This window comes from Lithobates pipiens, unplaced genomic scaffold (assembly GCF_037356315.1).
Source record: "Lithobates pipiens isolate NorthernLeopardFrog02 unplaced genomic scaffold, aLitPip1_a1.2 Scaffold_16, whole genome shotgun sequence".
Lineage (NCBI taxonomy): Eukaryota > Metazoa > Chordata > Amphibia > Anura > Ranidae > Lithobates > Lithobates pipiens.
The window spans coordinates 142,196,292-142,340,470 of NW_027507748.1; the positions used below are offsets into that span (position 1 = coordinate 142,196,292).

A 144,179-nucleotide genomic window follows, 5' to 3' on the forward strand; every position below is an offset into this window, starting at 1 on the left:
GCTACAATTCTCACAAGCTCACCAAAATTGGATAATAGAAGATTGGAAAAAAACTTTGCCTGGTCTGACGAGTCCTGATTTCACCTGTGACATTCAGATGGTAGGGTCAGAATTTGGCGTAAACAACATGAAAGCATGGATACAGCCTGCCTTGTATCAATGATTTAGGCTGGTGGTGGTGGTGTAATGGTGTGGGGGATATTTTCTTGGCACACTTTGGGCCCCTTAGTACCATTTGAACATCGCTTAAACGCCACGGCCTACCTGAGTATTGTTGCTGACCATGTCCATCCCTTTATGACTACAGTGTACCCATCTTCTGATGACTCCTTCCAGCAGGATAATGTCTCAAAGCTCAAATCATCTTAAACATGTTTCTTGAACATGACAGTGAGGTCCCTGCACTCCAATGGCCTCACCAGATCTCAATCCAATAGATCACCTTTGGGATGTGGTGGAACAAGACATTTGCATCATGGATGAGCAGCCAACAAATCTGCAGCAACTGCGTGATGCTAACATGTCACTATGGACCACAATCTCTGAGAAATGTTTCCAACACCTTGTTGAATCTATGCCACAAAGAATGAAGGCAGTTTTGAATGCAAACAGGGGTCCAACGCCGTACTAGCAAGGTGTACCTAATAAAGTGGCCGGTGAGTGTACATTACTGGCACACATTTTGTAATATAATATTATTCAGCTTCAATTAATTTTTGCAACACCCAATAGAGCAGAAACAATGACGCTTGTTGTATAATGATGTTTGCTTTATGTTTCGGAAGAATTCCAGGTTATGCCCCCTGCTGGCACTGTGAATGAGGCAATGCTGGTGCAGTAAGCAGAACAATTGACTCCATATAAGGGAACAGGGACTTTGGCTTTTGCTTGCATAAGATGTCCTATATTAAAGGGTGTGTGGTACTTCCTTCAGTGTTTATACATGTTTGTGTGATAGCTTCCTGGCTCCTGCTTATTCAGGATATTAATTAAATGGAAGATTCATGAAATGCTGTAACTAAAGTAAACATGATTCTAGGTTCGTGTGAGCAGTAGATTCCAAGCCAGTTAGGCAAGTTAACAGCCTTAACCACTTCAGCCCCGGATGAATTTACCCCCTTCCTGACCAGAGCACTTTTTGTGATTCGGCACTGCGTCGCTTTAACTGACAATTGCGCGGTCGTGTGACGTTGCTCCCAAACAAAATTGACGTCCTTTTGGCTTTCTTTTGGTGGCATTTGATCACCTCTCTGGTTTTAATTTTTTTCGCTATAAACAAAAAAATAGCGACAATTTTGAAAATACATTGGCATAGTATCCTATCCTCTTTGTGTGAAATCCCTGGTACTCCTGCCAGTCCCTCTGCTTTAATATTAAAACTGATCATACTAGGCATAAGAACAGACCATGGGCAGTTTTCTAGTTTTGTTGCTCTTCTCCAATGATACTGCCTGCACAGCCATTCATTGGGAAGATCAGTGTATTGCTGTTTTTCCTCTCTTAGCTCTTATGCAGCTGAGAACAGAGGATATGTAAAAAGGTGTAAAAAAATGTATATATATATATATATATATATATATATATATATATATATATATATATATATTTGGTGGCATTTGATTACCTCTCTGGTTTTTATTTTATTTTTATTTTTTTTCGCTATAAACAAAAAAATAGCGACAATTTTGAAAAAAACGCATTATTTTTTACTTTTTACTATAATAAATATCCCCACTAATATATAAAAAAACGTTTTTTTTCCTCAGTTTAGGCTGATGCGTATTCTTCAACATATTTTTGGTAAAAAAAAACAAAAAACGCAATAAGCATTTATTGATTGATTTGCGCTAAATTTATAGCATCTACAAAATAGGGGATAGTTTTATGGCATTTTTATTGATAATTGTTTTGTTACTAGTGGCGGCGATTAGCGATTTCTTCCGTGACCGCGACATTATGGCGGACACATCGGACAATTTTGACACATTTTTGGGTCCATTGGCATAGTATCCTATCCTCTTTGTGTGAAATCCCTGGTACTCCTGCCAGACCCTCTGCTTTAATATTAAAACTGATCATACTAGGCATAAGAACACACCATGGGCAGTTTTCTAGTTTTGTTCCTCTTCTCCAATGATACTGCCTGCACAGCCATTCATTGGGAAGATCAGTGTATTGCTGTTTTTCCTCTCTTAGCTCTTATGCAGCTGAGAACAGAGGATATGTGAAAAGGTGTAAAAAAATGTATATGTATATATATATATATATATATATATATATATATATATATTATATCTATATACAAATGTTTTGCCTTTCATTTCTAATTTAAACTGAATGGGTTGTTTTACAAGGTGATCGTTTACAATCACATTTAAACAGTGCTGACAAGAAATATGCTGATAGGAACAGTGACAGAGAGATGAGCTCATTGCTGTGCTGCTTATCTTTTGACTATCCATTCACAGGCTGCCCACTCACTCATAGCTTCCAACTGTCCCCGATTTCCAGGGACTGTCCCTGATTTGGAGCAATGTCCCTTTGTTTCTCTTTCCCCTCATTTGTCCCTCACTTTGGTCTGATCCATAAAATTGTATATAAAATGCACGTTTTATCTTTCAAAAAGTATTTCCCAGGGCTAAACCTTTCATTCAAATTATAAATAAAGGAATAGTATAGTAGTGGTAAAAAAGTCCCTTGTGGACTTAATTAACCTTTTATTTGTTAATTCTCCTTTAAGGGGGTGTGGCAGGGGGCGTGTCCTATGCCTACATACATAAGCTAGTAGGTGTCCCTCATTCTCATCTCAAAATGTTGGGAGGTATGCTCACTACCTGGGAAAGTGGATGTGGGTTGAATGATGGTGGGCACCATACTGGGGATATCTAGAAACAAAAATAAAAAAGGTACTGCAAGGGCATCTCTGGATTGAAGCTGATTATTGCAGCAAAAGCTAATTTTATTTTCTCTTTAACCACTTCAATACGATGCAATTTCACCCCCTTCCTGCCCAGGCCAATTTTCAGCTTTCAGCGCTACAGCACTTTGATTGACAATTGTGCAGTCATGCTACACTGTACCCACATGAAATTTCTATTATTTTTTTCACACAAATAGAGCTTTCTTTTGGTGGTATATATTCACCCCTGGGGTTTTTATTTTTTTGCTAAAAAAACAAAAAATCTATTTTTTTTAAATGCGTTTTTCTTCATTTCTGTTTTGCAAATAAATAATCTTTCTTCATAAATTTAGGCCAAAATGTATACTGCTACATTTCTTTGGTGAAAATAACCCAAATCAGTGTATATTATTTAGTCAGTAGGACAGTTATAGAGTCTACAGACTATGGTATATACTGTATATCTGAAAACCGATCAATCCTGATGTGCTGATGGCCTCATCTCATTGCTTAACCACTTCAGACCCAGAAGGTTTTACCCCCTTCGTAACCAGAGCACTTTTTACAATTTGGCATTGCATCAATTTAACTGGTAATTGCGCGGTCATACAATGCTGTACCCAAACAAAATTTGCATCCTTTTTTTCCCCCCAAATCGAGCTTTCTTTTGGTGCTATTTGATCACCTCTGCAGTTTTTATTTTTTTTGTTATACACAATAAAAGAGCTACAATTTTGACAAAAAACAATATATTTTACTTTTTGCTATACCCCAAAAATGTTTTTAAAAACAAATTTCTTCATTTGTTTAGGCCAATATATATTCTTCTACATATTTTTGGTTAGAAAAAAAAAAAAAAATCACAATAAGCATATATGGGGACTGAGTAGGAGAGGAGACATATCGCTGTTCCTACGTAGTTGGAACAAACGACATGTCTCTTCTCCTCTGACAGTACGGGGATTTGTGCGTTTACACACACAAATCCCTGTGCTGGCACTCATGCACGCGCATCGGGTCCCCCAATGTGCAGTGGGCACGCTCTCTGGTGGCGCTTAAAGGAACCCTGTACATGTACGGGGTTTCGTGCAGGGGAGCCATTCTGCCCCCGTAAATTGACGTGAGCCTGTCGGGAACTGGTTAAGGCCTGAAAATGCCAGGAAAGTACAAATATCCCCCAAATGACCCATTTTTAGAAAGTGGACATTCCAAGGTATTTAGTAAGTAGCAAGGCAAGTTTGTAGAAGTTGTAAGTTTTGAAAAATGTAAAAAAAATTTAAAAAATAGTTTTTTCACATTTAGAAAAACATTTTTTACATACTTTCACCAGTGCAGTACAGTACAGTGCAGTACAGCATCATCGTATAACTGGTGTGGCAGTGATTAGGGATACTTACTGGTGACAGTATGTAAAAAAAAAAAAAAAAATGAAATTTTTTTTTTTTTATTCAATTATATTTTTCTTTTTACAATTCTTTTTACATGCTGTGACCAGAGCAGTACTGTGTTGTAGTAATACTGTACTACTCTGGGGAGGTGATCAGGATTTTTTTTAACACTATTTTTGCGCATAACAGTGAATTTTACTGTGATAAGCAACCATTTTTTCTGAATGAAAACGTTTCATTCAGTGTTTACGGTTGTGATTAGCTGTGATTGGCCACAGCTAATCACATGGCACAGATGGGCTGTGATTTACCCTGTCTTTACCACGTGATCACTGTGACCAATCACAGAGATCAACACAATGAATGGCATGATTACATTTATTGTGTACAATTGTACACAGCGGGTGACAGATCATCCGTGGGGCGCGCGTGAGGCACGAACCTGGGAGGACGTCATATGACATCCACCCTGGAGATAGGGCTCCCTCACGGCCGTCATTTTACAATAGGCTGGGCGAGAAGCAGTTAAATGGACTATTTATTTTTATCTTGTTATTTTTGGCTGGAGTTCTGCTCTAATGATCACAAAGTAATAATCACACAAAAACATCTTGCCATATATACCAAAAACAGTTGTCTATAAAAAGGGTTTATTTTATTTTTTTTGAATACGCTTTTAATAGTAACAACAAGCACTGTTTATAGAATGTACAGGCACAATAAATACCTACTCGTGAGAGCTTACAATCTTTTTGCACCTGAGGCACTGAGAATTACAGTGATTTGCTCAAGGTTGCGCAGTTTTGGCTCTGGGAATGCACAAAAACTGTGTCCCAGTCTTTCTTCCCGGAGGCCAGCTCAAAGACAAACACACGGGGAAAGAATTGCTGTATTGCTTTTGTGCTCTGTTTTCCCCTTGTTGTCACATGAGAACACTGCTTGTAGTCCAGAAACAAATACTAGTGTTTCCCTGTAATACCATACTATCAAGCTGAAAAGAAGACACTTCTCTTTGTTACTCTTGTACAAGCAAAATTTTGATATCCCAACAGAATAATATTAAAAATGTGCCCAGTGCCTATCAACAGAGGATGCAGTGCTCTTCCTGTCCTGTTACTGCAGCTGTCTATACTCAGAGGGTTATGTACTAAAGGCAAATCTACTTTGTACTACAAGTGCAAACTACAAGTGCAAAGTACACTTGGAAGTGCAGTCGTCGTAGATCCGAGGGGGACATGCAAGGAAAAAACAAACAAAAAAAACAGCATTTTAGCTTGCACATGATTGGATAATAAAATCAGCAGAGCTTCCCCTCTTTGCACTTGTAGTGCAAAGTGGATTTGCCTTTCATAAATAACCCCCCTAGCTTATCACCTTCCTTACAGCTAGAGACATGGCTGAGGCACTCACTGATTCAGGTTCATACTGCATCCACTCTTAGCAGCGATATGGGCTTTTTTAATAATAAAGCAGCACAAAGAGCAATGGTAATGTAAAAAGTACTGTAACTCATAGCAACACAAGTTCAGTTTATAGTGTAGAAAGATGTTGAGTAGTCACTATGGGGGTTATTTACTAAAAGGAAAATCCACTTTGCACTGCAAGTGCACTTGGAAGTAAAGTGCTGTAGATCCGAGAGGGACATGCAAGGAAAATAAAAAACAGCATTTTAGCTTGCACATGATTAGATGATAAAATCAGCAGAGCTTCCATACATTTCAGATCTAATCCTTAGATTTAGAACGACTGCACTTCTAAGTGAACTTTCAGTGCAAAGTGGATTTGCCTTTCGTAAATAACCCCCAATGGGTTTACACATTGCTCTTTCCTTATTAAAAGGACTAGGAGAACGTCTAAATGGTTCTTTCTTATTTATGATAACCCGGAGTGTAAAAATACTGCATAATAATTCCAATCACCCTAGGAAGAAAACAAGTTTAAAAAAAATAGTTGAATCTCTGCTTTGCCATTTGAATAATACATCTACTTCCTAGAGAGACTGGAATACTTAAAGCGGGAGTCCGCTGGGAGTTACGCCGTTTTTTTTTTTTAAAAGCCAGCAGCTACAAATACTGCAGCTGCTGACTTTTAAAATAGTGACACTTACCCGCCCAGCGTGCCCGCAATGTCGGCACCCGAAGCCGATCTCTCGATCGTCTCTCAGGTGCTGCCGCCGCCATCTTGGGTATGGGAATCAGGAAGTGGAGCCTTTCGGCTTCATTCCCCGGTTCCCTACTGCACATGCACGAGTCGTGCTGCGCAATAAGGATGGTCCCCGCTGTCTCTGGGATCCGTGTGTTTCCCAGCAGGCAGCGGGGGACTTTCGGAAAGGGGCGTAGATTCTGCGGAAAGGGGCGTACCTTCTGCAGAATCTACGCCGGAAGTGGGTGCAGATACCTGTACTGTACAGGTACCTGCACCCCCCTCCCCCCTGAAAGGTGCCAATTGTGGCGCCGGAGGGGGGGGGGATTCAAATGAGCAGAAGGTCCACTTTAGGGTGGACCTCCACTTTAAGAAACTTATGAAAGGACATTTTAGCAGCTCATGGTTTTAGGTTCATCTGAGGACTGATGTAGATGAATCTGTTTTTTTATTTTATTTATTTTTTTATCCACAGAGGGAATACCATTATAATCTATTTTCTCTTAACTGAGCAATCAACGGTAATATTTAACGGTCTACCCGATGTACCCAGTAATATTAAAACTGGAATAATAGAACGAACGGACAGATAAATGAATGATATCACACTGGGGAGCAATGGAGTGAGGTAAAGGTTAATATCGAACATATACTAAATTCTTATTTATTGGATTATTTGCTGCGAAAAGCAGAATAATAATAATAAAAAAACCTAACTAATATACTAAAATGTAATGAGACAAAGAACAAAATGATCAAAAGAACACAGAAGATAAGAAATGTTGATAAAACCACAATCTAGGAAAAGGAAGAATGTAGAACATGATAAATGAAGATTGGGTAAAAAAAAAAAAACCACACTGGATTCTTGCTTCATTGCACTCGATTGATCGCCAAGACATTCAGCAGATTTTCGACAAAGATTCTCTCTAGCTCCACCAAACAGAAAGCAAATCACAAACAATTTATGTCCGAATACAAAAATACTTAATCATATCATGCAAGGAACATAGAACAGCATATTCATATTAGTCAGTTATCAAACAAAAAAGAAAAAGAAAAAGAGGAGAAAACAAAAGTTGAAATGGACACACAGGTATTGCTTGGAACAAACACTAGGAATCCCTGGTACTCTCATGGGTCCTGCACTGCAGCTCAATGACTAAGAGGCAGAACATCATGCGAGATGGAGTGCAGCATCCTTTTCAGTGCCACAGATGGCCAATTCCTGGTGTATAAATGTAAGAATCAACCAGATCTAAGGATAGTATGGCACAACATATATTCATCACAAGAGTGGTTGATTCTCACCACCCATATTAATATAGAGGATGGATGTGTAATCCCTTTAAAACGCATATATTTGCCTTTCTCTACTGATACTAAATGTGGAAAGCAGCAAGGTTCATTAGTGCAGAAAGAGTTCAATAAATGAGCACACATCCTCCTATGCTGTTATCATCTTGTTTCACCAAAGAACTGGATGCTTCTCCTTGTGGTAAAACTTCTTGTTTAGGAAAAGCTGTGGCGATATGTTTTCAAGGTGGTCATGTGCTATTTTTGGCGATTGCAAGATTCAGTTCTGGCTAAATAATCTCCAGAAGACCTCTCTGTTTCTGAGAGGCAACAATGATGACACTAACTGGCATCGCCGCTGGCATAAGAGTCATTGTCAGAACAAGTGGTCATGCTAATCAGAAGTAATCACAACAAGAATCCAATTCCTGCTACTTCTGGGCTGAGCACCTAAGAATACGAATCCACATAACAGGTTACAGGCTTCAGCTTTATGGTAAGGTAGTCCAGTACGTCTCATGTCACCAAGAGTTACTGCTGACTAGATAAGACCCTTCTTTAAAATCCAGTCAACAAAATGGGCAGAAGTTTGTCTTGTACTTCACAGGATATGGTAAAGTATAGACTTTTGTTTGAACGAAGAATGAGTAGATTTTTCGGGCCCAGAGACTGTGCCTCCTTCCATTTATTCTTGAAGAGAAAACTGGTTTACTGATGACATGCTGAAGGTTGAAATATCTTCTAAAATGGTGACTTGTTATGCTGGAGTGAAATGTTCCTAGAGATTTATGAATAGGAACATTGTATGGGTACAGGGCAGGCCATATTTCTGGCATTGCTTACACAAACGCTTCATGATCAGGAGTGCCATTAATTTTCTGGTACAGTTTGGAGTCTTCAATTTTTTGCTTCCTTTGCCGTTTCAGGCTCCGCTTAAAGAAGATGAGGTAGAGTGGTAGGCAGAACCCAAGCATGCTCGTTGCCAACAATCCGACATTGACCTGTCATTGCAGAAAGATAGAGATAAGTATAAGGAATGCATACACAGTAGGTTACAATACAACATACACAACTCACTACATTACTGTATATGTTTCTTATTTTATTAGGATCACAATAATATAATACACAGCAGTGAAGTACACACGGTGACATCGGCCAACAGAATCCCACTCTCTAAGGCCCCGTTCGCACCTGAGCGTTTTGTAGATTGAAGCCTGAGGCTACAAAACGCTTGACGGGGAAAAAAAACATTATTCTCTAAGGAGATGGTTCACATCTCCACTCCGAAGTCACCTGAAGCCCAATGCCTGAACCCTTTTTTGTCGCTTGAATCGGGCAGATTTGGGTGTTTTTGGAGCATATTCACCCAGGAAACAGATGACAACATAGCAACAAATGATAATTTTTCCTATTGGCTAATAAAAAAATGTCAAAGCTCAAAAACACCAGAAAACACTGCATGGAAACACGCAAATACACGCAACAAAACGACTGAAAAACGCTCAAAAACAGGGCCTTATGCACACTGGGCATTTATAATGCTGCTGTTAGGGGCATGTGGCGTTTTTTATTTCTGCTTCTAAAGTACCCTGTAGGTTAGCTTATGTGTCAAGCATATTTTTTGCCAAAACGCTGCTGCCAAGAGGAAAGGCATCTAGGAGAGTTGGCCAAATGCCCTTTGAGCAGGGCTTAAATCCTCAACAAAGTACCTTGCATAAACAATGGCAAATACAAATACCTTTGTATCAATGAATATAAAATCTAAATATTGTACAAGCAATGATGTATCAATTGTTTTAGGATTAAAGAGGAAGTAAACCCTGATGGGTTTACTTCCTCTTTGTTTCCCTGCAAAGTTAAAGCATAATGGACTACTATGCATCGCATAGTAGTCCATTATGTGTCACTTACCTGACACAGGAGCCTGCAATGTCACCGCTGTCCCCTCTTCCACAGAGCGTCCATCTTCTTTCCGGGGTATTGTGGCTCCGGCGCTGTGATTGGCCGGAGCAGTGATGACGTCACTCCCACGCATGCGCACGGGAGCCGCCGCTAACGGCATATTGCCTTTAGCAACGGCATGCTCAGTGCACCTGCGTGCCTGTCTTTTTGCAAATGTGATATTTCTTGGTCAAAGTGGTCTGTAAGGGTTTACAACCACTTTAATAAGATATTATTTGAGAATGTTAAAGCCCAATTTACCTCCAATTTTTATAGGCTAGACAAAGTTTTGACACATGATAAGTTAACATTTCAAAAGCCTTAATTTTTATGGTAATTATTAGAGCTTCAGCACCATCGCAAGTTCCCGTTTCTTGCCAGCACAGTGTAGATAAGGACCGCTATACTCTTTGTGAGAGTGGTGGTCTGTCTACAGCTACTACTACTACTGTTGCTGCTAATATTGACTGTGTGGGGGGGATGCTGGCCTACTGGTCTAACACAGGGGGCAACAGCTCTCATCTTCAGCATGCTGCCCTGTAGGGGGCGTTTAGGATGGCACTAGAGTGCTACTGCAGAACATTTACTTTTTATGCATCTTCATTCTAACTGTTCTATAAAAGCTGAAGGTACAGTTGGCAAGCTGGAAACCAAAAATTGTTGCTCTGTACCTTTAAATATAATATTAGTTTTAACTGAATAAATATAAATCATGTGCAATCACCAAAAAAGCAAAATAAATCAAAAGTCCACTATAATTCATGAAAAATAACCAAGTGGCACTTGTAATCTTCTTTGAATCCCCTTGTGAGTTCCACCACCATTAATAACATCAGCCTCCTACAGGAAGAAAAGATGTCTTCAACTCTCAACTGACTCCTTTAAAACATCCCCTACAACAAAACGCGTCAGTTGGAACCGGTGCTGAAGTCATCGCGTCTGCAAGACATAGCGTTGTTTGAATTTTTTGCTGTGTCTCTGTTCATGCATTTAAATGTGAGTACCTTTCTATAATTAGATAAAATAATCTATCAGTTTTTACACTATGGAGCATTTTGTGTCTGTTTTATATCTGAACAATGTTATATGCTGTTCAGATTGATGGTCATATCTGGACCCTATTGACTACCCTGGTGGCTCCTGGTCGCTATACACAATTATTGGGGAGGCTCTATCCCTGAGTGGTGCAGACCTCTTATAATGTGGGGTCTTTTCTTCTGGTAAGTGGCTGATGTTATTAGTGGTGGTGTAACTCACAAGGGGATTCAATGAATATTACAAGTGTCACTTGATTTATAGTAAACTTTATGTGAAATCATTTTTTGCACATGATTTATATTTATTCGCTTGAATAGAATTTTATAGTATAACAACTTTTGGTTTGCATTTATTATATTTGTATATACCATTATCATTGAACGCAAAAGTAGAAATCCCAGATTATGTGTTGTCACCATAACAGGAAGAGTGGAAACCTTCTGGTTCTGGTGACAACTAAGGCTTCATGTACACTGCTGCTGGTAAACGGAGATTTAGGAGCAGTTGGGCATTTTTTTTCAGTTGCCCCTGAACTCTCCTCCTGGTATCTTATCAGTACATGAGCATATAATCGTTTATAATCATTTCTAGACAGTTTAGTTTATAAGCATTTTTTGGAAAGCAAAAAAGTGCGTCCAGGACAGATGTTCAGAGGCATTTGAAATGCCAAATGCCTGTAACAACTTGTAAACATGTGTAAACGCAGTAACTCACGTTTAGCCGCATTTCGTTTACAGGCGTTTTTAATGTTTGACTATTTGAAATAAAACAAAGCTTCTAAACAAAAACGCGGCTTAATGCGGTAAAACTGACGTTTTTAAACGTCAGTTACTATCTGTCAAGTTAAATCGTTCAGGAGAGGTTGTAAAACGTCCCATGTACAATAAGCCTAAAGATTCCCTCATTTTGGAAGGACTTCCGCTAACTTACTATTTGGCTATGGGACAAGATGTGAACGGAAATTCCCTTAAAAGGACACAGATGGCAAAAAATTTAAAATAACAGTGGGGGTTATAACCCTCTCTTACTCTATCCAAAATAAAAAGTAAAAAAATAATTTTGCCTTTAGTTCTACTTAAGATTAAATATTACAATATTCTAAATGCCATTCCATCAAAAGTAATTCAAATTACTCTAGGAATACAAAAAAAGAGACCTCTTAACTGATGAACCTTTTCACTTAACATCAGTTAGTCTTTTTTTTCATTATATCCACACAACAGCACTTGTAATATAAAATGTTTCATACACTAGTGTAATTAATCAATCACATGTACAAATCTAAAAAATGTATACACTATATTAGAATTCTTACTAACTAGTCCTTACCCAGAGTGGATCTCCATTCAAAGGTCCCATCATAGCCAAGAACAGAGGTTGTTGAAGGAGTGCAAACAGAGCGCTAATCAGAGATTGCAAGCCAGTCAAACTACCGAAATGTGATGATGGGTATCTGAAAAAAAGAAAAGATTGTTAAACTTCTGGTAAAAAGAATATTTATTCTATTGCCAAAGATTATTGTCAACTGACTGGATATAACTGGTTCAGGCCCACATCCCTAATACATAGTGTGCAAAAATGTTCCTCAAAAGTTGGACTTTAATGGACCATGAACAAAAATTATTCTTATAAAATTGAAAATGTATTATTGCATAAATATAGATATTAAACAATACGTGATATATGATAATAAACGCATGGTGAAAATGAACAACATGGGACAAAATACTGGAATAACCCAATTCCACTGTCAGAGAGACAGAGGAAATCCAGCACGTTTCAAAATATGGGGTCAGTATTTTCAGCTTTGTTTATGCATTTCCTTTTAATCTCTATCTGAACGTTTTCAATATGATATATGTATGTACTTTGCGGCATTTTTGATGTTGTTTTTAATTATGCTTATATTACTATTGTAGATTTACCACTTGCCAACCGCTGCACGCTGATATACGTCAGCACATTGGCAGCGGTGGGTAAATGGACATACCTGTACGTCCCCTTTAACTGGCGGGGCTAGCTAGCGTGAGGACATCCACCATGTACAGCGTTACCGTGCCTGTGGGCTTAATGTAAACGAGCCATTTCCCCATTCTGCCTAGTGACATGACAGGGATCTACTGCTCCCTGTCATCGGGAGCAGTGATCCCTGTCATGTCAGTGGTAGCTTATCCCCCCTACAGTTAGAATCACTCCCTAGGACACACCGAACCCCTTGATCGCCCCCTAGTGTTTAACCCCTTCCCTGCCAGTGTCATTTACACAGTAATCAGTGCATTTTTATAGCACAAGTGGCTGCATTTGATGGGGCACAAGTGGCAGCATTTGATGGGGCACAAGTGGCGGCCTTTGATGGACACAAATGGTGGCATTTGATGGGCACAAGTGGCTGCATATGATAGGGCACAAGTGGCGGCATTTGATGGGCACAAGTGGCGGCATTTGATGGGCACAGTGAAGATGCAATTGATGATTTTTTTTTTTTGCAATATTATTTTTGTTTGCTCCCCCCCAAAAATTTTGAGCACCAGCCACCACTGCATGTAACCTGTCAGTGGTCATAAAGTTATGGTAGATCATGGAGATTGAATTGCTGCTAAAAAATAGCAGTGCATAGTTGTGAGGGTGCCTAGGCACCTCTGTAGATACCGCCTCATAGCTGTATATCTGCAGCACGAGACTCTAAGGCCGCGTACACACGCGGGGACTGTTCGCCCAACTTTGTCCGCTGAACAGTGTTTCAGCGGACAGTCCGCTCGTGTGTGGGCTTTCAGCGGACAGTTTCAGCGAACAGTCCGCTGAACAAGGTTTTTCGGAAATTCCGAAAAACTGTCCGCTGAAACCTTGTTTCAGCGAACAGTTCCCTCGTGTGTAGGCTTGTTCGACAAAAAAAGGTTCCGCGCATGCTCAGAAAGGCTTTACACGCCGAAAGTTATAATGCAGTGTATAGGACGTCGTATTTTTCGTCCCGTCGTACGTGCCATTCACGTCATCGCGCACGGTTTCAGCAAACTGTTCGTACGTCGTGTGTGGCCATGTCCGTCCATGCTAATTTTGAGCGGACTGTTTGCCGAAACTGTTTGACGGACAAAGTTGGGCGAACAGTCCCCGCGTGTGTACGCGGCCTTAGACACTCCTGGCTGTGACTGTTGAGCTGGCTATTCACTATTTGGATTGCTCTCATTCAGGCTTGTTTGGCTGAATGAAAAGAATCCATCCATTCCCCATCCACACTATGCAGCATGGATAGATGAATGTCAGCTGACAGCTATTGTATTCAGAAGCTGTTGAAGAATTCCAGAACAGTGTTTGCATCTGATTGGATGCAAATGCCATTTGGCTGAGAATTTTTGGAACAGCTCCATAGAAAAAAGTAAATTCATAAATGTTTGTTTTTTGAGCAGTCAGTGCCAACAGGGCCCCCTAAAGCTCAAATTTTGGACCAAAATTCAAACTGTGTATGACCATGACTATGACTTATGCGGTTTAGTGATGTGACTACAGTGCTGCTTGTTGAAGAGGAATCGGTGGATCAGTGCTTTGTGAACCCCTCCTCTTGGTTCTTGAATATTACACCTCCAGGCATCAAGGAGGCACTTCTGACATGAGTTATTAAACCCTGCTCCTCTTCTAAGATGGCCACCTTCACACAATAACACAGTGAAAAAAACAAAGCAAGTTGGGTTCTTCTGTTACTCCGGGAAGCCCAGAACCACAGTAAAATGCCCAAATATTTTGTAGGGGAGATCAAGGAATATCTGTCCCTGATCTCCTCTGCAATGAATGGACCTTGAAGTGATAAGTATTATGTGAATTTCAGGTTGAGAGCTGTCATTCCACGACTACTGTAGGGTCTTCATTGTGTTAGCATTTAAGATAAATGAAAAAATATATATAATTTTTTTTATTAAATTGCAATAAAATATACACATGTGTAAATGTGCACATGTATGTAAACAGCAATTGGGCCACACGTGAGATATCGCTATGAATGTCAGATTGATAGCAAAGAACTCATAGCTAACTCTAAACGCACAACCTGCAAAAAGGCTTCTAAAGTATCGCCTATAGACAATTTTTGGTACTGTTTGCCATTTTTATAGGTGCACACAATTTTAAAGCTTGACATGTTTGGTATCTATTTACCTGAGGTAACCTCATCTTTTCTATTCTTCCAAAAAATTAGTATTAAAATGTGTATGTGTGTACAATAATTAATTTTAGTGTATTTTTTTCCTAAAAACATGTTTGATCAACAGAAGTGCTAATGTCGTGTGATGCAAAAACTGACACCTTTTTTTTGTACAGGGCCTTTGCTGATGAAAAATATATATAATGTTTGAGGAGGGGGGGTTTAGATAATTTTCTATGAAAAAAATGCAGATTTTAACATGTGATACCTATCAATAATCTACGCCAATATGCAGTACCTGTTTGTTCTCTGTGAATGGTCTCGAGTAAGGAGACCGATTAGGAGAGTGGACTGAGTGAACCCATTATTGGATTTAGCAGATTGTAATACATGATACAAAACTAAGGTTTGCTGCTAACCAATGTTCGGTGAGTATCTAGTGTTTGTGCTGGTGGAAATTACAATGTGGACACACAGCTTGGAGGAGAGATTTCTTTTGGAACACAAGCACTTTTTCCTGGATAAACTTTGTTTACCCATGGATTTTGTTGCACCTAAGCTTGTTTAACTATATGGGACACTTTACTCATTGGAATGCACTGGACACTTTATTGAATATACAAAATAGATTGCACAGGACACTTTAATAAATTAAATTATTGCACTGGATACTTTATGAATTATTTTTTTTGGTTGAAACTACAGCCTGGGTTCACACTATTGCGATGCGGGAACCAGCTTGATTCCTGTGCGGGTTCCCACATCGCATCTCCCTCGCAGGCAGTTCACACTGCCCTCTGCGAACCGCTGCGGGTGTCAGTACAAAGTTAATGACACCCCCAGATTTGTTCGCAGATCAAAGTGCGAACTATGCATTCGGACAAGAATTGGATTTGATTCTAGTGCAGGAAAAAAAAGATTGCTTCAGCATTTTCGTTTGAATGCAATGCAAGTTCAGCCATACAAACTGTATGGCTGAATTCGCATCGCAAAGACACCGCATGTGATCTGCACAGCAATGCGGTGCGAATCACATGCGGCGGCGGTGTTCGCCATAGTGGGAACCCAGGCTAACTGAACAAGCTGAAGTTAGAAGTGGATCGCCTATCATGCACAGCTGTTCCAGATTTAGCACTCTCTAGTAAATCAACACCTGTTTATTATATTGTTGGGTATTGTTAAAATGGGACAGTGCAGTCACCATCTATAGGTTAGATTTTAACATTTGTGTGAAAAAAAAAATGCTCCAGTAGAAAATTATTTCCAAAAACAAAAATGGAAAATGAATGCATATACTTACACAGCAGCATATAGTCCTCCCACAGCAGAATGGATGAATCCTCTCACTATTGTGTGCAATATAAAAGACAGGATCTGTAAAAGAACAAACCAAATTTAGACATGTTCCACTGCTGTGTCTGAAATTTGTTTGGATGAATGAGCAGCATAATCAGCACACAGAAAAGAAATTCCCTAGCGACTTCCCTTACCTGTAAAGGCAGGTTTGGAATAAGACATGTGACTCCAAAACCCACTAGCAGCAAGTTGGTAAATGCAAAGGCCCTGGTGGCATTTGTGATTTTCTGAATTTGGCGATCACGCTTTTTCTTTTTCTTTCCATCCCTGTGAATAAAATCAAATAAAAACATAAGAAAAAAAATGGTGGATATAACTTTAATTAATAACTATTTTATGTGTACCTGTACCTTATAGTGCAGTGCATATTTTAAACGTAGCATAAAGACTAAAATGGATCTTCTGCAGCAGCACATTACTGTAACGCAAGTGTGAAATGAGTCTTTAGTTGCAGAGTACCCTAAGCTTATCTACTAAAAAAAATGCTCAAGGCCCCCCTTTACTTACTCCTACACCTCCCTGTTTACTCAATGCGATAGGCATCAATGACGCAGGAGATAGTGGGTAGAGCTCCAGTTTTTGCAGATTGAACTTCCTCATATGTGTATTGGGCTTCCCATATGTTCTGGAAGATTACTCATGGTATGTGCAGGTGCCTCTGGATGTTTACATTCACCTCCTGCTATCAGTTTTACTATACGTTTTGTTTACTGATTTCCTATAACATTATAAAGTGTGCGCGGCCTAATGTCACTTAGAGGAGCAAACGTACGGATTAGCATCCTTCTCTTCTGCATCATCATTTCCATCATCACATTCCTTGAGCTTCCAATCCATGATATAGCCAATCACAGGGGCTGTCATCAGGCAGAGCAGCTGTAGAACTCCAAAGATAGATGTATATAGACTGACTGTGGAGAATAAAAAAATATTCAATTCACTATAAGGCCTCTCAAAACAAGTGAACATTTTAACAGCTAGTTGGTTGAGCAACATGCATGGTGATGGAAATGCCATCTTTTTAGAATGAAACAGAAAACTAGAAAAAAAAAGCTTGCACAGTTGACATGTATTTTGTGTGTGGGTGGAAACATACAAGTATACAGTATGAAATGGGTCATATTTATAAGAAAAGTTTAATAAAAAATAGTAAATTGACACAAAACATATTTACGCTTTTAAGCAATAACTATAGCTGTGCTATAAGTAGATCCAATTAGCCAAATCAGAAAAATGATGAATCCCAACATCATCTGAATCATTTGCACCACAAGAATGGGCACATATATTTTTCACTTTATATCATGATAAGGATCAGTAAACCCGCACCGCCCCCCCCCCCCCCCCCGCTGTATTCTCTGTAATAAAAACTAAGTTAAAAATCTGACAGGAAGAGAGGAACTCTCTCAATATGGCCACAGCAGGTGTACAGACATAGGAACTCAAGCGTAAAGATCTCATCAGTTGAGTTCCCAAGAATATAAGAAAATTGTCATATGGTTTAACTCTCCATCATCTGTCAAGAACTAAAATATCAATTTTGGGCAGGCTGATCATTAAGGCAGGCTGGGTTCACACCTCTGATGAATGCAGCTCGCAGCAGGGGTCCGGGGAGTCCCTGTTCTCCATTTCAAGGATGAATCAGGGCTGAAATTTTGCCTGAATTTGGCCCTGAAACGGAGCCAAAAGACGCACAGCACTCCTGTGCAAGCTGTTCCGCAGCCGCAACGGAGATATGTGAACTGGCTCCATAGAGAGCCGGTCACAATCTCCTGTTATGCAAATTATTTGTGGGGAAACCCACAACCAATTCGCAATAGTGTGAACCCAGCCTTTGGGTCATTGTCCTGCTGGAAGGTGAACCTCCACACCAGTCTCAAGTCTTTGCAGACTCTAATGCCGCGTACACGAGACTGTTTTTTCCGTCAGATTAAACTCTAACGGTTTTTTTTCCGACCGAGGTGCCGACAGAGTTCCGCTGAGATGGACTTGCCTACACACGATCACACCACCAAAGTCTGATCGTTTAGAACGCGGTGATGTAAAACACATACGACGGGACTAGAAAAGGGAAGTTAAATAGCCAGTAGCCAATAGCTGCCCTTACGTCGTTTTTGGTCCATCAGAACAGCATACAGACAAACTGTTTTCCCGATTAAAGAGTTAAAACATGTTCTATTTCTAGGTCCACCAGAATTTTTGATAAAAAAAAAGTTCGCTGAAGCCCACACACAATCGGAAATCCGATGAAATGATTTTTCTACCGGAAAGTCCGACTATGTGTACACAGCATAACAGGTTTTCTTATAAGATTGCCCTGTATTTGGCTCCATCCATTTTCTCATTAACTCTGACCAGCTTCGCTGTCCCTGCTGAAGCAAAGCACCCCACAACATGATGCTGCCACCACCATGTTTCACGGTGGGGATGGTGTATTCAGGGTGATGTGCAGTGTTAGTTTTCCTCCACACATAGCATTTTGCTTTTAGGCCAAAAAGTTAATTGTTGGTTTCATTTGACCAGAGCCCCTTCTTCCATGTGTTTGCTGTGTCCCTCACATGGCTTCTTGCAAACTTCAAACAGAACTGCTTATGGCTTTCGTTCAACAATGTCTTTTTTCTTGCCACTCTTCCATAAAAGCATGACAAAATGTAGAAAATGTCAAGGGGTATATTAAAGAAGCTAGTAAGCCTGACTGCAAAACAACTAAGGCAATACCATTTTACTGGGTCTGCAGAAAGGAAGTTTAAGATTCTTTTACATTGGTGTTTGTACAATTAGTCTGTTAGAAGCTCATTGTTTCAAGCAACTAACTACTATATATGTATTATTCCTTTAAATATGTGAACACTAATTGTCTGATAGCACAGATCTTGCAGCTGTTTTTCACTTCTTCCCAAAGCTTACCCGTGTGCATCACTTTGTGACGAAAGCAAGGCAGCATGTGACAGCAAAGAGAACAATACAAGAAAGAGATGTGTTAGCACAGACTTCAGCAACAAACTTTAGCGTACTTACACTGTAAACTATGTTACACAAAGGATGACTAAACTACAGAAATAAAAACTGGATCCAGCCTGAACTAGCGGAACCCACTACTGTACAGACACAGGTCTTGTGCTTGAGGATTACATCTGTGCTGAATCAGCGGCTAGGGCAGAGGAAGGGAAGTGAAAACTACAGAAATGCCCAATATCAGCAATAATGACATCTGGGAATGAGAAAATTCATATTGCACAAACAGAGCAAAATTCCCATTATGTAGACATGTATCCATGTATGCAAATATTATCTGTTCCTATTGTACCCCTAGGTGAATCTTCTCTAGTTACCTGCTGTGTAACATATACACCCACATACAGTAGGTGCTCTTACATGATGCTTGACATGACTGTTGACATTGACAAACTTGACATTGCCAAAAAAAAGTTCAGGAGCTACTTTTGGGTGACATGCTTCCCGTGATGCAGGTTGCCAGTGCGACAATCGCGGCAGACCTGCACCGCAATTTTAGGTGTTATTCAAATGAATAACATCTCAAGTCCCACGATATTTCATTCACACATCAGCGCTTTCAAATCGCGGGCAGAATCGCGACCGATCTGCTTTTTTCAGAAATGTTATTAGGTCATAAGTTCTGAAATAGATCTTATGTAGTGTTACAAAGACTTGGGGGAGCAGTAGCCATAAAGCCCCCTGTCCTACTGTAGAGGATTGCATTGTCTTCTTAAAATATATTTAAGTACTCTAAATATAAGTATTGAATAAAAAACGGATTGTATTGTTTTAAAATTAAAAGCAGCACAGGTAAACTTTTGGCAGAATTTTGTGGACAAGGACAAGGAAATGAATTCAAAATAAGGAATTGTGCAATCCAAGCATAGCAAGTCAATAACAAAGAACAAAGGGCCTTTTTTAATATTAACCACATGGTGAATTTTTTCAAGTAATTTTTTGGCACTATTTTTTGGAAAATTAAGCAATTAAAAAAAAAAAAAAGTTTATTTTTCACAAATGTTTTATATACTGTCACGAGTGCAGGGGTAAAAAAAAATAAAGAAAAAAAAAAAAAGAGGACGGGGGGTGGGTGCAGATCCACTTTAAGGGAACAACAAATAGAACACAGAGCAAAGGGTCAGAAATAGTCCCCGAAAAACCGAACATAAAGCAGACATGGTCATCAACAAGTGATGACACTGCACTGGTGACAGTATATAAAAACATTTGTGAAAAATAAACAATTTTTTTTTTAATTGCCTCATTTTCCAAAAAATAGTGAAAAAAAAATTTCTTAAAAAAAACTCACCATGCCTTTTACTAAATACATTGAACTGTCCACTTTCCAAAAAGGGAAGGCATTTAAGGGATTTTTGTACTTTCCTGGCATTTTCAGGCCTCAAGAAATGAGACCCTGATAGATTTTCATATATATATATATATATATATATATATATATATATATATATATATATATATATATATATATCATAGTTTGTGGACATTCCTACAGACTAAATAAATAATAATATAAAATAATAATAATAAATTCCAATTTTTTTTCACCAAACTTTTAGGCAACACACATCCCGCAATTTTGTTTGCATGTTTTTGCTGCGATTTGTGGTGAGACATACGCGGCAAAAATCACACTACAATTAGGGCGCCGTGGCAATATAATGGCATCGCAAATACATCCCTCGCTTGCCACGATTCAGCATTGGTGACGATTCCACCTGTAATTCAAATCCCCTATGTGTGACTAGAGCCTTACTATAATGGACAGCAATGGCCCTTCCTTATAGATGTAAATCTCACTACCAGTATGACATATGCTCAGCTGGCAAGCATGCATATTTATGTACTGTAAAGACACTCCTGGGTCCTGGTTATCGCGGTTAAAGCGGACCTTAAGTCATTTTTCAACTTTCCATCTATTAAATCTTCTGCCCTTGTTGATTTAACTTTGGATAGTAAAACTTATTTTCTGCTAGTAAATACCTTGTACAGCCCTCTTCCTGTTTCTTGCCTGGCAAAAAGACTAGGCTTATGACATCATGCACAGCTCTGTCTCACTCTCGAGGAAGGGAGCTGGAGGTGTGTCTCTGTGTGTCTGTGTAAATCCAGTAAGTGAACAGGCAGCAGCTTCAGCTGCCCACAGTTAAAGTGGCTGCAGTCTGACTCAGTGGAGGGAGATTTCTGAAGCATATTTGGCAAGTACAGAATCACAGTATATATAAAATAATATGCAAAGTGGTTGGAGGGAAGCTTCAGAATGGCAAAGATGTTTTTATTACAAATTATGTAAGCAGTCCCTCTTTAACTAGTTGCCGCCCACCCACCGTCAAATGACGGCAGGGCGGTGCGGCTCTTGTTCTGGGATGGCGTCCCAGAATGTCCGCTCTTTTGCACCCGCGGGGGCTCGCAGCCCCGCAGTGTTGCTAGGACAACGGCGCGACCCCGATCTCTGTAAAGAGCCACATCCGCGGCTCTTTAACCATGTGATCGGCTGTGTCCAATCACAGCCAGTCACATGTAAACGCGGAGATGCCGGTAATCAGCGCTCCTCGCCACACGCTCTTTCACAGGAGATATCTATACATGTAATCAGGGCACTGATCATCAGTGCCCTGAATACAATAGCGACACCAGTGCCACAAATCAGTGCCAGCGATGAGTGCCCACCAGTGGCAGCGGTCAGTGCCTACCACTGCCAGCAATCAGTGCCTACCACTGCCCATAAGTGCCACCAATCAGTGCCCATTAGTGATGCCAGTCTGTGCTGGCTATCAGTTCTGCCTATCAGTGCTGCCCATCAATGCCCATCACTGCTGTCCATCAATGCCCATCAGTGCCACCCACCAATGCCTATCAGTACTGCCTATCTGTGCTGCCTATCTGTGCCCACCAGTTCTACCTAACAGTGCCCATCAGTGCCACCTATCAGTGCTCATCAGTGCCACATATCAGTCCCACCTATCAGTGCCCATAAGTGTGCCTCATCAGTGCCACCTAATCAGTGCTAAGTGCCACCTCATCAGTGCCCACCAGGTCAGCCTATCAGTGCCACCTCATCAGCGCACATCAGTGAAGGAGAAAAATTACTTAACCACTTCAATACCAGGCACTTATACACCTTCCTGCACAGACGAATTTTGAGCTTTCAGCGCTGTCACACTTTGAATGACGCGGTCATGCTACTACATTGTACTCAAACTGAATTTTTGTCATTTTGTTCCCACAAATAGAGCTTTCTTTTGGTGGTATTTGATCACCTCTGGGATTTTTATTTTCTGCTAAACAAATAAAAAATGGCAGAAAATTTTGAAAAAAACATGTTTTTTTTGTTTCAGTTACAAAACTTTGGAAATAAGTAAGTTTTCTCCTTCACTGATGGGCACTGATGGGGCTGCAGTGACGGGCACTGATAGGCAGCATGGATGGGCACTGATAGGCAGCATGGATGGGCATTGATAGGCGGCATGAATAGGCACTGATAGGCGGCACGGATGGGCACTGATAGGCACTGATAGGCGGCACGGATGGGCATTGTAGTATAGAGTATTGTAAGGAAGGATGCCAATCAGTGCCAAACAATAATGCATGGCAATCAGTGATGCCCATTGTGGGCACTGATTGGCATCCATTATGGGCATTGATTGGCATCCATTGTGGGCACTGACTGGGATCCCTGGTGGTCTAGGGGGGCATCCTCGGGGGGGCTGTGCTGATAATCGATCAGCACAGACCCCCCTGTCAGAGGAGCAGCCGATTGGCTCTCCTCTACTCGCGTCTGACAGACGTGAGCGAGGAAAAGCCGATCACTGGCTCTTCCTATTTACACTGTGATCAGCCGTAATTGGACACGGCTGATCACATGGTAAAGAGTCTCCGTCAGAGACTCTTTACCGAGAACATAGTTGCGGGGTGTCAGAATGACACCCCGCAACAACGATCACCCCGCGATGCACGCCCCCGGGGGCGCGCAGCGGCTTAATATCCTGATCATGTCATATGACGTCCAGTCAGGATATTAAAGCGGGAGTCCGCTGGGAGTCCGTGTTTTTTTTTTTTTTTTAAAGCCAGCAGCTACAAATACTGCAGCTGCTGACTTTTAAAATAGTGACACTTACCTGTCCAGCGCGCCCGCGATGTCGGCACCCAAAGCCGATCTCTCGATCGTCTCTCGGGTGCTGCCGCCGCCATCTTGGGTATGGGAATCAGGAAGTGGAGTCTTTCGGCTTCATTTCCCGGTTCCCTACTGCGCATGCGCGAGTCGCGCTGCGCAATAAGGATGGACCCGCTGCCTCTGGGATCTTTGTGTTTCCCAACAGGCAGCGGGGGACTTTCGGAAAGGGGCGTAATCTACGCCCCTTTCCGCAGAGAGCCATCCCGGAAGTGGGTGCAGATACCTGTACTGTACAGGTACCTGCACCCCCCTCCCCCCTGAAAGGTGCCAATTGTGGCGCCGGAGGGGGGGGGGGGATTCCAATGAGCGGAAGGTCCACTTTAGGGTGGACCTCCGCTTTAAAACCACTTTGCCACCGTCATTTTGCTATATGGCGGGCGGCAAGTGGTTAATTACAAAATGTACTGATAGAAACTAAGTAAAAAAAAAAATTTTTTTTACATTTTTTTTTCTTTTAGTAAAAATTAAAAAACCCAACAGTGATTAAATACCACCAACAGAAATCTCCATTTGTGTGAAGAAAATGATAAAAAATGTCATGTGGGTACAGTGTAGCAGGACCGCATGATTGTCATTCAAAGTGCGACCTGTAGGCAAGTGGTTAAAAACAACAGTGATTATCCATAAAAAAAATCTATTTTGGGTGATCAATGCCCTCTGTGTATCATCGGCCAGGCATTTCTGCTAATTCATATGCAACATTTTTCCAATCTGACTGTAAACAATCAGATCAGGTGACAATTATTTGCTGCTTTTTGGTCCCCTAAGATGCACTAATCAATATGTATATAAACAGTCATCTATTTAAGTATCATACTGTAATAAACATCCAGTGGTAATCGGAGTATCTGCTCTTTTAAATGTCTGTTTTCCTCTCTGGCTTGACGTGTTCCTTCCCGCGAATGTATTTTTGCCTGCCTGGAAGCCTGTCTCATAACATGACTTTCAACTCATTGCTTCATCGTTCTCGATAGAGCAGGTTCAAACTGGATCGCCTTCATTGAACTTGTGCCACAAACAATTTTGCAGCTTGGGGTGAATGCGGTAAACAGCACATGAATCTGTCAGCTCCTATAAATAGTTTCCACATTGGGGGGCGCTGCAGATTTACATGTCCAATGCGGACTGGGTTTGCTCTGTCCTGCAGGCCATTGAATGACAAGTAAAGGGAAGATTACATACAATACATGAGGGATAGGCTGCTGCTGAAAAGCTTGCCTCACCTTTATCGGCTGTACAAAATGTAACTGAATCTGTCAAGAATATTCCGTCCTGTTCTAAACTGCTGTCACTTTTACCTAATTATAATGCTGCAAATTCTGATTTGAATAAAATGCCAAGATAAGGACACAGAGATGCAGGATGCAGATGTTTTTTTATTTTTGATGAAACATTTCATTGATTCTTGCAAAATAAGACAAAGAAAAACAACCTGATCGAGTGAGTTGCTCTTCATAGCTAGGTGTGTTTTGTCTATAGTCACTAAAGGGCACCTTGTCATAGAATACTTGTGTCAAAACAAGTCAGCTGACATGGGAGGAAAGACCTAGCTACTTAGAACATACGGGTGACCAAACAAGACCTTCTGAAAAAAAAAACACTATATGGGAATTGTGCTGTAACAGCAAAGATTCAAGCTGTTTACAGTCAACTTATGTACCATTTTACTATGAAACTTAAAGGATAAGTTCACCTTTTGTAACATGTTACACCCACACTTAAGGTGTAACATGTAACATATTACTTTGCAGCAGCCAACCCCCCCCCCCCTTCTCCCGTGACAGCGGATGGGGGATCCTTTCCCTGCCTCCAGTGTCACATTTTAAAAACAGTGTGTGGCTCCACCCACACAGCCACATGTGTATTCACAAGGCTCAGTGAATTAAAGTGATACTAAACACACAGGGGTTTATTTACAAATGGAAAATCCACTTTGCACTGATAGTGCACTGGAAGTGCAGTCGCTCTAAATCTAAGGGGTAGATCTGAAATTAGTGGAAGCTCTGCTGAATTTATCATCCAATCATGTGCAAGGGGCTCCCCCCACACAGCCGCATCGTGTATTCACAGGGCTCAGTGAATTAAAGTGATACTAAACACACAGGGGTTTATTTACAAAAGGAAAATACACTTTGCACTGCAAGTGCACTTGGAAGTGCAGTCACTCTAAATCTAAGGGGTAGATCTGAAATGAGTGGAAGCTCTGCTGATTTTATCATCCAATCATGTGCAAGCTAAAATGCTGTTTTTTTTATTTTCCTTGCATGTCCCCCTCGGATCTACAGCGACTTTACTTCCAAGTGCACTTGCAGTGCAAAGTGGATTTTCCTTTAGTAAATAACCCCCATACTGTTTAATTTACATTGTACCTTCTCTTTCTGTATGTGGATGATGGCACTGTAATTATTTTAATAAACATCTAAGCAAATTTTTCCTAATCGATATACAACTGAAACAGCTCTTTCCCAGCCAGTCTGCAGGGAAACATAAGCAGGAGGAGCTTCTAGTCCTCTGCTACTGGCCACATGTTAAAAGAAAAAAGAACAGGCTTTGGAATACAGTAAAAATAAATAACATTAATAAACCGTTTTAAATTGGCATACAAATATATATTAGAAAACAAATCTTTATGATTTTTGGGCAATAACACGGTGTGGGTGGATTTCTGACAATCACAAGCTGTGTCACTCCACCTCCAGCCTGTGTTAGAATAACAGAGAGGTGAAGCCATCATTAATCTACATGTAATATCCCACCCTCCTTGTGGTTAGCTGGTTAGTGGCCATGGAGGAGGACGGAGGGAATGGGCTGTCATTTACCACTCTGTGTAAGCCCACATGTATGATATAGTCACATGGGCTGCTCAGATGTGATAGGGAGAAAATGCTCAGCATAAAAACTGAGCATGTGCAGAGTTGCCACCACACCTGCAAAATCCCTAGCAGAATTGGGGAGATGAAGAGAACAAGGTGGAGATAGAGAGCAGAAGGATTAACCTGGTTTTTAGCAAAACACAGAAAACACAGAAAACGAATCTCATAGTGACTGAGTGAGTATGAACTCCATGTAATACACCATTTATTAAGAGTTTTATATGATGTGGGTTTAGTGACACTTTAATGAACTATAAGTCCCATCTCCCATTGCGGCAGACAACTTGTAGTTCTTAACCACTTCAACCCCGGAAGAATTTACCCCCTTCCTGACCAGGCCATTTTTTGCGATACGGCACTGTGCCGTTTTAACTGACAATTGCGTGGTCGTGCGACATTGTACCCAAACAAAATTTATGTCTTGTTTTCCCCACAAATAGAGCTTTTGTTTGGTGGTATTTGATCACCTCTGAGGTTTTTATTTTGTGCGCCATAAATAAAAAAATAGTTACAATTTTGAAAAAAAAACACAATATTTTGCTATAATAAATATCCCCAAAATTAAAAAAAAAAACACATTTCTTCATCAGTTTAGGCCGATATGTATTCTTCTACATATTTTTGGTAAAAAAAATATCAATAAGCGTATATTGATTGTTATAGCGCAAAATAGGGGATATATTTATGGCTTTTTTATTTTTTATTTATTTTTTCCTAGTAATGGCAGTGATCTGCAACTTTATTTATTTATTTTTAAATCAGATAATTTTTATTGAGAACAAACAAAAAACATACAAAAAACCAAGGACAAAAACCAAAGCAAAAATAAAAGTAACAATTCCTTTTTTCCCCATATTACAATACAAAACAAGTTCTCTATTTATGAGGACACATATGGGTCGGTGTTACATGACTTTCCGCTCTGGTATGTCATTTATTCCTATAACCTTACATGTACTTACACAATCATAAATAAAAATATAATCGTGTGCTATGGCTGCTGTATGTGTAGTTCTTTATTTTCAGTTTGTCATGTTTGTCCTCTGTCCTCTTTCCCTCTCCCTCTTTCCGCTCCCTGCCATATCATGGTTGTTGAGCAGAACGGGTCGTCACCATCCCCTAATCCACGGGGATTGGTGTGTGATCTGCGATTTTTATTGGGACTGCAACATTACGATGGACACATTGGACACTTTTTGGGACCAGTGACATTTATACATCGATCAGAGCTAAAAATAGCCACTGATCACTGTATAATTGTCACTGGCAGGGAAGGGGTTAACACTATGGCCAATCAAGTGGTTAAATGTGTTCCCTAGATGTGTTCTAACTGTGGGGGGAATGTGACTGACTAGAGGAGGAGAGAGATCGTTGTTCCTACTTATTAGGAACACACAATCTCTCTCCTCTCCCATGACAACCGGATTTGTGTGTTCACACTCACAGATCCTGGTTCTCACTCTGGCAAAAGCGATTGCGGGTGCCCAGCAGTCATCACGCCCACCGAGCACGTGGGCAGGCTTCGGGGACATGCTGCGGGCGCGTGCGCGCCTGCTACAGCGTCTCAAAGACCTGACGTACAGCTACGACGGCTCGTGCAGGGGAGCCATCCTGCAACAGTATAACTGTCCAATTGAAGGGGAAAAAAATGTAGAAACGTGTTGGACCTCTGCAGAGAGACTACTACTTCCCCAAGAAAAGCAAGGATCAGCTACTGGCAAAGGAAAGGCTTTTCTACTCAAACTGTGTCTTCTTTAGAAAGAAAATTAACTGTAGTACACTAAACACTTTTTTTTTGTACCCAGACAATTTATACTGAAGTTTCATTATGTGAAACATTAATACTTTATGTGACAGATACACCTAAAGCCAGCAGCATCTATCCTGAACTGAAATATCCATTCTGGGTGAAGTTTCCAGGTGAGTTATCACCACTATTATGCCTTTTGTCATGCAAAAGCCTTTGTAGATAGCAAATATAAGGCACTCACCAGACTCCAAGTTTCCATCCACCAGGAATTCCAGAATGTTGTTCATGGCTCCCATGTAAAAAATTAGACGTAGCTGGGTAACACACATGGTAATAAGGCTAAGGAGCAAGATAGGACTGAACACACTCTTCATGAAGGATGGAGTTGCTAAAAGAATACGAGAAATACAATAAGAAAATGCACTAACAAAACTTTCATGCTTATGCTATTAAACAATTCGATGGCAACATCCTAAATGTAGCAACCCAGAATAATTTACCCGATTTCAGTTGACTTTTTTAAAAATCAGACCTGACAGGTTGATGTACTGTATTCTGGCGCTGTATTGCTTTAGGGATTGTATAATCCCGGGAGTGTTAGAGGCCTTATTTTTTTGGTTGTTACACAGAAAATATATCAAATATGATATACTATTACATATGAGAAGATGCTGCAACTTTCTGCTTACATTTTATCAGTAGTGTAGCTTTGTACTATATTTGAATATTATTGATTGAATCTTAGTAGGAAGGGAAGCTCAAATAACCCACAGATAACACTGGCATTGACAGAACACATACTATTCGCCATATATTTTACTGTTTGCTACATTTCCCATGACAAGTAATCTGACCTTTAGACCTTGGTTGTATTTTGCTAAAACTCAAGGTGATCACCAGTTAGTACATAAGGAAGCTTGGCGAAGGGACTAGAGAAAAAGCTTGACTCTAATTAAAAAGCCAGATCTCATTTTAAAATGACAAGTAGGAATTGATTAAACCTTCTATCAGTTTTTGTGTCAGCTGTGTCCCATTTGGGAGATTTCCCTTCACTTCCTGTTTTGTAGTACAGATCTTTTCAGAGAGGGAAATTCCCACTAAGGCTGGGTTCACATATATGTGAATTGGATGCGTTTTTGCCTGTATCCGATTCACATAACATGTGAATGTGGCCACCTCTCAATTAGGGATGAGCTCCGGCGTGTTTGCACACTGCACGTGCAGAGCCCGCCAGGAAGTCGACGCAGTGCTGCGCTAATCACAAGCAGTGAGACATTGCCCCGATGCGTGGCTGCAGAGATCGGGAAATGTCTCACTGCCTGTGATTAGCACAGCGCTGCACCGACTTCCTGGCAGGCTCTGCATGTGCAGTGTGCAAACACGCCGGAGCTCATCCCTACTCTCAATGGAGCCGGTTCACACATGTCTGGAGTGGCTGCCGTGAAAAGGGTCCTGCGTGTTTTTGGGTACGGTTTAGGGGCGAATTCAGGTAAAAATTTGCACCTGAACAGGTGAACAAAAAACGCACCGTACTCTGGACTGCAAAAAAAATCTCATTTCTTTACCTGACAGCTGGAAACAGGACACATTAAAAAGCACTAGCTATTTTTTTTAATAACGGTAATGTTCAGGGGTCATATTAGAAGTAAATGTTACATAGCAGAATTCTGTGTAAATACAAAAACGATTCCACCAGTGGAGCGGATTCCTTTTCAGCACAACCTTTTAATACCAGACAGAGGACATACCTGCATTGTCTGCTTGGCATTTAACTTCCAGATCCACCGTGGACAGACACAGCTTATTGCCCTCCTGCAGTGCTGACAGCTCTTTGGGGTTTTTCATGGAGCCTCCTACACTTAGTCGTCTCCCCACAGTGGTAACTTGCTTGTAAAACTGCTTTCCTGTAATCTTGTGGTCAAAGCCCAGCCAGCTGAACTTTATCTTCACACTGCAAACAATGGTTGCCATATAAATATGCTATGGAGCTTTACTATAATAGCAGTATACTGTTATAAATGCAATGCTCTTACGTATAATCCATGTCTTCTGGTCCAGGAAAAGGCTCCAGAGGCCAATTAAAGAAGCAGTTGAAAAAGACCAGCCCAGCACAGGCAGCCCAGACAATAAGAATAGTGCTAAAACTCACATTAAGATCATAGATAACCTGCAAAGTAAGCAGATAAAGAAGATTGTTTTAAAAACAGAATAGGTACACCAGAAGTCAGACTTGCTGAATGTCTTATATATTTAACATTTACAGCGGGAACTTCACCCAAAAAGGGAAGTTCCGCTTTAAGGCCTCCTCCCTTGCTCCTCTTTCACTTCTGGCAATTTTTTCTGGGGGGGGGGTTGAGTAGCGGGTACCTGGCAGGTGACAGGTACCCACTCACATTTCCACTCGGATCACCTAGGTGATCTGAGCGGAAGATCTCCTTCCCCTCTCCCTTCCCCTAGTCTTCTGGGGCAACTCAGTGGGCACCCGGCTGTGCAGTGGCAAGCTGTCACAGCCAGGTGCCCACACTTAAGATGCCAGCGCCGGGAACTGAAGACAGTCCCTTGCGCCTCCTCAAGTGAGCACAGCGTTGGATCCCGAGACAGGTAACTTTCTGTTTATTAAATGTCAGCAGCTACAGTTTTTGTGATGTCACACCCAGAGAGCCTGCCCCTTGTGACGTCACATGACATCACATGGGGTGGGCTCTCCGGGCAACATCATTGGATGGCCCCATGCCTATATAAGAGGTGGCGGACATCGGGAACATCAACACAGAGAAAGACAGTTTCATGACAAGACCAGATTTTTTTAGTTTTTTGGTAACTGGCAGCTATGAGGAAGACGGTGGCAGTGAGGAAGAAGACGACCACGGGAGATGATGGCTCAGGAGAAGATAGCAAAGGGGAGAAGATGGCAGTGGAAGAAAATGGCACAGAGAGAAGACAGCTCAGCTATTTTACAAAAAAGGGCTTGTCAAAAAACTATTTGTTGTCTTTTTTACATTTCTCTGTTTTTCCAGGTGAATGGGTAGGGGTACATTGTACCCTTACCCATTCACATATAGGGGTATCAGGATCTGGGGGCCCCCCTTCTTGAAGAGTGGCTTTCAGATTCCAATAAGCCCACAGACCCTGACAACCAACGGCCAGGGTTGTCAGGAAGAGGTCCTTGTCCTCATCAACATGGGGCAAGGTGCTTTGCAGAGCCCCCTCGCCTCAAAGCACCCACACCCCCATGTTGAGGGCATGCAGCCTGGCACAGTTTGGGCAGGGGGAGTGCTCGCTTTCCCCTCCCTTTTTTTGACCTGCCGGGCGGCATGCTCGGATAAGGGTCTGGTATGGATTATGGGGGGAGACCCCACACCATTTTCTTTTTATTTTGGGGAGGGGGGTATGGGGCTGAGGTCCCCTCCGAATCTATACTAGACCCGAAGAGTCTGTTTTTATGCATAGGTGTGAACCTAGGGTTAAACTCAAGAACCCTCAGCGCTGCAAGACTTCAGTGCTAACTATAGCACCCAAAATATAAAAATATCGATCTTGCTGATTCTTTTTCACAGTCAAGGTTACAGTGATCCACCGAAGGCAGCTGGGAAACACACTTTATTGTATTGTGACTTGTAGTTTTAAAAACCTCTTCACTGAAGGGCCTCACTGGCTTCCTGTTTTCACTAAGGCTGAGCGAGAGAAATTGCTGTACACTGAAATTACACCTTGATTGAGTGTACATATTTTACAACATAGAGCAACACGAGAATGGGATTTTTATTGATCTGTATACATTAATGACTCTTCTAAAAATATAAATGGCTGCCATGCCAAGCTGTTGTGTACAATGGAGAGGAAGGAAGCACTGATCTATCGCAATCTGACCTTAGCGGTAGCTAGAGGGGCAGATCTTCAAAGTAAACACAATTTGCCTTGTTTTCCAGCACAAATATATATATATATATATATATATATATATATATATATATATATATATATATAACTGAAGGGTTCCGCACAGCTCACTGGTAACCCCTAAGACCCTGTCAACATGGCGGATTTTGTTGCAGCAACACAAAGGAACAAAACATGATGTCCGTAAACTGTATGTCAAGTGTATTTAAAGGAACACTAAAGATTTTTTATTTTTTTTAAATAACAAACATGTTATACTTACCTCCACTGTGCAGCTCATTTTGCACAGAGTAGCCTCGAACCTGGTCTTCTGGGGTCCCTCGGCGGCTGTCTCGGCTCCCCCCCCCCCCCCGCAAGGACTCCACACCTTCATGCAAGCTCCCTCGCATGGTGAGGAGTGCTAGCGGGCACGTTCCCGTGATACAGCCGGCTGCCATAGCCGTTCACTGTATCACTCGGCCCCGCCCCCTGGCTCGCCAATGCCTGCGCTGCTTTCAATCAATCCACTGTAACCAATCAAAGGCCAGGCTGAGCGGCGAAGAGGACTTTAGAGGCGTCGGGTAAGTAAAACGGGCGGGCCGGTGGGGGCGGTATTGTTGGATGTTTTTTCAGAATGCATTAAGGTGAAAAAAAATTTCCCTTTACAACCCCTTTTTTTGTTTGTTTTTGAACAAGTGGCTGTAAAGGCTGAAGGTTTTTTACCTACATGCATTCAACCAGGAGCGTGGGGGTAGTGACAGATGTTTGCATACAGACTCTTGTACAAAACAATGACAGGCTGCAGCTGAACTGCATATCTGAGCATTTACTTGCCTATAGGGATGGTTGAGCACCCCTGGGTGCAAACTGTCTGCATCAAGAGGCACACATCTATAAATTCTCAGATACACAATCCCCACTGTGCCGCTGTAGCCTGTCATTGATTTGTACAGCTCTCTATACCTATAAGAAAGAATGTATGAACTTAAATTGGATGTAAACCCTCACATATACCCAATGAAGTGACCAGCCTCAGATGATACACAGCAGTAAAAAAATCTCCCCACTTTTTTACATTTCACTTCCCACATAAGTTTTACATTTATATCTGCTGTCTTCATCTTTATATATTCTTTAGAATTCTTACATCATGTTAGAATTTTTACTTTCTTCATTCTGCACTGGTAGTTTAGTCTTGACTTACACTGGGAGACAGCTGATTGGAGGAAAGTCACACACCCCTAACTCCACATAGGCAGAAACATTCAGAGCTGTGCTGTGACAAGAAAAACTCTCTTCTAATCTATTTATAGCAACCTCCCTGGATACAAGCCTCAGGATGCTTTTAGTTCCTTTCTCAGAGAACTTTTCAAACAGCAGAAAGACACTTGAATCAGTGCTTTGGAGAGAGATAAGAAAACACTACAGATATATGTGCTCAGGTCAGATTTCATAAATCGGATTTACATCCACTTTAAGACCTCTCAATTCCCCATCAGGTTCTGGCCAACCAGTTACTCAAGTTATTTCCCAAAAATAATCGTTGTCATATTTGGGTAATGACATCACTGTTAGTGCCGGTTCACACAGGGGTGACTTAGCTGCCTGACAAGTCGCACTCCATGCATTGAAATGGAATCGCTCTAATAGGAGCGATCCAAGTCTTTCCGACTTAGAAAAAAGTTCCTATACTACTTTAGGGCAACTTTGGAGTGGCTTGCATTGATTTCCATACAGAAGTCATTTTGCAAGCCATGCCAGATGACTCTGAAGCCGCTCCAGTGTGAACCGGCACTTATCCCTGGCATTTTTGTTTACATTCAGCGGATATCTTAATTACTGCCAGTTTGCTAATCTGCAAACTAGCAGAAGTTCTTTAAGAATCTATTGCTGCCATTGCGACAAGGTCTTATGCAGCATACACACGAGCGGATTTTCCGTCTGAAAAATCTTGGATGGTTTTTCCAACGGAATTCCGCTCAAGTTTGGCTCACACAAAAGTTCGCTGAACTTTCAACCGTCAAGAACGTGGTGACGTACAACACTACGACCAGCCGAGAAAATGAAGTTCAATGCTTCCGAGCATGCGTCGAATTGTTTCTGAGCGTGTGTAGGAATTTTGCACGTCGGAATTGCTACAGACAATCCTAATTTCCGATCTGAACTTTTTCCGACCAAAAAAATTGAGAACCTGCTCTCAATCTTTTGCTGGCGGGAATTCGGCCAGCAAAAATCCGATGGAGCATACACACGGTTGCATTTTCAGACCAAAAGCTCTCATCGGTCTTTTGCTGGCTGAATTACCGATCATGTGTAAGCGGCATTAAAGTGGAACTACCTAAATTTGTTGCCCATGAAAGGAATGTTACCAAAACTGGTGCAAATGCTTGCCTATTATATTAGGCGCAGGTCGCTGTAAAGGGAACTACTGCTAGAAACTTTTAATTAAGGCTTTACTGAAATCAATAGATAATCTTCTAATGGAAAGAAATATACCCACCTTGATAAAGGGGAAGGTGACAGCGGAGGAAGCATAGGACCCAATCATTAGTGCAATAAAAGTTGAACGTAGGTCACCAAACATGTTGGGCAGCTATAAAAAGAAAAAAAAAACACAGGAGTGTTAAAGTTTACTGTGGACAGGCTACTTTTTTCATATTAACAAGTGACAATGGCTGCACATAGCTGTGATCTAATATTATCAGAATTCCATCTACACATAGCACAAGGTTTGTGGCTTAAAGGAAATTAAAGATGTTATCAGTTTTTATTTGACAGAAGAGTGATTATACAGTACAGTCTGTATGACAGTAGTTTATTGTGTGGGCATTGTTCGCTAGTCAGCAGCACAGCATGAACCCACTAAGTTATTGTGTCATACTCCACTGGCATTTCCTTTCAAAGCAGCAAGACTAATATGAGAAATTTTTAAACAGCTTCTATTTCCAACATGAAATGTAAACAATCCATGAATGACACATATTATCAATTATTTCAGGAATAGAAATCATAAGGAATCTCTAGGAGAAGCAATACAAGTTTGCCAGAGAAAGCTAAATTGTATTCAGGTCCTTTTGTGTGTGGTATATGTGTTACCATCATTAGTACCACCATTTATATGACACATCCATAACTTGAAATCGATAAACAGTGATGTAATGCTAGAGACCAAGCATTACTTGCAACAATAGGGCACTATGTGGGTTTATTTCATATCAGAAATGCTTCATATCATTTACATAAATAATATATCCAACATGGCAGAAAACAAGCAACTGATGCATAGGAGCAGGGTTGTCTTTAAGGTAGGGCAAAAGGGGCAGCTGCCCTGGGCCCTGTCATGGCTGTGGGGCCCAAAGATGCTGCCTCATACTTGCCAACTATCCCAGTTTAAAATTCCCAAAGTCGCTTGAAGTTTTAGTCCCTTGCTGTGTCCTGAAATCTCAGTGTGAAGTTCTTGTACTAATGCTGCCAGCTCTGCCGTATTGTTGTGTACAGATGACTCACCTGCCCACCCTGTGTCTGCAGGTGAGTCATCAGCAGCAGCATTCATATGTAAAGAGCTGAATCCTGCGGCAGAGATATGTAAATAAAGGTGGCATTCATATGTATATTGGGCCCTCTGTATTGAGGAGATGATGTGCCGTAACCTCTAGCAACCAATCAGTGAGCAGTATTACTGTACAGTAATCTCTAGCAACCAATCAACAAGCAGAAATCATGTGCTATAATATCTAGCAACTAATCAGTGAGTCGTAATGTGTGCTGTAACCTCTAGCAACCAGTCAGTAAGCAGTAACGATACACTGTAACCTCTGGAAACCAATCGCAATTGCTGCCTGATTTGATTCAGTAAACTGATTTTAAGTCTAGCTGCTATGTATTATATGTCTTAGAGCAGGTGGAGAGTGAAATTGTATGGGGGGGGGGGGGGGGGGCAAGAAAACGTTTGCCCAGGGTCCAATCAATATTAAAGACGGCCCTACATAGGAGCATTTATACACACACAGTGGCGTGGTGGGGAATTCCTCGGTTGCTTATGACTGGCGGTCTGCAGTGACAGCTTCCTGGTGGGACGGCTCAGGGAGATTCAGATTTGTTTTGTCTTAACTCATCCCTGCTGATGCATCATTTTTTTTCTTGCTCATGAAAAAAAATCAAAAAAAATCTATGATTTTGCTGCAACCAATGTACCAAGTCAAATGTAAAAGCCACTATGCACCCTAGAAGAACTTAGCCTTTGTACTGAGGGATCTCTCCCATCATGCTATTCACTGGGACAGACAAAGTCTATAAACCACCATTCACAGAGCAAACTTCGTCAGGTTCCTGGTGAAAAATGCTACATTTTCTTCATGAATGGCCCTGTCAAGACCCTCCTTGAAATTTCCAATTGAAACATTGAAGGAGCTGAGAGAAATATCAAATGAACATCAGCTACATCCAATTAATAGCCTCAGTGGGAGAATAAGTTCATCCACACTGTATAGGGATGCTGTAGTTTGCAGGCAGAACATATCTATCAGCCTAAAACTGGCCATAGATTGATGAAATTTGGCCGGTTCATCAGGGACCCGGTATTGGTTTGGTGCGAATGCAGTGCGATTTGAGCCATACAAATTCATGGCTCAAATTGCACCCCAGAGACATTGCATGTAATTCGCATAGGAATGTACTAAGATTCCTGTGCGAAATACATGTGGTGTCTCACACCGCAGCAGTGTGAACCCGGGCAAAAAGTAGTTTAAAGCGGAGGTCCACCCTAAAGTGGACCTTCTGCTCATTGGAATCCTCCCCCCCTCCGGCGCCACAATTGCCACCTTTCGGGGGGGGGGGGGGAGTGCAGTTACCTGGATAATCCAGGTAACTGCACCCACTTCCGGGATAGCTCTCTGCGGAAAGGGGCGTAGATCTACGCCCCTTTCCGAAAGTCCCCCGCTGCCTGCTGGGAAACACACAGATCCCAGAGGCAGCGGGTCCATCCATATTGCGCAGCGCGACTCGCGCATGCGCAATAGGGAACCGGGAAATTAAGCCGAAAGGCTTCACTTCCTGATTCCCATACCCAAGATGGCGGCGGCAGCACCCGAGAGACGATCGAGAGATCGGCTTCGGGTGCCGACATCGCGGGCGCGCTGGGCGGGTAAGTGTCCTTATTTTAAAAGTCAGCAGCTGCTGTATTTGTAGCTGCTGGCTTTTAAAAAAAGAAAAACGGCGGACTCCCGCTTTAAAACATTTACATATACCCAGTGAAGTGACTGGCCTCCGGTACAGAGATACACATGGAGGAAAAAAATCCTCCTACATAGGTGGTGCCTGTTTATCTAGAATCACCTTCCCCTACATCCATTCACAGTGCAGAATTTACACAGGATTTCTCAGCTCTGAAAAGCAGGGGGCGGAGAGCTAAAGTTACACTCAGTGAGACCTGATTGGAGGGGAGGGAAGGGACACCCCTCTCCCCTTTACACAGCATACAGGAACAGAGCTAAGGCTGTCAATCATCTGGAGATCCCTCCCCGTCACAATGCTTCTCATAGTGTCAGAAAAACTTGTCAGAAGTGGCTCATGCTGATAGCAGAGGAATGAGGCAGAAGACAGAAATTACACTCATGCCGCGTACACATGACTGGACTTTCTGGCAGACTAGGTCCGATGGTCTTCCTGGCGGACTTTCGGCAGAGTTCCCGACAGACTTCTGAACGAACGGACCTGGCCACACACGAACGGACTAAGTCCGTTCAAAAGTCTGTTCATTTTGAATGTGATGACGTAAACGGGACTAAACAAGGAAGTTCAATAGCCAGTAGCAAATAGATTCCCTTGTGTCGTATTTGGTCCGTCGGACCAGCACACAGACGAACGGTTTTCCCGATTTTAGTCCGTTGGAATTGAGTCAGTCGGATAGATTTGAAACACGTTCTATTTCTAGGTCCGTCAAATTTTTTTTTTTTAAACGACCGGACTAGCCAACACACAATCGGATTGTCCGACAGACTAATCCCTTCGGACCTAGTCTGCCGGGAAAGTTCGGTCGTGTGTACGGGGCATTAGTGCTCTGGAGTGAGACAAGTACACACTATAGGAGCATATGCTTTGTTCATATTTCATGTCTGAGGTTTAGAACCACTTTAGGGCCCTTTCACACGGGCTGCCCGATCAGGTCCACCTGTCAGTTATTCAGGCGGACCTCCATTCACCCCTATGGAGTGGCTGATGTCAGCAGACACATGTCTGCTGACATTTGCCATTATCCAATCCTGTCTGCAAAATCCAGACGGATGGTGGTCCTATTTTCCAGATGTCTGGTGGATATGATCGGATGAGCACGGACGGGCAGTCGGTTTTCATCCGATCTCCCCACAGAGGAGAGTGGGACTCAGTCCATCTCTGCTCAGTAAGCGGAGACGGGCCTGTCATCCACCTGCTCAGCGGAGGGATCCCCCCCCCTGAACAAGCGGATTCTGGCAAAATGGAGGCGCCCGTGTGAAGCCACAAAATGGCAAAGCAGCAGATAAGGCCATGTGTCCAATATAACACAGACACCAGAATCCTAAATGATGCTGTTACTATGTACTTATATTCCACTTACAATCTGGTAATGCTAGTTAAACTGTGAAGGTATTTTTGGGAGTTGGAAGTGGCTGAATCACTAGGTATACAAGTAGTCATGAACATCTACAATGTTTATTCTGTCTGGACAGAGGCAGGCGAGGCTGAGGATAACTCAGGGGAGTTTGTAAGTTACTCAATACACACCTAATCCTTATGTGACACCTCCAGTTTATTTAAGCACTGAAGAAATTCCTTCAATGGACATGTTACTACTCTAACAAACTGCACCTGGCCATGCTAAAGACTGAAAAACAATACCAGCTGATTCACAGATGAGAAATGGTAACCACTGATGAGTAAAGCCAGAGCGGTAGAAAAACAGCAGGATGATACAAAGGGTAATTTATGACCCTGAAAGAATTTAGAAAAAATAAAAAACAAAATAGGATAGGCCACTAAACTACACTGAGCAAAATTTCAAACGCAACACTTTTGTGTTTGTCCCTATTTATCATGAGCTGAACTTAAATATATATGACTTTTTCTATGTACACAAATGGCTTATTTCTCTCAAATATTGTTCACAAATCTATCTAAATCTGTGTTATGCCCCTTTCACACTGAGGCGCTTTGCAGGCGCTAGAGTGCTAAAAATAGCGCCTGCAAAGCGCCCTCAAACAGCCGCTACTGTCTCTCCAGTGTGAAAGCCCGAGGGCTTTCACACCGTAGCGGTGCGCTTGCAGGACGCTGAAAAATGTCCTGCAAGCCGCATCTTTGGAGCGCTGTAGGAGCGGTGTATTTACCGCTCCTATATCGCCCCTTCCCATTGAAAACAATGGGGCAGCGCTCCAAACCCGCCTCCAAAGCGCGGCTGCAGTGGTGCTTTGCGGGCGGTTTTAACCCTTTTTCGGCCACTAGCAGGGGTTAAAACTGCCCCGCTAGCGGCCGAAAAGCGCAGGTAAAACTACGCTAAATATAGCGCTGCTTTACCGCCAGCGAGCCCAGCGCCTCAGTGTGAAAGTAGTCCTTAGGGTTTTGTTTCACTCTTGAGACACTGATGCACTATTTTGGATTATTCCTCAAATCTACCTCTTAGAAATTCCTGGGAATTATTCACAGCACGAACTATATACATTACTATTTATATACACCACAATGATAACTGGAGACCCTATCTCAATGTCTATTCATTGGATGTTGGTGCCGTCATTGTGCCGCAGGTGTTACTGCCTCAGCTCCCGGGGATGACGTCTTCTATAGTGCCTCCAACTACCGATATCATCAACAGTTTTACCCATATACTAGAGCTAGATAGTCCCAAATCTGCATCTACTGGTATTATAAGCACGAAACGCGTAGAAATTTCCTATGATGCTATGTCACAGTATCCCTGTGCAATATCTGTATTTTATTATAGTCTATTTTAATGAATCCATTTCATCATTGTTATCATGTTTATATGTTACCGGTATAACTTTGGTCTACATACCCAAGGTCCATTACTATGTATATTATGTTGGAACAATTATCTATAATCATGAATTGTTTACATGATATCTATCAAGACCTGTTATTATTTTTATATGTTTCTACTATTTTACATGTGTATGTATGCCGTTGGTAATAATAAACAATTATTATACTGATTGGTTCGTTCAACTTATGCCACGTACACACGATCAGAATTCCGTACAGAAAAAGACAGATGAGAGCTTTTCATTGGAAAATGCGACCGCGTGTATGCTCCATCGGAATTTAGCTGTCCGAAATTCCGCCAGCCAAACATTGATAGCATGTTCCCAATCGTGTGTGTATGCAATTCCGACACGCCAAAAATCCCGCATGCTCAAATTCAACTACGAGACGGAAGCTATTGGCTATTGAACTTCCTTTTTCTAGTCCCGTTGTATGTGTTGACGTCACCGTGTTATAAACAATCGGAATTTGATGTAACCGTGTGTAGGCAAGACAGCTTGAGCCAAATTCCGTCTGAATTACGTCAGGAAAATCATCAGAGCTTTTTCCAAAGAGAATTCCGATCATGTGTACACGGCATTAGTAGTGTCTGACTTCATATAAAGTCCCACAACCCTTTTCTTTGTGCAATAATCGTACTGTCTAATTAGCATCTGGATATGCCACACCTGTGAGGCGGATGGATTACCTCGGTAAAGGAGAAATGCTCACTAACACAGATTTGGCATATTTCTCTCAAATATTGTTCACAAATCCGTCTTTTTGTGTACATAGATAAAGTCGTAGATCTTTAACCACATGCCGACCAGCACGGCAATGTACATCGGCACAATGGCACGGCTGGGCAAATAGGCGTACAGGTACGTCCCATTTAAATCGTGGCATTGTGGGTGCGCATGCCTTTACTCTGTGACTGTGCCTGTGTGATTGTGTCACGGAGCAGCAGAACGGGGAGATGCCTATGTAAACAAGGCATTTCCCTGTTCTGCCTAGCAACATGACAGAGATCTATTGCTCCCTGTCATCAGGAGCGGTGATCTCTGTCATGTTCTAGTGAGACAATCCTCCCACAGTTAGAATCACTCCCTAGGACACACTTAACCCCTTGATTGCCCCCTAGTGTTTAACTCCTTCCCTACCAGCGTCATTTATACAATAATCAGTGCATTTTTATAGCACTGATTGCTGTATAAATGACAACGGTCCCAAAATAGTGTCAAAAGTGTCTGATGTGTCAGCCATAATGTCACAATAAAAATTGCAGATCGCCGGCATTACTAATAAAAAAAAATGAATAATAAAAATGCCAAAAATCTATCCCCTATTTTGTAGACGCTATAAATTTTGCGCAAACCAAACAATGGGTCCTTTTTTTAGTCATTGTAACCTTATGCTAGTACAGTTCAAAACTGTTTTTATGCTAAGCCAATTCCAAACTTTCATATAACCTTTCAACCAGAAAATATGAACATATTTGGTGACACCCACAGAGCACGTCTGAGGTTCTTGTTTTTTCTCTTCATTGCCATGTCCTCCAAAAACTGAAGTCCTTGGCCTTGTCTGCCATTCTGCGCTCCTCTTTCTCCTGCTCTAGAAAGGGAGACACTTATCAGCTCTCCCTGACCTGTCTCTGGTAACGTGCCCCCCTGCAACGGGCACATTCTCTGAGCCATTCCAAAATCTCTCTGCTTTGCTTTTGTAATAACAAACAGGCACATTCTGTCTGGTCTCCTAAAAACTGAGAACACCAAGTCCATCCTTCCTCCCCCACAACCAGAAAAGAACTCAAACAGAACCATTTTCCTAAGCAAGCAATCATCTGCGAAAATTGGACCAAATTTAACTGATGACACTGATCTTGGCCTTCAATAGAGCCTGTGACGGAGGTAAGGATTTATGACTAAGACATGGCTATCTGTCTCAACATTCTCTGACATTTCCACTGCTTAAACGACACAATATAATGAATACACAAGCTGTTGACACCAGTCTATAAGGCTGGGTTCACACTAGTGCGATGCCAGACATCGTAAGTGATTCGCATTGCATTGCTGTGCACATCATATGCGATGTCTGTGCAATGCAAATTCAGCCATACAAACTGTATGGCTGAAATCGCATTGCATTTGCGCCAAAATGGTGCAGGACCCTTTCTTTGGTCCGCACACCCATGCGATCCAATTCCCTTACCGATTTCACAGTTCGCACTGGGATCTGCAAACAGATTTGGGGGTGTCATTAAAGTGGGAGTAAACCCGTTGACTTTTTACACCTGTAAGCTCATTATGAAATACTTACCTTAGAATGTGGCGCCGGCATCTCACTCGGTCCACGCCAAGGGAGCTGACATGTTCCCTCGGCGTGTCTTCTGGGTATCGCAGCTCCGGCGCTGTGAGTGGCCGGAGCCGCTATGTTGTCACTCCAGCTCATGCGTGCGGGAGTTTTCTTCCCAGCAAGGTCTGGCGTCTGCCGGACTTTCAGCCGAGAATCCCTGGTGCGCATGCGCCACTGAAGTCCGTGGCCCATTGCGAGGGGACTATCTCCAAAACCGTACAGGTTTAGTAGATATTCTTTTTACCTACAGGTAAGCCTTATTATAGGCTCACCTGTAGATCAAAGTCAAATATTTCACTATACAACCGCTTTAACTTAACATTGACGCACGCAGAGGTTCGCAGAGAGCAGTGTTAACTGCCTGCAAGTTAGATGTGATGAGGGAACCAGCACAGGAATCACGCTGGTTCCTGCATCGCACAAGTGTGAACCGGGACTAAGGGCCCATTCACAATAGCAATTGCATGTCACATGCAGTTCTGTGCAATGCGATTTCAGCCCATTCATTTTGAATGGGTTAAAACCGCAGCAAAAGTAGTGCCTCACTTTTTGGAACACGCGGCAACCGCAACACATGTAACTTTTGTACCATATAATCAGGTGCAGACAAACGCATTGCGTTTTCAATCTGCGTTTGGGGTGTTGTTAACGTTGCCCTGACCCCCGCAACAGATCATAAAGGGCAGTGTGATTGGAATGCAGTGCAGGAAGTTGCACGGGAATGTGGCTTACCAGTGCTGCATTCTAGAGTGAACGGGCAGCTAGTGTTGCCCACAACATGCAAAATTACATAAACTGAGAAAATTCTACAAAAAACACGACCCAACCGCCTATTTTCAATGCTTGTGTGAAACAGCCTTTTCTTCAGGACGCTCTTTGTCAGCACATGTTTATACTACACAGTTTTATTGGGTTAGATCTTCGCTCTCAAACTACAATGGTGCCATGAAAACCTGAAAAAGTCAAACTCCTTACTTGTTATGGGCATCAAGAACAGTTCAACAGTTCTTTCTTCTAGTACTTCCATCATAAGGAATTCTTCTAATTCCCAGCAACTAGGAATATCTTCTGTGCTCTTAGACCCCTTTCACACTGCAGCGCCGCTGAAAACAGTGCTAAATCGCCGGTTGTTTTTGCTGTGTTTTAGCTACGCTTTGCAGCGCTTTTCAGGCGTTAGCAGGGTGCTTTTAAGGCACTTTGGGCAGGGGTGTTTTCGGAGCGTGACTTATAGTGCTCCCAAGCTGCCCCAACATTTTTCTAATGTCCCACAAGCGAACTGACCGAGTGTGAAAGCACTCATTGCAATGAATGGGAGGCGCTTTTTAGAGGCTATTTCTTGCACTAAAAAAATGCCTGAAAACTGCCTCAGTGTCAATTCATTTCAATGGGCAGGAGCGGTGAAGGAGCCGCACCTTCACTGCTCCAAAGATGCTCCAGGATTTGCATGCTTCAGGATTTACCGCCCTGCCAGAGCACCGATACAGTGTGAAAGCCCTCGTGGCTCTTTCAAGGCACTTTGCAGGTGCTATTTTTAGTGCTGTAGCGCCTGCATAGTGCCCCAGTGTGAAAGGGGTCTTACTGAACAAGCTAAAGTTGGAAGGCTATAATGCACAGATGCACCAAATTCTGAATGCTCCAGTTTTAGTAAATATACCCAACTATGTCCTTTACTAATGGCTGGCAGGAACATTCACTATGTGGGAGATCCACACATGAACAATGGATGACACCAGGAAAGGTTTTGCATCAGCACAACAGCCCTGTGACAGAAAGATATCATAAATGTCACGTGTTTCAGGTGTCATGCTAATAGTGAATAACATTCATGTAGAACTATAGCAGCCATTGGCTCCTGTAGGGAAGCACGCAGTTAGATGTCATAAACAGGCCAGAAACTGCTCTCTGTAGTAAATGTTAGTACCATAAGACATTGTACTTATACATGAAGGCTCTATGCATATCATGTCCATGTTATTATTCATCATTAGACCTCATTGTTAAAAACTGGCTCATAGGAAAGTGGTATTTTTGCCACTATCAAGTAGTGTGAAAGTAAATAATATTTCTTTTCCCCGATCTAGCTTTCTAAGTAAGGCTATGATTGGTTTTATCATTAGACCAAAAATAAAACCCTAACATGTTTGAAAAAAGTATAGAATATGGCCCAGCAATCTATTTATCCCTCTTATGGTTCATTAGGCACTACTCCCATCTGTAGCTGGGATACATTAAGGAAGTCAATGCTGAACACATAACCCATAAGTTGTCTTGTAAAGCATCTGGTATGTAATCTTATTCATTGTCTTTTCTCAGTATCCCACACTATAGGTCCAATACTAGGAACAGAACAAGAGTTGACGCTGGTTAAATCCATTAATGGGGCAGTTATGATGTAGAAAACTGTTAGCTGTGCATATTGGTCCAAGTTATTAAAGTGAGTGGTATGTAAAAAAACACTAATGGTCATTAGGATAAAGATAAGAAGTTCACCATGTTGAACATACATCCACCAAGTCAGTTAACAAGTAAAAGAAATTCAAGCTTCTAAGCCCTTGTACACACGGTCGGACATTCTGGCGGAAAATGTCCGATCGGACCGTGTTGTCGGATAATCCGACTGTGTGTGGGCTTCATCTGACTTTTTTCGTCGGAATGTCTGACCAACAAAGTTTGAGAGCTGGATATAAAAATTTTCCGACAACATGATCCAATCGGACTTTGTCCGATCGTTTGTAGAGAATTCCGATCGTCCAAAGTACCATGCATGCTCAGATCAAATTCCTAGACCAAAGCTATTGTCTACTAGCCTGAACGTAGTCCCGTCATAACTAAATAACGCCATCACGTTACGAACGATCGGATTTTTCGACAACTTTGTCCGACCGTGTGTATGCAACACCAGTTTCGGACAAAATCCGACGGATTTTGTTGTCGGAATGTCCGACCGTGTGTACAAGGGCTTATGCTATCAGGAAAAAAATTGGTGGAAAATATGCTCAATAAATCGTAATGCAAGTTCTTTTTAAGCTGGCCATTTTCTTTCCTGCAACCACGGGTTGCAGGAAAGAAAAAACGCTTGATTCCCCCATCAACAGATTCAGTGTTGATGGGGTAATCCCTTCTACTGAGCTATTGTGTTCTCCCGGAGGTGAGAACTTTGCTAACGGCTAGCAATAATTGCATGTAAAATCTGACAAGCTGGTTGTACCCAAGTTGTTTGATCGATCAACTTGGGTACATTCAGCCTGCCCATACATGGTTCAAATCTCAGCTGGTCCTTTCTGAACCGGCTGAGATTCAAACTGTCTCTGGCTGGCTTTAAACTGCTGCAGCCAGAATTCAGAGATCTCCTCACTAGTGTTGTTGGTGGGATTGGTACCTTAAGCTTGTGCCAAACAAATTCATGTCCCTCAGCTTTCTGGTTTGCCTTTGTCACTTATAATACTGTGTGTACATTTTTCTTAACACGTTGTAAATCCTTTGTGCATCAGAAATGCTTGACAAAGGAGTTGACCCCCAAAGGCTTCTCCTGAAAATGTAACTGTTAATGTAAATAAAAAAAAAGAACACAAATCCGTACTCAATTGTGCTGTAGGAATCAGATGGAAAGTCCCAAGGCAGATATGAATGTGACTAGTGACAATCCTTGATCATAGCTCCCAACTTTCCCTGATTTCGAGGGTCTGTCCCTGATTTGTAGCAATGTCCCTCTGTCCCTCATTCCTCCTCATTTGTCCCTTATTTTGATCTGATCTATATAGATGTATATAAAATGTACTTTTTATCAAAAAGTGTTTTTCAGCACTAAATCTTTCATCTGATTTCTAAATTGCTGCATTTGTAAATTCCAAAAGCCAATATAAAGGAATAGTAGTGGTAAAAAAAGCAATTGTGAGTTTAACCAATCTTGTTTTTTTGTACAATTCCCCTTTAAGGGGGCATGGCAAGGGGTGTGTCCTATGCCTGCATACTTTTGCTGATAGGTGTCCCTCATTCCCATCTCAAAAAGTTGGGAGGTATGCCTTGATCCTTAGTAAGGAAGCTCTGGATGCTGGGACATTCTGCATTGGTGAGCAGATCCTATGCATTTCAATGTTTAAGATTGTGGCTGGGTTGAGCCGTAGTGTGTTAGGATGAGCTTGGGCATTTACTTATAGTACTGCTGGGGGGGTACAGGCCCTGAGAGTGAGGATACCAGCCATCTGATGAGTTTCTTGTCCTCCCTGAGGTTGGTGGTTGTCACAGCTTCATTGGGAACTGTTTACCTTGCCAGCTATTAGGTTGTTGCCTTCAAGTGGGTTTCTAGGATAGTCAAATGTATGTGCGGTAGTCAAGCTAAAGCTTTCTAGGCTTTTGTTCAGCGTACTGTTATGCCCCGTACACACGAGAGGGATTAAGTCTGACAGACCTCCAAAGGAGTTCCGCCGGAGTTCCGCCGGAGTTCCGACGGAGTTCTGGCGGACTTTTCGACCGAACGGACTTGACCACACACCATCACACCAAACTCCGACGGAGTCGAACGTGATGACGTACGACTGGATTCGACGTAGGAAGTTCCTAGACAGTAGCCAATAGCTGCCCTAGCGTCGGTTTTAGTCCGTCGGAGTAGCACACACACGAGCGGATTTTTCAAAGGGGACCGGGTCCGGCGGAGTTCCGTCGGGAAAATTTAAAGCATGCTTCATTTCTTTCTTCATGCTTCGCTAAAGTCCATTGCAGCCCACACACGATCGGATAGTCCGCCGGACTCAGTCCGTCGGAGTTTGGATGTCGAAAAGTCCGCTCGTGTGTACGGGGCATTAGAATGTGCTCACAGTAGATCTGCGACTGGCACAGGTTCTGTTTGGAGTAGTGGTTGGTCCTTTGTTGCACTACCTAAAAAAGAGCAAGGCGCACATGCCTTAACTTTAATGTATTCTGTGTTATAACAAAACTAACTTTGTTTTGGAATACTAGTTGCATATGCTTCCCTGAAAAACCCTTTTAGGCTCGGTTCACACTTATGCAATGCGAGAACCCTGAGAATCCACTGCATCGCACCCAACATGCACAGCAGTTCACATTGCCATATGCGAACTGCTGGGGAGTGTCATTATATGTTAACGACACCCCCAATTCAGCTTGAATATCGCACTGCGAACTGACAGTTCGGACATGAATCAGATCGCGTATGTGTGAACACACATGCGATCCAATTCTGGATGCTATTCATTCTTATTTTTTCTTACATTTAGCTAGTGTTCTGCTTTATCTTACTGTACACTGTGAATTCATATATTTAATTTTTTTTTGATATGTAAAAGAAAAAGATGCTTAGCTTTCATTTCTTATATCGCGCGAACAAAAAAAAAAAAGTTATCGAAGCCTGACAGTATGCAGACACTAAGGGAGTGACGGCAAATCAGTTATCACACACTTTTCTGTTACAGTAGTGTTCAATGTTTTTCTGTCGGACAAATGCTGTTTTGTGCATACGCAGAAAGATAAGGATTTCTGAGGATAAATGGCAGGGACATGTCTACATTTCTAGATAAAAATATGTAAGAAACGCCAAGGAAACAGCTACATGTGGAGCTGCTTTCTGGAGGGACATCACAGGAATACTGGCTGGAATGAATGTTTCTTTTACATATAAAGCAGAGATTAAAGTGATTGTAAACCCTTATTTTTTATTTAACATGTCACACTTACCTGCTCTGTGCAATGGTTTTACACAGAGCAGCTTTGATCCTCCTCTTCTCTCCGGCGCTCCTGGATTCTCCCTTCCCCGCCAAGTGCCCATCATAGCAAGCTGCTTGCACTACGCTTTTGTTTATATAATTCACTTGGACTTTGTTTTAGTGTTAGCAGCTTTTTTTATTTTATTTTTCTGAGTGGTTCAGTGCAGCAATTTTCTATATTTCTCAAAATCAATGAGAGGCTGACTACATGTCTATTCCCATGTAATCAAAGGCCTCATTCACATAGACAGACAACTGTACACCCTTGGAGGGCCGTGTTGACCCACACATTTGGAGCAGTGGCTTTGTCTGTGTAGCTGCTGTGCCCCGATTGACAGCAATGGTACTGCATGCATAGGGATGCATTAAACAACTGTGCATCCCTATGTGGGTAAACATATCCCTCCATGGGCATACAGCTATGTATGCCTTGTGTGAACAAGGCCAAAGAATAATTACATGTGGCTGAGATGAGCAGCCCTGTACACAGACTGTTTGTGTCCAGGGCCAGATATCGTAAGGCCCGTTTTAAACTACTGTGCTTTTGAAGCCTTTAACAGATGGCAATGCAAGTTGTGCCAAAGTCGGACCAAAAGTAGTGCAGAAATCTTTTTTTAAGTCAGAGCGACTCAATCGCTCCCTTTTAGAACAGTTCTATTGCACTAGACTTGTCATGCAACGTGCTCTCAAAATCGGAGTGCGTGTCGCACCAGTGTGAACCAGGTGATCGTTCAATCTGCAATTGCATACCAGACAGCTGCAGAGCCTGTCAGTTAGGCTGCTTTCACACTGGGGCGGTATTCAGGCGTTACAGCGCTAAAAATAGCGCCTGTGTAACGCCTGAAAAAAACCGGCCCCTTTAACTCCAGTGTGAAAGCCGGAGGGCTTTCACACTGGAGCGATGCGCTGGCAGGACGGTGAAAAAAGTCCTGCTAGCCGCATCTTTGCAGCGGTGAAGGAGCGGTGTATTCACCACTCCTAAACCGCTCCTACCCATTGAAATCAATGGGACACTGTGGCAATACCGCCGGCAAAGCGCCGCTGCAGCGGCGCTTTGCGGGCGGGTTTAACCCCTTTTCGGCCGCTAGCGGGGGTTAAAACCACCCCGCTAGCGCCCGCAGACCGCCACTAAAACGACGGTAAAGCACCGCTAAAAATAGCGGCGCTTTACCGCCGACGCTGCTCCCGCCCCAGTGTGAAAGCAGCCTAAGGATGAGCTCAGGCGTGTTCGCAAACCGCATGTGCAGAGCCTGCCAGGAAGTTGGCACTGCACCGCGCTAATCACAGGCAGTGAGACATTTCTTGATCTCTGCAGCCGCACATCGGGACAATGTCTCACTACCTGTGAGCGCTCCGCAGTGCTGACTTCCTGGCGGGCTCTGCGTGTGCGGTTTGCAAACACCCATGAGCTCATCCTTACCTCTCAGGTAAGCGGAAACACCTGGCTGTACTTGCTACAAAAGATCCTGATTGGGGTGGTGTAAAACTGCCTGATCACCCCATACCCTATCACAGTGATGGTGAACCTTGGCACTCCAGATATTTTGGAACTACATTTCCCATGATGCTCTACTACACTGCAGAGTGCATGAGTATCATGGGAAATGTAGTTCCAAATCATCTGGGGTGCAAAGGTTCGCCATCACTGCCCTATCATAATATATGAGACTATCAAGCTGAAAAAAATGTAGGTGTTTCTCCTTCCAACTCCTTCTGCGGCCATTCCTAATGTTCAGAATCAATGCATAATAGGGTTGCCACCTCATTCCTTTAAACCCAAACACATATTAATTACACAGGTTCTAAGGCTGATTAAGGTGGTAATGAAACTCAATGGTTGCCTTATCTGAATTAAATTAGGCTTCAGAACCTGTGTAATTCATATGTGTTCGGGTTTAAAGGGATGAGGTGGCAACTCTGATGCACAGACATCCTCAATGTGCACATTTAACACCCTTCCTCTACTAAATACTCATAAGGCCTAAACCACTTCCCCCATGATTGGAAAGTGAAAGAACAGAAGCACACTGATGAGGTCAGCTCTCTTCTGTATTCAGTAAGCACAATGCAAAGCAATAGAGCCCTGATTAAATCAGAATGCAGCTCCTCTCTCTCCCTCTCCCAGTCTGAGTGCTGCTCTGTAGAGACTCACAGAACCCTGAGGCTGGGTTCACATATGAGCACGCAGGCGCTCACAGCAGAAGTCTGGTGCATCCTCGTTCACCGTTTCAGGTCTGATTTCAGCCCGATTTAAAGGCTGAAATGGACCAAAAGATGCACTGGGCTCCTGCACAAATCGCACCAGAGCCGCTGCTGAGATATGCAAACTGGCTCCATAGAGAGCAGGTCACAATCTCCTGCTGTGCGAATTGGATGTGGATAAACCCACATACAGTTCGCACTAGTGTGAACCCAGCCTGATACTGTAAAGCCCCATACACACTATCAGATTTTCTGCTGATTTTTGCCTTCAGATTTACCAAAACCATATAATATGAGGTCAAACCTTAGGAGTTTCAGTGTGTATGCAATCAGGCAGGCCCTTGCACTACGTGGTTTTGGTAAATCTGAAGACAAAAATCTGCAGAAAATCTGATAGTGTGCATGGGGCTTTAGATTTAGATATATATGCTAACCTTACTTAAAAATACAATGGGGTTGATTTACTAAAACTGGAGAGTGCAAAATCTGGTGCAGCTGTGCATGGTAGCCAATCAGCTTCTAACTTCAACTTGTTCAATTAAGCTTTGACAATAACCTGGAAGTGGATTGGTTTCCATGCACAGATGCATCAGATTTTGCACTCTCCAGTTTTAGTAAATCAACTCCACTATGTACAAAAGTGTTTCATATAATTCTTTCACATAACCCTGTGTAGATTTTGTAGCATTTCAACAGATGCAAAATAATTTTGACAGCTATGCAAATAATTTTTTTTTTTGGGGGGGGGGGGAGCATTTATCTTTGAATTATGGTGGGAAGCAACCCTGTTGAAGGATAAAACCCCCCTTCAAGCTTATCTGTCTGAAGCCAAGGACGACCCTGGCTTCCTTTCTTTGCAGAGATATTCTTCAGGAACCAGGCAAAAGACGGCAGCAGAAGCGGAACTATTTTAAGATCATTTTGTCTAAAATAAGCCAGCATTAACCGTTTGCATTATGCTGCTGTTTTTTTTTTTACCATGAAAAGATCTCCGATTAGTCAGGCAATGTAGACTTGAAAGCTATGTGGGCTAAATTCAGTATGCTGTGAAATCTCAGTACACTTCATTCAGTGAAAAATTCTGTAGGGGATCAAAAACTGTTAGATATTTGGAGTTTGAATGTGTAATGACAATATGATAAAAGTTCCCTGCATGGCTGGTTCAGGCAGTATCGCTCACCAGAATAGCGATACAACATGGAGATTACTAGAAGAACCATAAAATCAAACAAATGAGACCCAGTGCCCTAAAGGGATTATGATGAGTATTACATAAACAAACAGCTACTTATAGAATGAAAAGACTGGATACAGAAAAACTAACAGATCATACAGTTGAGCTCACCCATTTTTAGATTAGGGCAATGACACAGAAGACACATTATGGCAGAGTGTGTGTGCCTGTGTTACCTACTGGCGTCCCTAAGCAACAAGACTTCACGGTACAGCCCATAATCGCTGCTGCAGCTGATCACAGTGGTGTAGCCCTTCGAGCTGATAGAACCCATAATGTAGACATCATAAAATTGCTGACTTTATTTCTCTCTGCTTAAAACTGATGAATTACCACCATTTTGGACAAGAACAATCATCCTTTTCAACTCCAAAACTGTGGAAGCTAGACGTTTGTAATATTAAAGTGGCACTTTATTAACCTCCCTGGCGGTACGATTATTTCGGATTTTAGGTGCTAAAAGCGGTACAATTATTTTGCATGAAAATTTGGTGTTTTATATTGTAGTCCTGTAATTCTTAGTCTAGCAGACTATCCCGGGTATGATAAAGTTTGAAAAATGAAATCATAAATTATAATATAATAAATAATTATACCAAATAATAATATAACAATAATAAAAATGATTCAATAATGTAATCAAATCAAAAACACTGAAATTTGCTCAGTAACAGAATTCTCACTGTCATTACTTTTCAGTATTTGATGACGGATCTCCCCACAAATCGCTATCGCTCAATTCTGCGAGTGATTCTAATTTATTGTCGCTGTTTTCTAGCTGGTCTAAAATCATTTTTGCTGTAAAGGGACAGTTTTGGTTGCTATAGACAATTTCCAGTTTCCAGGCATAAAGAACAGTTTTTATAATATAAAACTGCATTCAGGGCACTGGGCAGACCACTAGGGACAAAGGGGATGTGAAATTATTACATACAGCAATGTAATCTGTAAGATTACATTATACTGTATGTATTCTGTGTGTTTCACTTTTTGAATTTGGCGCCGATCTCAGTCCCCATGTGTCGCAACGCTCGCAAGGAATGGAGATCGGCTCCGTGATGAATCGAGCGGAGGACAATCCACTCGTACAGCGGGGGGGCATCGCTAGATCCAGGGAAGAAGGTAAGTAAACCTCTCCCTGCATTCAGCGATGCGGTCCCGAGTTTGGCTCGGGGTTACCGCTTTTGGTATAAAACTTCCACCCCAAGCCAGACTCGGGAACACCGCCAGGGGGGTTAAAGCAGAACTTTTCTCTCTCTGTCAACATTGCCCATTGTAAATATGATATAGGAAAGTATATCATATTTACTTATTGTTGTTAGACTTTTGTTTTACATTTCTTCAGTTACTTCCTGGTTCCATGCCTAGGCAAATTATTTCATATATCCCACCGGTCTTCAGGAGGGGAGGAGGAGCCTCCTGCCTGCATGCCTAAACTAAGGGTAGATGGATTCCAGGAAGTAAATGCTACATGAGTTATCTGCCCTTACTCAAAGCGGTAGTAAACCTGCTGACGTTTTTTTTTCTGACCTGCAAGGGAAAAGTCATAATGAGCTAGTATGCACCGCCGAGAAGCCCCTGTGCGCATGCCTGCAGCATGACCTGCAGTCAGCAGTGCATTGCGAAGGGAATATCTCCTAAACCATACAGGTTTAGGAGATATTTTTTTACCTACAGGTAAGCCTTATTATAGGCTTACCTGTAGGTTAAACTATACAACTATACAACCACTTCAAGATAGCCCCGGCCAGACTTGTTAGAAGGGTGTTTTTTTAAAGTGACTTCTCAGCAAAATAAAGCTTAGAGACTTGGATGGATGGGTGAGTTTGCTTTAAATATTAAAAAATGAATAAAAATATTGTTTTTGGTTTGTGGCGCTCAGATGCAGGATAGTTTTGCTTTAGTGCCAGTTCGCGCTATTGCAATGCCAGACATCGCATGTAATTCGCAGTGGCACTGCTGTTCACATTACATGTGATGTCTGGGAGGTGCGATGTCAGCCATACAGATAGTATGGCTGATATTGCACAGCATTCGGTACAAAAACGCACAGGACCCTTTTTCTGTTCGGACCGGAATCGGATCGCATGTGTGTTCACACATATGCAATCCCATTCATGTCCGAACTGTCAGGTCGCAGTGCGATATGCGAGCTGAAATGGGGGTGTCGTTAACATATAATGACACTCCCCAGCAGTTTGTATACGTGTGAACTGCCGTGCGTGTCCGGTGCGCTGCGGGAACCCGCAGTTGATTTGCAGGGTTCTCGCATCGCAATAGTGTGAACCGGCACTTAAAAACTATGGGGGTTATTTACTAAATGCAAATTCACTTTGCACTATAAGTGTACTGCAAGTGCAGTCGCTTTAGATCTGAGGGGAAGATCTGAAATGAGTGGAAGCTCTGCTGATTTTATCATCCAATCATGTACAAGCAAAAATGCTGTTTTTTATTTTCCTTGCATGTCCCCCTCAGATCTACACAGACTGCACTTCTAAGTGCACTTGTGGTGCAAAGTGGATTTGCTTTTAGTAAATCAACCCCTTTGTCATTATATATGTACACATTATCATGTCAAAGAGTGGAAATTTTATAAGTGCAAGAAAATAATTAAGGTTGCTTTTAGCAACCAGTAAAATATCAGCCTTAATATTACTTTCTTTGTTATAGATGATATTTCAATGTATTTAATGATATCAGTCATTTTCACAGCGAAAACAGAAAATGTAATGACACGTGGAGCAGCAGCTTCATACTTACTGTAAGAGATGTAAAGGTCATACACATTCCACCAAAGCCATTTAGACATAAGGCTACGAAAATCAGCACAGACAACGCTATAGTGGGGGGAAAAAAAGGCATGGATCATTACCCCCTATGGCTTCCAAACGGACATGTCCTATAAACATTATTAAATATGATTGTTGTCTGTATTGTTAATTAATTGTAAACAGGTGTCAGAATAAATATTAATTAATTTGAATTTTTTTAAACCCTGAAAAAAGGACAATGGTGTTTGTAGTGGTGGGTTTAACTGTTTCTTCTTGAACAGGCAGGATCATGGTCTATAAACTACCATCCTAAAGGGTACAACAAATCTAAATGTGTGTTGTGTACTGTTAGGTCCATTTATAAAGAAGGTAAGGCCTGGGGTTCTCATACCGCTGCATAAAAAAAAAACACATTTATGAAGCCCTGCGATGCCCTTTATATGTGTGCTTAGAGCTCCACCAGTTTCACAATTCCAAAGCCAGCAGGACCCTACTAAAGCCCCTGTTCACATCGGCGCGATTTGCCGGCAATAAGAGTGTCCCAATCGGTGCGACGTTGACGTCTCGATTTCCAAAAGTAATTCCTGCACTACTTTTGGTCACTGTGGGCTCAATTTCAATAGACATCTGTGCATGAATCTGCACAGATATCTTTCAAGTCTCCCCCGAAGTCAGACTGAAATGCGGCTTTGAAAACGCGTGAGTTCAGATGAACTCGCATAATTACAAAGCCGTGTTTAGTGTGAACGAGGGCAAAATGAATGAAGTTAAATACAAAGCCAGGAGGACAAGCTGGTGAAATAGCTTGTCAAAGTCATGTGACTTGCCTCTCCTTCAATCACAGTTTTATGGCACAACTCAGGATCGGCCTGTATCTTATGTTAGAAGCCGCCCCCACCGGGAGAACAAATCCAACGGTACATTCAGCTTGCCCATACATAATTCGAATCTCAGCAGGTTCCTGAACTGACCGATATTCGAATTGCCTATGGCTGGCTTAAGTGAGCAATTACCATGCTTGTCACATTGTATTTATTTTTTATTTTAAGATAGAATGTTATTACATTCATCCTCTAAGCAATGACAACAAACTGGTACTATTTGGATGCTCTATGCACATCACAAGTTGGGACCATAACACATGCATGGAACATGATTGCATCCTATAGAAAAATTAGTAAATAGATTATGACTGTTGAGTGCGCAAACATTTGTGTGACAACATGAACCTGCATTGCAAGGGAAAACAGTTAAAGCAGAGCCCCCCTATCCTTTACATACAGCCAAGGAAGCTGCCATCTTAGTCTCTGTTTGATCTGCAACTATCATGGTGCTGCACATGTGATCAGTTATGACACCAACCATTTGATGGCTTGACAGTTCAGTTGAGAGCACAAGCAACCATGACCGTTTTCACCCAAAGCATGCTTTGAATATACTGTTTTGTGACATACTGTATTAATTGGCATATAACACGCACTTTTTCACCATGAAAATCGGGTGCAAATAGCGTGTGTGTGTTATACGCCAATATTTCAATTTTTAGTTGCTTCGGAGGGGACATGGAGGGGGCGGGACGACCGCCGTCAGATTACATACAGTAAGAATCTCCTGTTTACTTGGTGGCCTCCGTAGTAGGAAGTTCAATCTCCTGGGCCACCATTGGACCACTGTTCTGTCTTTCATAGGAGATTCTCACTGTATTTAATCTGTCGGTGCTCGTCCCGTCCCCATCCCTGTCCCTTCTAGGCTGCAGATGGGCATCGATCAGGCTGCACTAATGGCAATGGTGAGGCCGCTGTATCGAAGTTAATGGTGAGGCTGCTGCATTGATGGCAATGGTGAGGCTGCTGCATTGATGGAAACGGTGAGGCTGCATTGATGTGGACTGATGAGGCTGCAATGATGGCCCTTGTGAGGCTGCAGATGGGCACTGATGAGGTTGCATTGATGGAAATGGTGAGGCTGCAGATGGGCACTGACCATTATTTTGCTTCAAAGTTCCTTATTTAAAATGTACATTTTTTTTGTGAAACTTCCTTCTTAAAATGATTGTATGTGTTATATGCTGACAAATATGGTAGTTAAATAAATGATTTTAGTTCATAGCGATTACTTCCTTCCCTTTTTCCTTTCAATAAATCAGTACTTCTGCATTAAGGAGATATAATTTAACCATGCAATACATGTTTTTGTTTTAGCAGTCTTACTTACAGTTGGGATTACTTGATCCATATGCAATAAGCAGGCAAGAAATACCAAAACTGGCACTGAAACAAAAAGAAAAGAAGTTTTTTTCTTCTGGCATATAGGGCCACTCACAAAATACAACTGGTGGTTTTTATTAAATGCTGTAGAGTTAAACCGCCTGATACCTATACATCTTGCCGTCACCAGTGGTGATATCCCAATATAAAGGCCCCACTTACTAGCTGTGATACTTTTTAATTTGCTGTATTTTTGGAAAGGCAATGATAAGAATGCACATAGAAGTGGAATATATGAACTATGTTAAAGGGGTTCTGCACTCATAATACAACATTTGCCCATTCTGTTGCCTCTAGTTAATATATCTCATAATGCCACCTGTTTTTTTTTTTTGATTCACCTACCTTTTGTAATCTTCAGTACTTTATTTTAAACCCCTGCGGCGATGGGCGGTCTCTTGCGGGGATCAGCGTAATTTCCTGTTGAAGCCCGCACTGTCTCCTGGGATCTCGTTCGTGTAATCCCAGGAGACATTGCGGCTAATGCACCCGACATCTCGCGAGATTTCGGGTGCTACAGCCGACATCTCGCGTGATTTTGGTAATTACAGCCGAGATTTCGCGAGATCTCGGCTGTAATTACCGAAATCACGCGAGATGTCGGCTGTAGCACCCGAAATCTCGCGAGATGTCGGCTGTAGCACCCGAAATCTCGCGAGATGTCGGGTGCATTAGCCGCAATGTCTCCTGGGATTACACGAACGAGATCCCAGGAGACAGTGCGGGCTTCAACAGGAAATTACGCTGATCCCCGCAAGAGACCGCCCATCGCCGCAGGGGTTTAAAATAAAGTACTGAAGATTACAAAAGGTAGGTGAATCAAAAAAAAAAAACAGGTGGCATTATGAGATATATTAACTAGAGGCAACAGAATGGGCAAATGTTGTATTATGAGTGCAGAACCCCTTTGATGTCATTGCTAGAATGAGGCATCTGAAGCCAAACGGCTTCTCAACCCAAACGTTGCCTAAAACTGAAACGCACCGTGGTTGACTTGATTTTATTTCCTAAATATTACAGATTTAAAAGCACAGTATTTCACCTATTAACCAAAGTATATATAGCTGCTATGGGCAACAAGATCCCTATTATCTGAAAACACATAAAAGATTACTCACCTTCCACTTAGCCTCAGCTTGCGTGGACCATACTTGTCCATGATGATTCCCAATGGTAGCGAGATGGCACTAAGCAAGAAAGATCCCACCGTAAAAGCCAGATTTAACATTTCATCTTGTTCTTTACACACCAGCCAGCCATTGAGCTCTATGAGTTGTTCTTGCTCGGTTTCATTTCCATGAGTGGTGCTGTCTGTTGAGTTAAATGTTGCATTTTCTGTATAGGAAAGAAGGAAGAGGTAGGTATGTGTAAAACATTTATGCTAAAACTGATACCACAGCATTTACAATCAAACACAATAACATCAGATTATTACTATGTAAATGTGCAACTGTATTCAGACATATTATAAAGCAAGATTTTGTCAAAAATTGTTCAAGTGTGACCATACGCTAAACAAATAAGATACACAAAGTATGGATTAGAGCAGGGGTAGGTAACCTTAAAGCGACGTTCCAGGCTTTTCTTTGTTTATTAAAAGTCAGCAGCTACAAAAAGTTTAGCTGCTGACTTTTAATAAACAGACACTCACCTGTCCCATGGTCCAGCGATGCAGCCGCACGAAGCCTCGCTCTTCTGCACCTCCTCTCCACGGCGCCTCCATTGGAACCGTGGGCACCCGGCCGTGACAGCTTGTGGCTTCACGGCGGGGTGTGCACTGCGCATGCACAAGTCGCGCTGTGCTCTCGCAGTGGACAGGCAATCTTCTGGGACCTGTGACGTGTCCCAGAAGATTGCTGAAAGGGAGGGGCTGCCTAAGGGAAGAGGAGGCGTGGCCTAGGCAACACGTAGTCGAAAGCAGGAAGCGGGACAGGAAGTCCTACTCAAAACTAAGCACCCAACCAACCCTCCTCCCCAAAAAAAAGACATGCCAAATGTGGCATGTAAGGGGGCGAGGAGTGCTTGAAGCGGAAGTTCCACTTTTGGGTGGAACTCCGCTTTGAAGAGGTGGAGATCTACCTGAACAACACGGGAGAAGTCAAAGATCACCAGGCACAGTTTCACCTCCTCACACCTGATTCAAACCTCTAATCGTGTTGCAAACGCGTGCATTGCACGGCAATCATGGCTTTAAATCAGGCGTTGAGAAGGCAACATATCGCCTCCTCGCCACCTATCAACACACGTTTGGATCGCTTTTCAGAGGAGCAGCATTTCAATGAGCCCTTAGTTGCATCCAGCAGTGGCACCTTAGGGCTTGTTGACATGTAAAGTTAGGGGGCGGTAAAACAGCAGGATATAATAGAAGTCTATGGCTAAGCGCAGCAAACTCGCAGGAAAGCTGCAGGTACACTGCACTGCATTCACGGTCTGGGTAAATCGCAGCACATCAGTGTGAAAGCAGATCTATAATATTATGCCCAGTGTATTGCTTCACACTGACCTGAAGATCTCTTCTTTCCTGCTGCTGGCACCACTATGGAGAAGACTAGCTGGGATATGAGGTGGAGTGCAGTTGGTATCACTCCACATGGGACAGGAGCCAGCACTACAGAGGAGGCATTGGCTTATGTGGCTCTTGCTCCCTACTACAGCTCCAACTTTACAAGTAGTCCCTCTGCATTGTACTCTGTTTGATGCTCTGGAATGGCAGGTCAGCAAACCTAGACCGCGATTCACCAGTCACTTGTCAGCGATCTACAGGTTGCTGACCCTCAGATTAGAGCAACTACTGCTATTCAAACATACTGTATTCATGTAAAAGCTCTGAAATCTGTGCAGAAATCCTTTCAACGGCCAGAGTCATTTTTGCGTTTTTTTGCACATGATTAGAAAATCATTTTAGCCCTGAAGATTGCAAAACAAATCATATATTTTCTGAAAGCAGAAACCCCAGAGCAGGGCTGCAGATAAGGGGACACCACTGGTCCTCCTGTACGGGGCCTAGGCAGCAGGGTGAATTGGATGTGGGCAGGGAGGGTGATCGGGGGGGGGGGGGATAGGGGGAATTACTGGAACCAATCCCCTGTATGGCTCTCTCTGCAGCAGCTAGAAAGCTGGCTTCTTCTCTTCCCCATCCTGTTGGCTTTCAGCTGCTGCAGAGGGAGCCATACAGAGGATCGGTTCCAGTAATTGCCCCCCAGCCACACCAATCACCCTCCCTGTGCACTATACATTTCCATTGCTGCCCAGGTTCCCCTCCCAATGCTTCCAGGTTTTCCTGCTCTCCTTACAGTTTGCAAGCACACAATAGAATCCTTCAAGATGGAGAGTAGGGGAAGGTGCAGTAAATATGTCATTTTTAGCAACCCCTTCCTTTTTCTGAATGAGCACAATGAGTAACCGGTACTGATCTTCACTGTGCTCATTCATAACGAGCATTGGCTGTATGGGGCCCTATGGTTTCTTAACAGCAGCCCTGCCCTGGAGAATAAAATGGCAGTTTCAATTTTTTTCTGTTATACAATATTAGCACAGGTCTAGAAAATGCAAAACTACAGTAAAAAATACACTAAAGTCAATTTTAGGGCATACAAATGCAATATATTACCCTATATTTTAGTAAAATAATATTAGTAAATATTAGTATAATATTATTATAATAATAGTAAAAAGATGAGGTTGGGCCAAGTAAATAGATACCCAACATGCTGGGGTGTAACTAGAAATTACAGGGCCCCATAGCAAAATGTTGTATGGGGCCCCCTTGCAAACAGCTCCCCCCCCCAAAAAAAAAATGAATTAATGCCATTCAACAACAGATTACCACCCTAGTTGAGAACCTCTTTAACCCTTGCAGCGCAGGCACAGCCCAGCTTTAAGTTCAGGGCAAAGTTCTGCTTTAAGGATGCTAACATGAAAATTACTGTTGCCCAGAGCAACCAATCAGTGACCAGGTTTTATTTTCAAACTGCAGAAACAACAGCTGCAAACTTAATGGTTGCTTTTGGCAATGAGAGATCTCCTCCAAAAGCACAGCCCCCAAACAATGTACGCGGAGGTACAGGTGAGCATAGTATGGAGAAGCCGAGAAGGTCACAAGGTCTGCGGAGCACTGAGGGTACAGTCCCCCCGATACACACTGGCCCCCGATACACCCTGGCTTCCGCCGCCATCATACGCGGTGCACCAGCAAATCGTTCCACCTGGAAACAGAGCAGCACAAAGTGTCCGCTTATCATCTGTACCCACAGGGGGCAGGCTAGAGCAGGGAATCCCACGCATGTGCTCATCATAGTGTGTCACAGGTGGCTCAGGTGACCACGCTGGACACCTCCTGAGATGGATCAGCCCCGTCAGTGTATTTGGTACTGAAAATCATGCAGACATGGTGAAGGGGTTCAGACAGAGCAGCTGGATGGGGAACTGAGGCCCCACTCGGCTGCGGGCCCCATAGTGCCCGCGCAGGTGGCTATAGCGTTAGTTCCGCCACTGCCAACATGTAAAAAAATTGCGTGCAACCATGGAATGGCAACAAACTTTAGTACACTATATTTTCCATAGGTGGCGCTTTAAAAGGGGGGGGGCACTAAAAGGGGCACTAAAACCATGGCTCAGCTACCTATTTTTACCGTAGATTTTGGGAATACAACAATTTTTATGGGGAAAAAGATACAATACAGACAGCACTGGAAGCAATATTGGTTCAGTTGCAAAATTTGGGCTAATGGTGCAAGGTACTTTTTGATCTTGCAAAGATAAGTGTCTACTCCACTAGGCACAATATATACACCTTTGTGTAAGCGCTCACAGCTTCTATGCAGCTCATCATTAAAAACTGGCGTGAAATATAAAGAAATTCTAAGCATTCATTTATGTATGTAAGGTAGTGGTTGCATGTAACCGCATGCTTTGCTATGGATCATAAGATAAGATCAATTACATTCCTGTCCATAATGTCACTTTATGGCTTCAACTCTCAATTATTAACTTTTCTTTCCTGGAACACGTCTGTTCCTTCTTTTTTTTTTTTTTTTCACAACTGCAGAAGAGTGTGGAGATCTCCCCAAGGGGGACAATGACATCAACACAAGCTAGACAGAGGTTTTTCTCTTTCCAACTTTACTAGGGTAAACTTTTCAAACCAGTGAATGTGACATTTACCACACATTAAAGTCATATTAAGCCCTCAGCTGGTCTTTCTTAGCTTAGCACATTGAGCACAGTGAAAGAAACATTCCCCAGGAAACTATTTGCAAAAAATGTACCCAAGTTTATAGCTTTAACTTTCAATGCTGCTGGTTCCTGCTTTCTCGGTGCTGCTTCCCTGAACATCTGGTCTTCACAGGAAAGAGAAACAGTGCAGTCTCCAGTCTGTTTAGAAAAGTTAGGAGGGAGGAGCAGGGGAGAGAGTCCTGCCATCCTAGGCTGCAGGGCTGTGTGTTTCTATTGATGCATACAGTGTAGGGAGGCACAAATCTAGTCCCTGAATGCAAGGGTGACTGCATAGGATGCTGCAAGAGAAAGGAGCCACCCTGAAACAGGAAACCTGGGTCATGGCACCTGTTTAAACTGGAACATGAGCAAGGATTAAAAGATATAGAAGCTACACACTCAGTAAGTGTGTACATCAACTGCTGAAAGTGCTTACAAAACTGATATAAATTTAAAGTAGGACTCCAGGAATTACATTTTTTGTCATACGTAAGCCTCATACACACTCAGATTTTCTGCTGATTTTCTCCTTCAGATTTACCAAAACCATATAATATGAGGTCAAACCTTAGGAGTTTCAATGTATATGCAATCAGGCAGGACCTTGCACTACATGGTTTTGGTAAATCTGAAGACAAAAATCAGCAGAAAATCTGATAGTCTGTATGGGGCTTTTACATTGGGCTGGATTCACTCGATTTAAGTATGCATATCTGATATCCAGGGGGCTGCTGGGGATGCCCACCCAACACACAGTGAGAACTGTGATCCTCCACTTCAGTGCAAGCAGCTTCTCCCCTGCACAAAGCCACATGGGTTGCGTACTTTGCGACTCTACCATTCATTGAAATCATTGTAGTTTTTTCAATAAATATGCGTTCTCTGATTGAACGAGATGGAGAGGAGGGTGGTGAAGTCATGATCTCTATCTCGTCCAATCAGAAAACACACACACCGGACTGGCAAAATCATGGCTCTCACTATGTGAAGATCAGGCTACTACTGTGCTTTACAGAAGCTTCTAGAAACCTCAGATATATACATACATCCAGCCAGAGATAATTCTGGGAGTTCTCCTTTAACTGCAGGTGAATCAATCACTGTACAGTAGAACCTTGGATTACGAGCATAATTCGTTCCAGGAGAATGCTTGTAATCCAAAGCATTCACATCAAAGCAAGTTTCCCCATAGAAGTCAATAGAAATTAAGATAATTCATTCCGCATTGACTTCTATTGCATGCAATACCGCATGTGGCCAGAGGTGGGGGGAAGCCGGAGGACATACTCGGGGACAGCTCGGCTGAACCCGGAAACCCTCAGAAAGGCTCAGAAACACTCGGGAACGGAGTATTCCCGAATTGCTCCAAACTATTACGAGCGTCACCGGTGCGCCCCTGCACCTCTGTGCAAATGCAGTTCTGAACACCCCATTAGCTTGAATTCTGCTCGTTTTGCGAAACAACACTCGCAAACCGAGTCAGGATTTTTAAAAATAAGTTGCTCATCTTTCAAAACGCTTGTTAACCAAAATTCATGTATTAGGGAGATACAATTACAGTGAATCTCACATTCACTGCTTCATAAATCTATTCCAAAGTGTTTTTGTCCCCCCAGTGGAGAGATTTCTCTACACTCCCAGTCTAAATGTTCCCCGCTCTAGCCAATACAAAAAAAGGCTGGGATTCTAGCTTTAATTCAAATGTAAAAAGACCAAATAAATTCTAAACATCCATTTTATACAGATTCCAGACAAATATTTATCCTGCTTGTGGCTTCTATTTCCTCAAGTGCATTGGCATGAAAATGTCAGTATATTGCCAGGCACATATTTGTTTACTCAAGTCTCAGAATTTAGAGAAAGTTCTGGCTGCTTCATGGAACTCAGTGTTACTTCTGTATCCAGATGCTTAGGATCAGTTCTGTTTATAATAATGCTAGACACCAGGGGTTATTTTCTAGCAGGACACAATAATGGAATCCTCAATGTCTTTCTATAAATAAATCAATACGCACGCCATGCTACTAAGAAAACAACCGGTGGCAAAAATGACCCATGAGAAAGACTGATTCATCTCTGATGATGCTTTGGCAAATGCAAAAAGTGATGTACACAACCTCTTCCCACAGAACATCCTTTATTTTTTGCCTTGATTAGGTCAATTAATTGACAATAATGTATATCTAAAGGCAACATTTTTAGAGTAATTAGAGTGGTCGGGGTTAGAACCACTGTCAGGTTTTCACTGCTCTCTTGTGTCCCTGAAAGGCCTAATTCACACGTGTGTACTTAAAGTTTTACCAAACCCAGGACACTGAATTCACTATATCCGGTCTCCCACAGTACACTGAACATGGAAATGCAATTATTTTAGTAAATATAACCTGCTAAATACCTTTTCTCATCAGAAGTATATAGCAATCTTAACTTGTATCTGTCTCTTCTTAAAGCTTGTAGGAGAAGTTTTCATTCTCCCCTGACCATCTGCCTGGACAGTGCTGATTGGCCCTGTGCTGATCACATACACCCCCCAAAAAAAAAAAAAAAACAATACACACCAAACTGAGCATGTGCAGCCTGACTCCTAATGCTGTGTTCTATCACGAGATGGTTTGGAGTCAGGTAAAGATGAAGAGGATCAGAGAGACAGGATCAAACAGCCTTTTTACACAAAGCAGAGGATTAACCCCTTAGGTTCCATAATGAGTAAACCAAGCATGCTTTACTGCATATACAGACTGATTTTACTGTTATGGGTTTAGTAACACTTTAAGTATTTGCCCATGTGAACATTATGGAGTTATGCCACCTCTTCACCTCCTGTTTTAACCCCTAAAAAACACTGTGCCAGCATTGCATTTAGTTAAATGGATGAGGTTTAGTAGGAGATATTACCAAACACTCACAAACACACACACACACACATCATTGGGTGCACTCTGTGACCACTGTGTCCGCTGATCACAGATCACGGTAAAGGGCCAATCACTGTTGCCCTTTACCATGTGATCAGCTGTGTCCAATCACAGCTGATCACATGTAAACAGACTTGCTGGTTATTGTCAGTCCTTTCTACACATGCTGTGTCTGTGTGAGGAAAGGAGAGCCGAAAACCGGTAAGGCTGTCAGTGCATTGTTTACACTAAAATTCAGTGCCTTAAATATCAGTGCAGCACCCATCAGTGCCCAGTGAAGCTTATCATTGCCATCAGAGCATCTTATCAGTGCCCATCAGTGCAGCCTCATCAGCGCAAATCAGTGCAGCCTCATCAGCGCAAATCAGTGCAGCCTCATCAGCGCACATCAGCGAAGAAGAAAAGTTACTTATTTGCAAATTGATATAACAGAAACTAAGAAAAAAAACTTTTTTTCCCCAAATTTTCCCAGTCTTTTTCTACCATAACATTTTAAAAACCAAGTGGTGATTAAATAACACCAAAAGAAAGCTCCATCTGTCTCAAAAAAGTGATACAAATTTCATATGGCTACAGCTTTGCATGACTGTACAATTGTCATAGTGCGACAGGACTAAAAGCTGAAAATTGGCCTTGGCAGGAAAGGGGTGAAATTGCCCGGTATTGAAGTGGTTAAAGTGGGGGTATGTACAAAATGTTGTGTTGCCACCAGAACAGGAATAGAGGAGATATCTTCCAATGAGGACATTTGTTCCCATAAAAAGTTCTTAGGAAAGAATTTTTCTCACATTGGAAAGACATCTTCTCACTTCCTGTTGTGTCTACAGGAAAGGAAGTGAAGAAGATTTTTTCCTAATGAGACGCAGATGAAAAAGCCCACAATAGTTTAAACCATGTCCTACCCTTTTCCTACTAAAATCGAATATACTTTAGGCCCCTTTTACACATGCTGTCCAATCTGGTCCTCCTGCCCGTTTTTCAGGTGGACCTGATCGAACCCTCCATTCAACTCTATGGAGCAATGGATGTCAGCTGTGACATGTCCGCTGACATCCGCCGCTATCCGATCCGCCAAATCCAGATGGATGGAGGTCCTATTTTCCATCTGTCTGGCGGATCGGATGAAAACAGACAGACAGTCAATTTTTCATCCAATCCTCCCATAGAGGAGAGCGGGGCCCTGACAGGTGCAGCTCTGCACAGTGAGCGGAGACAGACATGTCATCTGCCTGCGCAGTGGAGATCAACGGATCGATTCTCCGCTGAGCAAAGTGGAGTCCACCAAAATGGACAGCCCAGTGTGAAAGGGCCCTAAGCCCTTGTACACACGGTCGGAGAATCTGTCGGAATGAGTCTTATCGGACCGTGTCGTCAGATAATCCGACTGTGTGTGGTATGCATCGGACTGATTCCGTCCGAATCTCCGTCCGACCCAATTTTCCAACATGTTGGAAATATTTCCCGACCAACTGGGCCGGACGGACCTAATCCGATCATGTGTAGAGCATTTTCATCAGACCAAGTGCCACGCATGCTCAGATCAAATTCCTACATCAAAGCTATTGGCTACTAGCCTGAATGTAGTCCCATCGTAACGAAAATTACGTCTTCACGTTCTGAAAGATCGGATTTTTCGCCAACTTGGCCCGACCGTGTGTATGCAACAGTTTCGGACACAATCCGTCGGACTAAATCCGACGGGCAAAATCCGACGGATTTGGTTGGCAAAATCTCCGACCGTGTGTACGTGGGCTAAGACTCAATCTATCCTATACAATATGGCTGCTCAATGAACAATAATTATGTGCAAGCAACTGTTCATTTCACTTTACTGTAGTCCAACCAGTAATTTCTTAACAGCTACTATGGGTTAAAGGAATGCAGTTGAATGGTGGGGGAGAGAGTAAATGCTACAGCTAGCTCTTGTTCACACTGGTGCTGAATGTATACATGTACCCAGGGCCTCTGTTGCAAGGCCAGACATTTTTTTTTTTTTTTTTTACATGCTCTCACTACAGGGGAAGGTAGGGAATTCACTGGGCCAGACACTGCCAGCAATGTTCTAATCAGAGCAGTGCCATGTCATCAGATTTGCTCCCAAAGTCAGGGGGTAAGTGACAGGTGTGGTGAATTCCTCTCTTTTAGTGGCTAAGGTCTAAAGAAAACCCGAGCATGAGTATCAGTGATCCCTATGGAAAACAGATGGTTAGTGAACATATGGGGAAGTGTATTAAAACTGGAGCACACGGGATCTGGTGCAGCTGTGCATAGCAACCAATCAGCTTCTAATTTCAACTTGTTCAATTAAGCCTTGACAATAAAACCTGAAAGCTGATTGGTTTCTATGCAGGGCTGCACCAGATTCTATGTGCACCAATGTTAGTAAATCTCCGCCATAGCAATTAATACAGCAGATGCTAGACAATCAAACCTTGGAAATTGTATGGACAGTGCCATTTTCTCCAGTCCTGAATGTTTCTTTGGTTTTGTTACACAGTTATTAATCAATGCAATGTAAACTGCATAAATTATATTTATAAAATCTAAAATTTCTGCTTTTATATAATTCTATTAACTATTTGGTAACAGAATCTGATATAGTAAACTAGCACGTAGCATGTCAGTCTAGAGTGGTCTGTCTCTTTTTCTCCTCTCTGAAAAATGGCTGGTATGGAAAGTCATATATAATAAAATATGGCTTATTATAACCTATGAGGGATCATTGAATGAATGAATAAAATACTTGTATAGCGCACAATACGAACTGAATCGCCTCTAGGCAATTCACATGTTTTGCTTTTTACTAATGTGTTAAAATGCGTAGTTTAATGCTCTTTATTGTAATGCACACTAACAGCGCATATGCATTGTGACGTGCTGCAATTTAGTATGTGGCACAGCAAAGTACATACATGTACTTTTCTATAAAAAAGTATATCTATTATATATATATATATATATATATATATATATATATATATATATATATATATATATATTATATATTACTATTATATTATATATATTATATATTACTATTATTATATTATATATATATATATATATATATATATATATATATGTATTTTTTTTTTTATATTTATGTACTTTTTACATGCCTCGTTCACTCGTGCGGATCATTTGTCTGTTTTTCATCCATCCGCTGACGGATGAAAAACGGACATCAATGCATCTCTATGGAAAAACAGATAATCATCATTTTACATCAGTTTACATCTGCATCCGTTAACATCTGTTTTTTGAAACAGGTCAAAGCCATATTTTTGTTCCGTTAAAAAATCGCAATGGGTGAAAAATGGATGTGAATGGAAAAGCAGTCCGTTTCTGCAATAGTGGTGGATGAAAAAATTGATCAGCAGTTGATCAGAAATAAGGATGAGCTCAGGCGTGTTCGCAAAGCCGCATGTGCCGAGCCCGCCAGGAAGTCGGCACTGCACAGCGCTAATCACAAGCAGTGAGACATTGTCTCGATGTGCGGCTGCAGAGATCGGGAAATGTCTCACTGCTTGTGATTAGCGCTGTGCAGTGCCGACTTCCTGGCAGGCTCGGCACGTGCGGCTTGCGAACACACCTGAGCTCATCCTTAAAGCGGTTGTATAGTCTTAATTGGAACTTTTACCTACAGGTAAGCCTATAATAAGGCTTACCTGTAGGTAAGAAAAATATCTCCTAAACCTGTACGGTTTAGGAGATATTCCCCTGGCAACAGGGGATTCTCGGTTGGAAGCCTGGCAGACACCAGACCCTGACGGAAAGAAATCTCCCGTGCGCATGCACGGGAGTGACGATATCGCTGCTCCGGCCACTCACAGCGACGGAGCCGCGATATCCGGAAGACACGCCGAGGGAACATGTCAGCTCCCTCGGCGTGTATCGGGTGAGATGTTGGGGGCTCGTTCTAAGATAAGTATTTCATAATGAGCTAGTATGCGGTGCATACTAGCTCATTATGCCATTTGCCTTACAGGTGTGAAAAAAACAAAAAACATGTCAGCGGGTTTACTACCGCTTTAATGATGAAAAGCTGGTGTAAATGTCATCTGTTTTTTCTTTGAGTAAACGCAACTGAACTGATAAAATGAACGATCCGCATGTGTGAAAGGTCACCGCAACACACAGATGTGAATGCTCTTAACATGTGTTGAGAGTCAATCCAAAATGGCACAACAAACAACACGGGAACGTGTGCATAAGTCTGGGTTCACATTAGTATGACAGGACCGTTGTACGACTGTCATCCTACTTTGCCCTACGACATCGGTCCTACTTCCATCCGACTTAAATTAAGAGGCTATAACTTTTCTCTGACTTTGAGATACTCCAACTTGTCCTGTGACCAATAAAAACAATCCAAGTGTGAGATAAATTTATTTTTCTGCTGCTTTAATCACCATGTCGGATGTCACTAGTTGGATGGTTAGAACTTTGATCCGACTGGGCTGAAAATGGACCAAAGTCGAACCAAAAGTAGTGCAGGAACCTTTTCTAAAGTCGGACCAGTTAAGACGTCTCTCATAGACACCACTGATTTGCACACGTCATGCGATATATGCTCTTAAAGTGGGAACCGGGCCTTAACGCACATGCCTTAAGACAACACAAAAGTGTGAAGGGGCCTAAGGGCCGGTTCACACAGGGGGCGACACGAGGCGACACGACTTGCCGTGCCGCGACCTGCCACGACCTCAGCGGCGACTTGCAAATGACTTCTGTATAGAAGTCAATGCAAGTCGCCCCGAGGTCACCCAAAAGTAGTACAGGAACCTTTTTTCTAAGACGGAGCGACTCGAGTCGCTCCTCTTAGAACGGTTCCATGGTACAGAACGGGGGCGACTTGTCAGGTCGCGGCACGGCAAGTCGTGTCGCCTCGTGTCGCTCCGTGTGTGAACCGGCCCTAATTCTTGAGCAATTTCAAACACTAATGGATTGCCAGAAGTGTTCTTCTTTAAAGCAAGTTTTTTTTTTTTCATTTGAAATCAGTGTTCTTTTTTCAATAAAGAGAACAACTAAAATGCAAAAAAAAAAAAGTGAAATAGGATTAAAAAATAAGACAAAAAAGTTGTACTGAATCAAAATGCATGCTGCACAATGTATTTGGTGCTAAATATAGTGTAATTCTCACATACCACAGATGGGTTAATAATTACCTATGGAATGGTAAACATGTAGTTAGATGAAGATGATGTATGTAGTATCTTCGTCTTTCCTCCCATCCCCCTCTAGTTGTATGGGTGAGTCTAATAATGGCCTTAGTAAAACAAGGATAAGGTAACAGGAAACAGATGTGGGTGAGAGGTCAGTCAGATAGGCTTTGGAGGCACAGCCTATGCAGTAAAGATGTAGACATTGTAATGTGTTGTTGGCATTGGCTTCTTCTACTTTGCACAAAGCTACACCGTGTAGACAGAACATGGCGCTGAGTAGAACTTATCAGTAAACAAGTGACTGTTATAGCCCTGGAATGGAACAGGCCCTTAGCCAGTGGCCTCAGCACTTTTCAAGAACTCTGGCACAGTTCCCAAAACAAAAGAATATTTGTGACTCAGGACATCATAGCTGATACATGAACCCTTCAGATAGATCCTTATGAAAGTTTATTAAAGTGATTGTAAAGGTAAATTAAAAAACAAAACAAAAAAACAAACATATCATACTTACCTCCACTATGCGGCTCATTTTGCACAGAGTGGCCCCGATCCTGGTCTTCTGGGGTCCCCCGGCAGCTCTCAAGGTTCCTCCCCACATCTGATAACCCCCTCGGAGAAGCGCTTCCAAGAGGGTGTTAGCTTGCAGGCGCACTCCCGAGTCCAGCATTCGGCGTCCATAGAGGCCGAATGCAGGACTCGGCCCCGCTCACGCGTCATTGGTTTTGATTGACAACAGCGGGAGCCAATGGCTGAGCTGTTATCAATCTATCCAATCAAGAGCCAGGAATCCCGGGCAGGGGGACAGCGGGTCCCCGCCGGGTCAAGTTTGAGGGTTCAAGTAAGTAAAACGGGGGACTGGGGGGCCGGTCACTGACAGGTGATGCATTAAGGTGAAAAAACACAAAGGTTTACAACCCCTTTATTCTCTTCACAGGCAGACCTCAGTTTCCAACTTTGTTTCTAAAACTAGTGGAGGGTAGTGGAGGGATGGGATCAGTGACACTGGCACTCACCTGCTATTGATGTCAGTTGATTCCCCATCCTCCATGCTGCTCAGTGTGTCTTTCCCCTTCCGGTGCCTCCATTGATTAATCTGCTCATGCCGGGTCTCCTTAAGCTCCTTCCCCTGCACTGTACTGGCTATCAGCTCATCAGCTGACTTCCTGCTTCAGTAAAGGGGAGGGGGCTTTATCCACCATGCAGGCTCTGCCTCTGTGTTTCTCCCGGAGAGGCAGAGCACTGCACGGAGCGAAGGATAAAGTTATCAAAAAAGCGATTATAGTCAAGACCCCAATATATATATATATATATATATATATATATATATATATACTGACATTTACAGGTACAGGTAGACACCTGCCGGTGGGTCATTCCTGTCTGGCCTAAGGGCAAATGGATTCCAGGAAGTAAATGCTACATGAATCATCTGCCCTTACCCAAGATGGTCCAGGCCAGAAATGCCAGATGGATGTTTTTCAAAGTGATTTCTTAGCAAAATAAATAATGCAACAAAAAACGGACGAACGGTCATCCGAAAATCGGATCATGCGTACGAGGCTTTAATAGTAGTACTCATCAGTACACATTCTGATTACATGTTCAGTATACACAGATGCTGACCTATATAAAAGCAGAGGAAATCGATGCCAGGCAACACTTGACGAGGCAACATCATGCATTGGCATAGAAGTTAAATGTGATGCAATCTAAGGTGTGGCCTATATGATGTTGTTCAGGTGGAAAGGGATCAATTCAGGGACAAGCTGAACTATGAAATCAAACAGGACATGCTGTTGTGCTACAAAACATTAAGCAAACATTATTAAAGCCCGGAACAGTCTGAGCAACAGTGCCTGGACTACGCCAGCCTAGGAATCTGAGTTATTCTGTAAACTGATTACACTATGCCCATATTAGCACATCAAGTATTTAGCCCTTATCTTTGTAATACTGCCTGTCTCTAGACCATGTATAAAACACTGATTTTATATTGCCCTCTACCACAGTCCTGCTTCCACATTTATCGCACTTCTTAGGCCATGCAGGATCAGTCACTTTATGTGATTTCCATTTTTTTTGTTCAGTTTCCCTTTAATAATACATGATAGTTGAAGATCCATTCCTTTAACTAAGAAAACTATACTGGTGTGTTTTAAATAAACATGACAAAATGCACTTAGCTATTAAAAAGAGTATGTAAATGCATCAACATGTAAGATGACACATTGTTCAAAACATGAAAATGAATGAGATTAAGGTGAAAGATACCTGCAAGGACTACACTGGTGATTAAATCTCTTTCTAATGAGATAGTTAACCACTTGTAGGCTGTCACCTCACCCGTATGCCAAATTTAATGTAATTCAAATGAGTTAACTTTTAAAAGACAAGAAGAAAAGAACTGCATAAGATTTTCAACATTACAACTCTGGATGCAAAAATCTGCATCGAGTTGTACGCATGATTGCATATACAGTTCGTTCAACGCAGATACTTGTAAAAGCCACGTACAGGTGGCTTTATGCAGCACTATAACAAAAATAATATGGGGGGGGGGGGGGACAAGAATCCCCTGAAAAGGAGTCTCGGGCAGTCCAAGCTGCTTTATAAAGGATATGATTTTATTGTACAAAATACAAAATTCACTAAAACCCATCACCAACGCCAAGATTATATTAAAAATGAAGACAACGTTGTCCGTTAAGAGCAGCTGCGTCACTCTGACAGCACACACACATACACACTGATTATCCAATTATTAATTAAAGTGCAATTCCCAATACTGGAATAATCTATAAGGCCCGGTGATAAACAACATTATAAAGTATATTTATCATGTCACTATATTCGTTAATAAAACCCCTTGATGGGGTATGATTGGATAAGTAGTAATTGGTTGACACTCAATGGTATTCCCTGTGATTTATCAGGAGTATGAGCGATTTGTAAATGGGTACTTTAGTCAGATGTAGAGAAGTGGCATATATCCACAGTAAATTCGCAGTCCAGAAAGCCAAATAGACAAATGTCCAAATAGTGCTATGCGAGTTTATTCACAGGGGAACCTACTGCTGAATAGCAGTACGTCAATAGCCACTATATTGCAGAGTAGACTATAGCAGGATGGGGAAGGTAGGAGTCAAGGAAGGTCCCCACTCACCCGACCACACTGAGCCAATGGTGTCACACTTCGGGCATATACAGCAAACTGGACATCGTGCAGTGTCACCCGATGCACCCTGTCGCCATACGGGGTCTGTTGAGCTAATGTGAATAGCCACCGTCAGGCTGTCACACTATTGGATCCTTCAGGCCACCATCCTACTTCCAAAGCCGAGGTACTTCCTGCTAACTTCAACTGGTCAACTGCGAATGCGCGGGCGTGGCGTAATACGTCATCTGTGATGCAGGAAACCTCTCTGTAGTGGTGTAAACTCCGACATGTTTCACCAGATAGCACTATTTTTTTCAAGGATGGGAGGGACATGAAGTGTAGGTTTATTTATACTATGTTAGTACATCCTATATTAAAGGAACACTAATGGTTCGGGTTATTTCACCTTAATGCAACCTATGCATTAAGGTGAAAAAACACCTGTCCGTGACTGGCCCCCCACGTTTTACTTACTTGAACCCTCAAACTTGTTCCACGGGGAAGCACTCTCTCTCTGCAGGGAGTTCTTGGCTCTTGATTGAATAGATTGATAGCGCAGCCATTGGCTCCCGCTGCTTCAAATCAAATCCAATGATGTGGCCACTGGGGGGGCGGGGACGAGTCCTGGATTCAGCGTCTATGGACGCCAAATGCTGCACTCAGGAGAGCGCCTGCAAGGTAACCCCCCGGGAGAGCATGGAGGAGCTGAGAGAGCCGCAGAGGGATCCCAGAAGAGCAGGTTCAGGGCCAATCTCTGCAAAACTAGCTGCACAGTGGAGGTAAGTATGATATGTTTGCTATTTAAAAATAAAAAAACCCCGAACCTTTAGTGTCCCTTTAATTAGGAAATTGCTCTATACAGATCCACCACTAGATATCACACTTCCATATTGAACACCACATTTATTTCTCTTCCTTGCTAAGATTTGAAACATCTTTTAAATCTAAAGTCTGTCAGATTTTTAGACAGCAAAGGTCCGATGAAGCCCACACACGATTGAATTGTCCGGCGGATTCGTTCCGTCTGACCTTTGCTGTCAAAAAGTCCGGTCGTGTGTACGCGGCATTACAATCACTGGTCACAAATGACAAATGTTTCCAAGTAGCACTTACTTGGCTAAAACAACATAACTTATGATGGCAGAAAATTCCAAACCCATGTGCACACAGCATAATGGCTTTCTTCTTCTCTGATTATGATCATCGGGTTAATTTGTAACCATAGTTAGTTTTAAATTTGTGTATAGGAATATTTTAAAATGTGACCTTCCCTATAGTAACAGAAAACTACTAGAGCAAAAAAAAAAATGTAAACTGTACAGCAGAGTAGAAGTAGTAAAAAAACTGAAAGGTCTTTATGGCCCATTGTTTGCAGGCAATACGGCCAATTCAAATGTTGTTTTTAACAACCAGAATAATATAGTATGAGGTCTACATTAGTGAAGCTCACATTTAGTATGAAACAAGGCAGGGTAAAGTAAATTCCTAAATGATAATTAGTGGTTTAAAAAACAGGTTTAACACATCAGATAACTGGTAGCGCTGTGTACAAGGATATCCCATATGTGCTGAAATAAACAAACCCTTAAAGTGTAAACCTCTGAAATGAAAACTAAACAAAGCATAATCCTCTATAGTGTGTAATAGTCTCAATCCAAAGTATAGGGTGTAATTTATGTCTGATCTGTTTTCCCTGTGCTATCTGCACTTCAGACAGGTTATGTATACACCACAAAATCCCAGATGACAGCCCCACCTGCACCCAGAAGATCACTAACTGTATTAGATGTGCATGTTTCCCTATGAGACAATGTAGAGGAGCGGTGTGTCCTTTCCCTCCACTCAGGTCTCCGATTACACTCAGCTCCCTGTCCTATGCCATGCAGTGTGTGATGTAAAATACCCACCCCCACTTTAAAGGAGCTGAGAAATAGTCTTTGATCTGTGTATTTGATTGGCTGTAGAGGAGAGGGGGCTGCAGATTAACAGGTACAACCAATGTAAGAGAATTTGTGTCATATATGTGTATCACCTAAGGCTAGTCACTTCACTAGGTATATGTAAGGGTTTACAACTCCTTTAAAGGTTTGTTCTTGGAATGTGGTATCTTTAGTAGCTTTAAACACTGACAAAGTGTGCCATAAAATCTTGTCAGCTATTTTATGAAATGCTCATCATTTGTTCATTCTGTGTCTCACTATGACAATTTAAAGCTGAACTCTGAGAAAAAAAACAATATCTGCACATATGCTATATGAAAATATTTACCCCTGATGATACAGTATGTGCCTTATATATGTAATTCATTCTGACTCCACTGTAAACATAGAAGTTCCGGCTCCTGAAATTACACTCCCAGCTTTAGTACACAGCATACAATGAAGGCTATGTAGGTTGTTCACGTTTCACCTCCTCCATTCATAAAAGGTTGTGTAATCTTTTTTCAAAATACAAGGAAATCTGTGAATGGAGGAGAAGATGGGCGGATGAACATTACAACCCCTGTTCTAATCACAGAACGCCTTCTGTTATGTAAAAAGAATGTAAACCATTTTATAAATGGAGGAGGGGGAGTGCGAACAACCAAAAAAGCCTTCACTGTATGAAGTCTACTAGAGCTGCGAGTGTAATTTTCAGAGCAGAAGGTTCAGCACTTACAATGTCAGAATGAAAAGCTAGAGTCAGAAGATTTTACCTAATGCAGTAGCATCCACCAATGGGATTCCTATAATTATGAATAATTTATTTTTACATAACAAAATGTTTTTTTCCAGACTAAAAATCTCTAGAAATAATTCAGATTTTGAACTTAAAGTGTTACTAAACCCACAACAGTAAAATCAGTCTGTATATGAAGCAAAGCATGCTTGATATACTCCCTGCGGAACCTAAGGGGTTAATCCTCTGCATTGTGTAAAAAGGCTGCTTTATCCTGTATGCATAGATCCTCCCCCTCCTGCGCTGTCTATCTTGGGAAAGCCAGCTAACACATGCAGAGTAGCCGACCTGCACATGCTCAGTTGTGTCTTTTATGCTGGAGAGAACTTTTTCTTGTTCTCAGAGATAGCCAGGTCACATGATATTGACATCACACATGTGGGTGTGTATACAGGCTGCAGTGAAAACCTCCTCCTTCCTGAATTCTCAGCACTGGATAAACTGTGGTTTATCATGTAACTGTGGTATACAGATCATCCAAAAAGGAATATAGTGGCAGTATTTTAATGTAAAAAGATTTATAAGCTGTGGGTGCTGTAGGCGCTGTGGGGGGTGAACTATTTTCATATTACTGGGTTTAGTAACACTTTAATAAACATGCCAATAATTCTACTCACGATGTTTCAAGTTTTGTGTGTGTTGGGCCAAATATAATCATTAGGCAGCAAAGTGCCCCTGGAAATCATAGTATAGTGTTCACAACTATATCTGATTGCCTAATTAATCTCTTCTCCAATACATCAATAGTTAATAAACCATGCCATCTTTACTTATACTAGGGCACACTTTCCAACATGCCCAACATATGCAATTAGCCCTCTGCATAATCAGAAAAGATTGTAGCTATGTGCCATATACAGCAGGGGTCTCAAACTGGTGGCCCTCTAGCTGTTGAAAAACTAAAAGTCCCATGAGGCATTGCAAGGCTGACAGTTACAAGCATGACTCCCACAGGCAGAAGCTGGAGGGCCGCCAGTTTAAGACCCCTGATCTACAGTATATACAGGGCTGGTGCAAGGATTTTTGACAGCCTAGGCGAAACCTAATTTTTCCGCCCCCACAGGCTCCACCCATGACTCCACCCCCTTTCCCCAGCCCATTTGACAGAAGGCGCCGCTATACAGGAAGCATCGGCTCTGCTTCCTCAAGCTCTGGCTCCAGTGCTGCTCTGCAATTCTAATTACACTGCCGGTTGGACTGAGTTAGTTACATACTGTAGCCTGCAGAGCATGCAGACGTGTAGGGAAACCAGCAGCTGGGCGCCCTTAGGCAGCAGTGCGCCCTAGGCAGCTGCCTAGTTTGCCTAGTGGTAGCATCGGCCCTGAGTATATACAATGCATAATTAGAGCATTGGAGGAATTCTTTCTTCCTCTACTTTTTATTCCAGTGTAATTATTTGAATAAGGCCCCTTTCACACTGACGTTCCGTTCGGGCCCGCCTGTCAGTTTTTCAGGCGGACCTGAACGGATGCTCCATAGAGCTCTATGGAGCGTCGGATGTCAGCGGTGACATGTCCGCTGACATCCAACCCGCTCCGATCCGAAAAAGTGTAACGGAGGAAAAAGCTATTTTTCCATCTGTCTGCGGATCGGATCGGGTGACGACGGGCACTGCGGTCCGTCATCATCCGATCTCCCATAGGGGAGAGCGGCGCTATGACAAGTCTGTCCCTGAGCAGTGTGCAGAGACGGACCTGTCATTTCCCTGCTCAGGGCGGATCGACGGAGTGATCCCCGCTGAGCAAACGGATATCCACGGGGCGGATCAGAACTGATCCGCCCCGTGTGAAAGGACCCTTAATCAGTTCTGATAGTATTAGGAATACAGGTGGTGACCTGCAGAACAAGGTCAGTAGTAGACACCAGCATGAGAAGCTCAGATCATACTGGTTTTGTTTTGGATGAATAAGTAGAAAGCCACCTGCAGCGCAAGACTCTATAACACACTGCCTTACTTTAACAGACTGACACAGATATATAATCTTCATAGAAAACCATCATTGTTCTAGTTCTAGTTGTTGGCAACGTCAGGATGCCTTGTGGTAAACAATAATCAGCCCACTATGTTCACCTTTCTTGGCAGGCTCCTGAACATAAAGCTGCAACTTTGTGTGTATTCCTTTTCAAACTTTTATAAGATGATCTGTCACCTATACAAATGGTCTGTGCATGTATTCATCAGATAAAATAGCACATGTCTACTCAGTTATTAGTATTCACAAATAGTATTACGGTACTCTCTGGGTGTGGCCATGTAGTATAACTGCCTACACCTTCCATTCACATAGCAGTGCCCAGCACGTCAAGTCTGAGACATAGATAGACGAGGGTCCTGTCTCGGGCACAACTGAAGAGGGAGCCTAAAAGAGTGCCTAAAACAAGCCCATAAGGTCTAACCCTTAACCTAACCTTAACATCTAGCCCTTTCCCTAACATTAATTTGTATTCTTTACCACATCCCCTAAAACATATACCTAGCCCTTAAAGATTAAACTAGAACTCTAAATTCAAACACTAAACTAACCCCTAAACTTACTCCTATCTCCAAGTAACCCCCTCTTCTGTTTGGTTGGTTTGCACACAAATTATTGCGTCTACAAACTATAGGATAGATTTATGGAATTCAATATTTTTTTTTATATACGAATAATGACAGCGATCAGTAATTTTTAGTGGGACTGCAGGATTGTGCGGACAAACGTGACACTAAGTAATACTTTCTGGGGACCAGTGACACCAACACAGAGATCGGAGCTAAAAAAAAATGCACCGTGACTGTACTAATGACTCTGGCAGGGAAGGGGTTAACATCAGGGGCGCTCAAAGGGTTAAATGTGTTCCCTGGGAGTGCTTGCTAACTGCGAAGGGGAGGTTCTTTGACTTGAGGGAAGACAGAGATCAGTGTTCCTGCTTAGCAGAAACACAGGATCCCTATCTTCCCCACTGACAGAACGGTGATCTGCCTAGTTTACATAGGCAGACTGACGTTCGGCCTCTCTTGGGAATGATCGCCAGGTGCCAGATAACATCGGGTCCGCTGGACCTGCTGATTGGTTTCTGCTGTGTCCAATCCCAGCAGGAGTAGGTCACCGGTGGCACGCATTTGCACCCCAGACCTGGAAACAAAAAAGACGTACAGGTATGCGATTTTGCTCTGAAGGGCCACCCTGCCGCAGTACATGTGCATGGGGCGGTCTGGAAGCGGTTAAAATAAATTTTAAAGAATAATTCTAGGCTTTCAGGACATCTTATACATATTTACATTGGCCCAGCTTAGCAATACCTGGCCAGGGTCACTGGAAGTTGGAATTCACCATTACACCAGTCATCTACACTTGCTTCCAGGTCCCGTGCCAAGTAGGTGCTCTCCTGTGTTGTGAACACAGGAGGTTGGCTGCTCAACACAGACAAGGTGGAGAGGTGGGGAGGTAACACCAGCTCATCCAATCAGAGAATTTGTTGCATTCATTCAACTGGACCAATTTAACTGTATAATATGTCAATGCCTGAAATAATTATTGAAAAGGGTATAAAAGAGACTGAACATACCAGATTCTGTATATATAAAGTTGTCAGACTAGCACTATCTGCAGTCAATGTTCGCCAGCGGGTCATGAACGTGAGACGGAGAGGCAGAACGGGGAGATGCCTATGTAAACAAGGCATTTCCCTGTTCTACCTTGTGACATGACAGGGATCTACTGCTCCCTGTCATCGGGATCAGTGATTGCTGTCATGTCAGTGGTAGTCCTTCCCCCCCACAGTTAGAATCCCTCCCTAGGGCACACCTAGACCCTTGATCACCACCTAGTGTTTAACCCCTTCCCTGCCAGTGTCATTTATACAGTAATCAGTGGCTATTTATAGCACTGATCGCTGTATAAATGACAATGGTCCCAAAATAGTGTCAAAAGTGTCTGCCATAATGTCGCAGTCCCTAAAAAAATTGCAGATCACCATTACAAGTAAAAAATAAATAACAATTCCATAAATGTATGCCCTATATTGTAGAAGCTTTAACTTTAGCTCAAACCAATAAATATACGCTTATTTCGTTTTTTTTTCCCAAAAATATGTAGAAGAATACATATCAGCAAAAAAAATAAAAAATGTGGAAAATATTTGTTTTTTTATATGTTTTTTGGGGATTATTATAGCAAAAGGTAAAAAATATTTTTTTTACTTTGAATTACTAATCAGATTAGCACTGTAATTGTGTACCAATTGTTACAACATCTGTTTTTATTGTCCAGCATTAAATGCATTAAATGCAGGGATAACATTAAAACTCTGTTGTAAGAAAAGAAATTAAGAGGTCCTTTATTTTTATTTTTAAGAAGCACCAATTGTTATGCCTATCGTTTATTAAAACTGGAGAGTAAAAAATCTGGTGCAGCTCTGCATAGAAACCAATCAGTTCCCTGTTTTTATTGGTAAACCTTACTTGAACAAGCATAAGTTAGAAGCTGATTGGCTACCGTGCAGAGCTGCACCAGATTTTGTGTGAACCAGTTTTAGTAAATCTACCCTATGGCGTCAGTATTCCATTAACAACCACAGTCTATTTGCCATCGTTGAATGCAAGCAGTTTCCATTAGTTTCTATTCCAATAGTGGAACATTCACCTTTGATAGGTGTAGTGTTACTCCCTGGATAATACAAAAGAGCATAATAATTCGATTCATTCATTACTAGATGAGAACGCAAATGAATGGCCCTCACAGTGTGTGCTTCCTGCTACTGTACGTAGGAACTGGTCTCGGCTTCCAAAGCGATAACACTGCAGGGTGTGGATGCTTAGCACATCTTCAAGACAAGTATCTGAAATGCACCCCAGAGATAATACACAGCAATCCTTGTAAATAAAACCGTTTTTTTTTTTAACTGTAACAGTGCAGAGCCTGTCAACCCACAGAATCTGTAAGGATCACAATAAGACCAATGTTAACCAAGAATTATGCATCATATTAAATATTGTTAATAAAAAAGAAATGTACAGTACTTCTAACCAGCAAAGCTAATATGCAGAGGTAGGAATTCTGTACTGATATACCTCATTTGCTGCACAAATGCAAATATGGCCTAATTTGGAGAAATTCTGCTAATATACTAGGTGGATTAAAGTCCATAAGTAACAGGAATTAATCACACCGTTCCTAGGGGAAGCGCTACATTTTAATTTTAATATAACTTCCCTAATATTATTTTCAAAAAATTATCTAATAGATCTCTGATGTCTCCATAAAGAGTATCTGTCACCTGCCCAAAGATATCACAACGGGGGCTTGTCTGCCCCCGTGTGATAGCAATATAGTTAAATAGAAAAAAATGAAAGTGTAAAAAAAATAAATTTAAATAAAATAAAGAAAAAAAAATATGTAAAAGCACCCCTGCTCAGGTTTGCCCCTAACTGTGTGTCTTGGTTTAAGTCTAGCTGACCCACATGGTCGGGACCAGCTATTGCTCTCTCCTTGTTTTTTGCTCCTTTTTACATGTTTGTTATTCATGACACCGGTTTTGAACTTACTGCACACCCTTCTGATATTAGGGACACTTTGGATGTATGTAATAATATGTATGCACTTTTTCTTGTTTTTTTTTCTTTGACATAATAAACTTGGTTTTATATATATATATATATATATATATATATAAAAAATAAAATAAAAAAAAGCAACCCTGCTCCATGCACATACAGGCAAATGCAAATACGTAAGTCCGGCAGGCATACTGTATGTAAATGGTGATTGCACCACACATGTGCCCTAGCGCTTTGAATGTCGGAGTAAAACAATAATTCTAAGGCCTTAAATCACCATTTAAATTAATAACCTGTTAGGTTTAGAAAGTGCCACCCATGGGCAATTTTAGGTACTGTAATTTGTCATCATTTCACAAATGTACGATTCCAAAGGTGTGCCCAATTTTAAGACTTGACATGTTTGGTATCTACTTATTTGACACAAACCAACCAATACCAAAAAAATTGTTACTATATTGTGTTTGTGTGCACTACAATTCGTTTATGTGTATTCTTTCCTGAAAATTTGCGTTTAATAAACCAGTAAATAACATTTGACATAAAAAATTGAAACGGCCACCATTTTATTCCCCAGGTCCCGTGCTTTAAGAAAATATATATTTCGGGGTTTCTATGTCATTTTCTAGCAAAAAAAATGCGGATTTTAACATGTATGTTAAAAATTTCAAAATTACCCCAGACTGCAAAATGAATAGGTCTAAGGCTGGATTCACGCCAATGCATTTTTAGCGCTTTTTGCATTTTGCAGATTGCACTACAGTCTATTTAACATGGTTTCCTCTGTAGTGCAAATCTGCATAATGCAAAAAGCACTAAAAATGCATAGGTGTGAATCCAGCCTTATTCATATGTGATCTGTAATATACAACAAACCATTTTACTTACTACTGGAGTTACACCAAAGAAAAATGTATTCTAATCATTCTGTGTAATCTGATTGTCCTACAGATTACACTGTACAAAATGTTCCTTTGTCTTATAAAATAGTTCCAAAAAGCAGTACCAAATTCATGTACATTTAATGCAGACCTAAAATTAAAAATCAATTATACATCTGCCAAACTGTCTTGCTGGTGCCAAAAAAATGGCAGTTGAAGCCCTACCCTTCAAATGAATAATATCGTTTAGAACTTTATTATTCTGACATAACATCTGGGAACAAGCATCCGAGATACAGAACTACATGCAACTTGCAAATTACAGAAACGCGAGACCTTAGGTAACATAAATTAATGTAAGGCTTTTGGGCGCAGCCAAAAAAAGCAGTGTTGGAATCTTAATAGAATGAATCACTTGTTGAATATTAAAGCATATTAAAGTGTATGTAAAATATTTCATGCTATAGCATGTACTTGTATGAAAAAGTATCCTGTTCTCTTTGTATTGCTTCCTTTGTGTGAAATCCCTGGTGTTCTTGCCAGTCCTGTTACTTTCCTATTAAAAACTGACCTCACCAAGCAGGAGAACACAGCGTGGTCATGTTCTTTAGCTATGCTGGGAACTCAGTGTACTCTCTTCCAATGATCAGATTTGTCCTGACACGCCCCGGCCTCACAGCCTTTCATTGGGACGATCAGTCTCCTGCTGTTTCTGCTCCCCCAGCTTTTATGCAGCTGAGAACAGAGGGAATGGGATCACTTATAAAAACAGAGAAAAAAAAAAGAGTATTGTTTATTTCTATACACTAATGTTTTTTGTGTCTTTCATCTATATTTTAAACTGAATGGGTTGTTTTAAAAGGTAAGGGTTTACAATTACTTTAACTTTGTCCTCAAAGAAGAGAAAAAAACATATCCCACCCTAAGTTCTTATGACTCAACAGTTTATTGTACCACAAAAGCTGATAATAATGCTATGAGCAGACTTTTTACTAACTTGGTTTACTATTACCTAAGGTTATTAGGGCAGCTAGCCAACAGTATCAAAAGACGCTGCTGAATAAAAAGCAACAGAAACAAAAAGGAAGGATTATATGATCATTAGTATCTGTAGGTATAAAAAGACTATCCTGCTTACACGCATCTTATCTGAGCTTCTGAGCAATGCGAAATTCTTAGAAGCAATTAATACATTAAAAAACAGTGTAATAAAAAACTTCTTAAGAGCAAAGTCCATTTTCCTTTTGAAATCGTACTTTTTAAAGCTGAACTCCAGGCACAAAAACTTCTACATTAGTTTAACTCAAAAGCCACAAAGAAAATGCACTTTGTGTGTACCATACGCCTTTGCAGATCCAGATATTACCTTGTAAAGTGGTAATGCCAGTATTACTGTGCTGCACATAGTCTGTGCAGGAGCAGAGCTATGGGGGGATTTCAGAAAGTCCATCACTACAAGTTGCCAGCAGCAAACTACAGGAAGAGCAGGTACAGTAACTGCAGCTAAAACCAGAAGGTCCAGCGTTGGAGCACCAGAAGTATAGCGGTAGCTAAGCTCCTGGCATGTTGTAAAAATGACAATTTTAAAGAGATAAGTCCACAATGTGGCATGCAGCTCGTTGGACCTAACCCTTAGTAATCCAGAAAAGTGGCTGAATTCCTGGAGTTCCACTTCCACAGGTGAAAATCCAGGAATGCTATTAAAGAGTAATATCATGCAAATCCACCAAGCATAGACTGAAGCGTATGTCTTTTGTGTGGAAGGGGAGGGTGCGTAAATGCATACCTTCCAGCTTTTTGAGATGGGAATGAGGGACACCTATCAGCAAAAGTATGCAGGCATAGGACACACCTCTTGCCACGCCCCTTTAAAGGAGAATTGTACAAAAAAACAAAATTGGTTGAACCCACGGGTGCTTTTTTTTTACTACTACTATATATATATCCTTTTTATTGGCTTTTGGAATTTACAAATGCAGCAATTTAGAAATCAGATGAAAGGTTTAGTGCTGGAAAACACTTTTTGATAGATAAAAAAGTGCATTTTATATACAACTATATAGATCGGACCAAAATGAGGGATAAATGAGGAGGAATGAGGGACAGAGGGACATTGCTCCAAATCGGGGACAGTTGGGAGCTATGTAATTGTGTTTACATTATATATAATGCAAGGTGACTGTAACTCAGCTACCTGGTACACATAGAGTACAGTATAGATAGTGGTGTACTGGTGCAGAGGAAGCAGTTGTCTTCATTAAAACTTACAGGGTGTTTTCTAGCTCCCTTTATACAACTGCAGATGAAAGGTTTGTCTTGTGTTTCTTATGCTACAACTGAATGCATCTATATTTTTTACCTTTGCATTAAAGTTTATTTAAACTAGCTTCTTTACAGCACTCATAATGGTGCAAAGTACAGTAACCTATAACAATCAGAATTTGTCTCTAGCTGAGCTACACTAAACCAAAATCCCTTTGCAATGGGTTTTGACACTGCGGACATCCTCACTGCTGTTGTTATTGCCTCATTAAATAATCCTATTATGCTTCCCCCAAGGATTAGGGTTGGTATAAACCTTTCGCCGCTCTTTTATACAGATATGTTATATAAGTCAAAGTATAACCGAGCTAAAATAAGTTCCCTACTATATCATAAAGTATAACAAGACTGACCCAATTGGGCTATAGCTAGCTGCCCTAATAAAACACACAACTCTATACATATTTTAGAACGTGATTCAGCAGTGCTTGGAAGAGCTCCTCGGTTATTTGTGACAGGTATGCCCATCATTGCTCACACATGGCTTCTTGTAAGAGACAATGATAAACCATGTGTATGAACTGTGCTGACACGGCAATCTGGAGGGCATACAACAGGGTTACAATGCAGGAATTGTGAGACAGTTGTCATAGCATAACAGGAAATGCCTACGCAAGGATCTTCATGGCAGGATTTCTACTTAATATCTGAATGAAGGCTGTGGATTTAGAAAGATTGGAACTACTTTAAAAATGACATAAATACATTGAAAATTAAGTTAAATTAAAAGTAAGTAGTTACAAATACTGTAGCTGCTGACTTTTAATATATAGACACTTACCTGTCCAGGGAGCTGCGATGTGGCACGCCAGACAGTTTTCGAATCGGCTGTCGGGTGCTGTTGCTGCCATTCGTCGTAAAGGGAAACCGTCAGTGAAGCTGTAAGGCTTCACTGCCGGTTCCCTACTGCACATGCGCAAAGCACGCTGCGTTCCCCAATTGGCCTGGCAGCAGGGGAAGGAGAGGGGTGGGCCAACCCAGAAGTGGAGAAGGGTACCTGTCAAAAACAAGTACTCATTCCCCCTCTCCCCTGAGGTGCCTAATGTGGCACTGGAGGGGGGAGAAAGCAGATCCACTTTTGGGTGGAACTCCACTTTAAAGCTTATGTGAGAATTACTGATTGGGTTTAGACCTAAAAACATAAAAACATAGAAGAGAGAAAGCAGAAAAAAAAACAAGTGGTCCACTGAGCCTGCCAAAAAATTTCTTTCATTTATATATGTTTTCGGCTTTTGTTAAAGTGGTTGTAAAGGCTTAAGGTTTTTCAGCTTAATGCATTCTATGTATTAAGGTGAAAAACTTTCTGTGCTGCAGCTCCCCCCAGACCCAGCACCCCAAAAGAAGAGGACCAGGGCTACTCTGTGCAAAACGATTGCACAGAGTAGGTAAGTATAAGCATGTTTGTTATTTAAAAAAATAAAATGAGGGTGTACATCCCCTTTTTCTTTTTTCTGAGCATAGATGTATGTTTGTCCCATGCCTTTTAGAATCCACTTGCTGTTGACTGACTTATTACCTCTGCTGGAAGTCTATTCCAAGCATCAACTACTCTTCTCTTCTTTCCTCCAGACTACATACAAAGTCTCTCCTGAAATGTTTTATCCCTCAGACCTTTCACCATTTTTACTGCCCTTTTCTGTGCTTATTAAAGGGATTATAAAGTAAATTTTTTATTTTATTTTTTAAATAACAAACATGTTATACTTACCTCCACTGTGCAGCTCGTTTTCCACCGAGTGGCCCCGAACCTGCTCTTCTGGGGTCCCTCGGCGGCTGTCTCTGCTTCCTCCCGCAGGTACTTCTCACATTCATGCAAGCTCCCTCGCTTGGTGAGAAGCATCTGCGGGCGCGCTCCCGTGATACAGCCGGCGGCTATAGCCGCTCGCTGTATCACATGGCCCTGCCCCCGCGCTTCGTGTCAGTGGATGTGATTGACAGCAACGCGAGCCAATGGCTGCGCTGCTTTCCATCCATCCACTTCAGCCAATCAGCGGCCAGGCTGAGTGGTGAAGAAGGACGGCGGGGGCGAGCACGGGATTTTCGAGGGATGAGGTAAGTAAAAAGGGGGGGGGGGCTCGGGGCACAGGCAGTGTGAGATGTTTTTTCACCTTAATGCATAGAATGCATTAAGGTGAAAAAACATTTACATTTACAACCCCTTTAATATATTTTTTTAACCCCCCTGACGGTTTTCCCGAGTCTGACTCGGGGTGGATTTTTTATACCATTAGCGGTATCCCCGAGTCAGACTCGGGACTGCATCGCTGGATCCAGGAGGAGGAATACTCACCTTCTCCCTCGGATCCAGCGTCGTCTCCCCGCTGTACGAGCGAGCCGTGTCTCGCTCGATCTATCACATCGGCGATCTCCGTGCCCTGCGAGCGTTGCGACGCACGGGCACGGAGATCGGCGCCAAATTCAAAAAGTAAAACACACAGTATACATACAGTATAATGTAATCTTACAGATTACATTGCTGTATGTAAACATTTCACATCCCCGTTGTCCCTAGTGGTCTGTCCAGTGTCCTGCATGCAGTTTTATATAATAAAAACTGTTCTTTATACCTGGAAACTGGAGATTGTCCATAGCAACCAAAACTGTCACTGTACATCAAAAATGATTTTAGAGCAGCTAGAAAACAGCGATAATAAATTAGAATCACTCGCAGAATTGAGCGATAGCGATTTGTGGGGAGATTCGTCATCAAATACTGAAAAGTAATGACAGTGACAATTCTGCAACTGAGCAAATTTCAGTGTTTTTGATGTGATTACATTATTGAATAATTTTTATTATTGTTATATTATTATTTGGTACAATTATTTATAATTATTTCTTATATTATAATTTATGATTTAATTTTTCAAACTTTATCATACCCGGGATGTCTGCTAGACTCTGGTTTGGACAGATTTAAGAGAGTTATTCCTAAGAATTGCATGACTACAATATAAAACGCCAAAATTTTCATGTAAAATAATGGTACCGCTTTTAGCACCTAAAATCCGAAATAATGGTACCGCCAGGGAGGTTAAGGCTACTTTCACACTGAAAGCACCAGGCGTCGGCGGTAAAGCATCCCTAGTTTTAGCAGCGCTTTTAACCTCTGCTATCGGCCAAGGAAACGTTTAATAGCGCCCGCTTTGCAGGCACTTCGGCAGAGTTGCCCAGTCATTTCAATGGGCAGGGCATTTTGGGAGCAGTGTATATACCGCTCCCAAACCTCCCCAAAGATGCTGCTTGCAGGACTTTTCAGAACGTCCCGCAAACACACCACCCAGTGTGAAAGCACTCGGGCTTTCACACTGGGGAGACACAAGAGCGCCTGATAAGCTCTATCAGGCGCTTTTTTTTTATTTAGCACTAACTGCACACAGCCTTAAACCTGATAGAAACTAGTATTTTTTTTTATTCCATTCAACCCAGTGGATTGAACGAAAATAAAACTGAACAGCTCAGGTCTGAGCCGCAGTACTAATTATGTGATGTTAGCAAAGCAATCCCCTCCGCTGTGCTATTGTGTTCTGACAAGGGGACAGCCTTCCACCAGAACACACTGGTCAGCCATTGGCTGAGAGAGCTGAATGGGTGCCAATCGGCAGATCTTTTTCAGTCATGCCCCTTCGCCCAGCTTCTGTCGAACCAAATGCCATACACGTGGCCCGATGCTGCCAATGTTCGGCACGTGAGTGCGGCCCTTTAGGGAACATACACAGCTAGGAAATATAGTTCTGCTATTTTCTTTCTATATCTGGATTTTTACCCCAAAAGCTAAGAATTTTTGGTGCATTTTCCGATACTATTGCAAACATTGGGACAAACTATTTTTTAGTATTTGTTCGTAGCACTGGAAGACCGGGCAAGTTTGATGTGCTTAATCATGTTTCCACACGCTGACATTCTCTGCGGTTTAGTCCAGGCTGCATGCTCTTTCCTAACCAAAGTTCAGGACAACACTCAGCAGTTCCAGGAGCTGTGCAGATGCAGCTGAGATGTACTTAACAGTCCAAAGGGCAGCTCCTGTAGTGCTGAAATGCTGTTTCTGGACAGATTAAAAGATAGCAGAAGTACATGCAGATGTGATCAGAGTCCTCCTTTCATATCTCATTTTTTATGCTACATCTACTTAATTTCTTGCCTGTGGCAGCAGCTTTTAAAGTAAATTATGGCTGAGGCGTTGTCTGATTTACTTAACTGTATTACTAAGCAAGGAGAAAGGTTCTTGCCCTCTGTCCCCGTAGTAAAGTCAAAGGCTAATTAAATAATCTGATGAGGGGGCAGAGTGTAAGGTTTGCACAGTACGTACGGCTTATACCTGCTGGCAGTTCTAAATGCCATGCAAATTATTAGTTGTACAAGTTACTTTCCAACACGCAGTGGGATTATATGTAAATGGTTAACATAGTATTTTTGGTCCAGCGAAAAGTGCTAAATGTAGTTTGTTCATTTTAGGCAGTTTGTAAAAACGTATGGGAACAGACAAGGATTTAAATATACTGTTAAATGCTGTTTTGCAAACTAGTATAACAAGTTAGAAACAAGCAACTATATCTCATATATTACATACCTGTCTGCTTCTGACACTGAAAGTTAAAAGAAAGGTTTCTTGAATGTTCCCCTAAAGTGGTTTTCTACTTTCAATAAAACATTGAAAACCCTCTCTTTGAGAAGTAATGAAAAAGCAGGGCACAACACTTTGGGCCCCCCTGCATGGGTCTGCAGCCACCCTCCCCCTTTCCTTTGCAGTGAATAGGTAATGGTATTTGCAGGTAAACCCCCCCTTTAAGAATCCTGCAGTTTCCAGTTGGGATATATTTAACCAATAGGAGCACAGGTATGGGAACCTTTAAAAGGGGGGCAGAACTGAAAATGGTCCTCTTTGGACCTTCTAACAATTAGCACCCCCCCCCTCGTTGTGGAAAGTTTATGTGCTTTTTCCGCCAGGGTGGGCGTTTTCTTGCTGCTCGAGTTCTGAAAACTGAGCATAATTGGTATTTGCAAATATTTTGTTGTTATTGAATTAAGAATTATTGAAAATATTATGATTTACGGTATATGCTTTTAGTAAACCAATGAATAGAGCAGCGGCCATTCATGCCATTATCTGTTTATTGGTCAATTGATTTATTTATGGGTTTTGGTTAATGGGGGTTTGCGGCCTGCAGTCCCATGCACATAAGTGAAAGCCTTTCACTTGGGTGAAGATGCATACGTTTGCTCCACAGTACAAATAGTTTCATAGTTAGTAAGGTTGAATAAAGACACCAGTCCATCCAGTTCAACCTAAATGTCTATAGTTATGCCCATCCCTGTACATTACACACTCACATTGGTCCCTGCCCTCAAGGAGCCCACAAGGTCCCCATTCATATACTAGGGCCAATTTTTTGAACAGAAGCCAATTAACCTACCTGCATGTCTTTGGTTTGTGGGAGGAAACCGGAGTACCCGGAGGAAACCCATGCAGGCACAGGGAGAACATGCAAACTCCAGGCAGTTAGTGTCATGGTTGGGACCAGCGACCCTTCTTACTGCTAGGTGAGAGTGCTAACCACTACACCACTGTGCCGCCCTAAATAAATACATTCTGATCATGGTGTACCACACATGATCCTGCACATAGGGAGGCTTACAGGCTTACAACATGCTTACAGGAACAACGTGCAGATGCCTGCAGTTTCCTTGTCACTTTGCTATAGTGGCCGTGAAACATGAGGGCATACTATGCCTCCAGAATGATTCGCAAATGATAAAGGTACTATGCAAGCATAGACTGGCAATTGGCAAGGAGATTTCAGACACCCTGCTCCTATGTCTGTGAAAACAATGGCAATAGATTAAAAAAGTCAACCCAGTTGAATGACGATTTCCCAAAACTGAATGGCTGCGGATGTCTCCAAAACTCAAAGACGTAGCAATTGTTTCCTCATATAAAAAAAAAAAAAAAAAAAAAAACAGGGCAATGATTGGCTTATGTACACTGGAATCTTACAGTGGTGCCGGGGCACAACAGACAACTGCTTTGAATGATTGCAGTTTAGCAATACTGTGGGTTTGGCTGCCTTTTAGGATTTGACAAGTTCAAAATGGATTGATACACATTCATGCATTTTTTAAAAGCAGGTATATCTAGACTTTTTCTTTTGCCTAGATTCATCCGCATTTGTTGCCCATTTGTTGGCAGTCACCCCATAGACTCGCATAATTTATATTGTAAATAAGGCAATGCACATGAGGATTTTAGGATATAATGGTTATTAGTGATGGACGAACTTCCGACGGGACGTTTCGCGAACGCGAAACGCGAACGGACACAAACGTTCGCGAAAACGACCGTTCGCCGCGGGCTCCATTGACTTCAATGGGAGGCGAATTTCGCAAACCTTTAGGTCGAATTTGCGGCCACGGGGTAATTATTAGGGGGTAGCACGTAGTCCCACCACCTGGACAATAGCATAATACATGTATGAGGTGAATTTGGGATCGATAACTACAAGCATTTTTTTTTTATTTGGGAAATTGTTCTGACAATTCAGGACTATGGAGCTAATGAAGGCAATGGAGGAGAGGGAAGGTCAGGGACCAGGGTAGGCAAACAAGAGGGTGCAGGAGATACAGAGCACTGACAGCAGCACCGTAATACAGAGCACTGACATCAGCACCGTGACATACAGCGCTGACAGCAGCTCCGTGACATACAGCGCTGACAGCAGCTCCGTGACATACAGCGCTGACAGCAGCTCCGTGACATACAGCGCTGACAGCAGCTCCGTGACATACAGCGCTGACAGCAGCTCCGTGACATACAGCGCTGACAGCAGCTCCGTGACATACAGCGCTGACAGCAGCTCCGTGACATACAGCGCTGACAGCAGCTCCGTGACATACAGCGCTGACAGCAGCTCCGTGACATACAGCGCTGACAGCAGCTCCGTGACATACAGCGCTGACAGCAGCTCCGTGACATACAGCGCTGACAGCAGCTCCGTGACATACAGCGCTGACAGCAGCTCCGTGACATACAGCGCTGACAGCAGCTCCGTGACATACAGCGCTGACAGCAGCTCCGTGACATACAGCGCTGACAGCAGCTCCGTGACATACAGCGCTGACAGCAGCTCCGTGACATACAGCGCTGACAGCAGCTCCGTGACATACAGCGCTGACAGCAGCTCCGTGACATACAGCGCTGACAGCAGCACCGTAAGCAGCCCCAGGAGGAAGTCAGCACAGCACAGGGATGGTGTGATCCCCTCATAATAAGAACCCCCAGGAGGAAGTCAGCACAGCACAGGGATGGTGGGAGCCCCTCATAATAAGAACACCCAGGAGGAAGTCAGCACAGCACAGGGATGGTGGGAACCCCTCATAATAAGCAGCCCCAGTAGAAATATGACACCGCTCAACCTCTTCAAAGAGGAGGGTAGGGGCATATAGTACGGTGTGCTTTTTTGGGTCAGGGAAGTGAGCCAAATGAATTAAGAAGGTCTGTGTGCTTGATTCCAAAAATTGTTTATAGACATATACATGGTCTACTGATCACATGTGTTGAATTCCTCCGAGATCCATGCCTCATTCATTTTTAGAAATGTGAGGTAGTTAACACTGTCGTGAGCTAGGCGAGTACGCTTATCGGTCACAATCCCCCCTGCTGCGCTGAACGTCCTTTCGGACAGGACACTGGATGAGGGGCAAGCCAACAGTTCGATTGCAAATTGGGCAAGCTCTGGCCAGAGGTCAAGCCTGCCCACCCAGTAGTCTAGGGGTTCATCACTCCTCAGAGCGTCCACATCGGCCGTTAACCCAATGTAGTCGGACACCTGACGGTCTAGGCGTTCCCTGATGCTGGATCCGGATGACACCTGTCGATGGGTCGGCTGAAAGAATGACCTCATATCCGAAGTCACCAACACATCTTCAAACCGGCCTCTTCTTGCAGGCGCTGTTGGATTGGTACCCGCAAATCCTTCTCTGGGAGTGGGAATTGCTCCTCTGCCAGCGCACGCAAAAGCAGAATGCAGCATTTCTCGAAGCAAGGCCTGGAAGTGCTGCATTCTGACAGCCCTCTGCGACGGCGGTAACATTTCCGCCATTTTGTGTTTGTACCGGGGATCTAAGTACGTTGCCACCCAGTACTGGTCCTTGACCCTCATGCTTTTTATACGGGGGTCCCTATTAAAACACTGGAGCATGAAGGCCCCCATTTGCACTCAAGCGGAAGGTATGTGGTGGTGGTGGTGTTGTTGGTGGTAGTGTCTTTGGGGGTGCACATAGCAGAGAGTGAAGAAGAGGGTGCAGATCGAGAGGATGAGGAGGGTGCAGAAGAATAAGGCTGAGTGAGCCACTCAACCAAGTCTGGTGCGTCCTTTAAAGTAATTGAACGCACCTTCTGCAACTTCCCACTTTGGCTCAAGGCTGTTGCTCCTGCCCTACCCCTACCACCCCTGCGGAAGGGCCTGCCTCTTCCTCTGCCTGTCATTTTTTAAATCACCCTGTGACAAAACTCTTAGTCCCTATACCGCTGAAGGACTGCTGCAGTATAGGGCAGCGGTCAGCAGTAGTGCACGTCAACCCTATGTATTGTGGACCGATAGCGGTCCTTACAGAACAGCAGACTGTACTGCACTCAGGCCTATGTACCGTAGCACCCTATACCAAGTTACCAGTCCTTATAAAAACTTTTGTGGACCAAGCAGGTTGTGTGTTAGTGTTTAGCAGACTGTGCGTCAGTCCCTATACCGCTGAAGGACTGCTGCAGTATAGGGCAGCGGTCAGCAGTAGTGCACGGCAACCCTATGTATTGTGGACCGATAGCGGTCCTTACAGAACAGCAGACTGTAACGCACTCAGGCCTATGTACCGTAGCACCCTATACCAAGTTACCAGTCCTTATAAGAACTTTTGTGGACCAAGCAGGTTGTGTGTTAGTGATTAGCAGACTGTACGTCAGTCCCTATACCAATGAAGGACTGCTGCAGTATAGGGCAGCGGTCAGCAGTAGTGCACGGCAACCCTATGTATTGTGGACCGATAGCGGTCCTTACAGAACAGCAGACTGTACTGCACTCAGGCCTATGTACCGTAGCACCCTATACCAAGTTACCAGTCCTTATAAAAACTTTTGTGGACCAAGCAGGTTGTGTGTTAGTGTTTAGCAGACTGTGCGTCAGTCCCTATACCGCTGAAGGACTGCTGCAGTATAGGGCAGCGGTCAGCAGTAGTGCACGGCAACCCTATGTATTGTGGACCGATAGCGGTCCTTACAGAACAGCAGACTGTAACGCACTCAGGCCTATGTACCGTAGCACCCTATACCAAGTTACCAGTCCTTATAAGAACTTTTGTGGACCAAGCAGGTTGTGTGTTAGTGATTAGCAGACTGTACGTCAGTCCCTATACCAATGAAGGACTGCTGCAGTATAGGGCAGCGGTCAGCAGTAGTGCACGGCAACCCTATGTATTGTGGACCGATAGCGGTCCTTACAGAACAGCAGACTGTACTGCACTCAGGCCTATGTACCGTAGCACCCTATACCAAGTTACCAGTCCTTATAAGAACTTTTGTGGACCAAGCAGGTTGTGTATTAGTGTTTAGCAGACTGTGCGTCAGTCCCTATACCGCTGAAGGACTGCTGCAGTATAGGGCAGCGGTCAGCAGTAGTGCACGGCAACCCTATGTATTGTGGACCGATAGCAGTCCTTACAGAACAGCAGACTGTACTGCACTCAGGCCTATGTACCGTAGCACCCTATACCAAGTTACCAGTCCTTATAAGAACTTTTGTGGACCAAGCAGGTTGTGTGTTAGTGTTTAGCAGACTGTGCGTCAGTCCCTATACCGCTGAAGGACTGCTGCAGTATAGGGCAGCGGTCAGCAGTAGTGCACGTCAACCCTATGTATTGTGGACCGATAGCGGTCCTTACAGAACAGCAGACTGTAACGCACTCAGGCCTATGTACCGTAGCACCCTATACCAAGTTACCAGTCCTTATAAGAACTTTTGTGGACCAAGCAGGTTGTGTATTAGTGTTTAGCAGACTGTGCGTCAGTCCCTATACCGCTGAAGGACTGCTGCAGTATAGGGCAGCGGTCAGCAGTAGTGCACGTCAACCCTATGTATTGTGGACCGATAGCGGTCCTTACAGAACAGCAGACTGTACTGCACTCAGGCCTATGTACCGTAGCACCCTATACCAAGTTACCAGTCCTTATAAAAACTTTTGTGGACCAAGCAGGTTGTGTGTTAGTGTTTAGCAGACTGTGCGTCAGTCCCTATACCGCTGAAGGACTGCTGCAGTATAGGGCAGCGGTCAGCAGTAGTGCACGGCAACCCTATGTATTGTGGACCGATAGCGGTCCTTACAGAACAGCAGACTGTAACGCACTCAGGCCTATGTACCGTAGCACCCTATACCAAGTTACCAGTCCTTATAAGAACTTTTGTGGACCAAGCAGGTTGTGTGTTAGTGATTAGCAGACTGTACGTCAGTCCCTATACCAATGAAGGACTGCTGCAGTATAGGGCAGCGGTCAGCAGTAGTGCACGGCAACCCTATGTATTGTGGACCGATAGCGGTCCTTACAGAACAGCAGACTGTACTGCACTCAGGCCTATGTACCGTAGCACCCTATACCAAGTTACCAGTCCTTATAAAAACTTTTGTGGACCAAGCAGGTTGTGTGTTAGTGTTTAGCAGACTGTGCGTCAGTCCCTATACCGCTGAAGGACTGCTGCAGTATAGGGCAGCGGTCAGCAGTAGTGCACGGCAACCCTATGTATTGTGGACCGATAGCGGTCCTTACAGAACAGCAGACTGTAACGCACTCAGGCCTATGTACCGTAGCACCCTATACCAAGTTACCAGTCCTTATAAGAACTTTTGTGGACCAAGCAGGTTGTGTGTTAGTGATTAGCAGACTGTACGTCAGTCCCTATACCAATGAAGGACTGCTGCAGTATAGGGCAGCGGTCAGCAGTAGTGCACGGCAACCCTATGTATTGTGGACCGATAGCGGTCCTTACAGAACAGCAGACTGTACTGCACTCAGGCCTATGTACCGTAGCACCCTATACCAAGTTACCAGTCCTTATAAGAACTTTTGTGGACCAAGCAGGTTGTGTATTAGTGTTTAGCAGACTGTGCGTCAGTCCCTATACCGCTGAAGGACTGCTGCAGTATAGGGCAGCGGTCAGCAGTAGTGCACGGCAACCCTATGTATTGTGGACCGATAGCAGTCCTTACAGAACAGCAGACTGTACTGCACTCAGGCCTATGTACCGTAGCACCCTATACCAAGTTACCAGTCCTTATAAGAACTTTTGTGGACCAAGCAGGTTGTGTGTTAGTGTTTAGCAGACTGTGCGTCAGTCCCTATACCGCTGAAGGACTGCTGCAGTATAGGGCAGCGGTCAGCAGTAGTGCACGTCAACCCTATGTATTGTGGACCGATAGCGGTCCTTACAGAACAGCAGACTGTAACGCACTCAGGCCTATGTACCGTAGCACCCTATACCAAGTTACCAGTCCTTATAAGAACTTTTGTGGACCAAGCAGGTTGTGTATTAGTGTTTAGCAGACTGTGCGTCAGTCCCTATACCGCTGAAGGACTGCTGCAGTATAGGGCAGCGGTCAGCAGTAGTGCACGGCAACCCTATGTATTGTGGACCGATAGCGGTCCTTACAGAACAGCAGACTGTACCGCACCCAAGCCTATGTACCGTAGCACCCTAGACAGACCAAGTTACCAGTCCTGATAAAGAGCTTTGTGGAACAAGTGAGTTGTGAATGATTAGCAGACTGCAGCAGAAGGGCAGCAGTCAAGTATAATATTCTTTCTATATTTGGAAGAAAGAATATTATACGTGTACAAGCCTATTACCGTACCACTGATACCAGTCCTGAAAAGAACCTTTGTGGAACTAATAGTAACAGCAAGTCTTTAAAATTATCCTCACTGCCTGACACACTGCTTCCTGCCTGTCCCTATACAAATTGGCAAAAAAGAGTAGGCTGGAACGATTAGCTGGAACAGCTCTTTTGTGGACCTGATAGTAACAGCTAATGATGATGATGATGATGATGATGAAGAAAGACTAATCTGGCTGAGCTGTCCCTAAAATAGCAGCATACAGCGCTCTGTCCCTTTATCTAAACTGACAAAAGAAACTCAGGCTGCTGACCTAACACCTATACCAGTCCTGAAAAGAACTTTTGTGTACCAAATAGCTAGCGTTTTCTCTGTCCCTACTCCACACAGGATCCTTTCCCTACAGTGACAGAAGAAAGAATGTAAAATGGCCACCGGATCGGGTGTATTTATAGGTTAGGGGGAATGTCCAAGTGTCCATGAGCTGTCATGTCTCAATTGGTTGTCCTGTAACACATGATAAACGTGTCACGAAAGGTTAAAGTTCTTGTATACATTAAACACGTAAGTCCGCCGGGGCGAACGACGGAAAAAGGCGTTCGAACCCGCGGACGGCGAAAGTCGGAAATTCGCCGCGAAACGACCGCCGGGCGAAACGTTCGTCCATCACTAATGGTTATCAAATGTGCATGGTCATAGCAAATCACTAATTGGACAACAGCATAAAAAATGCTTTAAAATTTTCAAATTATTATAAGTTCTGAATTAATTAAAATGTGTTAAACAGTTAATTATACAATCTATACAGCTGCTATGAGCCAAACATTGGCCATACATGGATTTTTTTTTTTGATCAGTCAGCGAACTGATGGAAAAACTTAATGGATTCCCCATCCAAGCAAGGCGGATGGAGGAATCCTCCCCGCATTGCTATTGTATTCTGCTCAAATGGCAATATGTGCTGACTGAATGAAAATTTACCAACAGTCCCGTTAGAGAAGAGTTGATCATTAGATTGACTCCTCTTGAATGGGGCCAGCCCTAGATCGGTCCCTTTTGAACCAGCCAGATTTCAATCCTTCTATGGCCAGCTTTAACCTGAGGGGGACCTGTTATATAATTACACCAGGTTTGCCCCCCATCATGGCTACAACCTAACCTCATTCTCTTTCTTAAACAAACAATGCCAATATTGCAGTACTGGACACCTGAGCGGTTATTTTAGGTAATAACATCTATTCCATTAGCAGACTCCAATATAAATATTACTGTAGTGTGCGTTCCCAGATGTTGCCAGCTGTGAGGGAATGGGTGTTCAGTTTTGCAGGAGGTCTCGGGAACATCTAGTTCTACACGGATCCCACTGGATAAACTTTCATGAATGTTGATGTATTGAGAACAGAAAGTCGCTTGAATTAAATGTTGTTTATTTTAAAAAAATCTTGATTCTCAAAGAAAAAATAAAATAAAATAATGCCTACATTTAACACAGTATTTTATAAATGATTTATATAAATCAAAAAACATTTGTTGACTTCAGTTCAGTTTTCCAATACTAAACAGGTTATTTTTGTTGGTTATTAAAGCCAGTTTAGATGGTGTATTCAAGTTCAACATTGGATGCCTCCTATACATCCAATGTGATCACAATTGATAGATATAACTAGCTAAGACTGGAGAAGCTTCTGATATCTATGGGTATGTTTCCAATACAAGCTTCACTTGGTAAACAGAGCAATACAACGCTCAAAAACAGATTAAGCCTTGTACTATTCCCTTGAGGCAAAAAATGTCCATCTGGCTTCTCCAAAAGCAAATGACTCAGATTAAAACCAGACAGCTTCTGCAACAGTGAGTGGCAACAGTTCAGATACAAAATACATGCTTAGAATTATCATTTAAAGAAGAACTCTGCTAATTTCACTTACAAGCACTTGGGACTTGTACTAAATTTCGTGTACTATACATTTCATTTTTTTTATGTTGTAACCCCTTGCTGCCAATTTCTGGACATTTGTGGCTTGAACCAGCCAGAACTGTAGGTGGAAGGGGTGCCAGGGATACTGGGACGAGTCAGAAGGCTCTACATAGATTAGTAAACTTGAAACTATCGCTTCATTCTTTTGTTTGGTGCTCTACGCATTTCTGAATTAGTCCTAAATATAATGTAGATCCAATGTTGCCTCTAATAGAGCATTTTGAAAGAAAGATCACCTGAACCAAGGAGTTTGTACAGAACAGTGTAATAACTAATTTGTACCTGAAGTTGTGTGATGTCTAAAGTCCTGGTTGGGGATACCTAGACAATTCATATTGATTACACTGAGCCTTCTACTGAAAACATTTAAATGGCGTTCTCACCTGAAAAATGCACCTGTAACGTTGCGATCTAAACACTCAATCCCTCTGATATCCCCACAACTATCTGTATACATTTGGAAGTTCGGATCATACACAAATTCAGCTTAGGCTATTGTGTATTTTCAGTTCATTGTGCCTCAAAATATATTTACTGACACAGCTGGCACTGACATGAATACATCTTTTACTGACCATACGTTATGTGACCACCACAGAGCCACGTGCAAGTGAACCGTCTATCCAGAGAGACAGAGCAATTACTTATGACTATGATGCGCCAGACTTTAATATGGTGACTTTAATATGATTTTCCCTGCTTAAAAAACAGATTTGCAAACTCACAGTATTTTTTTTTAATCTAATTTAATTTGATTAAGGTACTTATATAGCGCCGTCAATTTACGCAGCGATTTTACATATACATTGTACATTCACATCAGTCCCTACCCTCAAGGAGCTTACAATCTAAGGTCCCTAACTCACATACATATACTAGGGCCAATTTAGACAGAAGCCAATTAACCTACCAACAAGTAAATTTTCACAGTACAAGAATAACTATTCTATGACCACACACTCATTTGACCTTCCATGAACAGAACTCTTAATGTTACTTTTATTGTTCAGTCAAATCTCATCACTATATACGTTTTCAAGAAACATTATGAAAGCTTGGAAATTATTCTGAGTAATGGCAACGTTCCGAACAGAATTGTCAGAATGAGTGAGTGGGTTTGTCATATTATGTGTAATACCATCCAAGTAACCTGTACAGCTGTCGTTTAGAATGCTACCTATGTGACAACTCAACAGTCCTATTTGGTTCAACGTCTCCTTATTATTACCCTACTTAAAGCTAAAGATGAATCTGCTTACAGTTGCCTTTTCTGGTTTAACACCCCCTCTACATTTTTAAAGGCACCCTTTTTGTTTTCATTGCATACCTTTTTTATACTTGTTTGGTTACTGGGAGGAGTTGTGCAAATTTCAAAATGCCTTGATGGGCATATGGTAGACTGGATTTGCATGCATATCACTCCAGGTAACACCCACATGTAATGCTGAGCCTCAATGGTACAAAAATCCAATGAACGAAAGGGGTTGGTCAGGGACAGTAAGGCTGTCGATGAAAGAGCTAGATGACACTGAAATGCTCCAGCCAGAAAATATGGCAGGCTCTATCTGACTTGCTGCAGCTTTTAATGCACACCGCAAGGAGCTCTTAGCCCTTGTACACACGGTCGGAGATTCAGTCGGAATGTGTCCGATCGGAGCGTTTTGTCGGATATTCCGACTGTGTGTGGTCTGCATCGGACTGTTTCCGTCTGAATATCCGTCGGACCAACTTTTCCAACTTGCCGGAAATATTTTCCAACAAAATGCTCCGATCAGAGATACTCCGATCATGTGTAAAGAATTCCGATCGGACAAAGTGCCACGCATGCTCAGATCAAATTCCTACACCAAAGCTATTGGCTACTAGCCTGAACGTAGTCCCGTCATAACGAAATAACGTCATCACGTCTGATTTTGCGACAACTTTGTCCGACCGTGTGTATACAACATTTTCAGACAAAATCCGTCAGACAAAATCCGTCGGACAAAATCCGACTGACAAAATCCGACGAATTTGGTTGTCGGAATCTCCGACCGTGTGTACAAGGGCTTAGTGTGCAGTGAAAGGAGAGTAAGCAGTTTCAGAAGAAGAAGCCTTGACTAACTGGTGGAAAGTTCAAAACTAATTTTAGAAAGTATTATTTTATTGAAAGGGTAGTTGATATTTGGAATAAACCTCCAGCAGAGGTAGTGAGACAGTCAACAGTAAGGGTCCTTTCACACGGGGCGGATCAGTTCTGATCCGCCCCGTGGATGTCCGTTTGCTCAGCGGGGATCACTCCGCCGATCCCCGCTGAGCAGGGAGATGACAGGTCTGTCTCCGCACACTGTGCAGGGACGGACCTGTCACAGCGCCGCTCTCCCCTATGGGAGATCGGATGACGACGGACCGCAGTGCCCGTCGTCATCCGATCCGATCCGCAGACGGATGGAAAAATAGCTTTTTCCTCCGTCACACTTTTTCGGATCGGAGCGGGTCGGATGTCAGCGGACATGTCACCGCTGACATCCGACGCTCCATAGACCTCTATGGAGCACCCGTTCAGGTCCGCCTGAAAAACTGACAGGCGGGCCTGAACGGGACGTTAGTGTGAAAGGGGCCTAAATGTTTTCAAACATGCTTGGAACAAACAAAGATCTATACTTAGACATTATATACTAATATATACTTAAAAAAAAAAAATGGGCAGAAAAACTGATGGGTGTACCTGATCGGGCAGCCCTGTGAAAGGGTCATTTGGCCTGTGAAACAGCTTTAAATGTGAACGACGGCAAAAACAAATAATAAAATAATCTCTCTTTCTGTGTTTATAATATTTGTGTTTTTGGTATGTAACATAAAAATATATTAAATTTTGATTTTTTTTGTATCTAATAAAATGCACCCTAGCATGATATCCTTTCTGTATAGCTACAATGAGTAAAGCCATCAGTTCAGATTAAATGTAAACATTATGCTGAGGAAGCATAAAAAAGTCAGCTGAGGTCCACAGTTGGCACTTCTAATGGATGAGAGAAGAAACTCCTCCATTTTACAACTCAGAAGGTTCTGCAAAAAGTGGAGTTTAAAATTAAGCCACTTGGAAGGAAATAATATGTCACAGCTAGATCAATGTTCAACAAAGGAGGAAACTGCTTATAAGAAAGGAAAATCTGAAGTTCTGATGCCTTTATGCGCATCTCCATAACAGCTTTGTGCCAGGTCACTGGAGATAAACGTTCCAAATAGCTGTGCTTACAAAGAAGTTACCACTAAATCCATTACATTACAAATTAACAGACGCTGAACAACTCAGCATTTGCTTGTTATAGTATCTAATTAAGGAACTGATGCATGTACAAGCGTACACTTCTGGGGTAAAGGTTCTCTTCAAATCTGTGAACTGACGTCAAATCGGGCAACACTGTGTCAGAAGGACAGGAAGCTGTGTCTGAAAATTCTGACAATCACACGTGGTGAATTTTGCTGGACTCAGATCTGTATGAATTTTTATTGTCAGCTATTCTCCTTTTAGGCAACTGACCTGGAAATATCTCCCTAAATAGATATATAATCCAAGTGGAAAAACATATTTTGTTAGACCAGATTACCAATCAGATATATCAAGACTCAAGATAAGAATAGTTATTTAAAAGCCAGTATTAAAGCAGACCCCTCCCCACTTAAGAGTAACTTCAATTACTTTTGCCCCACCCCTGCTCACCTACGCGTTCATCTTTGGAGACGCACCAGACGTCCCTGGTTTCAGGGGACAGTCCCCGGATTGAGGACAATGTCCCCTGTGCCTGTCTGTCCCCAGATTTGTCCTCGGATTGCAGGGTGGGTGCTGAGGCAGAGCGGGGCTCAGTGGCATCGGTATGGGTTTGCGGCCCGCACCCGGGTGCACTAGAGGGGGGCACTAGGTCCGAACTGGCACTGGCCCCGCATTGAGAGGGGCACCGCAGCTCTCTCCTCTTTCTCCTTCCCTTCCGGGATCTCTTCAGCTCCACACAGTGTGTGGGGAGGAGGGAATGAGGCAGAGACAGATGTCACGGTCCCACATGCCACAATCGCATTCCTCTCCCCAATGGCTGCACTCACTGTACAATGCTTCCTACTCGGCTCTGATATGACAAGTACACAGGCCAGGAGAAAGCGCTGAGGAGGAGGAGGGACACCTCGCTACAGCATCTGCCTGGGGGCCGGGGCTGAGGTCTGTAATAATAGGAGTCTTGGGGGACATGGTGTTTGGGAAGGGGGGGGTCTCGTAACAATTTTGCTGCCAGGAGTTATTTTAGGGAGGGGGGGGTTAGAGGATATGTAATAGGGGTGCTTTGTTTTGGGTTAGAGAGGAATTGTGCTAGAAGGGGGGGGCAGATTTGAAGTTTGACGCCCCCAGCATAATTCGTCTCCCCTCCCAAACCACCCCCTAGCACATATCCTCTAAACCTCAACCCCACATACAGTATGTCCCCGGTTTTCATTTTAAAAATCTGGTCACCTTAGCCCGAGGCCTCTGCTGGGTCTCTAGGACCCACCAGACATCTGCACACATCTTAGCAGACGTGGGGGGTTTCCTGTTCATGTGAACACACTGCTTGTCGCCGGAAAACTTGATACCTGCAGAGTCTGCATGCATGCGTGGCAAACACCTACATGTACTGGATTCCGAAGCAAATCTGCACATGTTCATCAGTAAAACTATCTTTTGGGACGTGTCATATGGACATTTCATGGGGCAGTGGGGGTGCTGTGTCATTCTCACCTAAGCGAGAAAGAAGGAAATGCAGCCTTGCAGCAAATCGTCAGAATCCCTTAAAATAAAATAAAATCGAATTATGGGAGAGGGAGTGGGAGGAGCCAGATGTAAATAATTTGTTTTATGGGGTGAAGTCCGCTTTAATAAACTTCACAACACTGATCAAATTTCTATATAAAAAACAAACAAATCGTGCCGCTGAGACCCTGTGCCAGTCACTCTGTTCTCGTACAAACTCACGGTATATATAAAATCATATGCAAAGTGGTTGGAGGGAAGCTTCAGAATGGCAAAGATGCTTTTATTACAAATTATGTGAGAAGACTGCAATATCTCTTTACATAGTTCAATCACAGACTGTTGTTGGAAAGAAGACCTATGTAACTGAACTGCAGGAAACAGGGATGTGCTGTGTGGCGGATCTACATATATAATTCATCTGTATATTTGGCTATTTGTCTAGAGTCCAGATTTAAAGTGATACTAAACATACAATGTGTAATTGATATTGCTCCTTCCATTTCTGTATATGGATGATTGCACTGTAATTATTTTAATAAAAAAGAAATCTAAGTACCTTTTTCCTAATCGATATACAGCTGTCACATGACCCAGCTCTTTTCCATTCTGTCTGCAGGAAACCATAAGCAGGAGGAGCTTCTAGTCCTCTGCTGCTGGTCTCATGTTCAAAATAAAAAAAAACAGACTTTGGAATACAGAGTAAAAATAAATAAATAATATCAATAAAGTAAATTGTCATACAAATATATATTTTAAAACAAATATGTATTATTTTTTGGCAATAACATGGTGTGGGTGAAATTCTGACAGTCATAGGCTCTGTCGCGCTCCTCCAGTCGTGTTGTGTCTTAGAATAACAAGGGGGGTGAAGCCTCCAACAATCTACATGTAGCATCCCACCCTCGTGTTTAGCTGGTTGGTGAAGGAGGAGGAAAGGAGTGGGCCGTCATTTACCACTGTGTGCCTGCCCACATGTGTGACTCCATAATCACATGGGTTGCTCAGATGTTATAGAGAGGAATTGCTCAGCATAAAAACTCACTGAAAACTGAGCATGTGCAGAACTGCCAACACTCCTCTCCTCCAGATGCATTGGGGACTTGGAGAGAAGGTGGAGATAGAGAGCAGCAGGATCAACCAGGATTTTGGCAGAATACAGAAAACAAATCTCATAGTGACCGAGTTTGTATGATCAGCATGTAATACACCATTTATTAATACTTTTTTATGATGTGGCACTTTAAAAAATGAAACTGTATTCAATGATAGTTACCACTAATCTAATGCCCTGTACGCACGGTTGGACATTCCGACAACAAAATCTGTCTGATTTTTTTCCGACGGATTTTGGCCCAAACTTATCTTGCATATACACGGTCGCACAAAGTTGTCTGACAATCCGATCGTTCAGAAAGAGGTGACGTACAACACGTATGACGGGACTATAAAGAGGCCAGTAGCCAATAGCTTTCGTCTCATAATTTATTCTGAGCATGCATGGCACTTTGTCGATCGGAATTGTCTACACACGATCGGAAATTAAACAATCGGATTTTGTTGTTGGAAAATTTTAGATCCAGCTCTCAAACTTTATGTGTCAGAAAAAGTCCAATGGAGCCCACACACAATCGGAATTTTCCGACAACACGATCTGATCACACATTTTCCCTCGGAAAGTCCGACCGCATGTACAGGGTATAAGTATATTCACCAAAGAGGTGGTTCTATGCTTAGTCTAAGGTTAATTAGCACCAGTGGCACACATTCCACAGCATCGAAAAACACTGAAAACAAAGGTAATAGATGAATGTTACTAGTTCTAAATATTTCATACCTGGATAATGGCACAGGTAAGAGTAGAATCCTTCAGATTTAAGCATAATGAGCAGGGAGCCCCAGCCCAAAAGTACTGCAGAGAAGAAAAGGTTTTCAACCACTGCAGTAACTGCCATCCACCATCGGCGCCGATGCGCTGTAGCCAGTGTAGGTGCCATTTTTATTTCTTCTCTTTACGGACTTTTAATCTGCGAAACAAGACATGGAATATTACCCACCTATTTCAAGCTAAAAGTTTCATAAATAACAGTATCTGTGCATATTCCAAAAATACCTGTCACAATTACAATCTATAGCATTATACTAGAAAACATCTGCCTGTCAAAAAACACGTAGCTTCAGTTTGCTGTCGTACTCCTTGCCAATAAGAATTGCTTATATCGTAGGTTCCCATTCAACTTATCTCGGACACATATCTGAATGACCGTAAGCCTCAGGCAATAAGTCTCTTTTTACAGATTTTCAGGGTTACATTCTCCAAAGTAGACATTCAGCATATATAACTGTCAGAAAACACATCACCTTCTTTTATGAAATACCTTTTAGAGTGAGTCACTCTGCAGAAATTACATCAGTTCATGGGAATATTTCTTGTAGAAGTCTTACAAATACAGGTCCAGCCCACACAATGTATGTACTTTTCTATGTGTGAAATGAGTGCATTGATATTCCAATCCACAATATAGGTCTCATTCACAAGGTCAAACACCACCAAGAATCAGCCTAATGTTGCGGCTGGGCTGACAGGTAGATGCAATCAGCCGTGGGCAGGAGGCCCATATAAAATCAATGACAGGTGCCACCACTGTTTACATATATTTGCATTTCTAAAGATTACATGTGACTAGGGACAGATGAGTGACCCTGCACAGAATGTGCGCATCTAGAGTAACTCATCTGTCCCTAATCCCATGAACCGTTGGATGTGCGGTTACATGTGAACAACTGTGGTGCTTGCCAGCCTGCCATTCATTTCTACAGACTTCCTGCCAAGGCTGATCACAGCCACCTGTTAGCCCAGCAACAATACACAGATTTTTTGCTGCTGCCCCCCCCCCCCCCCATATTAGGCCATATGAATGAGTCCTCATACATAACTCCCAACTGTTCCTGATTTCGAGGGCCTGTCCCTGATTTGGAGCAATGTCCCTCTGTCCCTCATTTGTCCCTCATTTTGGTCTGATCTGTATAGTTGTATATAAAATGCACTTTTTGTCTTTCAAAAAATGTTTCTCAGGGCTAAATCTTTCATCCAATTTCTAAATTGCTTCATTTGTACATTTTAAAAGCCAATATAAAGGAATAGTAGTGGTAAAAAAAGCACTTGTGGGTTTGATTAACCTTTTTTTGGAGTTAATTCTCCTTTAAGGGGGTGTGGCAGGGGGCGTGCCCTATGCCTACATACATTTGCTAGTAGGTGTCCCTCATTCCCATCTCAAAATGTTGAGAGGTATGCTCATATAGCTGGAAGCAGGAAGTTGTGAAAAGAGATGATTGTGTCTAATGGTGCGCTCTAGGCGACTTCCTATTACATGACTTTATCAAGGGTCCCTTGACCCTTGATAAAGTCATGTGGCATATGATGCAACGCGTCGGGTGGAGCCAGTGACATTACGTTTCGGGGCCTTCTGAGAATCTAGCAAGCAGGGTGGCTTGTCTGAAAAATGCCTCCTATCCAGCTGATTGTTTGAAAGCGCTACTTGTCGGCCTGGGTTATGTGAGTTTAATCTGTGTGGTTGTAGCTCGCAGAATCTGTAATCACTGCGCAATGAAAGTTTTTCTCATTTAGTGTCAAGATATGTGACCGGATCGGATCTGAAGCAATACGATCGTGAGCGATAGTGGTCCCGGATAGTTTCATTTCTGCTGTGGGAAACGATCGCAAGCCAAACTATCTTCAGATAGTGGTGGGACTCTGTTTTCTATGAATCAGAGACTGCTCATTAAAGAGGGATTCCACCTACAAGAAAAATATTAAAAGCCAGCAGCTATAAATACTACAGCTGCTGACTTTTAATAAATGGACACTCACCTGTCCCAGGGTCCAGCGATGCCGGCAGCCGAGGCCGATCGATCGCTCGGCTCTCGGCTGCTGCCGCCACCATTCTAGGTGAGGGAATCAGGAAGTGAAGCGAATCGGCTTCACTTCCCGGTTCCCTACTGCGCATGCGCGAGTCGCGCAGCGCAATAGGAATTGTCCGCGCTGCCTCTGGGACCCGTGTGTGTCCCAGCAGGCAGCGCGGCAGGACAGGAAGAGGCATAGACTCCCATGGGAGTCTATGCCCGGAAGTGGGTGTAAATACCTGTCTTTGACAGGTATCTCCACCCCCCTCCCCCCTGAAAGGTGCCAATTGTGACACCGGAGGGGGGGAGGGTTCCAATCAGCGGAAGTTCCACTTTAGGGTGGAACCCCGCTTTAATATGGACATAGTAATCAGCACATTTAGTATATATTAATCAATATCTTCTGTCTTTAGCACAGTGAGCAGGTGATGTCTTTAATAATATTTTATTTTTATTTTTTTGGGGATTACTATGTATTAATTTTCACTGGATTATAATTATATGTTTTTTCTATTTGCTTATTTTTGGGATGTTACAGGCTGTAATAAGCACAACAGCACTTTGTATTGGATGTGAAGGAGTTTTTTGTCTTCAGCACTTATTATTGCTTATTTGCACAACATTTGTGATAAGTGCACAGCTTTTTTGCACCTTGCTAATTGTTTACACTACATGTTTTTGCACTTTACCCCCTTTTTTTTACTTATTTACATATGATATTAATGTATTTTGCACAGTACTGTTTTTCTATAGTAGCTTCAGGATTGGTAGCTTTGTAGGCTGTTCAGGAGTTAGGCTGGATTCACACCTATACATTTTTGGTGCTTTTTGCAGATTTTCACTACAGAACATGTTCCATAGGAAACCATGTTAAAAAGACTGTAGTGCAAATATGCAAAATGCAAAAAGCACTAAAACTGCATAGGTGTGAATCCAGCCTTAGGCTGAACAGCAATAAGCACAACAGCACTTTGTACTGGATGTGAAGGAGATTTTTTGCTTTCAACACTTATTATTGCCTATTTGCACATTATTTGTGATAAGTGCATAGCATTTCTGCACTTTGTCAATTGCACATTAATTCTTTTTGCACATTTGCACATGATATTATTGCATTTTTGCACAGTACTGTGTTCAATATATATCCTCATAGCAGCCTCAGGATTGGTAGCCTCGTACCCCTTCTTTGAGATTGTGTAATAGGAAGTTGACTAGAGCGCACCATTAGACACAATCAATCCTTATAGTGACAGAACACTGACATAGTTGCAGCTTAGTCATTTAGGTTTTTTCTATACATGTGTATTATCCTCACATATTTATTAATATCAGCGCTAAGGCTTTTTCCCTTTGTGAAAAGAGATGACCAGCAGAATTCACAACATTAAAGGGATTTTTCAACTAAGTTTATATTGGATTGTCAAAAATTACTATTGTTTGTATTGTGATGTGATATTGATGTTCTAAAATGGAAAGTGTATGATGCTGTGACCATAAATTTTGTCAGTTTTTTACAGGTAATATACAGTTTCCATTTACATATTTCAACAAAACAAGGAAGTCCAGATATTGGCATACTTTTATTGCAAATAGTTTTTCTTGTATGTTCTCCTTTTTATAACAGAGTTTAGGTAAATATTAATTTTCATAGCCCCACAATAACATAACATGGAATCAATCTATTTCTTGACATATTAATGTCACCAGAAATTGTACTCAGGAAATAATAAGAACTCGAGCTCTATAAATAGTATTACATCTTTGTCAGAATGCAACCACTGTTGTTTACTAGTAATGAAGTTTTCACCCATAACTACTGTTGAGATCTACGCAGAACACTGCAATGCATAATGTGTTACTGTAGAAGCATTGATAAAATTATTGAAGCAGAAAACTGTCATGAAAAGTATGTTTTTTTGTTGTACTTTAGCTAGTAGTTATAGTATGCATTACTATATATATATATATATATATATATATATATATATATATATATATATATATATATTTTTTTTTTTTTTCTTTTTATTTATTTAAATATATATATTTGTATGCTATTTATTTTTACTATATTACAAAGCTGTTTCATAGCAGGGGGAATTGTTTTGGCTCCAGAGTAAAGCAAGCCATAAAGTTAAGGTTTCCCTTGCTCACCCTCCCTTCACGCCAAGGCCCCTTTCACACGGGTGCCTTCACTATGTGGAATGCGCTTGATCAGCGGGGGGTTCTCTCCAATGATCCCCGCTGAGCAGGCAGAAGACAGGTCCATGTCCCGCTCTCCTCTATGGGGCAATCATATGGAAACGGACCGCCTGTCCCTTTCCACCTGATGCCATCCGATCCACCGGATGGATAGAAAATAGGACCACCATCCGTCTGTTTTGGAGGACAGGATCGGATCGGATGGTGGTGGGTGTTAGCAGACATGTGCCCACTGACATCCGCCGTTCCATAGAAGACAATGCAGTGTCCGATCAGGTCTGCTTGAAAAATTCACAGGCGGCCCTGATCAGACAGCCTGTGTGAAAGGGTTCTAAATCAATAGATTCACCCATCTATTCTAAATGGCGTGGATGGAAGAATTTCTAGTTACAGCTAATGTATTCAGACAGCTGTTGCTCCCCGAGAAGTCAGAATACCCAAACAATGACTGCATCTGATAGGCTGCAATCACTGTTTTGCTGAGAATTTTCCACACGGCTCCTTTCATTCAGGTCGAACTTTGAGGAGCTGGTGGATGTGGGCAAGGCCACCCATGGCTCAGATTTCAGCTGATTCACAGGAATCAGTCGAAATTCGAGCCATGTATGACCAGCTTAAAGCCTCGTACACACAATGAGAATATCAGGCGAATGATCGTCCATTTTTTTTGTATGCCGGTCTCATATGAAAATATGAAGAGGTTTCTAAAGTTACGAAAACTCTCGTAAGACAGAATACAACTTCAATGCAGTGTATTGTATTGTATTGTATTGTGTTCTTTAATTTCAGAGCATGTGTGGTCTTGATCACATGATTTTTTTCTTACAAATACTATACTAATTACACAAAAATAGTTTCTTCTGTTATCGTAAAAGAAAAAATTTCATGTTTGATACTTTCGCATAAACTGTCATGATCGGCTCTTGAAAGCTGTATACTAATGAATAGTTTATCGGACAATCACCCTGAATGCATTTATTTTTCGTCCAATATTCTCATTGTGTGTATGGGCCTTAAGGGCGAAGCTGAAACCACTCCAGATAGACGATGGATCCATCCTTGCCTTATATCTCAGATAAAACTGCCATCTCCTTTTCTACAGTTTTGGCTGATGGGCTGCACAAACAAATTCTAGCTTTGCATGAGACGAAAAGTAGCCTGTTCCCAACAGTGCATGGTGGAGCATGCATGAAGTGGCATTGTCATAGAATAGTGCCTAGGTATGCCTTAATGTGATCTGATACTTTGCCACACTAGGGGAATACATGGGTTCCCTGTGTTGAAGCCATTAGAAGTTGACTGGACCTAACTTTCCTATGCCTCTTGGAGCAGCTGCTGGAGCCCCCAAAAAACTTAGTAAATAATCCAGTATATGGACAATAAAAAAAAAAAAGAAACATAAGGAGACCTCAAAATCTAACTGCTATCCCACCACCTCTGTTTTACAGCCCAACTCCATTAAAAATGTATATTGGCTTTGGACAGAATGGGGAAAGGTTTGAGAGCCTGCGGGGTTTTTATAATTGTCTATGACCAGACACGGAGGATTTCCCATTTCTGTCTTTGTAAGAACAAGACAAGAAATGAAGAAAACAAGCGTCGGTGGACAGGATGGCACAGATGAAGTTTCTAAGCCTTCCGTTCTGTACTACAGGTTCAAATTAATTACTTTAAATACAGCCCTCAACATGTATTTCACACAAACCTGATAGGAAAGCATTTAACCAGACAGGAAAGAAGTCACCAGGTTCATTCTTATCACCTGCATGTTGAGAGGAGCAAAGATCTAATGGGTTAGTTCCACTTCCTTGGTAGATTGAAGAGTGTAGGGTGGAAACTAATATAAAGATAACCAAACAGCTTCCTTAAAGAGCCAACAAACATAATGGATCATGATAAGGCACAGACGTTGTTTGCTTGGTTCAGGTGCTTCCCATTCTGAGCTTAGTTTATTATTGTAAAAACATCATATCTACAAGGTGACAAACATTAATGCTTTGACCCTTCCTTTTAACACCTGGACTCTCCATGTTTTATCATACAAACATTAGGAAACACTACTTGTGGACCTATAAGTTATTTTATTGTGTTTGTCAATGAGAGGAAACTTTTGCTGGGTAAACAAGGAAGGTTTAGGTACACCAGCATTCTGCTAATGCAGATAATCTGTCTACTAGTCCTGAACAGGTTGTTTTCTACAATGCTTGGGATGGTCTTCTTTTAACTTCCCATTCATGAAAAAAACATCTAGGGCAGAGGATTTGTAAGGCCTCTTCCACACGGGGGGGGACCTATCGGCAGGCGGACCCGATTGGACCCTCTATTATCCCCTAAGGACCGGCGAATGTAAACAGATGTGTCCAATTACACCCGCTGACATCCGGTCTGATACGCTAAAAACAGACGGATGGGGGTTCCATTCCCTCATCCATCTAGCGGATCTAATCGGATGGCAGTTGGGTATAAACAGACAGAAGGTCCATTCACATTCAACCGCCCATAGAGGAGAGCAGGCTGTGTCTGTGTCCACTACGCATAAGCAGAATTCGTCTTTGCACACACTGGAATCTGACAGATTTTCTTTATCCACATTATACAGAGCTTGGATGTAGCCGCTGCTCAGCCAACAAATTTACATCTGCCTCTTTTGCTTTTTAATCAAAGAATGTTGAGCAGGAGGCTGCCAACTTGGCAACCCATGAAATACATTTCCTGATGAACTAGCCAAAATGATCTCAGTGTATGGCCAGCTTAACTGTAAAGCCGCTTTCACACTGACAGACCGATCGGGTCCATGTCTGTTTTTCAGGTGGACCTGATCCATAGTTCTCATTGGAGCGATGGGTGTCAGCGGACATGTGCCCGCTGACACCGCCGTCATCTGATCATATCCTGTCTGCTAAAAACAGATGAACAGGGATCAGTTCCCCATTCGCCTGGTGGATGGGATGACAGTTGAATGGAAATGGACAGTCAGCCCGCTTCCTTCCGACTTCCCCATAGAGAGCAGCGGGCTGTGTCTATGTCTGCTCTGCATAGCGGAGCAGACACGGACCTGCCATCCGCCAGGTCAGCGAGAATCAGCAAGAGAGAGATCCCCCACTGAGCAGAAGGATCTGCTTGACGGGGTCCATCCTATCTGAAAGGGGCCCTAGACAAAGGGTGCAAAGTAGTGATCTACTATTCTAGACTCAATAACATACTAATAGATATATTCTTGCCATATCTGAGTGGAATCACCCTTTAACAAGGTAAAATAAGTCATGATGTACCAAGGTCACCCAAGAATAGGACAGAAATAAGGCAGCCTTACTTACAGTATGTACCAAAGCTTGCTAAGCTCAGTGGAGCTTTAGTGTAAATATCAACAGCACTAGTATTTTGGGAAAGTACTGGTGACATTTACTAATTTACTAGCACAAGGCTAAGTACAGTTCACCAGCTTTTGGGGAAATCTGTTCCTCCCAGCCCACAAATATCTACATCAGTTCTTCTGATCAATGCCAGTCAATGCCAGCCACGTATCCAAAATGTAAAGAATAAACTCTCCTTTAGGATGTGATTGCTAAATAAAGCTTTGGACCTGTTGTGAAGATTGTTGGTGCGCTGGTGACATACTTCTTGCTAGCTACCAAGCACACTGTGTGGCAGGGGCCACCTGCTTCCAAGCAACCGAGCACACTGTGTGGCAGGGGCCACCTGATTCCAAGCAACCGAGCACACTGTGTGGCAGGGGCCACCTGATTCCAAGCAACCGAGCACACTGTGTGGTAGGTGTTGCCTGTGTTTAAGCAACCAATAAAAAGGAGGGGGGGGGGGAGTGGAACAGGGGAACTGACAAGCCCCCTTGCCCTACATACCTAGTGATGGCACTCTTCTCAGGAAAGTGCCTGGCTCCCAAGACAAGCACCATCAATCATAGCTGGTTAAATATTCATCTGGTGGGGGTGGGACTCTGTCAGCCATGTTATCTCAGCTAAGAGACAAGCTAGAAAGACGAAGGAACATGCTACGTGTCCCTTGTCACCTATTGGACAGGAGCGTTCTACAGGTGTCACAGAGACAGGAAGTAAGAAAAGTATAGTTTGCCTCTGTGCAGGGAGACTTTTCTTATCAACACCAATTTTTAGTAAGAATTGCTATAACAACTCCATCCGAGGATGGAACAAAAATAAAACTGGGCTGGCGTTATTCTTTAAAGTGGTTCTAATGTCAAACTGTTTTTTTTACCTTAAAGTGGCTCTAAAGGCTGATGGTTTTTACCTTTTTATTCCATGCATGAAAGTAAAAAACCTTCTCTGTGCAGCGATGTTCATGATAGCCTCAGATGTACGGGGACTCTACCTCCTAATTGGCTGAAACAGCAGCAGGAGCCCATTGGTTTGCGCACAGCAGCCCCAATCTTCTTCTTTTCGGGTGCCCCGTCAGTGCTCCTGCACCAACGGGGCAACTGAAAAGAAGATGATCAGGACTGCTGTGTGCAAAGCGATTGCACAGAGCAGGTAAGGCCCCTTTCCCCACCAACGGACCAAGCGGGTCCCCCTGTCTGTTTTTCAGGCAGCCCAGTCGGACCACCCATTGTTCTCTATGGGGCAGCAGTGCCTGCTCAGTGGACAGATCCCCCAATGAGCAGGCGGATCCACTTCGTCTGAAAGGGGCCAAAGTATAACATGTTTGTTATTTAAAACAAAAAACAAAGCTTTAATACCACTTTAATGCATTCCCCTAAAAAACGCCCCACTATTGGCTGCCGCTGCTGTCAGTCAAAGTCAGTTAGCCAATCAAAGGAGAGAGGGGCGGGGATGGGTCGGGGCTCTGTGTATGAATGGACACAGGGAGCTGCGACTCGGGTGCCCCCATAGCAAGCGGCTTGCTGTGTGGGGGCACTGAATGGGGGGGGGGGGGGCAGAAACACAGAAGAGAGACCCGAGTAGAGGAGGATCCAGGCTGCTCTGTGCCAACCCAACTGCACAGAGGAGGTAAGTATGACATGTTTATTATATTTATAGGGAAAAAAACAACTTTACAATCACTTTAAAGTAGTTTTAAACCCTGTTACATCACATGTAGCTACAGGTAAGCCTATGATAAGACTTACCTGTAGGTACTGTGAATATCTCCTTGCACAGTTTAGGTGATATTCACTGTATCCGCATGTGCTGAGATCATTGGCGCATGCGCACTGAAGAACGGCCCGCTTGTGCTGTTTCTTCAGTAGCCATGCCCGGTGACTGCCGCTCGCATGTGCAGGAGAGACGTCATTGCGGTTCCAGCGAATCACAGCATCACAGCCCGCAAATCCGGAAATAACTCTGGAGACATGTTGCCGGTCACATCGGTGTACGGGGACCGCTGCAACAGCTTCGATCTAAGGTAAGTATTCCAATAATTAGGGTGAAAAACAAGAAATGTTTTCAATTTCTTCCAGGAAAAGAAGTAGAACAATGAGGCAAGGTTCACACTATCCCACCCCAGGAACGCACGTGTGGGATAAACGTACAGCTTATCAGATGCACCAATAATTCTTAATAGCCTACTAGCTCATTATAGAAAAGGATGTCACCGCTCCAGGTAGGTTAGATTGAAAAGAACCTCTCCTCCTATTTGGAAGCCACAGGTGCTGGCAACGCATATTCTGGACAGCCACACTCCAAAAATTTGCCTTAATTTGTTAAAAGGAATGAAAAAATACATGCCACAGCAGAACGGACAGAAGAACTGACGCGTTTCGCACTATCAGTGCTTAATCATAGCTCATGATTTTTTTTCTTTTTTCTCAAAACTTCACTACTAGCTCATTATGCCTTTGTCTTACAGGTTTTTGTTCCCTGAGTTTACAAGCACTTTAATCGGAGTATGAGGCTCTGTTCATATCGGAGTTACCTGTGCCCTGTGGGTAGGGTTGCCCTGTTCATATCGGAGTGACCTGTGCCCTGTGGGTAGGGTTGCCCTGTTCATATCGGAGTGACCTGTGCCCTGTGGGTAGGGTTGCCCTGTTCATATCGGAGTGACCTGTGCCCTGTGGGTAGGGTTGCCCTGTTCATATCGGAGTGACCTGTGCCCTGTGGGTAGGGTTGCCCTGTTCATATCGGAGTGACCTGTGCCCTGTGGGTAGGGTTGCCCTGTTCATATCGGAGTAACCTGTGCCCTGTGGGTAGGGTTGCCCTGTTCATATCGGAGTGACCTGTGCCCTGTGGGTAGGGTAGCTCATTCATTTTCATGTCCGCAAAACACGAGTAAAAAGTCCCGGAGCCTTTTTTTTAGAACATGCCACAAGGCATTACATGGTGCAGTAGCACACACGTGAAAATGCAGGCGTTTTGCCGATGCGTGTGTACGGCTATTAAGAATTATTGGCGCATCTGATAAGCCGTATGTTTATCTCACACATGCGTTCCCGGGCATAGTGTGAACCTTGCCTTGGAAGAAATGGAAAACATTTCTTGTTTTTCACCCTAATTATTGCTTATAGACAAGATGTGAAAGACATTAGCAGAATTATTGGCTTATATAAATGAGCATGGAGTGTGGGACAGGTAACTGCTGCAATTAGTGGAAATGGGCGACCTTGCTGTACTGCAATTATAAAGGACTTTCCTATCGCTGTATACACGAATGTACGTGCTGTGTGCAGTCTGACTACAGCCAGCACATCCTATGATTATGGCGACGTCCGGGCTTATCCCGGGACAGCGCCTCATCCTCTCAACACAACATCCTCCATCCCCGGCCGCCCGCCTCACACTCCCCTCACTGAGGTGAAACAAAACAAATAAGCGCGCTCCAGACGTGAACTACCCGCCCCCTCATAAGCCGGATTGGTCGGTCGATACTAGTGCACGGCCTGTGATTGGTCGCTGAGCAGCAGCAAAGCACGCGGAGGAGACAGGTGTCAGAGTAGCCGGTTTGAACCGGCAGGCGCGAGACTGCGGCTCTGCGGCTGAAGTGCACGAGAAGAGAGCCGGGAAAGCGCGAGGGTGGGAGGAAGTGGGGGAGGAAGACGGCGGAGAGAGTGTGTGTGAGGGAGACATGGAGGCAATGTCACCAAGGGGCGACAGAGAGTGGCTTATAAACATTAGTGGGTTATGGTAGAGGGGGGTGAGAGGAGACATCGCGGAAGTCAGCCATGTACAGCTCCTCACCAGGGTGACACAATGATGGGGGAGGACGGGGGTGTACAGGAAGGGAAGCTGAAGGGACAAGACAACCGAACAATGGACTTCTCTAATCTGCTGCCTCTTGGTGTGTCATAAATATACTATGGGGGCCACATATACCATACTATGAAGGCCACATATACCATAGGGGGCACATATACCATACTATGGAGGCCACATATACCATGGGGGGGGGCACATATACCATACTATGAAGGCCACATATACCATAGGGGGCACATATACCATACTATGGAGGCCACATATACCATGGGGGGTACATATACCATACTATGAAGGCCACATATACCATGGGGGGCACATATACCATGAGGGGCACATATACCATACTATGAAGGCCACATATACCATGGGGGGCACATATACCATACTGCGAAGGCCACATATACCATGGGGGGCACATATACCATACTGCAAAGGCCACATATACCATGGGGACCACTAATATTATGGAGGTCACATATACCATGGGGGCCACACATATTATGGGTGTCACATATATCATACTATGAAGGCCATATATACCATGGGGTTCACTCATACTATGGGTGTCACATATACCATGGGGGCAGCAATGCCCAACACACAAGGAAATTTGCCTTGATTCCTATGATTTCAGTTCAAATTATTAGAGAAGTGCATGTAAATCACACTTGTTCCCACACCCCTGGACAAAACGTGTTACCCTTTACCAGACATGATGCAGGGGTGCTCTAATGGCACCCCCCACACAATGGAAAACCCGGCAAGTTTTCAGGTGAGGGAAACCACCAAAGCCTGGTGTGGTTCCGTGTGGCTGCCCTACAGGTGCATTTTGGAAGAAGGTTGCGGGACCGTTTCCCGCAGGTACAGCCCACCTATTCCAATGTAACAGTTGCTATGCCTTGTGCAAACACACAGCAGCATAATAGTGCGAACCTAAAGACCTGAGGCTTGTTTACACCAGATGCAGTCAAGTGCATTCTTAAATGCAGAACAAAGGCACATACATGCAAGAGAAATGAAGAAAACACACACGAATGCGCAGAAATGCACCACAATTTAAGAAAACATTGAAATAATGGAAGAAATTATTTAAAAAAAAACACACCATCAATGCACTATAAGGCTCTGTTTACACCTAGGCGTTTTGATTTCAGGCAGAAAGTCGCGCAATTTTTGCCACAATTTTGAGGCTTACAGCAGAAAAACACCCAAAAACGCCTAGGTGTGAACAGAGCCTCAGTGAACATGTAAACACACATAGTGAACACCGAGATTGTAGCCCTAAAAGTAGGACATTGCATTGTACCCCCTATGGTGACTAAAGAGGAATGAAATGTCACTTTGTAACATTTCAATAAAGTTGAAGGAAAAACATAATTTACGACAAATCGGCTCTGTGCAAACAACTCCTACAAGCTTTCTGTTGTACCTGCCTGATGAACTCCAAAAATAATTTGATCCCCCAAGAAATGTTCACCAGCTGACCCTCCTGTGCTCTCTGCTGACCATAATCAGTTACATTGTTCCCAGTTTTTCTTTGAGGACTATATGCCCCCCCCCCCCCATTTTCTGAAGAAGAAGAGTGGGGGGGGGGGTGTTCTATTCTATGATAACAACATTTCTCCTCCAAAGATACAATGGAGTGTTTTCACCCTAAGGCTGGGCATACATTATAAAAAAAAAATTCTATAGATTTCGTTCAGATTTACCAAAACCATATAATATGAAGTCAAATCTAAACACTTTCAATTTGTATGCAATCAGGCAGGGGCCCTTCTACTACACAGTTGAAGGTAAATCTAAAAAAAATTGTATGGTGTATGGCCAGCTTAAGACATAAAGGGGGTTATTTACGAAAGGCAAATCCACTTTGCACTAAAAGTGCACTTGGAAGTGCAGTCGCTGTAGATCTAAGGGGAAGATCTGAGATGAGGGGAAGCTCTGCTGATTTTATCATCCAATCATGTGCAAGCTAAAATGCTGTTTTTTATTTTCCTTGCATGTCCCCCTCGGATCTACAGTGACTGCACTTCCAAGTGAACTTGTAGTGCAAAGTGGATTTGCCTTTCGTAAATAACCCCTTATGTGTAGCAGGATCACCAGGTTAAAATAAGGGGGAAAAAAGAAAATGAAGGCAGTCAGCTTATCTATAGCCTGATAAACTGCAACGTGTGACATTTTTTCTTGTTTTTTTTAGATACACTTGACTAAAGGGGTATTGGATGATAGAGGGGTCATTGCCGTGGAAAGGGGGAACTGGTGAGAGAGGCTGTCACCCTATTGGGGGGAGGGGTAAAAAAAGAGGGGTTCCTTATGCTATAGTAGTCATTAGCTGGTAGTGCAGGGCAAACAGCAAAGATGCACTCTAACCCATAGAGATAACGCTGTATCCTATAGTGATAATGCTGTAACCTATAGCGATAACACTGTATCCTATAGTGATAATGCTGTAACCCATAGCAATATCGCCGTATCCTATAGTGATAATGCTGTATCCTATAGCGATAACGCTGTAACCCATAGCAATAACGTTATATCCCATAGCGATAACGCTGTAACCTATAATGAAAATGCCGTAACCCATAGCAATAACTTTGTAACCCACAGCGATAACACTAACCATAGCAATAACATGGTAGCCCATAGCAATAACGCTGTAAACCATAGCAACCAGCCCCAGCCTTCATGACCGAACAGCTGACTGGTTCCTATTGATGTGTGCAGTGATCGGTGGGGATTGTCTCCGGGAAGGAGCCCCGTATCCTCTCCGGACGGTGATCGGTCTGTGCGGTGACAGAGGACACAGAGCGATCACTCAGCGCAGGAATAGACGGTGATCGCTGCCAGTGGGCAGCAGTTATGATAGCGACCGATAGTCATTATCATCCCCCATCATGTACAAGTTCCCGGCGGACACAGAGTCCACAATTGTCAGTCCCGTCCTGTGACCGGTGATCACTGTCACATCTCTATGATGTGTAATGATGGGTTTCATTGATCCGGGCTGTCACCCCCACTCCCCATCATCTCCCCAGCCCTCTGCCTCCATCCCGTACACGGGACATCACTGGTCACTTGCTGTCTTACCGGCTGATCAGCTGTGAGGATGACAGCGCACACGGGCCGGGGATCTGGGCAGCTCAGTTCCTTATGTGGCCAATGACGGCGGTTGGGGGCCCCGAGGCTGCTGCCGATCTCAGGTTGACTTGGACCGGATGGGTGCCGGACGGTGCCGCAGCCTCTTCTCCTTCTCGGGCCCGGCCGACTTGTTATCTCATTTCTTTATTCAGGTCCTTTTTATTATTGCGGAGCCTCTGAGAAAAACAATGAGCGCATTTGATTGGCTGAGGCTGGCTAGAGACAGAAAGCAGCCAATGAGAATTCGGCTAGATAGAGAGAAGAGATGGAAGGAAGACACAGAGTGAGCAGAGAGCTGAGTGAAGTCAGATTGGGGAGAGTGAGATCGGAGCAGATAACTATACAATGGGCTCCTCTATACACAGGACGACCCAAATCCCAGCTCTTCATTCATCCCCTATTTATTGGAGGATAATAGGATTTATGACTATGGTCTATAGTCCTATGAGGAGCTGACATGAGCCTGATCTTGTTTTATACATCACATACTTCAACAGCACCATGGGTGGAAAAAAATCTGTACTCTTAACACAATCATTTGTAGCAACCCTATTAGATTGTAAGCTCCTATGAGCAGGGCCCTTTTGTATTTTATTGTATTGTAACTGTAATGTTTCTCTTTATAACTGTTGGCACTATATACATCCTGTATAATAACAATAATTATGATAATACTGAGGCTCCATCAGGATCACTATGGGAAAACTTCTCTGGATGTGTATAGCTGCCAAACATGTCTGTTTGTTGTTTGCTTAGAAGGAAACCTGACTCCAGATACACCGGCCAAGGGCCAATGGCAACTGAGAGGAGAGACAAAGAAGACAACGTACCATCACCCACCAAGCCAACAAATAGACATTGGAAGCTCTCTTCACTTTCCAGACAAAGACAGTGCTGAATAATGACTGGTCAAGCAATACAATTGAAGAAATAAGTGTCCATTCTTGGGACTGTATACTTCTATGATATAGGACATCTGTATTTCAGTGATTATTCACCATCAAATATTCTTTTCAATAGCTCTTGTTTTTCAGATCACATGTGCAACAAAAAAGCTTTTGGATATACAGTATCTCACAAAAGTGAGTACACCCCTCACATTTTTGTAAATATTTTATTAGATCTTTTCATGTGACCACACTGAAGAAATGACACTTTGCTACAATGTAAATTAGTTAGTGTACAGCTTGTATAACAGTGTAAATTTGCTGCCCCCTCAAAATAACTCAGCACATAGCTAATAATGTCTAAACTGCTGGCAACAAAAGTGAGTACACCCCTATGTGAAAATGTCCAAATTGGGCCCAATTAGTCATTTTCCTTTCCCGGTGTCATGTGACTCGTTAGTGTTACAAGTTTTCCGGTGTAAATGGGGAGAAGGTGTGTTAAATTTGGTGTTATCACTCTCACTCTCTCATACTGGTCACTGAAAGTTCAACATGGCACCTCATGGCAAAGAACTCTCTGAGGATCTGAAAACAGGACAGGTTCCACTCAAAACAGGCCTCACCATGGTCGACCAAACAAGTTGAGTGCACGTGCTCAGCGTCATATCCAGAGGTTGTCTTTGGGAAATAGACATATGAGTGCTGCCAGCATTGCTGCAGAGGTTGAAGTGGAGGGGGGTCAGTCTGCCAGTACTCAGACCATACGCCACACACTGCAAATTGGTCTGCATGGCTATCATCCCAGGAGGAAGCCTCTTCTAAAGCTGATGCATGAGAAAGCCTGCAAACAGTTTGCTAAAGACAAGCAGAATAAGGGCATGGATTACTGGAAGCATGTCCTCTGGTCTGATGAGACCAAGATAAACTTATTTGGTTCAGATGGTGTCTAGTGTGTGTGGTGGCAACCAGGTGAGGAGTACAAAGACAAGTGTGTCTTGCCTACAGTCAAAGCGGGATTCCACCCTAAAGTGGAACCTCCGCTGATCGGATCCCTCCCCTCCTCCGGTGTCACAATTGACACCTTTCAGGGGGGAGGGGGGTGTAGATACCTGTCAAAGACAGGTATTTTCACCCACTTCTGGGCATAGACTCCCGTGGGAGTCTACGCCATTTCCTGCCCTGCCGCGCTGTCTGCTGGGACACACACGGGTACCAGTGACAGCGCAGAGATTTCCTATTGCGCGGCTCGCGCATGCGCAGTAGGGAACCGGGAAGTAAAGCCGATTCGCTTCACTTCCTAATTCCCTCACCTAGAATGGTGACTGCAGCAGCCGAGAGCCGAGCGATCGATCGGCTGCCGGCATCGCTGGAACCCGGGACAGGTGAGTGTCCATTTATTAAAAGTCAGCAGCTGTAGTATTTATAGCTGCTGGCTTTTAATATTTTTTTTTTTTTTGGTGGAATCCCTCTTTAAGCATGGTGGTGGGAGTGTCATGGTCTGAGGCTGCATGAGTCCTGCCGGAACTGGGGAGCTAAAGTTCATTGAGGGAACCGTGAATTCCAACATGTACTGTGACATACTGAAGCAGAGCATGATCCCCCTCCCTTCGGAGACTGGCCCTCAGGGCAGTATTCCAACATGATAATGACCCCAAACACACCTCCAAGATGACCACTGCCCTGCTAAAGAAGCTGCGGGTAAAGGTGATGAACTGGCCAAGCATGTCTCCAGACCAAAACCCTATTGAGCATCTGTGGGGCATACTCAAATGGATGGTGGAGGAGCGTAAAGTCTCTTACATCCACCAGCTCCATGATGTGATGTCATCATGGAGGAGTGGAAGAGGACTCCAATGGCAACCTGTGAAGCTCTGGTGAGCTCCATGCCCACGAGGGTTAAGGCAGTGCTGGAAAATGATGATGGCCACACAAAATATTGACACTTTGGGCCCAATTTGGACATTTTCACTTTTGTTGTCAGCAGTTTAGACATTAATGGCTGTGTGCTGGGTTATTTTGAGGGGACAGCAAATTTAAACTGTTATTCAAGCTGTACACTCACTACTTTACATTGTAGCAAAGTGTCAATTCATTGTTGTCACATGAAAAGATGTAATAAAATATTTTAAAAAAATGTGAGGGGTGTACTAACTTTTGTGGGATACTGCAAATTATACTGTATCCGGTATTTAAAGGAGCACCCGAAACTGATCCGGTCAGTTTTCGGTCAGTTTTTTGCACCAGAAACTGACCAGAAACTGACTGCATGGTGTGAACTAGAGCCATTGGAATACACGGAAAACATTGTGCATGCATTTTTAATGCAGAAAAAAAGCAAATGGAACTGAACGGAACTGCGTCTGGTGTGAACTGGCCCTTATAGAAATATTTCACATGTCCTGCGACTTGGGTGTCACAAAAGTCGAATCCCAGGTCACGCAAGTGTGAAAGGACCCTCTTAACCCACGTACACACGGTCGTAGATTTTGCCAACCAAATCCGTCGGATTTTGCCCGTCGGATTTAGTCCGACAGATTGTGTCCGAAACTGTTGCATACACACGGTCGGGCCAAGTTGGCGAAAAATCCGATTTTTCAGAACGTGATGACGTAATTTCGTTACGATAGGACTACATTCAGGCTAGTAGCCAATAGCTTTGATGTAGGAATTTGATATGAGCATGCGTGGCACTTGGTCCGATGAAAATGCTCTACACATGATCGGGTTAGGTCCGTCCGGCCCAGTTGGTCGGGAAATATTTCCAACATGTTGGAAAATTGGGTCGGACGGAGATTCGCACGGAATCAGTCCGATGCATACCACACACAGTCGGATTATCTGACGACACGGTCTGATAAGACTCATTCTGACAGATTCTCCGACCGTGTGTACAAGGGCTTAGACTTGCAGTTGGGAAAGTGTTAATAATTTGTGGTTAAGCCCTGTTTTTAGGGCCCCAGACCACTCTCCTTAACTTTTACTGTGGCCGGGCAGTCCGTACAGGCACAATAACGTACCTGTATGTTGGAAGCGGTTTCAGGGTTGGGGCCACGCACGCGCCACCCCGCCGCCTATTCCTGTGATTTAACACAGTGGAAGTCAGCAGATCGCGCCCATTGTTCATGACCGGGACCTGCTGATTGGCTGTGTCAGAGGGAACGATTACTTTGTTTCTTTTCCCTGCTTTGATCTGTATGTGAAAAGAGGCACATAGATCGTTGGACTAAACTTGCATAGTTAGTACAGTGTTTCTGACCCATGCTGTCAGTTTTTTTTTTTTTGTGAAACCCACTGGGTTGCAAAAAAACTGTAGTGTGTACCCAGCTTAAAGTGATTGCAACGTCTCAGGTTTTTTTCTCTAAAAATAACAAACATGTTATACTTGCCTGCCGTTTCTTCAGTGCGCATGCGCCAATGACATCAGTACATGCAAATACAGTGAATATCTCTTAAACTGCGAAGGTTTAGGATATATTCACAGTACATACAAGTAAGCCCTTGTACACACGGTTGGAGATTCCGACGGAATGTGTCCGATCGGAGCGTTTTGTTGAATATTCCGACTGTGTGTAGTCTGCATCTGACTATTTCCGTCGGAATATCCGTCGGACCAAATTTTCCAACTTGCCGGAAATATTTTCCGACAAAATGCTCCGATCGGACATACTCCGATCATGTGTAGAGAATTCCGATCAGACAAAGTGTCACGCATGCTCAGATCAAATTGCTACATCAAAGCTATTGGCTACTAGCCTGAAGATAGTCCCGTTGTAACAAAAAAACTTCATCACGTTCTGAGCGATCGGATTTTCTGACAACTTCGTCCGACCGTGTGTATGCAACAGTTTCGGACAAGATCCGTCGGACAAAATCCAACGGACAGAATCCGACGGATTTGGTTGTCGGAATCTCCAACCGTGTGTACAAGGGCTAAGCCTTATTATAGGTACAAGTAGTATAACAGCGTTTACAACCGCTTTAACCACTTGCCGACCGCCTAACGCCGATGTACGTCGGCAGAATGGCACGGGCAGGCATAAGCACGTACATGTACGTGATTTGCCTCCCGCGGGTCGGGGGCCCGATCGGGCCCCCGCCCGGTGCCTGCGGCGGTCGGTTTTCGTTCGGGAGCGATCCCGGACGAGGGGACGGCCATTCATTCATGGCCACCCCCTCGCGATCGCTCCCGACGAATAGAAATCCCCGGTGACATCACTTCCTCTCCTGTAATGTAAACACAGGAGAGGAAGTGATGTATTCTCTCCTCCGTGTCGGTATTTTTCGTTCCGACACGGAGGAGAGCGGATCAGTGAGTTGCACCAACACATCCCACACACAGTAGAACATGCCAGGCACACTCACACCCCCCCTTTACCCCCCGATCACCCCCCCAATTACCCCTGCCCCCCAGTCACAGTGACACCAATGTCATTTTTTTTTTTTTTTTTTTTTTTTTGCATTGGTGTCATTTGTGACTGTAATAACTGTTAGGGCAGTTAGAGTTAGCCCCCTTTAGTTCTAATGTACCCCCCTAACCCCCCCAATAAAGGTTTAACCCCGTGATCACCCCCCGTCGCCAGTGTCACTAAGGCTGGGTTCACATTGCAGCGGTTTATGAGAACGAATGTGATTCGCACCGCACTGCAGTGCAAATCACATCCGATCTCTGTGCGATTCGAGTTCAGCCATTCGCCGCACCCGCCGCACCCGCCACACCCGCCGCACCCGCCGCAAATTCGCACGGGACCCTTTTTTTGGCCCGCAGCAGAATCGGATCGCATGGGTGTTCACACCATGCGATCCGAGTTTGCAGATCGCACTGCGATATGCGAACTGATCTGGGGGTGTCAGTAACATTTCACTGACACTCCCAGCAGTTCGCATAGGGCAGTGTGAACTGCCGCCGGGAGGCATGCGATGCGGGAACCCGCCGCGGATTCGCGGCGTTTCCGCATCGCTCCAGTGTGAACCCAGCCTAATAAGCGATCATTTTTCTGATCGCCGTATTAGTGTCCCAGGTGACGCTAGTTAGGCAGGTAGGTATTTAGGTTCGCCGCAGCTTTTTATAGCGCCAGGGACCCCCATATACTACCGCATAAAGCCCCCTGATTGCCCCCTAGTTAACCCTTTCACCAGTGATCACCATATAACTGTTACAGGTGACGCTGGTTGGTTAGTTATTTTTTTATAGTTTCAGGGCACCCGCCATTTATTACCTAATAAAGGTTTAACCCCCTGATCACCCGGCGGGTGTCATTTGTGACTAATAACTGTTAGGGCAGTTAGGGTTAGCCCCCTTTAGTTCTAAGGTACCCCCCTAACCCCCCCAATAAAGGTTTAACCCCGTGATCACCCCCCGTCGCCAGTGTCACTAAGGCTGGGTTCAGATTGCAGCGGTTTGAGAACGGATGTGATTCGCACTGCAGTGCAAATCACATCCGATCTCTGTGCGATTCGAGTTCAGCCATTCGCCGCACCCGCCACACCCGCCGCACCCGCCGCAAATTCGCACGGGACCCTTTTTTTGGCCCGCAGCAGAATCGGATCGCATGGGTGTTCACACCATGCGATCCGAGTTTGCAGATCGCACTGCGATATGCGAACTGATCTGGGGGTGTCAGTAACATTTCACTGACACTCCCAGCAGTTCGCATAGGGCAGTGTGAACTGCCGCCGGGAGGCATGCGATGCGGGAACCCGCCGCGCATTCGTGGCGTTCCCGCATCGCTCCAGTGTGAACCCAGCCTAATAAGCGATCGTTTTTCTGATCGCTGTATTAGTGTCACAGGTGACGCTAGTTAGGCAAGTAGGTATTTAGGTTCGCCGCAGCTTTTTATAGCGCCAGGGACCCCCATATACTACCGCATAAAGCCCCCTGATTGCCCCCTAGTTAACCCTTTCACCAGTGATCACCATATAACTGTTACAGGTGACGCTGGTTGGTTAGTTATTTTTTTATAGTTTCAGGGCACCCGCCATTTATTACCTAGTCTCACTAGTGTACCCCTAAATTTAGGGGTGTCTACTTTCCAAAATGGGGTCATTTGGGGGGGGTTTGTGCCATCTTGGCATTTTATGGCCTTCAAAACTGTAACGCCCTTAGAAAGCCTGAAGGCGGTGCTTGGTTTTCGGGGCCCCGTACGCGGCTAGGCTCCCAAAAAGTCCCACATATGTGGTATCCCCGTACTCAGGAGAAGCAGCAGAATTTATTTTGGGGTGTCATTTCACATATGCCCATGGCATGCGTGAGCAATATATCATTTAGTGACAACTTTGTGAAAAAAAAAAAAAAAAAAAAAAAGTTTGTAATTTTCCCGCAACTTGTGGCAAAATATAAAATATTCCATGGACTCAACATGCCTCTCAGCAAATAGCTTGGGGTGTCTACTTTCTAAAATGGGGTCATTTGTGGGGGTTTTGTGCCATCTTGGCATTTTATGGCCTTCAAAACTGTAATAGGTAGTGAGGAGTGAAGTCAAATATTTACGCCCTTAGAAAGCCTGAAGGCGGTGCTTGGTTTTCGGGGCCCCGTACGCGGCTAGGCTCCCAAAAAGTCCCACATATGTGGTATCCCCGTACTCAGGAGAAGCAGCAGAATTTATTTTGGGGTGTCATTTCACATATGCCCATGGCATGTGTGAGCAATATATCATTTAGTGACAACTTTGTGAAAAAAAAAAAAAAAAAAAAAAGTTTGTAATTTTCCCGCAACTTGTGGCAAAATATAAAATATTCCATGAACTCAACATGCCTCTCAGCAAATAGCTTGGGGTGTCTACTTTCTAAAATGGGGTCATTTGTGGGGGTTTTGTGCCATCTTGGCATTTTATGGCCTTCAAAACTGTAATAGGTAGTGAGAAGTGAACTCAAAAATTTACGCCCTTAGAAAGCCTGAAGGCGGTGCTTGGTTTTCGGGGCCCCGTACGCGGCTAGGCTCCCAAAAAGTCCCACATATGTGGTATCCCCGTACTCAGGAGAAGCAGCAGAATTTATTTTGGGGTGTCATTTCACATACGCCCATAGCATGTGTGAGCAATATATCATTTAGTGACAACTTTGTGTAAAAAAAAAAAAAAAATTTTTTTTTTGTCATTATTCAATCGCTTGAGGCAAAAAAATAAAATATTCAATGGGCTCAACATGCCTCTTATCAATTTCCTTAGGGGGTCTACTTTCCAAAATGGGGTCATTTGGGGGGGTTTTGTACTGCCCTGCCATTTTAGCACCTCAAGAAATGAGATAGGCAGTCGTAAACTAAAAGCTGCGTAAATTCCAGAAAACGTACCTTAGTTTGTAGATGTGACAACTTTTGCGCAAACCAATAAATATACAATTATTGACTTTTTTTTTACCAAAGACATGTGGCTGAATACATTTTGGCCTAAATGTATGACTAAAATTGAGTTTATTGGATTTTTCTAATAACAAAAAGTAGAAAATATCATTTTTTTTCAAAATTTGCGGTCTTTTTACGTTTATATCGCAAAAAATAAAAATCGCAGAGGCAATCAAATACCATCAAAAGAAAGCTCTATTTGTGGGAAGAAAAGGACGCAAATTTTGTTTGGGTACAACATTGCATGACCGCGCAATTACCAGTTAAAGCAGCGCAGTGCCAAAGTGTAAAAAGACCTCTGGTCATTTACCAGCAAAATGGTCCGGTCTGAAAGTGGTTAAAGTAATTGTAAAGTTTTGTTCTATAAAAATAATAAACACATCATACCTCTTCTGTGCAGCAGATTTTCACAAAGCAACCCAGATCCTCCTTTTCTTGGGTCCCTCTTCTGTACTTCACAATAAAAACCGCTTATCGCCGCCACTACTAATAATAAAAATGCCATAAACCTATCCCCTATTTTGTAAATGCTATAACTTTTGTAGAAACCAATCAATAAACGCTTATTGAGATTTTTTTCACCAAAAATATGTAGAAGAATACATATCAGCCTAAACTGAGGAAAAAAAAAATAATAATATTTTTTGGGGCTATTTATTATAGCAAAAAGTAAAAAAGAATGCATTTTTTCCAAAATTGTCGCAATTTTTTTGTTTATAGCGCAAAAAATAAAAACCACAGAGGTGATCAAATAACACCAAAAGAAAGCTCAATTGTCAGTTAAAGCGACACAGGGCCGAAACACAACAAGTGCTCTGGCCTTTGGCCAGCCAGATGGTCCAGGGCTTGGGTGGTTAAATGGGAATATGGGTAGAATTATTATTTTTCATGGGGTTTATGGGTGCAATATTATATTAACACCTAACAGTGAACATATTTAAACCATGCTTGAAAATTATACGCATTTAACAATTTTTCTACATGGAGATTGTGGGTGAAATATTGCAGTTAAACATACATAGGAACATACTTAACCCATTTCTAATAAAAATATGCATATAATTAAGTATGTTCCTATGTATGTTTAACTGTAATATTCCACCTATAATCCCCATGTAGATAAATTATTAAATATATAGTCTTCTCAGAAATTAGTTGAATATATTCCTAGGCATGTTTAACCACATCAATACAGTGCATTTTGACCCCCTTCCTGCCCAGGCCAATTTTCAGCTTTCATCGCTGTAACATTTTGAATGACAATTGTGCGGTCATGCAACACTATACTCAACTCTGCGTTTTTTTATTTTTTGTACTATAAGCAAAAAAGAGCAACAATTAAAAAAAAAAACACAATATTTTTTACTTTTTTGCTATAATAAATATCCCAATTTTGAAAAAACAACAACACATCTTTTCCTCAGTTTGGGCAGATATGTATTCTTCTACATATTTTTGGTAACAAAAAATCGCAATAAGTATATATTGATTGGTTTGCACAAAAGTTATAGCGCCTACAAAATAGGGGATAGTTTATGCCATTTTTTTTTTTTTTTTTTACTAGTATTGGCCGAAATCTGCCATTTTTATCATGACTGTGACATTGGAGACTTTTGACACTATTTTGGGACCATTGACATTCATACAGCGATCAGTGCTATAATTATGCATTTATTACTGTATAAATGTCACTGGCAGGGAAGGAGTTAAAACTAGGGGCGATCAAGGGGTTAAATGTGTTACCTAGATAGTGATTCTAACTGTAGGGGGATGGGACTGACTAGGCCGGAGACCAATCGGTTTTCCTATATCTGCATATTCTTATCAGAAATAGGTTAACCACTAGGTGTCCGCTCTATAGCCGAAAGACGGCTGCAGAGTGGACGCCAATTACCGGGAGGCTGTCCCTGGACGTCCTCCTGTTTACTTCCGTGTTGCGCGCTCCCACTCCCCCTGGACACAGCCAGTCACAGATCGCTGTAAAACGGCCAATCACAGCAGCCGTTTACAGCGCGATCGGCGTGCCCAATGAGAGATGATCTCATATGTAAACACGTGTCATCAGTGCCACGTATTAGTGGCATCTGTCATCAGTGTCACGTGTCATCAGTGCCACATATCAGTACTGTCTGTCATTAGTGCGACATCAGTGTCACTGTCCTGGTGCTCCAGGGCCTTCAAAAGTGTAATAGTTAATCAACAAGTTAGATGTGTAATTTATGCTCTTAGAACACGTGACGGCGCTCCCTGCATGTTGGGCCTCTCTAAGTGGCCAGGCTGTGGAATGTGGTATCATAATACTCAGGAGGAGTAGCAGAATTTATTTTGGGGCGTCATCTGTGGTATACACATGCCATGTGAGAGAAATTACCTATTACAATGACAATTTATGAAAAAAAATAAAATAAAAAAAATCTTAATTTTGCAAAGAATTGTGGGAAAAAAATTACAACACCAAAAAGCTCACCATGCCTCTTACTAAATACCTTGGAATGTCTACTTTCAAAAAATGGGTCATTTGGGGGGATTTGTATTTTCTTGGCTTGTTCGGGTCGCAAGAAATGAGATCGGCCACCAGTACATCAGATAAATTTTGTATGATTTGCACCACAGCTTGTAGACTCTAACTTTCACAAAGACCAAATAATATCCACTAATTTGGGTTATTTTACCAAAGATATATAGCAGTATAAATTGTGGCCAAAATTAATGAAAAAAATAATAATTTGCAAAATATTATCACAGAAACAACGAAAAATTCGTTTTTAAAAAAAAAATTTTGGTCTTTTTTCATTTATAACGCAAAAAATATAAAAAAAAAAAGGTGATCAAATACCACCAAAAGTAAGCTCTATTTGTGGGAAAAAAAGCACAAAAAAATAATTTGGGTACAGTGTTACATGACTGAGTAATTGTCATTCAAAGTGTGAGAGCACTGAAAGCTGAAAATTGGTCTGGTCATGAGAGGTCTTTAATTGCCCAGTTGTCAAGTGGTTAAATATATTCCTATGTATGTTTAACTACAATATTCCACCCATAATCCCCATGTAGAAAAATAATTATATGCATATTCTTATCAGAAATGTTTTAAACATGTTCCTATGTATGCTTAACTACAATATTCCACCCATAATCCCCATGTAGAAAAATAATTATATGTATAATCTTTATTTTATTTATATTTTTTATTTAGTAGTATGCGACATACAATGAAATGATAACTTCACAGAATATATTGTGGGAACAAGGTAGCCTACATATGAACACCAGGCAGTGTTATCTGAACAAAAGATAAGAAAACTCCAGATGATAAAACAAATATAGCTCTGTAAGTATACACGATACCTAAATACCTAGGAGGTATAAGACTAGGGCTTCGCCTTGACAGGACAATAGATCACTTACAATACTCTAGTGATTAGCCCCGGCATCCATGAAGAATTTGGGTATCCGAGCATAGGGGAAGAGTACTGTGAGGTGACCGACTGGGATCGAAACATACCAAAATTTCATTTTTTTAAGTTAAATGAGGGAGAGTGAATAAAGGAGAAGAAAGAAAAGAAAAGAGAAAGTGGGGGAGGGAAATGGAGTAAAGGGAAAGAGGGGGGATGGATGAGATGTGATGGTAAAGTAGAGGGGGTAGAAGTCCACCTAGAGAGCAAGGACCGCCCTCAGCTCTCCAGGCCATCTGAAGGCCATGGTTTGGAGCAAGAGCCTCTGGCATTCATCATGGCCCGACTATGTCACGCGGAGGTATTCCTCTGAGAAGCGGAACTGGGTCCAATAAAACCACCTAGTTTTATGTTCCTCAGATTTATCTCGGAACGTGGCAGTAAGGTCTTCCATTCATTCAATGTGATTAACCCTTGCAAATTATTGGGCCACAGTGGGAGCAGATTGTTGCATCCATTGACTTGGGATGCAGGCTCTAGCAGCGTTGAGGAGGTGTTTGAGGAGAGATTTGTGGTAACGCTTTCTTGACATGGGAGTGAGGTTGAGGAGCACAGCAGCAGGGTCATTGGTTAAGGAAATGTCTGTGAGTTCGTGGATTGGGCATTCCCAAAAAATGTGTAAAATAGTGCCAGCTTGTTGTTCGCAACACCAGCAATAGTCAGATTGGTTGGGAAATATTTTGGCCAAAATGGTTGGGGCGCGATACCAGTGTGTGGTCAACTTATATGAAATTTTCTGATATTTGCTGCAAAGTGACGATTTATGTGCAAAGAAGAGTATGCGTTCCTTCTGTGGGGTGGTAAATGTGGTTTGTAGGTCCCTTTCCCACTTAGCTAAGAAGGGAGGGTCTGTGAAAGCTTGTATGTCCAACAGAGTTCTATAAGATCTAGAAAGGGAACCTCGGATTGGGCCATCACTCAGGCATAGTTCTTCAAAGGAATGGAGTTGTCTAGAAAAGAGTATGTTTGAGCAGAGAGCCGAAGAAGCAGGGCCGCTGTTAGAAATCATGGGGCCCCATACAGCCTACCTGACGGGGCCCCCCTTGACCCCGCCCACAACCCACCCTAGCTCCCCCTCAACCCTGCCCCTCATTCCACCCCTGCCTCCATGCTGTCAGGGTGGGGGGGGGGGTGTTTGGAGGCAGGAGCTGGAACATGTAACATTTACAGTGCCCCCCAATCATAACTGCATCTGAATGGGAGAGATGTCAGTGTTTTGACATCTGTGCCCATTCAGTTTGTGTCTTCATACACCACCGACTTGTGTCCATTTACATCAGGCTACCTCTGATCTGTCACATTTAGGTCTGGAAAAATAGAAAAGGATATTCTTTTCCAATTATTTTTTTTCCCACCTGAATGGGCACGGTGGAAGGTGGATCTAAATGCACACAAGTCAGTTCATACCTGTAAACCTACATGGAGATTTCAGTCAGGCCTGCATGAAAAAGGACCTAATTGCAAAGCAGGGGCGGATCCAGAGCCTAGTCTCGGGAGGGGCGCTTGCAGAAAATATGTTTTTTTTTTGGGGTAAATTTATCAGGGAAATGGCTAGTGTTAGCACTTCAATCATCACGACGCCATGGTTGTTATGGTGTCAGGATGATTGAAGCACATTACTATTATTACATTGTTATAAAAAATTAAATGGTTCAACTCACCATAATGCAGCATCAGTGGGAGCCCCGAGCGCGTCACCTGCCACACGTTGCAGATTGTCACTTGCCACGTCGCCTTTCACCAGATGCAGATTGTCACTTACCACATCCCATGCCACATGTTGCAGATTGTCACTTCCCATGCCACACGTTGCAGATTGTCACTTGCCACGTCCCATGCCACACGATGCAGATTGTCACTTGCCACGTCACCTGCCACCAGATGCAGATTGTCACTTGCCCCGTCCCATGCCACACGTTGCATATTGCCATTTGCCACGTCCCATGCCACACGTTGCAGATTGTCACTTGCCACGTCACCTGTCACCAGATGCAGGTTGTCACTTGCCATGTCACACGATGCAGAGTGTCACTTGCCACGTCTCGTGCCACACGTTGCAGATTGTCACCTGTCACCAGATGCAGATTGTTACTCGTCACGTCCCATGCCGCACAATGCAGATTGCCACTTGCCATGTCCCATGCCACACGATGCAGATTGCCACTTGCCACGTCCCATGCCACATGATGCAGAGATTGTCACTTGCCTGCCATAATTGTCTCTTGTTATAATTGCTATATAATTGTCCCAGGCAGCAGATTACCAGTAAAGCAGCAGAGAGATGAAGTAATCTCTCTGCTGCCGTGGCTGCCTGCACACTACACGGAACTTCAGGGATGCAGGACGGGCGCCGGGCAGTGAGAGATGATGTCATCTCTCTGCCCGCCCACCGGCTCCCTGATAGGCCAGCAGCTGCTCACACACTGACACTGAGCCGGGCCATCCGCGGAGCCACCCGCTGTCTCTCCCCGACGGAGCCGCCCGTGCTCTCTGCCATGGAGCCGCCCGCCGGCTCTCGACTCTCACCCGCGGTGACACCTACCACTCCTATTCTCGGAGGGGGCAATTGACCCGTTGCCCCCCCCCTGGATCCGCCCCTGTTGCAAAGCTTGGGTGAAAAGTTATCAAAGGGGAGTGGTTTGGGGTGGTAAAAATGCAGCTTGGCTGTGTGTTTTTACTGTCCCTTCCCCTCATCACATGTGTAAAAGTAGAATCTCACTATGTGCTCATGGTCATTATGATTATGATGATCAGAGCACAGCAGGTGCTGTATGGCTCTGTCAGTGTAACATGACTGTGTGGTGCTGACTTTGTTATGGCTGTGCTGAGTTATATTCTGTAACACACAGTACAGCCATATATCAGGAAAGTCAGCACCCAACAGCCATGTTACACTGACAGAGCCATACAGCACCTACTGTGCCCTGATCATCATAATGATAATAACCATGAGCACACAGAGTCTGGGGACTGCACATTCTACAATAGGGTGACTAGTGTGTCTAGTGTGTGTGTCTGTGCAGGGGACTGCTTGCCTGTGCACCACTGCCATTGTCCAGATTACTCCTGCTGCTCTGTCTGTCTCAGCCCTCAGTGATAAGTCCCTCAAGCTGCAGCACTTACTGAATGAAGGGAGCCGTATAACAGTAATATCCATCCGCCGGAGAGGCATACAGTGAGCAGGAAAAACTTTAGTTTGTGCAAGTATACTGAGAGCAGCATGCTGCACGGAATTGTATCCCTGCACCCAAAAATGGAAAAAAAGTCCCTCTTCTGCTTTCACCTCCTGGGCCCCTCTGGTAACCTGATGGGGCCCAGGAAATTAATATATATTCCTTATATACCTAAGTAATCAAGTGGGTGCAGGTTAATATAGTTATTTAGCTTTTTTTTTTTTCTAGAAGTTAAAAGCTGCTTGGGCCCCCCCTGCTGGCCAGGCCCAGTACAACAGGGCTGGTTGTACTGCCCTATCAGCGGCCCTGCGACGAAGTGGGAAAGCTGCTTGTATGTCTAACAGAGTTCTATAAGATCTTGAAAGGTAACCTCGGATTGGGCCATCACTCAGGCATAGTTCTTCAAAGGAATGGAGTTGTCTAGAAAAGAGTGTATGTTTGAGCAGAGAGCCGAAGAAGTGGGAGAGCTGCCCCGCTTTCCAGTTATCCAGTAAGCTGGGTGCCTGTTCTGCTACTAAGTTCCCTGCATGTAACCAGCTTGTGGGCCTTAGGAAATGAGATGCACGTAGAAGTCTTTTCGGAGCTTGTCCAGTAAAGGCAGGATCTGACAAGCCTGGGGGGAATTTAGGATGTTCTATGATTGGGGTCATGGGAGAAGGGAAATTAGGCAGGCAGGAGAGATTAAAAAATTTGTCCATCTCAGCGAGAGAAGGGCCAATCAACGGGTGGGTGGTTAAATGGGGGTCTAATTGCTTACCCGCCCAGGGTAGGCCAGCCAACGGGAACCAGGCCATCTCCTACTCTAGCGTGACCCAGAGTTTCCATTCCAGATGACAGCACCAGTCGATCACTCTAGTCATGTTTGTCGCTGTGTAATAGAGAGCAGGGTCTGTGAATCCAATGCCTCCCTTCAGCTTTGGCCTATCAGAAATAGGTTAAAGCTGAGTTGCATACAAAAATGGAACTTCTGCTGTTCGGATTTCTTCCCCTCTCTGATGTCACATTTGACACTTTTCATTGGGGAGAGGGGAGCAGATATCTGTCTAATGCACGTATTTGATCCCAATTCCAGTAAAAGATTGCGTCAGTGTCTGTGGTGATCTATGCAATTTCTGGTCCCTTTTCCGTCCCCCCCTCCACTGTATTCTGGGAGACACACAGGTCCCAGAAGACAGCAGGGACCAGTGAGGACATGCAGCGCAACTCACGCATGCGCTGTAGGGAACCAGGCTTTGAAGCCACAAGGCTTCACTTTCTGATTCCCTTACTAGCAATGCCGGCGCCTCCACCCGGAGCCGAGGGACATGTCGGCTTCGGATGAGGACATCACGGGCGCCCTTATTTTAAAAGTCAGCAGCTGCAGTATTTGTAGCTGCTGACTTTTTCTTTTGGCGGAACTCAGCTTTAACTATATTCCTAGGTATGTTTAACTATGATATTCCACCCATAATCCCCATGTAGAAAAATAATTATATGCATATTATTACCAGTAATGGGTTAAATATGTTTATTGTTAGGCATTAATATGATATTCCACCCATAAACCCTATGAAAAATAATAATTCTTCCCATATTCCCATCAAAAACAGATCAACTGTAATTTTCCATTACTTCTGTATAATTTACTATGATCCTGTTGTACAGCTGCATATATATCAACAAGTGAACAGTTAAACATTAGCAACTGCTTCTTACAACATTGTATCGAGCACTACAGGAAAGAATAACATATTTTGAGAAACAACACAGTTATTACCACCATATATATGTGTATAAAGTACACTGACATCTAGCGAGAGTTTTGAGTATTGCAGCCAATAATCCAATCATCCCATTATCCCAATATGCAGTTTAGTAAGTCCCAAAAGAAGGGATAAAAAAAAGCTATTTTAGGTTATACTAATCTTTTTTTTGCACATTAATCCTCATGTTACTAGAGGTGTGTCCTTTGCCTACAAACCTCAGCTATAACGTGTCCCTCTTTTCCATCTCACAAACACCGTGACAGTACATAGTGAATACATCTTAATAAAATTTCCATAACACACCAAAGGCAGGGCCTGTTTAAGAACAGCATGGGCCTGGTGCTGAGTATTTTGGTGGGGCTTTTTATATATAAAAAAATAAATAAAATGCAAGCAATTTTTTGTTATAACAAATTTAATTAAATAGAGAGAGGGAGGATGAGAGAGAAAAAAAGGGGATGAGAGAGGGGTGAGGGGTAAGGGAGGAAGGATGATAGAGAGAGAGGGGATGTGCATGAGCATGCATGGGAGTGACATCAACACAGCCCGGCCAAGACAAGTGACTGAAGGCACAGAACCCGGAAGGAAGACCGGGTGAAGATGGAAGCACCCGGGACCCGCCGGATTGAACACAAGGGAGGGAAAGAAAATGAAAAAAAAAATATGGCAAACATTAAAAATAGAAAACTCATTGTCAGGGTAAATTTCCGGTCAGCCAGCCTCAAGGAGAGCATAGGTAGTCCAACAAAACTGTATAGCTTGTCAATATCATAAATTGTTTATACAAATCAGAGGATTGAAAATCTATCCAGAAGACCGAACATGTTATAGAATTTAGGATAGGTGTTGGCCATATAATCAGTTTTAGAGACTCATATATATTGGTGTCCAGTCGTTTATTCTTTTTTTTTTTATCGCTGAGTTGGCAGCCCAGAGAAAGGGAATGTGGGAATGGATTGGCTGTACAGACTCACCCACATAGCTGAGCTTGAGAGGTATGCAGGGATGGATGCACAGACCATGCACCCATCCCTGCATACCTGTCAAACTCGGCTGTGCAGGTGAGTCTCTACAGCCATTTCACTCCCATTCCCTTTCTATGGGCTGCCATCATGCAACTCAGCTGTAAAAACAATTAAACAAATGGCTCTGGCCAATGCAGTGGACTGAGCACATATGTGAATTAACCCTAAAATCAGTTGTAGCTAGTTAGTTCATCTTATGGAAAATATCTGCTGAATTTCCTGCTGCAGCAAAATAAGTTCAAACATCTTCATTTTGCTGAGTAATGATTTCATCCCTTTGACAATAATAAAAACTAATACTGTCCTGCTGCAAATATCAATATTTGGCAATGATTTCTAATCTGGGGATGCCAAAGAAAGAATATATATCCATGTGTCTTGTTTTGTGCATTGGGATTGCTCATGCAGGTGTAATTTTACAGCTTAGCCTTTATTTTTCTCTGATCTTTCCTCTTATTCTTAATCTCCTTCATTCTCCTATCTTCAAGTGGGCTTACTGCCTCCCCCCTCCTTCTTTGTTTCATCCAGGCCAAGATTAGGACTCACCACTCCAGCCCATATTTGTGTCACTTAACTAAACTTTACTTAGAATGATCAGTCAATATTGTTCATGCATTAGCGTTATCACCAATTTAGTAGCATTATGGGATCCAACAAGTAAGGTCTATACTCTATAGGCTATAGTAATTAATGCAGTTTTATTAAAACACGACTGACTGAGCATAAGCAATCGATGGGATATCATTCTATGGAGTGCCAGGACAAGGTCCTTTAGCACCAAGGTTAAAAGGCTAAAGTGCGCCTCCCTACATTAGTTGCCTTCTTGTAATATAACATCACTCTCTTTTTACATGGCAGAAAGAAAGCCAGTTTTCAGGTAGGGTGCATGTATAAAATATATGTTTGTTGGTTAGGTTGCCTGGTTAAAAGTGGCTGGCAGGCAGGTAGGTTGTGGAGCTAAAGAAACAGATCTGCGTGTGTCTTTAGTGCCATTCACTAAAATACACATTTAAGCTGGGCAACCACATCAAACTAATCCCTCACTGGCCAGTCCCTACTTTGCTCTGCAAAATACAATTGCTCCAGTGGATATAGTGCCAACATGGGGCAAATAGACACAAATTGTAAGAGGGTTGCAGGTTCTGGTCTGGCCACTGACCAGCAGTGCAATAAAAACAAGATATACCTGTGCTCAAATCCAAAAAGCCTATACATATACTGTATATAAGACTTCGGTTGCTAAAGGGGTGTGTCCACATGTTACCACTAAAAATTCTGAATGAATCAGAAACATGACTTAGCCAAAATCTGGCAAGATTTAGGTGTGCAAAATAACATGTGGCTTGTTTGCTGTAACAAGTCTTATGCCACATACACACGACCGAACTTTTCGAGGGACTAGGTCCGACAGACTTTCGACAGAGTTCTGACGATGTTCTGACAGAGTTCTGATGGACTTTCCGAATGAACGGACTTGGCCACACACAATCACACCAAAGTCCGACGGATTCGAACGTGATGACGTACGACTCGACTAGAATAAGGAAGTTCATAGTCAATAGCTGCCCTAGCGTCGGTTTTTGTCCGTCGGACTAGCATACACACGAGCGGATTTCTCGGTAGGAACTGGGTCCAGCGGAGTTCTGGCGGAAAAATTTGAAACATGTTCCATTTCTAAAGTCTGTCAGACTTTTGCAAATCAAAAGTCCGCTGCAGCCCACACACGATCGAATGGTCTGCCGGAATCATTCCGTCAGACTTTTGATGTTGAAAAGTCCGGTTGTGTGTACGCGGCATTAGAATTAAAGTGATTGCAAGCTTAGAATGATTTTAATTAAAATAATAAATGTCATACTTACCTGATCACTTATAAAAAAAAAAAAGATGTTTAGAAATATTGTGTATGTACACTACTGTGCAAAAGCTTTAGACAGGTGAGAAAAAATGCTGTAAATTAAGAATGCTTTCAGAAATAGAAGTGTTAATAGTTTATTTTTGTCACTTAAAGTGGAAAGTAAATGAACAGTAGAGAAATCCAAATAAAATCAATATTTGGTGTGACCGCCCTTTGCCTTCAAAGCAGCATCAATTCTTCTAGGTACACTTGCACACAGTTTTCAAAGGAACTCAGCAGGTAGGTTTTTAAGGAAAGAACCCTCAAAATGGGACTTTAGCAATACTAGGTCATTGGTATATTAACCCTTTTCACACTTGTGCGACTTGTCCTGCCATGTAGGACTGCAAAGTCGCATGATAAGTTGTACCCCATCATTTCCCATGAGTACCATTCATATATATGCATATATTCAAATTCACCATTCATATCTTCAAATCGCACTGACTTCAAAATAATCCCTGTGCTACTTTGGTCCAACTTTGATGCAAGTTAAGGTCCATAGACCTCAAGTTTACACAGGCATTCCCTGAAATCGCAGAAAGATTGTAGCCGCGAAATTGCTGTAAAATCGCGCAACTTTGAAGTCACGGTTGAGTGAAAGGGGCCTAAGTTGTATAAAAGTTAACAAATCTTTATTAATAAAAATTGTGTAAAAACATTACAATACATCTTAACCACTTACAGACCGGACCATTTTTGCGATTCTGCACTGTGTCACTTTAACTGACAATTGCGCGGTCATGCGACGTGGCTCCCAAACAAAATTTTTTTTCCCACAAATAGAGCTTTCTTTTGGTGGTATTTGATCACCTCTGCAGTTTTTATTTTTTGCGCTATAAACAAAAATAGAGCGACAATTTTGAAAAAAAACCGCATTATTTTTAACTTTTTGTTATAATAAATATCCCCCAAAAATATATAAAAAAACATTTTTTTCCCTCAGTTTAGGCTGATACATATTCCTCTACACATTTTTGGTAAAAAAAAATCGCAATAAGCGATTATTGATTGATTTGCGCAAAAGTTATAGCGTTTACAAAATAGGGATAGTTTTATGGCATTTTTATTAATCATTTTTTATTATTTTTTTTTTTACTAGTAATGGCGGCGATCAGCGATTTTTATAGTGACTGCGACATTATGGCGGACACATCGGACATTTTTGACACATTTTTGGGACCATTGTCAGTTATACAGCAATCACTGCTATATAAATGCAGTGATTCCTGTGTAAATGACACTGGCAGTGAAGGGGTTAAATAGTGGGTGGCAGTGTAGGGGTTAAGTGTTCCTAGGGGTGTGTTACTAACTGTGGGGGGTTGAGCTTTCATTTAATGAACACTGATCTCTGCTCCAATCACATGGAGCAGAGATCAGCGTCACTAGTTGCTAGGCAGAATGGAGAAATGCTGTTTACAACGGCACTTCTCCATTCACCCGTCCCGTGAGACGATCGCGGGTATGCCCGCGGCGATCGAGTCCGCGGGACCCGCGACCGGACTCACGGGGGTCCCGACCGGCACACGAGCGTGCCGCCGGCAGCACGCTCATGATGGCAGGGCGGCATTGAAGATTGGACGTACCTGTACGCCAATATGCCTGCCCTTGCCATTCTGCCGACGTACATCAGCGTGCGCTGGTCGGGAACCGGTTAAAATGATGGCAAAACGGTTCTTGATACTGTACTCAAGATGCAATCAACAAGAGAACAAAGGATTGAATTTTCTGAACACCCAAAGCGTTTCAAATTTGATTTTCTTCTTCAGCAGATAGGTTGTTCCAAACATCTTGGAGAACTTCAGTGGATGTAGGCTGCATCAAATCATTTTTACACTGAACACAGTTCTTAATGACATTGACTGTATGTTTGGGGTTGTTGTCCTGCTGCAGAAAAAATGTGGGGCCAATCACACGCCTCCCTGATGGTATGGCTTGCAGGGAACCTCCACCATGCTTCACTGTTGCCTGCAGACACTTATTATTGTACCACTCTAGAGCCCTTCAGGGACAAACTGCCTCCTGCTACAACCAGATATTTCAAATTTTTACTCATCAGTTCAGAGCACCTGCTGCAATTTTTCTACACTCTATTTCCTATGTTTTTGTGCATAGTTAGGTCACTTAGGCCGCGTACACACGCGCGGACTGTTCGCCCAACTTTGTCCGTCCAACAGTTTCGGCAAACAGTCCGCTCAAAATTAGCATGGACGGACATGGCCACACACGACGAACGAACAGTTTGCTGAAACCGTGCGCGATGAAGTGAACGGCACGTACGACGGGACGAAAAATACGACGTCCTATACACTGCATTATAACTTTCGGCGTGAAAATCCTTTCTGAGCATGCGCGGAACTTAGTTTGACGAACAAGCCTACACACGGGCGGACTGTTCGCTGAAACAAGGTTTCAGCGGACAGTTTTACGGAATTTCCGAAAAACCTTGTTCGTCAAACTGTCCGCTGAAACTGTCCGCTGAAAGCCCACACACGAGCGGACTGTCCGCCCAAACACTGTTCAGCGGACAAAGTTGGGCGAACAGTCCGCGCGTGTGTACGCGGCCTTAGCCTTGCTTCCACATCAGAGGTAGGGCTTTTTGGCCGCAATTCTTTCATGAAGACCACTTCTGGCCAGACTTCTCTAGACAGTAGATGAGTGTACCTAGATCCCACTGGTTTCCACCAGTTCTGTGCTGATAGCTCTGTTGGACACCTTATGCCGCGTACACACGATCAAACAAGCGGGTGGAAAAGTCCGGCAAACTCAAGTCCGCCAGACAATCCCCCCGGCATATTTTTTGACCCGAAAGTACGGCGGACTTAGAAAGAAGTTTTGCACTCCAATCTTCCCGCCGGACTCGCATTTCGGCGGACATTCCGGCCGTGTGTATGCCAGTCCGCCGTACTTTTGAAATGAGCGGACTTTTCCCGCCCGGAGAAAAGTCCGCTCATTTCGAGCGGGTCTGCAGGTAGGCGGGGCCCGCGAAGGAGACGCCGCTGGATCCACCACCTGGTATGGACTTAAAGGGGAACCCCAACGCCGAAAAAAATCGGCGTGGGGGTCCCCCCAAAGTCCACAACAGACCCTTGTCCGAGCACGCTACCCGGCCGGCCAGGAAAGGAGGGGCGAGCGAACGCCCCCCCCTCCTGAGCCGTACCAGGCCACGTGCCCTCAACATGGGGGCTGCCTGTGTGTACAGCAGCCAGTCTGACAGAAGCAAGCTGTTCACCTGGCTTTTGTCGAAGGGGCATGACCAAAAAAGGTCAGCATCAGGCTCTGTGGCCCCCACCCCAAAGCACCTTGTCCCCATGTTGATGAGGACAAGGGCCTCTTCCCGACAACCCTGGCCGTTGGTTGTCGGGGTCTGTGGGCGGGGGGCTTATCGGAATCGGGGGGCCCCCGGATACCGGCCCCCCACCCTATGTGAATGAGTATGGGGTACAATGTACCCCTACCCATTCACCTGTCAAATAAAGTACAAAAAAAAACCACAACACACAAGATAAAATATTTTATTGCACAGCTCCGGGGGTCTTCCGTCTTCGGGCGTCTTCTCGCCGGACTCCTCCGCTATCTTCTTGTAGCTCTTTTACTAGCGGAGGCATTCTTCTTCGTCGCCGCGGCCTCTTCTTCCGACTTCGGGTGTCTTGTCCCCCTCTTCGGTTCTTCTGCCGCCGCCGCCTTCCGTTCTTCTTCTTCTTCTTCTTCTTCTCCTGGAGATGTTCACTCGACATTCTCTCCGGCCGCAATGCCAGGGATGCGCTGCGCTGCCACTTATATAGGGACAAGGGGCGGTGTCACATGGGTTGGTGTCACATGGGTTGGTGTCACATGGGTTGGTGTCACATGGTGACCCCGCCCCCTTACGATGTCACAGTCCCGGAGGATGCTGGGACTGTCGCCATGTGACATCAACCCATGTGACACCAACCCATGTGACACCGCCCCTTGTCCCTATATAAGTGGCAGCGCAGCGCGTCCCTGGCATTGCGGCCGGAGAGAACATCGAGTGAACATCTCCAGGAGGAGAAGAAGAAGAAGAAGAACGGAAGGTGGCGGCGGCGGCGGCGACAGAAGACTGGGCCACCGCCTGTAAAAGAGCTATAAGAAGGCGCGGTGGCCCGGCAGAAGAACCGAAGAGGGGGACAAGACCCCCGAAGTCGGAAGAAGAGGCCGCGGCGACGAAGAAGAATGCTGGGCTCCTCCGCTAGTAAAAGAGCTACAAGAAGATAGCGGAGGAGTCCGGCGAGAAGACCCCCGAAGACGGAAGACCCCCGGAGCTGTGCAATAAAATATTTTATCTTGTGTGTTGTGTTTTTTTTTGTACTTTATTTGACAGGTGAATGGGTAGGGGTACATTGTACCCCATGCTCATTCACATAGGGTGGGGGGCCGGTATCCGGGGGCCCCCTTATTAAAGGGGGCTCCCGGATTCCGATAAGCCCCCCGCCCGCAGACCCCGACAACCAACGGCCAGGGTTGTCGGGAAGAGGCCCTTGTCCTCATCAACATGGGGACAAGGTGCTTTGGGGTGGGGGCCTGGTACGGCTCAGGAGGGGGGGGGGGCGTTCGCTCGCCCCTCCTTTCCTAGCCGGCCGGGTAGCGTGCTCGGACAAGGGTCTGTTGTGGACTTTGGGGGGACCTCCACGCCAATTTTTTTCGGCGTTGGGGTTCCCCTTTACGTCCATACCAGGCGGCGGGGCCAGCGGTGTCTCCTTCACGGGCCCCGCCTACCTGGAGACGCAATCAGCATATCTTATGGTGCCTGCTTATTGTAGAGCTCTGGCTCTCACTCAGCAAATGGTATACCAGATCACAATGCTCTGTTACAAAAAGGTATAAATGCTTTTGATGCGTTTCCAGTGCGTTTTGCTACTGTGAAAAAAGGACATGTGACCACACCAAACATGCACCAAAAATGCAGCAAGCAGGACTTTGAAAAACGTAACGGACCCACAACTGACCAGTGTGAAGAGCTCCATAGGATTTAATGGTAATGCATTTTTCTTCTGCTTTTTTTAATGCAAAAATGGAAGAAAGACTGATCTGTGTGAAAGCAGTCTTAGCCCTTGTACACACGGTCCTAGATTCCGTCGGAATGTGTCTGATCGAAGCGTTTTGTCGGATATTCCAACTGTGTGTGGTCTGCATCGGACTGTTTCCGTCGGAATATCCGTTGGACCAACTTTTCCAACTTGCCGGAAATATTTTCCGACAAAATGCTCCGATCGGACATACTCCGATCATGTGTAGAGAATTCTGATCGGACAAAGTGCCACGCATGCTCAGATTAAAT

At 43.1% G+C, this 144,179-nt stretch overlaps 1 protein-coding gene across 1 annotated transcript; it reads right to left on the reverse strand.

Annotated features, from left to right (window-relative positions):
- Nucleotides 1-4,920: 4,920 nt before the first annotated feature.
- On the reverse strand, nt 4,921-119,512 carry SLC43A2 (solute carrier family 43 member 2). The gene is made up of 14 exons (XM_077480557.1): nt 119,318-119,512; nt 104,800-104,989; nt 57,561-57,777; nt 56,390-56,445; nt 54,165-54,241; nt 34,384-34,476; nt 30,038-30,171; nt 29,753-29,955; nt 28,246-28,392; nt 16,968-17,106; nt 16,330-16,462; nt 16,140-16,213; nt 12,037-12,160; nt 4,921-8,726 (listed from the first exon to the last, which is right to left on the reverse strand). The coding sequence occupies exons 2-14, from the start codon at nt 104,957-104,959 to the stop codon at nt 8,565-8,567; spliced, it is 1,719 nt and encodes a 572-aa protein (XP_077336683.1). The 5' UTR covers nt 104,960-104,989; nt 119,318-119,512; the 3' UTR covers nt 4,921-8,564.
- Nucleotides 119,513-144,179: the final 24,667 nt, after the last annotated feature.

What these genes read in the sequence shown, in the direction of transcription:
- SLC43A2 (XM_077480557.1), bottom strand. Translation starts at nt 104,959, where the DNA reads ATGGCACCTACACTGGCTACAGCGCATCGGCGCCGATGGTGGATGGCA. An exon ending in TTACCTGTGCCATTATCCAG is followed by an intron (nt 57,778 to 104,799) that starts GTATGAAATATT and finishes TTTCCTATACAG; the next exon opens with AAAATGCAACATTTAACTCA. An exon ending in GGAGGACTATATGCTGCTGT is followed by an intron (nt 12,161 to 16,139) that starts GTAAGTATATGC and finishes TCTTTTTTTCAG; the next exon opens with ATACCCATCATCACATTTCG.